Source organism: Pezoporus wallicus, unplaced genomic scaffold, assembly GCF_028554395.1.
Source record: "Pezoporus wallicus isolate ANWC-B61680 ecotype Strahan unplaced genomic scaffold, APGP_CSIRO_Pwel_v1 scaffold_6445, whole genome shotgun sequence".
In the NCBI taxonomy this organism is placed as follows: domain Eukaryota; kingdom Metazoa; phylum Chordata; class Aves; order Psittaciformes; family Psittacidae; genus Pezoporus; species Pezoporus wallicus.
Window position 1 is genome coordinate 198,064 of NW_026641753.1, and position 143,616 is coordinate 341,679.

Here is a 143,616-nt window from a genome sequence, read left to right on the forward strand (position 1 = left end):
TGGATGGGATCAGCAGACTTTTGTTTACATGAAAAGATTTTGAGTAGTGGTCTTCAGTTTGGGATGTCAGTAGGGCTGGGATTTTTTCTCATGCAGTACTTGATCACACCAGTGCTGATGGTGCAGATGTATGTGTGCTTACCTAAGCACTCCAGTAATCCCTTCAGTTTCTGAGAGTCATACAGAATGTTAAGCATGTGCTTAAGTGTATCTCTGAGCTGTGCAAATAATTGATTACTGTATTTAGAATATAACTGCAGAGTAGATTGATTTGGAACAAGTATTTGGCAAGCGAACAGACATCAACAACATGATTTTAACTTTAGTAAAAGCTACATACTTTATGCTACGTACCTTCCTATGAAAATTACTAGTAGTGTTTTTATCTCTTCTGGTTAGAAGATTCTGGTTAGATCTGTGTCTGGTTTTCTGTACCACAATCAGCAATCACTTTGATTTATATGATTTCTTAATTTAGTTCATGTACCCACTGTTAGCATGTCAGCCCATCCTCTGATGCTTTCATATATATGCTCTTCCATGGACACTCATTTAAATAATGACCTGCTGAAGGAAGAGTCAATCCTGAATTCTTCTTTCATCAACAAAATTAACAAAATCAACAAAAAGCCATGCTTCAGCCCCTTAGCTAACTACTCGCAAGCCAAAGCTTTTTCCTTGAAGCTTCCTATTTCCCTCAAAGTAACATTTCTCTAAAAAGTTAGAATTGATACACTAACAGTTATATTTTTCTATATGACCTAGGAAATTACTTCATGTAGCAAGCATTATTGAGGAAATTCAATTTGTTTCTTGATGCAATTTATCTATTTTCAGGCATTTCCCATATGCTTTTACTAGGTAACAAAGAACATCCAATTAAACACATTAAAAAATGACCTGAGATGTTTTACTCAACACATGATGTTACCGATGGTATAATGGGTTTCAGAAATGAATTTAAATTTTGCATGCATTAGCTATCTCATCCCCAATATATTATAGTGTACTATGGCGGAAGTACACAAAGGTACATGAGAACCCTTCTGGTTCTGAGTATCAGCCAGTTACAGACTGAGCTTAGAAACTTGGATACTTGCTAAGAAACTTGCACTGCTATGTGCAATTTGTCCTGCAGTCATTCAGTAAAGGTTTCTTTTCTATCTTTTGAAGCATCAGCTATTCCCCATGGTCAGAGACAAGATAACAGATTAGGTAGACCACTGATCTGACCTAGCATAGAAAAGCAATACTGACCAGTCAAACTGAAGAAGGTTTATCTAGACCCCTACCTCTGCCTGAAATCGGTTGCTAGTAGACCCTTAGGCAGGAACCTGCTTTGTACACAAGACATGGACAGGGAGTGTCCGTCCTTCCCTCAGGTCCCCTGCCAGCCTCCAGCAGTTAATGGTTCAGAACCAGAGGTCACATCCAGACCTTCCTGTTAAATAGCCATGGATTAATTTGCCCTCCATAAGTACCTCCAATCCTTATTGAACCCATTTACTCTAAAATGTCCATTTGTGGGAATGATATCCACTGTGTGATTTAATGCTTTCTGAAAATGGATGTCACCGATATCTCCAAGAAAATACTGGCTAGGTGCATCTTTAACCTGACGGGAATTCTTACGTTCTTATTTATATTATACTGATTTGTGATTATGCCACAGTTGTCTCTGTTCCTTGAAAGCAAACACATTTACTGTGTTTTTCTATCAGAGGAATAATTTCTTTTTTTATATATCTTCTTCCTTATCATCTTTATGTTTGGTCTAATAATTAGCTGTCCACATCCCAGTTTGTGTGTATCTCCCTTGAATTTGCACCTCATGCTCACACGCTAAGGGCTTGTGTTTGGGGTAGAATTAGGACAAACTCATGTTCTAGCTTATGAAGACTTGTGTATATTTGTTGCAGTTTGTGTGATTTTACTCCCTGGAGCTTTGCTTTCCATTTCAGCTCCCAGTAAGCACACACACTCCAAGGGTGTTTCAGCCAAAGCCATCGATTTCATCTGATTTCAGGCCAAAAATGTGCAAGTAGCAAGTGTCACATGATTTCCATTCATCTGATTCTGGGTCACTGACAGATTTGTGAATCCCTCAGTGAATCCGTGGTGAGTCCTTGCCCTGCTCAATTGCTGCTCCCCTTCAGTGCACAAGCCATGCTGTGGAGCAGTTCTTGTCTGCTTGGACTTCTGCTGTCCTTAATGATGTCAGGAACAGCCAGAGGCCAGCTGGGAGCCAGGCACAGTTCTCCTGGGAGAGCAGAGTCCCAGCATGCAGGTTACCTGGATGCCCGGTTTGAGCATGTTTAGTTCACATCAACCTGAAAGATGAAAATCTTTTCTCCAGCCGTTGGCCATCTTCACTAGTGCCTGTTGCTCACACAGCCTGTCAAGGTTGTCTTGGAGTCTGTGATCCTTTCACTTGGTGAACATAACACTTGGCAGTTATTTAGCACACTGCAGCTTTCCAGCTAGTGGTTCTCCTTTGGTAAAAGGATACTGGTTTCTCAAAAACTATGGAGTGCAGGACAAGCACTGGTCCAGCCTGGGTGATGGGGAGAGGGGGGAGGGAGAATACTGGTGAGGAGCTAGGTTTTAATTGTTTGGTTTGGGGTTTGTTTTGAGAAAAGAAACAGTCCAGTGCACTCTTTTCATCAATTGCTTATTTTTTACATCCAGTTAAAACTTCTCAGCTCTCAGACTGGTTTTGAATAAGATCTCTCCACTTGGAAAGAAAAGATGCTAGTTTTGTTAGAGAACAAAGCCAATTATGTTTTCTATTGATACTAAAGATGCTAAGTGAAATATGGCAAACTACTGTAAAACTGATAAAGAACAGGATTAATCCAAGGCAGTCAGGCCCAGGTTTGATGCCCAGCCTTGGGGGAAGCGTTCACAGTACCTCAATACGTTTTAGCAGGCCTCAGCCTGTGGCCATAACAGCCTTGATATCCTTAGAATTGCTTCTCCCCTGCAGAATTCCACAGCTCACCTCTTCAAAATAAGACAGAAGCACAATAATAAAATAATCTGCAATTTGCTTAGGGTAAGCCTAGCCTAGGAAGATAAAATACAGCCCTGAAGAAGCCACTGAAAGTTTAGTCATTGATTCCAGAGCAGCCAGGGATTCCCCCAGGCCAGCGGTAGTAAATATGCTTAAAGAAAGGGCTCATAATTTAATCACTGAAGACAAGAATTTCAGCTCTGAAATCCCCTGCTTAGCCATTACCCATCGCTGAACACGACTGATGTCTGCAAGGGTGTAACTTTTTGTTAAATGCTTACACTGCCTGGAATTAGGCTTCTGTGCACACCCAGACCTGTCCTTGTTGTGACACTGCTGAACATCCCAGTACAGACCTTGAACCTTTGCCTGATCAACCCAGAGCTTCCTTTTGGAGAATTCATTTGGTTTGGTTTTATGAAGCAACCAAAGCAAATGACAGTCCTTGGGAAATGCTGCCATTTGTCAGGAACTTCAGATGTCTGGCAAGAGTCATGAAAGACACGGTTTGTCCAAAACTTCTGGACAGATGACTGGTGTGCCCTGTAGGTGCTGCATAGAACAACCGACATGGACCTACAATGCATTCATCATCTCGTCATGGTGGTGTTGGTAGGACCAGTATATCTACAGAATGTGGAAATCCCAGTGTCCCCCACGTTTCGTACATGTGTATTTTAGTCCAAAACACTTCAGGCTGAAATAAGGGAACTCTTGCACACACACATCTATCACCAGGGGAGGGTTCGAGGCATTGTGTATGGGGCAGACAGCAGCATCTCCTTGCAAGTGGAGCTTATGGTGTGTCTTCACTGAGCTTGCTTATTCTAGGTGACTCCTGCTCAACATGTTGGCTCTTTTAGATCCCGTGTTGATGCTCTAATGCTGTATTTGAGCCTTGGCATTTCAGGCAGGGTTGTAGATTTGATCTGGGCAGCCCAATGATACACCTCCCCATAGACACTGCCCTCAGAATTCAGGGTGTTCATACCCCCACAAATTCACTATTTTTGTACTACTTTTTCTCAACAGAAAAAAATACATCAGAGTAACTTTAAACACTATACAAGACAAAATCAACAGAAAAGAAAACCTCTTCCAAATGATGCAAACTGAAGTAACACCAATGCTGCTCAGGGAAGCCAGCCTGTTGTTACAGCAGTGACAGAAAAGTTGGAGGCTTCAGCGAAGGTGAAAAACAATGTCGCTCTGTTAATGAACTGGTATTCCTGATATTTCTCAGCTCAGAGTACAAAGATGGGTTTGGTCTGTAAGTTAACTGCAAATTGAAGATGATTGCTGTCTGGAGAGCTTTCAGGAAAGTGAGACCAGATTGTGGTTCCACTTGTATGTATTTGGCTGCAGTAATTGGGCTTTATTCAAATAACTTCTTAATTTTATAAAACATAAACATTACTATTTAAGGAATTATTTAAAAAAATTTAGACACTTTATTAGAAATGGTTCTATGGCTCCCACATCTCATCGAGTCAGTGTAGCAGGACAGGGCTTCTAGCATCTCCAGTGTATTGGGACAGGAGTGACAACTGTACCGATTTAGCAAGGTAATGAAATTACACCAGCAATTATTTGTGGACCCAGTGTGCTCTCCTAGCTGCCTGCAGCTTCCTTTTCCACATCCTTTCTGCACACCCAAAGGGAGGTTGGAACAGGTTCTGAGCCTTTGGTTGATGGGCTGTCAAAATTCACATTCAGAGATTGCAGCTTGTAGCAAGCACGTTTATAGTCATATGAGAAGTGTGTGATTTTATGGGAGGTCTCCTTCTTCGGAGTTGTATCTGTCTTCAAAAATACAGGTACATAGCCCAAAAGGTGAGAATGAAACAACTCTGCTGTTTTCTTCTCAGTAACCTGGGTTCACCTGTGTGAGAGGAGCTTAACCCTTTTATATGAGTGTTAAGAATATTGTATTGTAATGGCATAAAGAGACAGGAAACTACACTTCTAAAGAGTAACTCGAACCTTTTCATGCCTCGGGCTCTCTTTTCAGTGATTTGTACACTTCAACTTGGAAGAAAAAGATATATATTATCCATTGATTGCCTGTCTCTTTTGGAGCTACCCTACTTTTGTACTAAATGAACATGAAGCTCTGCAAAGAAGGTGCTAAACACGCCAAGCTGCTGTTTGCATGTTAAATACTGTCCGTGGGCTACGTGGTTTTCGCCTTCTTGCACAGAAGGAAAAAAAGTAAGATCTTTGGGTCTGTGAGGTTTCCAGTTTCTGAAGAACGTGTTACTTCCCCTTTAAACTCGGAGCCGGTCGTGTGTGTGTATGTGTGTGAGTGTGAGTGTGTGTCTCCTCCTCTTTGAGTGACACAGCACTTAGATATGCCTATCAGTAACTTAAACCCCACAAACTCCACCTTCTAAGTGAGGAAGCTGTGGGTTGATGGAAATGTAGTGAGCAGATTGAGACAGACAGTGAATCATTAGCAAACTGCAACGCCAGGATGAACTTGTCTGGAACCTAAAAGGAGAAAACAGCCGGAGAGTCCTTCGCGGTGCTGGTTTTTGCTCAATACAGCCAAAGTGGATCTAAAAGCCGGTTGATCCCCAGTCCAAGATGCTGCTGGTTTCCCAGCGGGTAGAAGCACCACGTATGGAGCCTCATATTCCAGTAAGTAGCGTTTGCGATTGATACGGGATGGAAAAGTAGGCGTTGATTTAAAAGGACTGAAGCACCCTCGGAAGAGTCGCTCTCTCGGGCGCTCTCCGCCGGGCGGGTAAAGTTTGGAGAAGCGGTTCGGGGCATCGCCCGCGGTGGTGAGGGGCTGCACAGGGCTTGGGGGGAAACGCGGCCAGCAGCTTGGCGTGAGGATCCCGCCTCCTTTCTGGGGAGGGCTGGGAGCAGCCCAGGAGGGGGACGGGGTTCGCGGGGTGATGTGCGGTGTGGGCTGCGGGGGGGAGAACCCCGGAGGCGGCGGGGACGCTCCGGGGGTCTGTGTCATTGCTCGTGTGGCGACGTGCGGGGCGGATGCTGCCGGTCTCGGCCGGTGGGACCGGGGCTCTGCCGGCCCATGGGTCCGTATGTGCGCGTTGTCGGGCGGGTAGGCTGGCTCAACCCGGCGCGGGGGTCCTTTAAACTCCCATCAAACAGGGAGGGAAGGACAAACCCAGCATCACAAGGGGACTCCGCCGGGAAGGTGTCACACGCAGAGGGGCTGGTGTTGGTCCGTATCGTGATGGTTTATTTAGTAACTCCCGGTATTTGCGCTGGCAGCGGCGTGCCGGGTTATTCGGGGAGTGTGAAGCGCGCGTTATAGATGCAGAATTTTGAACAAAAGGCTCCGCCGAGCCCCGGAGGAGCCTTGGGCTGTTCCTGAAGGGAGAGCGGAGCCCGGCGTGAGCCTCCCCAGTGCCGGGGTCGAGCGCGGCTTCAGAGCGAGGGGACGGAGTGAACGCGATGCGTTTTGCCGCTCTCCCCGCGACCGCGCGTGTGTGTGAAATAAAACGCGTGCTGACTCACGGTTTAAACTGTTTTGGTTTCTCATCCTGTGATTAAGATCGGGGGTTAGAGCGATTGTCGGGTAAACAAGGCGCTCGCTGACTCGGTCCTGCGTATTCTTCCAGAGCCCCGGTCAAGAGGCGAGACCTACGCCGCCGCCTTCCCCGGCCTGTTGCTCGGCCAAGGGGCACCGCGGCTTTTGTTCGGGTTCGGCTGGCAGGGGGTTGTCACCAAGGTGACTCGAAGGGATCCCGGGGAGAACGGCCGCTTCTTGGAAGAAACCGAGCTTTGGTTTCCTTTCACACCGCCCCCCCCCCCCCACCGTCGGAACAATAAATTAAAAGGCCGCTTTGTTTTCCGCGGTGCCCCCGGCGGGGGCAGGCGGCGGGGCCGGGAGGCGCCGCGGAGCCGCGACCGGGCGGTCCCCGGTGCCGTGCGCGGACGCGTGGTCACCTCGTCCCGTCGGAAGCAGATGAGCTATCGGGGACCGGCCGCTTGCAAGGAGCCTCTCGGCACGGGAGCCTGCCACGGTGCCCGCCGGAGCGTATTCACCGTGTGAGCAGAGTGGCGGCGGCGGAGGCGCCTGTCGCGCCCGGGGCCGCCCCGCAGCGGCGGGGGCTGCGGCCGCGCTCCACCCGCTACCGGCGGCAGGAGCAGGGGCGGGACACGCCAGCACCTAAAAAAACAGCGACATGGTTCTGGCACTGACCGTTTTCAGTTCCTGCTCCTTGCCATATGTTTGGAAGGAGGGGGGGAGGCACTTTGGGAAGGATGCTCCGAGCTGCAGGGAGGCGGTGGGCTGGGGGAGCGAGATACACGGAAATTCCATGTTAGGAAAGCATTAGCAAGGGGTGACTTCTAATGTTTTCCTGCCACTGACGTTGACAGTGACACACATGTGTGGGTTGAAATTGGAACGTCACTGAGTTTTTAAACTCAACCAGGAAATAGGCTGTTGCTCAGGGATAAAAAGCAAATAGTGTGTATTGTGAGGCAGGTAACGAGCAGTTAGCAGCTTCTCTTGAGTGAGTGAAAAGCTGTTTAATGTTTAGAATTGAACAGCTCAAATTTAATAGAGTTTTTTACTTTCAAAGGGTTTTAGTATTTTTTTTAACTTGAAGTTTTCAATCTCTTGATTTTAATCCTTTTAACTAATTGTTCGGAATCAGAAAAGCAAATATTGACAGGGCTTCACTTTTAGTCCCTTGTAACTAAGTAGTTTGAACCTGCAAAGTCTCTTGGATTTGTTTTAAATCTAAGGTTTGGGGGGGTTGTTTTAAAGTTAAATGGTTGGGGGGGGAGGAATAGAAATTGCAAGAGACATTTATTAAGCTCTTTTTCGTGGTTTCCTATTACACTTACACAGGTACAGGTGTTTTATAAATCCCGTGTTTGGTTTGGTTTGGGGTTGTGTTTTTGTTTGTTTGTTGGGTTTTTTGTTTTGTTTTTTACTGAGCTTGTTACAATGTGGCAGCATTCAGAGATCTAAAATGGGATTAGGGAGCTGTTTTAGGTACTTTCTGAACCTACAGGAAGATTTGGCAGGAATTCATGATTCAAGGTGTCAGGCTGACTTAAATGGTCCCTAACCTGCCTGAAGGCAAGTGTAGGACACGGATCGACCTAGGAACTGGCTTCATGAGAGGAAAAAGTTAGGAAGGCAGAAGGTAACACAAGGGCAACAGTAAGTAAAATCCCTGAGTCGTCGTGTAGGTTAAGTAGAGTGCAGCTCACTGGTTCCCAGTCATTTAATCAATAAATGTTCTATGTTACTTGCTGTTCTGATGAGACTCGCCTTAAAATAACTTTTATGAGTACATAGCCATGGGAAAGTGAAGTAAATCTTGCAGAAGCTGTGACAAAGGGCCTTATCCAAACTGGGGAATGGGGTAGTAGCAGGTTGTCTGAGCTCCTTAAATAGGGAAAAAGACAGGATCCTGGATTTTCATTGTTCCCTTGTGCTGGCTGCTTCCAAGCGTCAGCAGTTTTCAGCATTCAGGTGAAGGTGACTGTAAGTTCCAGTTTCTGAGCGATAGGTGTGGTCTCCAAATAAAGATAGATAAATCAGTTTAAATGATGCTGGCACCTCTCCAAGGAGCCCTCTTTGTATCTGATACATTTGCCACTCACTTCTTTAAGGAACAAGTAATGTTGCACACTGCTGTTTTTCCTCTATGGGAAGAGCAGGAGGATAACTCCTCTGAAGCCTTTTTATTCTACCTGCTGTTCCAGTTTGACTTGCTATGTTAAAAAAGAAGTATTTTGAACTGAAGGAAGCAGAAGACACACCAAGGCTTTCCGCTGGACTGTTTTATATCAATATTGATTTTTTAAGGGGGGTTGTGTTATAAAAGGGGAGCTTTTATCCCCTTGAGCTCTTTGGCAATTATCTTCTTGCCATAAATGTTGATACGAACATAATGGATGTAACTAAAAAATCTCCTTATCCCAGCAGAAAAAGCTGACTGTTTGTTGGAGCAGAGAGAATGCTGAGAGTGTGAATAGACAAACCCATATGTCGCTGGTGAGAGAGATAAATGATGGACGAACAGGAGTTGGTTACTATGGATCAGCACAATAAACCAATTCCCGTCATACACCTCTCTTAATAATATACCAGTTTCAATGGCATTGACGGGTAACCTAGGTAGCACCAGTCAACTGTAAGTTTTTCAACTGTTCTTTTATACATCTCAAAGAGCAGTTGGGACTGTTCTAATTTTTTCAGATGTTGAGTGCTAAAATTATGCAAAACTTCCTTTCTTGCCAGGGATTCTGAAGGGGAACTTTAAAGCATTGGTGTAAGATGCCAAATGTGCACAGTACTGTTGTGTACTTGCAGTCAGTTTTGGTTTGTGCACCTGTGTAAAAGGGGCATGCTCAAAAAGGCAACTGCTTATCAAATACATGAAGAAACTGTTTAGGCATTTAGTAATACCCTCATTAGAGGTGTTTCAGATTGGACCGGATACTGGAAGATTCTGGAGTATTGTTTTGAAGTGAAAATAGCTAAAGAACAATGCTGGTTTATTAAAGAAAGAACAACCAAACAACAAAACCCAAACCCCGACCCTGTAGAATAGGCAGTGATCAGTATCACAGTTTTAACTTGCTGTAACCCATTTCAGATCTGCCAGCTGCTGAAGGAAACTTTGCAAAACAGTCTGTGCTTGCATTGAGGTCTCCTTCCTGTGTTCTTTATTATTACTGCTAGTGCTTCACACAGAAAACTGGAGTCTTTGTCAGTTAAAGGTTTCACTTTATGTTCTTGTCTTTTGGTGTATATTTTTCACTGTAGTTGCTGTGGACCAGCCTGTTTGCTCTCTTCAGAATGAAAGTATATCTCAGGGTGACAGCATAAGCGGGGCTCATGGCTCTGGGGATACAACTCCATCTTTTTCGAAGTCACCAGTTGCGCTACCAGACCGTGATGCAGTCAGAGAGGGATAGCTAGCAAATGCAAATGAGCTATGAAGAGTCTTTATTCCTCTTGGGAAGCCTCCTCACTGATAATGATTTCCCAGTTTTAAATGGAATAAAATGTATTACTAAGTCATTGCTTGCCTTCAAGGGGAAAATACTTATTTTGTGCAGCATTTACTTGGAAAGTTGCAGGAGCTGTTTTCAGAGCTGTTGACTTTGGTGTGCATCTTGGGTGAACTGAATGGTGTTTGTTAGGCTGGGTCGTAGGAGAGGATACCAGCCTTTCTCCTACCAAGACCCAGCAGTCCTTTTTTGTTGTGCCCAAAGGGTAGAGCAAGGAAAAGAGTTGTGGCTTTCCTTCCTGTTGCAGGCCAGCCAGTGACACAGGCTATGCCCAGGGAGCCTGTGCCCAGTGGCTGTTTGTGTGGGGCCAGTGAAGTGCCAGTGGGGCCCTGGTATGGGAAGGAGCAGGGGGATGCAGGATTTGGAATGGCCCTACACAGCTCATCGCTACAATGAGCCATTGATCTGTGCTTACCTGATTAAAGGGCTCCAGCTTACAGGAGGCTTCGGTGGCCCCAGGCTTCCAGAGGTGCTGTGGACTGACCGCAGCTGCTTTGGGAATGGGCTGGGCTGAGGAGGGGAAACCAGAATTCATTGTTGTTCCCTGTCCAAAGTGAGGTGTCACATTATGACTTGTTGAAATCTGCTCTGCTTTTCATTGCAGGGGACTTGGCAGTTTTATTGATAAAGAAGTGTTACATAAGTGCCCTATCAAACATGTCCTAATTTGTTAATAATTGAGGATCTGGGTGGTATAGAAATACCAGTGATGTTAATGCACTCCCACACTGATCTGCAATCTCTGCAAGCCCCCTGCTTTACTATAATTGTAATACAGGCTTTTCCTTTTTTTTTTCCCATTTACATTTACCTGGTGTTAAAACCACTGGTGCTGGTTGTGCTTTCCCATTCAGGCAGGGACAGCTGGGGGCTCAGAGTGTCCCAGACACGATATAGATTTCCTCTGCAGGTGAGGGTGTTAACTATGTTATTGTTTCACTCCAGGCAATCTATTGAGTGGCATCAGGGATAGCCCGGGGGGAAGCCAGTTTTTTGCACCCTCCACCTTTGGAGGTAAGGTGTAAGTCAAGTGGGATGGATGTGGTTGCGAGTCTGCGGATTCTGTGCCATGATTTGTCAGTGTGGGGAACTCGGGGCTCTTTTTGCACAGCACAGAGCAGGCACCCTCCCGCTGCTCCCCTCCTGATAACAGGCTGTACATGCACAGGTTTAAAAACCAGTTACTTCTGTCAGGCCACAGCTAGAGAGATCAGAAAAAACACTGCTGTTGACACGCACAAAAAAGAATTACTTAATGGGGTATCATCAGCATGATTTGCTGCCTCTTCTGTCTTGTGTCGGTTTTCCTTTGCATTTCAGTGGAAATTTCTTTTTTCCTAGGATTAAGTGCCTCAGAACTCCAAGCAAGTTCAGGAGTTACACCTACCCAAGACATAGCTAGTTATTGTTTTCAGAATAGCACACCACATTTACTCTGTTGTGGGCAATGAAATCCATTACCTGCATTAAAATCAGAAGCAGCAAAGTAACTTTCTAGCTATGTTGTGAAATATAATGCCATTGTTCACTTTTATTAATGTCTCGAGGTTGATTATATGGCGGTTAGAAGCCTGTTCTGCTGTGCAAAAGACTGTCCTTAATTTCAAGTGGCTGGTCCTGATCAGGCAGTTAGAGCGGCTGGAGCAACAATTGCTGGGAGCTGTAAATCACATTTGTCACAAGATCTGCCTAGTAGTAGTGGCTGCTCAAAGACTTACTCCAACTTCTCAGCATTTCCCTTTGGTTGGATTGCACTGGAGAGAGACTTGCCAATCTCGCCTGTTCTTTGTGCCTAATTCTGAAAGGCTGGCATGCTCCATGCTATGTTTTCTGAAGAGGGCCCAGCTTTACTAAGCTGCCTGTCTGTCAGGGATTAATTTAACCTCTAATTACTACATTTTCTTCACAGTTTGCTGCACATGAGTGTGTTATAACAAAAGCACAAAGAAGTATGTCATTTTATTTAACCACTACTCTGAAATTAATTTAGGGGGTATAGAGTCAGATCTGACACACTTGGTGTTAAAATAATTGTGCTGACATTAGAATTAAAGTACATAATCTCGTTTCTAATGATACAACAGTACTAGTGTAAATAGCGTTGTTAACTCGTTAGTCATAGCCACAGTATTAGAAATGATATCTAGTTACAGAGAAATGCTCAAATAAGCGTGGCAGCAAAAGTTTACCCAAAATAATTCTTGGTTTCCCCAAAATAATGCCTAGTTTCTGCTTGATTCCCCTCCACCACTTGGGTTTAGGATTACATGGCTAAGAGTAGTTTGTTGGTTTTCTAAAAAGGTCTTCCAAGCTGTAATAAACAAACATTTACAGTGGCTTGGGTTTCTTCCAGCCCAGATAATGATTTTTTATTTTATTTTCTTTTTTTTTTTTTTCCCCCAACATGCAGCATCTTGGAAGCAGTACAAAAGACCATATGTCCTCTTCTGCCTGCTCGCACTGACATCGACAATGCCACAGTTCGTGTTGCATTGAGAGCAGTGTGTAGTCTCGAAGGAAGACTGTTCCTGTTATGAAACAGGATGACTTTCTTCTTTCCCAGTTGTGCTCTGTAATATTTACAACAAATGTTTTTTTTCCCCTTTGGGAAGGTTTGGATTGGGAAATACAGCCTATCTCCTGTTTAGGTAGATATAGCTAAAAGAACTGTTGTTGCGGAAGGAATTTGCAGTCACTGTCTCTTCATTCTGCCCCATGTCCATCACCTCTGAGCAAGCTTATTGGAAGGACTTGTAGGAGAAGGAGAAATGTAATTTCTCACATAGGGCTGGATCTGCAAAATTGTTGGTTATGTTCTGACAATTTATTTCTAATGGAAACAGAAGATTGGTTGTGTATTTTTGTGTCATGCATTCAAGCATGGGCCCAACTCAGTAATTCTCCTTCAGTAAAAACTGTAACTGCATCTAATGGGAAGCTTCCCCCGAAGATTCTCCAAGGTCAGATAGGACACAGTTACAAAGTCAAATCCTTCAATCCCTTTCTCAAAAAGAGAATTAATGTGTCATCGCTTGTGACAATGATGACACAGGATTGCCAAAAAGACTAATGGAAGGAGATTGATTCTCTTTACGGTAGAAGATCAGGTTATTTCTCTGAATTCTTCCTTCAGTTCTCTCAATTCCCAAATTGTAACCAGTTACTGTAATTATTTAATTACTTCCGATCTACAAGTAAATTGAACATAAATTAAGATCAGCTGATGTAAGGGACAGGATAGCTCAGTGAGCTGACAGTAAGGTATAGAGATGCTTTTGCTGATGGGTTGTTACATGGGATGGCTGTTAAATAGTATGTGGATTGAGTGGGAAGTCTCTGCTCTAATCTCTGTGAGTTATGTGAGTTTTCATATAACGATTTGGACATTTCCTAAGGTAGAAGCCAGGCCTGAATAATGCCTACTCTAATTTCAAAACTGTCAAGATATTTTTCCAGAGGGTTTGAATATCTGTAGCCCCACAGACCTCCAGAGGTGAAAGCAATTTTTGCAGTAAATAGTGAAACAGGAATAATGGGGGTTTACCTTAATCTTCACACTAAGCATCCTTAAACAGCTAAATATTTTGTAAATCTTAAGCGCTTGTTGCTAGCTGAGCTCTTTAGGGACTTTCCATGTAGCTGGAAATTACATTCAAAATAAAGTCAGGTACATCTTACTCTAAGACACCCTCAGTGTGAATGATGGTTTTACTTCTTTGCTTTGGCTGTAATGCCAACCTGGGTGGATTTCTTTTTGTTTTTCCTTTCCCGACATCACATCAGTTATCTTCCTTTTTGCTGAAACTTCAGAATTTGATATAGGGGGAAAGAAAATATTTAAAGACAAAAATAGCATCTATTCCCAGGTCTGTATTTTAACCTTTCATTTTCCGTCACAGGTCTTCATAGGTTAAGTTTTGGGCAAATGTAAATGAATATTTTTACAAATACATTTGTCATACACAGTTCCACTCACATATGAGAAGCTTTTCCCCATACATTAGTATGTAACATTTAGTATGTAAACATTTTCATTAGTTTAAGTCTGTTGACATTCATTTCATGTGGTTATCAGAAATGACACCAAATATCATTTCATTTTGCTTTGACTAGTTACTTTAAATCTTACTAGGATTTTAACAATTCCAGATTTGTATATGAACGTAATTTCTGAATTCATCTGATATTTCAGTAACCCAGGAGATGAGGCTGACAGTCAGGTACTTTTAAGGACTTCACTTCTCCTGTTCCTTTAGCTTACTTATTTTCTTAATTAACTGCATTGATTTAAATACAGTCACACAGACTGAGAAGCACCCAAGTATATACAGTCTTGCAGTCAAAAATACAGGCAAAAGGTTTTGATCTCTGACTGCCAAATGGTGACTCATTAAAAAGGAATTTTTGTTTCTCCCTTTTCAAAGGGTTACTAACTACCAAGCCGTAAATACCTAGTTTTGATGCTACTGCATTGAAATGCCTGACATTGTTGGTATAATAAGTCCGAACTTTGCAAGATTATTTGATCACAGGCTCCATGAAGTTTTGTCTTGTTGTTTTTCTTGATTAAATAAACATGTTGGGGGATTTTCTTCAAGCTTTACCCTGCCAGTTTGAGCACGGTCTGAAGTGAAAGATGTTTGGATTTTAACAGCAGAGGACCCCTTTTACACTTTAAGCAGTGGGTCATTCAAATTATTTTTAAGCACACAGGACCATGCAAGCTCTAATTTCTTTCTAATTTTGCATCGGATTAACATTAGACAAAGACATTGGAATTTGTCTAAATAAAAAAATGTCTTCCACACGAAGGGTTGTGTGCTAAGCATTTTGTAGTACTGCACTGCATAAAGCTGAAAATAAATTGTACTGAAGAGGCACAGTCAAAACCCACTCAAAGGCATGCCCGTTTCTCAATTTCCATATTAATCTTGACTCTCTGAGCCATCTCCTTTGTCTTTATGTTCTTACCTATCCTGTAGGTTTGATGAAAGGGCACAAAGGCATATTTGAATCCTCCATCTCATCCCCTCTTCTTATTTATGGATTGGTTGGTTTGAACTTTACATAGCGCTGGAAGGATGTTTTCTTGGTTGCAGCAACACTTATGTTTGACTTGAAGCAGAAGGAGAGTACATTCAGGCTTTTCAGTCTTTATGAGAAGTGAATCTTGGTCCCTGATCCCAGAAGGGAGATCAGCCTTAATTTCAAGTGAAAGTCCTGCATCTTCAAATAACTTCCCATGTCAGTTCAAGTTCAATATTCTTGAATTCCAGAGATAGAGATGAGTCAAATCTGAAGATTACTGCAAGTGTGAAGGATGCAAAAGAAAATGTAGATGTTTCTTCTGATGCCACTCTCCCCTCCCCTTCAGGGCTCCTACAGCCTGTCAGTTGTAACTGAGTGATTTGATTACTTCGTAGTGTTAAGCTAAAAGAATAAATCTAAGTGCCTTGGGAATGGGGAACCAATCCAGCAATCAAAGCCAAACAAGTTAATAAATGTGAAGCATTTCTGCACGGTGCTGCAGCAGAAATGCTACTTCCAGAAAAGCTTGGGGGCAGGCATGACTATTGGACCAGTCAATTAATGTAAGTATGTTCACTGTACACACTGCCATTAATTGGATGCTGGGGGATGTGCTCTGTGTTTCAAAGGAGAAATGCGTGTCTTCTGTTGGTTACAAATTATGAAGATCTCAGGTGTTGCACAGTCTGAACTGTTTATTGCTCACCCGCTTGCCTAGAAAAAGCTTGAGTTAGGCAGTCTTAATTGCCCTTTCTTTAAAATACTTCTGGCTGTACACATCATCTACAAATTCTGGTTTTCCCCTTGTCAGCTCTTCTCTCCCTCTGTCCCAGTCCCCAAAATGTAGCCAGAAATAGAGCATTTGAGTGACTGTCCACAGAGGCAATTATAAATCCAAATTATCCACTCAGACTGGTTTCTGATGCCCACGTGCCAGGCTCTGTACAGTCTGGAGTAATCTGTAAGGATAGCATGAATAGAAATATTGTGAGGTACAGCAACAATGCTGTTGTGTAAGAAAACCTCTACTCCTCACCTGTGTGGACGTTGGCACTTGCAGATAAGGCACAGGTTACATACTGGGAGTCTTATGCCAGCCTGTGGCCTTAATTTTATCACACCTAAGAATGGCAGTAATGGTGAACTAACGAGTAAATGACTGATTCTGTCTGCCCATGAGTCCTCCCTTTGAAGCATCTCTGTTGGTAATTACACTTCTATTATTTCAGGATTTAAAGTGGTCACCCATATTGCAGCCTTCAGCTAGTCCAGCAAATGTCCCTTTGTTGGCGTTCACACCCAGAACAGAAACAGGTATAGGTCTTTGTATGAGGACAGCAGAAAACGCCATTTGGGTACTTGGCCATCTGCTACCCAAAACATGGTGAGGCCAACTGTTAAACTTCGCATAGAGCTTAGGGCTTGATTAACTTAAATTACCCTCCTGTTGTACATGTTTGCAATGCCGAGGGAATTAGGTGGCATATATTTTCAAGAAATACATGCTCATTATTAAGACAGGTTAAGCAATAGCATCCACTGGTCATTTCCTTTTGGAGCAGAGCTGTGTGTCTGCACTGTAATTTGTTTATGCATCCTGCTGGATCCCAGCAAGCAGGTGGACCAGCACTGCAGGTGCTCCCGGCCCAGCTACATGGGCTGGGGCTGCCCCAGCCACTGATGGACAGCCAGAGACCTTGGGGAGTAGAGGTGAAGAGGTCCAAAGTACGAGGAGGCAATGGTAGGGGAGAGCAAGCAGGGACGGGCTGAGACTGAAGGGAGAGCTGAAGAAGCTGGGCAGGTATTTGGGGGTGGATGGATGCACAGCAGGTCCAGGCCCACGTTGGTAAAGCTGGGATCTCTCATGTGTCTGGTCCACAGGTCCAGCTTCTCCTATTGTTTCCACTCAGTGTTTCTTGTGTGAAGACTCCTGTGCTCCTTCAACACTGACTTGCAGACACTGCTTTTCTTTATCTCCATTGTCTTCTTCAACTTTGTAACTCCTGTTTTTTTATCTTCTACTCTTGCTTTTATGTGGTGTTGTGATGGCTCTGCTGGAGAAATTGGATTTCCTTAGCAGTGAAGAGAAGCTCCTGGGAGGTAATCCTGTGTCACCTCTTCAGAGGCAGGCAGAGCTGTGGCAGAGAGCAGGCTCGGTGCTGGGGCTGCACACCTTGGCTTGCCTTGTGATCATGTATTGGTTTGGTTTATTTTGTTGGAAGGACTTTGTCTGGGTGAGTACAGTGCTGGAGCAGCCCTGCTACTGAGCAGCTGACCGAAGCTGTCCAGTGTGCAGCTGTGGTCCGTGCTGGCTGACTTTGAGCTGGTGCTTACACAGGACAGGAGTCATGGTATGTCTGTGCTGCTGTCCTTGTGTAAATTCACTGGTTCAGGCAGAAACGTTCAAGACCACTTTCACCTGGCTAACCTGCTGCTTGCATGAGCAAAGTTTGAGCTGCAGAAGTTGCTTAATACATTGAGTAAATAATCTGGCACTCAACCCACATGGTGCCCAGAGTAGTGTCGCCAGCCTTCCTCGTGCCAGCCTCACGGGCACGTCTGTGTGAGATCAGTGAAACTCGCTGTGCCTGGGAAGCTGGTTCAGAAGATCAGCTGAGCTGCTAATGAACCATATTCCCAAATCTCCTTCAACAGGAATTTGGGATGTTAAGGTGGCCTTGGATTCTGTCAGCCTAAGATGGTAATGTTCTCTTTTACAGCTGGCTCTGAAGCATTATAGCTTCTCTGAAGTGAGGAGATGTAGTTCAATGTTTATAAAGGCAGGCAGGAAAGTAAAAGGTTCTTTGGCTCTCTCTGAAAGCTTTTTCAAATGTAGAGAGAATGAGTCACTCGACATTTCTTTATTGAATAGGAGCTGATTTACAAGTGTGTATGCTCCAAGATGAATGTCAGTGGAAGAACTTCTATAGTTTCCTCCATGACCATGTTGTAAATGGGCTTCAGCCTGTTTAATGTAATTCATTCCGTGGCACTTCGCTGTCTTTCGAAATGGAAGCATCATCCTTCTTATGATCTTATGAAGGCTAACAGGCCGATTATCATGAGAATTCTTGATTAGCTTTAATACAGCTCTACTACTCCAGGAAAGCATATTTCCTGAATTGCACAAAGGAAGACTTTTCAAGCACGCCTCCAAATCACTATACTGGAGATCCTGTTGGTAGGTGTGGTGTCTATGATTAATATTTACTCAATGCCTTTCATCTTCTAAGTGCTTTACACAGAACAAGCATTCCATCTTCACAAAAGATGTATGAGTTAGGTGAAGTAAGTTTTACTGTCTTTCTTTTAGTAATAAAGGCAGAAAAACTGACGCAAAGAGATTAAAGTAGTTTGCAAAGAAGGCCAGCGCTGAAACTGTGTAATTTCTGGTTTCTATTTCTGTGTCCAGACTAATGTTTCTTCCTTGTGAGTTGAAGCAGCAGGACAAACTTTTCAGTAAGAGCATCATAAGAACTTGGTGAGGCAACTTAGCAGATATTGCAGCTGCACCTGTAAGATGCACTCTGCCCTGTAGAGTGATTCGAAGTTCTCCTCCCTTGGCACTGCAGTCTCTCAGCCCCCCTTATTGGAGGCATCACCAGGGATTGCTGAGTTGCAATACATGGACCTTTTCTTAGACTAGTATGACTCAGTTTAGTCACTGGTCTGGCTGGACTGGTCTCTTGGAGACATAAGTATGTGTTGAGATTTCTGGAGTAAAGAGTTTCTGCTGGATTGATTCTGTTGAGTGGCATTTGTGATTTTAATACAACTCACTGACTTCTTGGAGATGTTCCTTTGGAGATGCACCAGAAAGTGCTTAAATTATATTATTGAATTTTAAGCATGCAAGTGGGCTTGTTAATATGGAAAAATTATTTGTTCACCTTTGGCTTGGATAGGGCTACTTGTAGAGTGTATGCTCAAGTGCATTGCTGAATCAAGGCCCTGACTAACAGCAAAGGCTGTGTCACCCTGAGCTGTATACTGGCAGAGAAGTTGTTGGGAGCTCAGAGGTAGTTTTTGGTTTAAAGAACTTCCTATCAAGATGAGCCAGTGGGCAAAGCTTAACATCTGAGAAAATTCTTATCTGAGAAGCATCTGACCTTTTGAAAGAGAAACCTCCTTTGTAGATGCGTACGAGTTGTGTGCACTCTATCAGGTTGTACAGTGGGGTGTCTGGAATGGAAATCCTCACCTGGGGAGGTTGTGCTGGCCAAGCCAGGAGCTCCCTTCCCTCTCTGTGGGGAAGAGCAGTTGCGTTGTAGTTCCTCCAGTCCCACCTTAATGAAGGAAGAGAAGATGCCCTTGCCTGAAACTGGAATCTGCTCAGAGATGGTGGCTGTAGCAGCCGCTTCATTTACTCTAGATTTGACTATAAATTCAGACTCCTGTTTCATGTGGAGTAACAATTTTCACACTGCAGTGAAGAATCACTTGGCAAGAGAAGGGAGACAGGAGAGCAGAGCAGTGCAGCCCTGCTCTCCTTGTAAGGCCATGGTTCAAAATGTTCAATTAGTTGTTTCGAAACGGTGGCTCTTCTCCTTTGAGGAAGGAATGATGTATCAGCAAAAGATGACTAAATTGATGTAGTAAATCAATTCTATGGTAATCCGTTTATTTAAACTTTGGTACTTAATTTTATAAGCTCTTCTCAAGCGTTTCTCTGCTCCCGTTCATTAGCCAGTATTCTTTTACACTATTGCTGGAGGTTTGTGCTGCAGATAGCAAAATGGTCAGGACATGCCACTTGAAACTGCCTCTAAATGTAATTCTAGCAGGTCTGCAATGATAGTGCTAAAAGAAGAGCTATTTAGTGGCATTATTAATGGGCAAAGAGTTCAGGCAGGATTATGAAAAAGTAAATTTTTATTAAGAGTGGAGGAGCTAGAAGAATGGACTGATTGCCCTGAGTCCTCTGGGCCCTCAAGCAATCAATTTTCCTTTCTAGTATTCAGTTACTTGCTAATTGTATTGATTTTTATCAAATATGTGTACAAATCAATTTTATATTTTAGTGCTGTTAAAAGCTTCTTTACTTCCTTGCAGGCAGTGCTGCTCTGATCATTCTCATTGTCTTCCTTTATTTTAATGCTTTTATCTTAATGCATATTTTCATTAGAACACGCATATTTTCCTTTAAGATGTTTGGCTGGGTAGGGATTTTACCTGGATGCTCAGGGTTGGAGCAAACAAGCATCATGGGGATGGACCTCTGTGAACCCAGTGGAACTGTCTGCTGGAGTAAAAATTGCAGGAAAGGGATGTGTTGTGTTGTAGAATGGGTGGGTGCAAGCGGGCATATAGTGTGACCCCTGAGGAGCAGGAAGCACTGCCAGCACAGGAGGTGAATTGTGTTGCAGAAAGGTTGTAACTAGAAACAAAGAAGGGAATAAATGCTGAACATGGTGCACTCTGAATGAATAAACATGAAAATGAAGCTGGGGTTACAAAAATGAAATTCCCGTTTTATCAGTCTGGCCTCCATCCTTTCTGAAACCGAGTCACTCGGGCACAGTAAAGTGGAAGCTGGAGACATCTCTAAGCAAAGTGAACGTATCGAGCTCTGAACAAAATAAAACAACGTTCTCCAGTTGTGTTTGTTTATGCCTGTAGCGATTTAAATTGTTCCTGTCAAATGTACCTATTTTCCGAGCTTGCACACGCTCGCACTCTCTAACATAAGCTGTGCAGTTTAGAGTTGAGGAGAAGCTCTCTGGCTGTGTGTAAGTCTGAGAAACTGGCTGTCATAATTGAAATGTTTGGGGCATGTCCAGCGCTGCTGGAGATGGTGGTGGGGACTTTGAACTTCTAATGGTGCAAGCAATAGGCATGAAAACAAGGAGAGTTAGAGCTCTGCTTTTCCTCTTGCTTATGACTTAATATTACACTGCAGAGTTTATGATGCTGTGTTTTCTGCTCTTATTGCTAAGGTACTTCAAGAAAAAAAATACTCTTACCCTTTTCTTCTGGCGGGAACTGTTGCATTAGCAACTGCCCAGGTTCTTACGCATATCCAGTAAAATACACTTAACATTAAATAATCTAGAAACATAAAGCATTTTATATTAAACTCTGATCGCTTTGGTATTTTTAGTTTTGCTCTACTCCCTGGTTCCCCTGATGTTTCTTCATTGCACCATGATTCCAGCTGGGAAAGCCAGCAGAAACCACAGGTCATTCAGCCCACCTTGTCTGCCAGTGGCTGCTCCCAAAGGCTGTGGTATGAGAAGACATAGCCAAGCCCTCCTGCCAGTTCAGATGGCATGTAGGAACCTGGGCTGGGCTTCCCTGGGAGGCCCAGACAAGAGCTCAGTAAGAAGCAGGTGTTGTCTGGGCCCCCATAACATGATTGTGCCATGCTCCCTTGCTGCCATGATGGCTTTTATTGCTATGGTGCGCTTGATGTTTCCAGACCCAGTGTTGGCACCACAACCGTAATCATCAGTATAATGTTTTAGAAGCTGGTTAAGAGAAACCAGTCTTATTCTCCTTTGATGTCTGTGAGCAGTGAGATTCCTCGCTGCATTCCCAGCTGGAGCAAGGGGCTGTATTCTGCCCGTGTGACAGGCAGCTGGCGGGCACTGTGCCCCAAGGGCCAAGGCTCCACAGGAGCAGAGCCTCTGACAGTGCTGCCTCTGGCTCAGCATCAGCTCGCAAACTGTGAGTGTGGTTTTGTCATTAGGTTTATACAGCACCTCTTGTATGAGGAATCACAAACTGGATAAGCTGTATGAGGGGTCATTATAACACAGAGAAGATAAATGTACTGGTTCTGCTGGAGGCTGTCCTCAGGCTGTTTGTTATGTGTCTCTAACACTGTCACTACATCACACACTTCCTCGATCTCCGTATTACCCTACAAGCCTGTCTAATGGGATCCTCTGTTGCTGATTCCAGCTTACCCTGACCTACTTTTTTCTTGTGTCCTAGCAAGCTGTCAGGAGCTATCAGAGCACTGGGAGCTGAAATAAACACTCACTGAGGGGAAAAGCAAGGCTGTCTCTGGTGAATTTAATTAGCTTTGTTTAACTGGCTTGTTTGCTTTGTAAATCACATCATTTTTAGTCAAATTTAAGGGATAAAAAAAAATCTGTAATTAAAATCAAATGATGCACAACATTATTAAAAGTCAAGGGGTTTAGAAGTTCTGCACAAAAAGTAATTTGGTTTGTAACACGTTTGCAGCCTGCTGAATATTTGGGGGGAAAGAAGGATGAATTTGAGATGCTTTTTGGTTTGGGGGCCTTTCTTCAGACAGGAGGGAGATTGTTATTGAGTTGATATCTTTACCTTTCCTTGAATTTGAGGGGGAAAAAATTGCTTTTTTTTTTTTTAAAAAAAAATCAAGACTTGAGTGTTTCCATCAGTATTGCAAGCTTGCTGGATAACATTTTTGAATGCAACAAAAGATTCTTACTGTTTCTTTCTGCCCTGTGGCCTAAGCATCAGTATATTATCCATAGTTTGAACCCCTGCTGTTGTGTGAGGCCATGGTTGAAATCATGGCTTCCCTCTGCACTTTTGTTGCATTTTAGCGCATTAGAACAGAAGCCATTGTAATTTTGGCTCTGCCAGACAAATGAATCACTGACTCAGCCAGTCATCACTGGGTTGAATTTGAAAGTGCTTATAGTGTTTTTATCAGACAGTACATTATGTCTTTCAGGTGCTTTACCGTATTTCAGTGTGGCACATATTTCTTTTAACAATTGATGTTCTTGCTCTTGTAAGCGTTGGGTCTAATCCGTTTGCTGTTGAAAATGATAAAAGCCCTATGAATTCCTAATATGTCTTATCAAAATCTGGCTAAAACATAAATGCCTGACCCCAGCTTCTGATTCTTCTTCAGCAGAAATATGTTTCTTCCTTGCACCATGCATGCATATTGATAAAGCCGCCTGAGTACATGGCTTATAGAAACACACCCGTCCTTATGCTGAGCTGCAGCACAAACAGAAAAGGATTAAAGGACCACTGAGAAGAAATAGGTATGGATGAACTTGCAGTGTGCAAAGAGGGAAAATACAGGATAAAATGACTACCTGAGAGTACAAGGGGAATTCAAAGTCTGTTTCACAAAGCTGCAGTTATTTCTTCCAGTCCTTTGAAAAGGGTGTAAGATTGGCCAACCTGTAGTACTGCACTGAGAATTACTCATGGTAATAATTTAATTGAGAAATCTAATGAGCAGCCTGATTGCTCAATGTCTTCTGAGTAACTCCTAACTTACTGATCACTGCAAGGTTTCAAAGAAGGAATAGAGAAATATCTTTTCCTCAGTAGGTGTTTTGGAGGTCATTTGGCCCCCGTGGACCGTGTGAGGCAGGAAGCATTCTGCTCTGCTGGGGGAACGGAAATCTTACCAAAAGAAACACACTCGTATAGCAGGGGAGTAGGGTGAACCATCCCTAAGCTGTTGAAGTCAAGTGTAAGTGACAGCAGTGGAGAATGAGGCAAGGAAAGCTGGGACATTCCAGTTGAAGAATCACTACTCTTCAATGACTCCACTGAGTGGAGACCAGAAAATTTGAAGTATTATAACTTCAGAGACTTGGCTCACATTCTCCTGTTTTACCAGATCCTGTCTCTCCTTTGTGGATTGAGGTCTTTTTGGCATCTGTAGCTGAGATGCATAGAGTGGGAGGAATACAAGTACTCCTGGGTCACTGCTCCAGGGGAAGCGGCTAAGGTGCATATTGTGGAGCTTTTATCATAGGCATGGAAGCAGACGTTTTATAATCAGATCATGTGTGAACAGCAAGAAAAATTTTATGGTCTTAATACCCTAGCAGAAGATGAGTGGTGGAGTAGTGAGATAACGAGGGAGCAGCTAATGCTCATTTGGATCCATTAGCTGCTGTATGCAGCTTCCTTCAGCTGAGAACTGGGTGTGAGGGCAAGGAGACTTGGGCCCTGTGGGAAAGTGGAAATTTAGTGTGTTTAGCAACAAACACATGATGAATAGATGTGTGCGTGTCATAGTGCCATAGTACCTCCATTCATCTCCCCAGCTGCCAGGGGAGCAGGGAGCGGGAGGGCGGCTCATGCTCGGAGGGCACATTTGCTCTTGGTGCAAATCAGGAGCCAAGAAAGGACCTACCCCAGCACCTCCCTCTGCACTTAGACGAGTGCCTGGTGTGTTTTGGGCACCCCTTTAATCTGAGCAATAAGCACTTCATTGCTAGCGCCTCATATCTGGCAGAGGTTGTTCTGTTAAATGATGCTTTGCTTAGAGGACACTGAAAGGGGCAAATGTTCAGTAAGACTTGAGGCGTTTAACTTCAGTCAGCCTCCTCCTACCCACTATTGACATACCAAGGGACCCAATGAGGCATGTTTAATGACACACGCACTGAGTTCACAATTAGTCTGCAGACAGTGATTTTTTGATTTTTTTATTTTGTTTTAGTTTCTTCTGACACAGCAAGGAAAGATTTGATCCTGCAAAAGGTCTCAATAGCTGTCACTTGAGCAGGGCTGGGTTTGGGTTTTTTTTCCGTTTTAAATGCAAGTGGAATGTTTTTATCTTCTAGGTCAAATGATTTAATCTGATGCTCTAATGTTACATGGTTTAGCAATCTTGCTTCCCTTCAGCTTGTAATGAGTGACAAAGGTATGGCTTGATAAATGGGTTAACGGTATTCACAAGGCAGGTAATAGAAATCCATACTAATAGGTGGAAATTGGCTCTTGATGCCAGGCAGGAGAGTCTAATGAAAGTATTATTGTTTTAGCTTCCAGCTCCTTTGGAAGCTGAAAGCTAAATGCCTGTATTACATTCTTATTACCTATTTATCACACCATATAGCTGAGTGAATGTTTATTAAATTGCATTCATGTTTAATGCTTGTTTGTATACTTTTCCCTGACTGTGTTCTCCAAGGAAATTTTCTGGAATCATTTCAGAAATGCACAACTATTTTGCCATTCTCTTTTTATAAAGTAAAACCATTGTTGCCAACTGTCAATATACAATTGCTTTGGAAATTAAATTGTTTCCTGCTAAGCTGTAAGAACCAGCTAAACCTGCTCTATTTAATTTAGGAAATAAATATTTAAAAATCTGAAAAACACACAGTGTTCTTGGGTAGTGTTGATTCTATTCTAGTGTTTGAAAATACCCAAGATCCCAAGAGTTGGGCTTACCTAGTTTCAGCTTTAATTTAGCATTAAATTGCTTCATCAGGGATTTTATATATGACCTGCTGTATGTTTGTGATTCTTTTGAGACTCTTTAAAATAGTACCGAATACCATCAAAGACAATAAATTAGGAGCCTGTTTATTAATACACCTACTTACAACGCTTCCTCAGTTTTGCATCCTTATTTTCTTCTTAAGCAGCACTTTCAATTCATTCCATCCAGATGAAAAGAAAAAACAAACAAACAAAAAAATTAAAAACAAACAGAAAAACTCAAAGCCCCAGCACAGCTCAAGTATTTCTGCATAGCTTTGACCTGGAGAGTGCTTGGGATTTCAAGGGCTTTCTGCACATCATTGGAGGAAAGGGAAAAAAAAAAAAAAGGGAAGGTAGGCTTGCATTTGCATTTTCTTCTACCTGTGTTAGTCACAGCTTGTCCCCCTCATCAGAGCACTGTGACCATGCAGCATGGTGGGGTGATGTGGCTTCAGTCACAGTGTGAGTCAGGAGAGGACCATGGCTGGTAGGCAAGGACTCCTGGTTGCATCTCTGTCTCGTCTGGAAGAGTCACACCACTTCCTTTCCTGACCCAGCATCCTGCCTTGATGCCTGTGTCCTGCACTTCCAAACCAGACAAGAGGGATGCCAGGCTTTTCTGGAGCTGTATTTACTGGTCCTGGGCTCCAGACACCCATGGCTGGAAATCTGCGCCAGTTCAGTTAAGCAATCCCAAACAAGAGGTTTGATTTTCACTCTCACACTGAGAAAGAGTTGTGGTCACCAGCTCAATGGCCAAGTGGAGACCAGTGATGAGTGACGTTCCTCAGGGGTTGGTGCTGGGACTGGTGCTGTTCAGCATCTGTCGTCAACATGAACAAAGGGATTGAGTCCACCCTCAGTGAGCTTGCTGATGACACCAAGCTGTGGTGGAGTCAACAATGTTGGAGGGAAGGGATGGGAGCTGGAGGGACCTTGACAGGCTGGAGAGGCGCCCCATGCATACCCCATGAAGTTCAGCAAAGCTAAGTGCAAGGTACTGCACCTGAGTTGGGGCAACCCCAAGCACCACCACAGGCTAGGCAGCAAATGGATTAAGAGCAGGCCTGAGGAGAAGAACCTGGGGATGTTGGTCAATGAGAAGCTCACCGTGAGCCAGCAGTGTGTCCTTGCAGCCCAGAAAGCCTGGGATTGTGACCAGCCGGGCCAGAGAGGGGATTCATCCCCTCTATTCCACTCTTGTGAGACCCCACCTGGAGTACTGGACTCAAATGAGAAAGGGGTTTTTAATCAAAGGCTTTGATAGCTCTTGTCTGCTTGAAGTTTAAGTTCAGTGAAATAGTGTATTGATCCATCAGTTCAATTGGTTAAATACTGATATTTGAACCATGCTTACTTAGTCATATTAAGAATAAACAAATAAATCAGAGCTGCTACGTGCATTTCAGCTCTACTGTGCAGATAATGCTAACACTCTCACGTCTGCAATGAGTAGGTTAATCACTTGATCACTTTTCCTAAAATTTTGCTGCCACTGCCTTTAAAGAGCTGATCTTTGTAATTAGTGGGCCCTAAAAAGGCACAATGAACAGACTTTCAAGTTCCAAAGGCTGAAAAAAATCCATATAAAAGAATGCCATGTTATGCTGACATACCTCATTTACGTTATTAAGGCAACAGAACAATTCAAAACACGGTTGTAATCATCCTACCAATATTTTAATGGTAGGAAGAGAAACAATAAATCAGTCTCCCAGAGTATGTGGAGTATATGAAAAGGTAGTGCTGTGAACAATTGTTAGCAGGCTTACTGGGTATTGAAATTTCAGCTGCCTTGCATCAGCAAATATTATTAACATTAAATAAGAGCCACCAGAAGTGTTCCTTAGCTTTTATATATGTAAAAAGTCTATACTCTAAGAGAAGTTAATACGTATGTGTGTGTATATAGAGAGAGAGAAACTCCATCTTTGTTAAGCATTTTCATTGTCATGGGAATAAGCTCTTTAAGCTGTTATTCTTTCAGGTTTAATAATCTTAAGTTCCTTTTCAGTACTTGCACCTATGCTTTACCTTTGCATTCACTCAATTTGATAAAGGCCCCATGGAGTAATTAGTTTCATTTCTGCTTGTGGCTGGTCTCTAATAGTTTTCATTCTTTTGGCTTCTCATATCTTGGTCAGTGCTTTGGTATGTTTGCTGTAAGCACTGCAGGGAATGATTGTTCTCTTTTCTGTACCCCAGTAAAACACACTGCAGCTCTTTACTGGTTCCCCATCTGTAACACCTTAAAAATACACATCTGTTTCAGTCAAAAATTCATACAGTGCTTTTTTTAATCTTACTGAGAGAAACACTGCATTAGATCCTTTTTCATGTAGTGTAACAGTACAGCAGAATTTATAGCATTGGAAGTCACCTGAAAGACACCCATAATAACATGAGTGTTTTCTGACCTGCCTTAGTTTATTCTCTTATTCCAGGCATCTGTGATTGCCTGTGTTATTTTTTTGTTTGTTTATTGAAGTTCTTTAGGCTGAGACTTTGACAGTTGGTGTTTGAGCAAGTCTTTAATAAGAGTTCCTATTTTCTGCAGTTGTTTTCTTACTCTCCAACACTTTCCAACAGTTTATGCATATTTGAGCTACGTGAGTTTGGATTCTGTCCTGGGAAGTCAACATGAAGTGCTTAGCCTGAGGTAGAGATCTTGTAGATCCTGCACGTAACATGAAAGCAGTTCGTGGGACTGCAAACAACAGCACAACTACTTACAGGTTTAATATGTTTGGATAGGGAATGCCCAAGAAAAGGTATTTTTGAGCCCTGTGTTGTTTGTTAAGTCTCACTGACGCACAGCCGAGGGCCTGAGGAAAAGTTCAGGAACAGAAGAGCTTGACAACACAGAGCGAGGGGAAACTTGCCCGTGGAGCATTTCTGTTGAGACAGTTTGTCGGCTGCTTATTGATTGCGCAGGTCATTGGTGAAAGGTCAACAGCTCTGCTGTGCTGGCAGATAAAGATAGAGGAATGGCATGTTGAGGTCACATTGGAAAGGAATTCAGTCACGCTAAAGAAAGAGCATTTTAAACCTTTATTTACTCAAAATGGGTTGTGAGGTATTGAGCTTGCACATTTACAACCCTTCGGTGTAAGATTAAGAAACCTTATTCTTGGCTTTCCTTAGGAGTTTTCCCCTTTGCTTTACAATGCTTTCAGAGTTGAACAATTTTCAGACTCTCACTGGATTTCCTTGGGCCTGCTTGTGTTTCTTGCAAAGCATTAGAAGGGTATTTCTTTGCGCAGAGAAAAGCTGGTAATTTTTTCTGAACTAGCAAATTTTGAAGTGATTATGTTCTGATTAATTTATGTTTTTTCCCTTTTTTCCTCAAAGTGCCTTTAGAGTGCTGAGCACTCTTTATGCAGTTTATTTCTATTGTGTTTTGCTTTTACCCTACTTGAAGGTAACTTGCATGGCAGAGCTGAGTTTATTTAACACTTCCGAAAGGTAAACTGTTTATGTTCAGGACAGAGTTTAGATCAGAGGGATGCAGGTCTTGCCTGAACAAGGTAGTTACACTGTTATCAGCTGGTGTATGCTGGGGTTTAGACAGGCTGGGTAAACCCACTCCTTTTTATTTACCTTCGTTAGGAACCAATATAAATGAAACCTATGAGGTCATTATTATGCTTTAGAAAAATTATAGAAACAGTTTAAATTCACACTTTAATCTGATGCAGATTTCTTGTGCAGGTAAGGTTGAAGTAGATGGCTTGCTGTTTTCTGAAGTGGGAGCCAAAACACCTTCGGATAAGCGTGATACTTGATGCAAAGTCCTGATCCAGACCTTCCCTGTCACCAAATTCCACTTAATCCCTGGAAGTAGTGCAAAGTCTTCTCAGTACAGGGAGCTACACTCGGACAAGGATTAACCTTGTGGAGAGACACCTCTGCAATCCCTTGGCAAAGTGGGTGGCAAAGAGCATGCTTGTTTCCTTTGTTGGGTTTGGCATGAAGGCAATATGAGAATAAGATTTGCTTTTATAGAAGATGTGAGAAGAGGTTTGTATGTTTGAGACAGGGTTGCTTTGACTGATGATTTTAATATTGCCTCTTATTCCGGGTGTCTCAACTCCAAAATTACATTTAGAAAAAAAATCCATGTCTCTTTCTCCAGTGATTCAAAGCCCCTGAGTTTATGATCAGTGTAGATTTTATTAATATTTTAATATTAAAACTAATAAATCCTGCCTGTTAGATCTTCTGAGAGTGCTCAGGTAGTTTGCTCCCCCCCCCCCCCCCCCCAGCCTTGGCACCAAGCACTGTGTAAAGATAAAAACTTCTGCTTTCATGCAGTTCCATGAAGACACTCAGAACTGCTCTGGAAAAGATGTGAAGGAGCATGTCCAGGCACCGGGCATGTCCTCACTAACATCCTTGTGTACCCTCTGTCACCACTGCCAGCCAGGGCTTTGCTAGCTCAACTTTATAGGTTGGTATTTTCAAGTGCAACCTTCTGCACCTCATACGGAACACACTAAAAGAATTAAATGTTTCACCTGTGTTTCACAGTTGCCTTATCTCTGCTCTTCTCCAGCAGCCCATGTATGAGGGTGGAAGGTGATGGTGTTCTTCCAAGCTCTGCCCATGGAGCAGAGTCCACCAGCCAGAGGTGGTTGTAACAGGACAGAGGCATAGAAAAGCTGCTTCCAGCTGTTGGTGTAATACAGCTATGGTGGGGGCTGCATTTTGGGTGAAGTTCTGATACTCTGGGGAAGAAAGCTTTCCAGAGGCTAAGGCTGGTGTGATGCTGAGTGCAGGATCTATTTGCCGCTAATGTGTGGCAGTACTAAGACTCCTTTTAGGGCTTCTGAATAGTGGAGGAGAAAGGTAAGGGATGTGTATTACATTAGATCGATAGTAACTGTAATAGAAAAAGGTCAAAGTAAGAATTATTAAACTGAATTTTAGTTTATTAAGAAAAACTAGTCTAGAGGAGGCAAGGGGTACACTGCAATTTGCCTGCAGTTGCTGAATCACATCCTGCTCCATCCAGAAGTAGCTACATGTTGGCACCTAAATGCTGTTGAGTCACCTCTGCAATATGAACTGGTAATTTACATTCATACACTAGAAGAGTATCTCTGGGTCTTTTTATATTACATATATATAAACATATTTATGTTGAAATCATTTTTAATGATTTATATTTATATAAATATATAAAAATATATATTTATATTTAATCATTAAAAATGATTTCAACATAAATATATAAATATAAATCATTATTTATATATAAATATAAATCATTATATATAAATGTAAACCATTAAAAAAAAACACTTTCACAAGGGGAAAAAAAAAACCCTACCCAAAATTCTGGATGGTGTTAAGATTTCCATTGGCAACAGGCAGGGAGAGCTTTGTGAGGAGCCTGCCCCGTGTAGCTTTTGGGAGAAGGTGCAGAGATCAGATACCCAGCTGGCAGTGTTGGCCGTATCCAGGAGGCCAGTGCTGAGGGTGCAGGAGCTCCAGCTCCCTCCTTTCTCATTATCACCTGGTCCCAAAACCTGAAGCAGAGCCTGGGGAGCAGAGTCCTACAAGTACTAGAGTCCTGCAAGTACCAGCAGAGTAACTTGCCAGCACCGTGCCCAACCCACCGTGACTGTTTTCTGGTGTGCGTGCCCCCCTCTTTGCAGAGAATCGGGCCTTTGTCTGAGCAACTCCTTTCTCCTTTTCTTTTCTTTCTCAAGTTTTCAGCTGGCGACTGGGAAGGCGGGAGGCACGGGGGGCAGCCTGCAAGGATGAAGCAGCTCATGAAAAGAAAGCTGCTGAATAGGCAAATTGTTTTATCTGGATGGGTGTTGTGCTCCTGACTCTGTGTTGCAGGGGAAGGTACAGTAGAAACAGTGTTCTGGCTCCTGCACCTCTGCTCCAGCCAGCACATCACTTTTTCTCCTGCTGCTTCTGATCTTCTGGGTGTGTTATCCTTTTCCTCCTCCTAAAATCCATTCACTGCTGATGACATTTCTATTTAGTAATGGCTGTGTTTACACACCGCAAAAACGGGATTCTGCAGATCTGTGTGCCCCTGTGAAGTGGTATTTCCTATGGCAGTTGGCTACAAAAAGGTCCTGTGTTTCCAACCTTGTTTGTTTAACAGTGGGAAGAAATCTGGGAAGTTGCCAATAAATCATATATGTAAGCTTTAAAAGGAAATTGAAAAGCCCAGGCTTGGAGTGGGGATCCTAACTTGCTCTGATGTTGTCCAAATCTCTCACTTCTCTCTTTATCCTTCAAAAATACTTTAGGAATAGCTGAGGCTCTGGCCAGCTGGTGGTCACTTTTGTAGCCCGTGTAATCCCAGGCTCCAACATCAGATGTGCTGATAGTCTCTGAAATGGAGAGCTCATGGCCTCTGTATTATGACAGGTCATCACGCACCAGTACGTGCTGAAGGATTTTGTGCTGTGAAGGCAAAAGAGCAAAAAAGGATGTATAATTTTGTAAAAGAAGAAAAAAATGATGGTAAATTTAGCACCTCAGCTCCAACACTGCAAGAAGCAGCAGGAAGGTGGGATGTTTGTGTCCAGGCAAAAAAATCCTTATAAATCCTCTTGGTTCATGGGCCTTGGAAAGAGAATTCCTCATCTGATATGACTGGGATTTTTTCCCATCCTAAACTGTGTCAGTGAGATACTGAAATGTTCATCAGTGGCTGGGGGAAAAGAATAGGGCTGGTGGCTTCTTTCGTGCTGAAACTGTGATTTAAGAGTAAGGGGGGCTTTAGGGCTGCTACAAGTTTTCTTCATCTGAGAATAAAGTGCTATGGCATCCCCTGCTCAGAGGTGGAAAAACAGCGAGCAGGACTCTGCAAACACAATGGCTCTATCTCGCTCTATTATGCCACAAAGGAGTGGCTTGCTTAATCTCTGAAATTAATAGAGCAGAGAGGAAACGGCTTTTAAAGAGATGTGTGTCTGCTTCCTTCCTGTGCATAGCACGGGGAGCCTGGGGCTGTGAGGTAATGTCATTTCACATAACTAGAGGGCTCTTCTTATAAAGGACAATTACAGTAAGTGTAGTGAGTCTGGAATTTTTGACTTTTCGGTGGTTTTTTCCTGCTGTGGTGGTGGGGATTTTTGCTTAAACCCGGTACATGGTTTTGGTGAAAGATGATGCTGTGAGAGTTTGTCCCACATTTGATTTTCAAGAGATATTTATTTATTTATTTATTTGTTTTGGTCCGCTTCTTGTTTAGTGACATCAGAGAGAAGCCAGCCTGCTGCTCCATTCCCTGCCGTGCCTGGTACAATAGTCTAAACGTGATTTGAGCCATTGTCCTAGGAGAAATATCAGTTCAACCAGAATTAACAGAGTGTATTCTGGTAGAAGAGCTCCTTTTTCACACTGTGTTGGCCCTTTATAGCAGCGTTACTCTTGGTGTGAAGCCAAATCAACTGATAAGCAATGGACTAGATTTTCCTGCACATGGTCAAGGCTGCTTACATCTACCCGCAGGTTTTTAGCCTTAGGAAAAAGACCTAGCACTTACACAACTACATCCCACCTAGCCATTGTCGCTTCAGAGAGAGTGACAAGAGGAAAAGAGATTGGCTTTTAATTGCTTCAGGGAGAAAGATGAGAAGACCAGGAAGAGATACTGTAGGGACCAGGGCTCCTGGGTACTATGCTGCCTCCAGCCCCTTTGACTTGGGAACAGGGGGATGGTTCGCAGCATGTTTCAGGAGCTGACTTGAGTTGGACAGATAAAGCTTTGCTCTGCTTTCATTCCTTAACTTTTGTTAATAATTCATGTGTGATACCGCACAGTAGAAATAGCCCTCCAACACTGCATTTTAAACCACTGTCTAGAACACCATAACATAATCCAGCCATGTTGTGTATCTTGTGCATTTATTCAAGAGAAAAGGTGCATAAAGCAGTTGGGTTTTGAGTCACAATCAGAGGTAATCTATAATAAAATTACTATGTATAAAATGCACGGCAGTTTGTTCCCCAGTAGCAGCATGATGTATTTTACATGTGAACAATAGGTGGTTACTTTGTAGAAAATGTGTTTTTGATGTAAAGATTATCAGTGCTGCCACCCTTCTTCCCTCGTTTATTACTGGACTCACCACAGCAAAATTGCTGAGCTCCAAGTGCTTTTCTAGCTTTCATTCAGCTGCATGATTTGTAATGACTGTGGTGAGCTGGGGAAAGGAGGAAGTTTAAATTTGGGCAGTTGTACATCTATCCACAGTTAACGAGGCATCTAATTTCTCTGCAAATTCAACACAGCTTTAACACAGTCCTGGCTGTAGCTTCAAGTATGCTGCACTAATTTTCAGTTTGTTTCTGTACCTTTGCTGTTATCTATGTGTGTTAAGAGCAATCTATTTTGGATTTTATATATCTGAAAGATCAGATAAAGAACTGGCTTCGTATCAGTGGCCCTCAATAATGGTGAGGGAGACTCAGCCACCTTTTGCCTGCCTGACTCCACACTGCCTATGGATGCTCCCAACCAGATACTGAGATCATATCACTGCAGTGTCCTTTCCCTCTTGATGTGTTTGCAGGAGCACCAGGTTGCCATGTCCGTCTGTCTGAACCATCACTTTAACACCCTGAGCCAGATCTCCCTTCCAGGTGTCAATAAAGCTTAGGTTCAGAGCTACTGCAAGTGCCTGGAAGCAGAGACCATTTTTTCTTCTGGTTTTGGGCTGGTACCTAGCACCAACAGTTGTGACCTTCTTTGTTATGCAAGGAATTACTGTGATACACATAATACTAAGAATGGATGGCAGCACAGCACAAGGTGGGATGGCTACAGTCTAAAATAGAAGATGGCATAATGAAGTTCTTAGGCTAAATGCCAATGTAAAATTAGCATTTAACCTCCCCCTTAGTGTTTGCCTGTTAATTGGGTGTCACTGTCTCTATTGGCATAGTTTTTGGAGATTGTTACAGCAATATTAACATGATTGCAATGCACTGCATAAAGTTGTAATATCCATCAAAGCTTTCTCCTGGTGGGGGCTTGGATCATCCAGCCCACAGCTGGGAATGGTGTTATTTTACTTGTTCTATTATAGACATCTAGACACATACACAGCCCTCAGACTTACAAGAATGTGTCTGCAAGGTAAAATAATAAGTGTATACCAGACAGTCTGCAGGATTATAAGGCTATTTAAATGAGAAGAAAAAGCTGGGGGCAGAGATGAGAAAGGAGGGAATTATATTGCTTGTTCTCTCTTTCACTTTCCATCTAGGACTTCTCAAACTGGCTCAGGGCACTTGGCTTTCTCAAAGCCAGGTCCAAGCATCTTGGAACAGATTGGGTAGAGAGGATTTCCACCACATCCTTTCCTTGGACTCTTTTTTTTTTTTTACTAACTTAATGCAATGTCTCTCAGGAATTTCGATGCCAGATTTCACCAACTTGCGGCCAGAGCTTCTCTGAAATCCTGTGAAGGTCTGGGGTCCAGTGCATGCTTGTTCCTTGCATATCACAATGCCTCCCATTCCCATACAGTCACTGTCTCTCTTTGGGGTCCCCTGGGATGTGGGGACCCATCCAGCTGGCCTGTGATAGCTCTGCCCCTTCATTTTCCCCAGCTCCATTTCTCTCCCCACTTATAACTGACATAGAGTCAGAGGGAAGCTGGGCTAGATGCAGGCTCTGGGGTCCTGTGCCGTACACCACAGGAGGACCAGAAGGCAGGCAATTTGCATTTTAATAACTCCCTCATTATGTATTTGTCTGATCTTGTCAATATTTTTGCATTTTTTAAGTTTTGCTGACTGCAGACATTGTGGGCTATCAACTCAATACCTAGATTGCCTGGTTTTAAACACCTCAGTTATAAATCAGAGCAGCCCATTTCTATAGTCCAGGGCTTTGGCCGGAAAGCAGCTAGATGTCCTGGAAAGTCCTAGATGTGGAAGGGAAAAGATTTGAGGAAGGCATTGCACACAGATTTACCATTGTTAGGAATTCCTTCATGAACACGCTTAAAATATGGGAGATTGATCCTTTTTCAGAAATAAAAATTACAGAAATTAAACCTTCACCACAGGGTGTAGCCTCACCTTGCCTGTCAAGTGAGCTTGCTTCTTCCCCCACCAAGTGGATTGCCGCAGACTTCACCTCCAATTTATTCCACCTGTCTGATGAGTTTGGGGTTTTTTGTTTCACCTAAAGCTTGAACTAATGGCAAAAACATTAAATGCAAATTGCACTTTCAGGGCCCCCCTTCACTTGCAAGCACAGCTTGAGCTGCAGTTTATGCTAGGTTTACCTCGATTGTTGTCTAAGGCTTTGGAGTAATAAATGTTTTTGTTAGACACATACTTTCTCTTCTGTGTAGTGCACTTACTTGTACTGCACATGGGGTTTGAAACAGGTCAAATATGGTGAGTGCAGACACAATAAAATCTCTTTATAAGCACAGGTATGTGGAAGATGAGGGTAAGTGCTGGTATCATTATAAAAGATGTGATCATTTCATTCTCAAAAGTGCTAACCGTGGGTAGATAGGCAGAGGAACTCCCACTGAAATCAGTAGTAAAGTTTCTAGTTGTTTCAGCAGCTCAGGTCCAGTTATAAAACAGAATAGCACAGATTATTGTAAATATAGAATATTGCAAAGACAGATTTCAGAGGGGAAAAGAACAATTTCTGCTTTTATTTTAAAACATATTACTGACAAGCACTGAGACACCCAGACGGAAACATGTTTGATGCATGAGGCGGTGGAAAGCCTGTACCCCACAGGATCTGCAGTTGGCACTGGAGTGTGGCACATGGGTCCTGGGAGGCCATCTGAACAAAGGTGCACTCAGGAGGAAGTGAGCACAGGAAAAGGCAAGCTTTGCTTCTTTACATGTGTATCAGGAGCCAGTGGAAAGTTGTGTGCAGATGTGTCGGAGAGGGAGGCAAAGCAGCAATAGAGGTTGCATTATTACTCTTACTGTAAATAGCATTTTGTTCAGCATGGAAAGACTTCCATGGCTCTTCCTGGGGTTGTTTGCTGTTCTCACATGACTCTGTGGTGGTTGAGATCATTAATGGACCAGGTTTCTATTAAAAGTATTTAGTTATTTGACAGCCATGTGTTTCAGACACCAGGAACATATTAGGTGCTATTGAAGGCTCCTGCTGCTTTCTTATATGGAGATAAACATAAATACATTTTTAAGGGCTAACAGAAATTCCTCCTTGGTCTTGGACTACCCTTAGAGTTAAGCACAAACCATCAATAAGTAAAGGAAATGCACTTGAGGTTAATTTTCCTTCCCTCCCATTCAATTCATGAGCTTCTACACATTTTAGGGGAAAAAAAGTTCAACCTCTTTCCAAAACCCAAAACTATGATGTGGCAATGAGAGATCCAGACTGTGGCAAGAACTGTCTAGGAATACTGTTGCAGCTCTGCTTTGGCATAATTAAATGGGCAGTCCCAGTGAGGTGGTGTTGTCAGAGTCATTTTGCAAGAGCTGCCAGAGGCATGCTTGGGGCAGAGCCCCATCCCCTTATTGACCAGCAGAATCTCATCTTGCACAACAGCCTGGTGAACAAGTGCGGTGACACAGCATCTGGTCAGCTCATGCTGCAGTTCTTGCAGGGATTGTATTTTCTTGGCTAGGTTAAGGAATCGTGCTTTGCCTTTTGCTGTCAGTGCAGCTCACTTGCAGGCAACCCAGTAGGCTACTTCTCTGCAATTCAATTTCATGTCTTACGTTAGAGATGCTGTATTGTAAATGAGCAAAGTTTATTTTCAGGGAATTAGTCATATTGACACTTCTGGCTTAGTGCATGTCTTGTTACAGATTTGTCTTGCAAAAATCAGGAAATACTGTGTAAGGGAAGATGCACTGTGAGAGAAGAAACTTCCTTAAATCAAAAGACTACTCCAATGTCACCCCATTTCTCCCATGTGTTATTTTTGGTGTCTTGGTATGTACCAACACAAAATATCTCAAATTGGGTTCAGTATTGTGCATTAATTCTTAACTGGTGGTGTCCAACTATAATACAGATTTGATTCTTGAAAAGTCATTGGCAGTACAATTGGCAGAATTTGGAAGGTGCTGGATGGTCACTTAGGACCTGTAGATTCTCCAGTGATATAATAAGGCAAGTTTTCTTGGAATTAAATAGAAACTTTGGAAAGGCAAGACAACTGTCATAGAAAGGACAGACTAATCCATGAGGATGAAGATTTTTATTCTTTTTTCTTATTAGAAGACTGATAAATTTTGGTACATTTTTCCTTTAAGGATACAGTTGACGTTTATCTTTCCCAGTTCATATATAATTAATAGGGAAAGAAAAGAGGAAAATTGTATTTCAACTAAAGGTGTTTAAAAGGCAAAGGGGGGTATTTTTATTATACCGTTTCCTTACTCCCTGTTGTCATTTACACCTGGATAAAGGAGATAGGAAATGCTGGCAGGTTAGAAAAGTACTATTTTACATCCACTGTCCAAATGATTGTGTAAAGAAGCAAGGGGAAGGAGCAGGTCTTTGTTGATTTTCTGCCTTGCATTTTTTAATGGAAGCAAAGTTAAGATGACTGTAACAAGGAGAGGGAGAAATATAACAGCTGAAACCTCCTAATACATGTGCTTAATCATCGTACTGCATCAGCACCTCTCACATCTGCAGAGGTCCAGGAATATTAGTTCTTTAACAGTCTTTATACTGGTACCAGAAGGAGTAAAAGACAAGTTGCATTTTTAATTCTTATTGATCTTACAAAATTCCTTTAAAACCATGCAGTTTGTCTTAGATGTGAATACAAATAGGCATGAAGTGGGGTAGCCGCCTTTTGCATTAAAAAAAATAGGCAATGTGTTTGGCTTTTTATTCATTTTTGGCTCCAGACCTGACTCAAATGTTTGCGTAAGAAAGGCTGTGCTAAAAAGTGCAAGGTCAGGCCTTGGTGTGCTGCTCAGATGTGGCATGGAGGGAAGGGAAAAAATTGCTGCAATACATAAGGTTGACGTTTCCTGCTCATTTCCTGTATCATGTGTGACTGAGCGTGTGACTACATCATAGCGACTGAAGCACAGGAAACCAGGTACAGTTTCTTTGCAGTCTCCACAAACAACCTCAATAGGTAATAGGTTTGTTTTGAAGAACTGGAGCTCTCTTACTGTGAAGCAACCACAGTGATGAGATGAGGTGTATGGGGCTGGTATGTGCTACACTATGATGTGGCACCAAGGGCACTGCCGGGCATTAGGAGAGACTCTACTGAAAATTTGGTTCAGAAGAGAAGTTGGCTGTCCTTTAGAAACTTGGCAATGAGAGACTTGAGAAATGCATTCTTGATGCCAACGATGTGTGCTGGAAATACAGTCAAGGACTAAAGCTAAGCTGGCAGGAACTTTGCATAGTGGCAAGGATGAAGGAGAGGGGTTGCAGCCATGGTAAGCACACGGAAGTGCTCAAGTTAGTCCATTTGAAGAAGTTGTGTTCCCTTCTAGAAACCAGTACCTGACATCCCTCTGTGCCAATATAAAATAAAATGGCTACTCTCAACCACTTTTAGTAGCTAACCTGTTTCAATCTCCACTGCATTTGCAGTCAGTCATCTCTTCTCAGCTGGAGTTCAGCAACTTCCACCTGAGGGGCTGTCATTTCTTATAGAGAACAGTCATCTGACCATGCCTAAGACATCCCTGTTTACCAGCACTGAATAAGCTAAGGGACATCCTATCAGTAAAATTCAGCTTGAGATTGCTCAGACTGCCTGGGCACAGTGCACACAATATCCTGATGAAGTCCCAGCATGGCCCAGCACAGTGGGTCACATTAACACAGTGCTCACCCACGGTAATTAGTCCCAGAGGTAGCTCAGTGCAGCCTTGGCCTCAGGATATCTGAGCCCTAGGGAAGAAATATGGTCTAAAGTGATGAAGTGACCTCAAGCTGCTCCGCTGGAATGAAGTGAATCTCATCTCTTAGGCCTAGGGTTAAACTGGTGTTCCTTCAAGTCCCTTAACGCCCTGACACTTGAAGGTGGACACAACACCGTGCTTAGTGACAGATTGGAGCACTTTCAGCAAATCCAAACTGTTGTTCCCAGTTTGCAAGGGCCTTGCAGCTCCCCAGTAACACTCTGTAGTGCTGTCCGGACATGACAGTCGTTTCCTGATCGTTACAGCAGTTATATCCTCACTTGACTGTCTAACTGTAACTGAAAGAGGAAGTTCCTCCCATTCTGTCAGAAAACATGAAGAGCTGCCCACCCTCCAGCTCTGTATTTTAGGAGATCTCATACTTCCTTCAGGTCTGCACACTTTGGTGTGAATGGTTATGTATGGCTCGCCTGGGCAGCAGCTCTCCATCAGTTGCTACCCAGGAGGGTCAGGCTCTTCCAGCCCCTTCTCCTTGAAGGCAGACAGGGTATCCCCATACACGTGTCTGCTGGAGGCCTCTGGGGAGGAATGGCTGTATTCTTGACAAACCACTGGATTCAGTGACAAGTCATAATACAGAAAGAGTTTTACCTTCACTTTACAGCACTGGGAGAAAAGCATGCTCTTGGGCTTGAAAACTTTAGGGGAAGTAGTGTAATTCTTGTGGGTAAACTGAAATGTCGTAACTAAGAGGCAACAACAGTTTTTTTTCATCCTAAATGAGGTATCTACAGTTTAAGTGTTTTGACCTTTCAAGAATGTGTTTGCTCAAGTCCAGGCACTGTCTCTGTATTAGAAAATGGAAGGGTAATTTTCTGTTGATGTTCAAAAGTATACAGTGAGTTTTCCTGTAATACTGTTTCTTAGTAAAGGCCAAGTCTTGCAACCCACAGTTTCCAGTTGAGGAGCCCTTAGTGGGATGAGGACCATACCCCGGCATGTCAACCTCACATCCTGGGTAGAGGGGAAGTCTCTGCTCATTTAAAAATTAAGCCCTGTAAGAAAAGGCTCAGAAAAAGCAAAGCCACCCGCAGGGTTTTTTCCCTTTTATCTTTAACCTGATGCTAATGTTACATAATGCGAATGCTTTGAATGATTAACTGTGATATTCTTCATTGAACATGTGCTATGCTTAAAAGGAAAAAATAACTTTCTCTTTTTTAAGAAGCAGAACCACAGAAAGGTATTGTAGATGTAGCATACAGTACGTGCTGCTGCCTCCAGTGCATCTCAGCCTTGCTCTGGTTGCAGAGCCAAGGGGTACCCTTCTGGCCCTGATGCCATTTCCCCAGGCCTCACATCTCTCAGACATATAGCCATACCTGTGGTAGGGTAGAGGAAGCTGATGACCACGTTTTGTTTGGAAAGTCCTGTTATCATGTAAAGAATTTTAATAACTGTGTTCAATAGCACGTCATAATGGGAGAGAAGATAAGTGTAAATGGGGAAATGAGGAGACCATTTGTGAAGCACTCACCAAGGTCTAAGGTTTTCTCAGGGTTTTCAGGTTATCTTATCCCCTTGAAATTAAATTGGACCCAAGCATCTAAGCTCATCTGCAAACCTCAGCTAAGGCACTTAATGAAAAAAATAGTTCCTTTACATAATTCCCTTCCCTTCACCATTAACAGGATATACGGGATTCCATCAGTGCTTCCTCTGTAAATCAAGATATCGGAGGCTATTGTCTCCATATGCAGCTCCAGCTCAGTGTGGAAAGCATTTCAGATTTGAAGCTTCAGAGATCAATCATCTGTTTAATGCTGCCATTCCCACGATGAGTCGTTTCTCTCTTTGTGGTAAACCTGTAGTTTTGAACCGCCTTATGCAGATGTCTCTAAAAACATTTCCTATGCACTCAGACTTGACCCAGCTGCTACAGCTGCATGTTGGAACATGTGGTGCTGTAGCCATTTTCAGAAGTTCCCCTAAGGAATGTTGGAGCAAGCTTGGGGCCACGTCCCAGCTATCCAGGAGGCTTCCACAAGATAGTCTCACTCCAGTCAGCAGGAAGTTTCCAGCTCTTCCCCACCATGCAGTACATCTCTTTCCTAGAGTTTTACAAAGAGAGCAGGACCCTGTAAAGTATTCTCAAACAGAGCAGCATCCCTTCATTCTGTGTGTTCAAAACTACCTCCTCTGTTATGACAGATAACTGCAGTCTGGCTACAAAATCTGTAGCAGGGATTGGTAACCCTCCAGGATGATACTTGGCACTCGAGAGCTAACACATGTTTTTGTTACATGAGCATGAGTCTAATAAAATGGCTCACTGGTTTAATATGCCTCTTTGTAAAAACAAGGTGCATTTGGATTTAGACGTTGTGATCACTTGGCAAGTTCAATTATTAACTTCTCTTGCAGGGTTAAGCTTTGACCAAAATTTGCCATGAACCTATGGGCACATCCTGCTAGGAAACAACATCAGAAGTCCTTCACTGTCCTCCTTGATTTATCTGCACAGTGCAAACTCAGAATGCAGGCTGGATTTTCCCCTGAGGAAGACACAGCAAGCTCCATTGCCACTCCAGAGCAGAATGCTCTCATGTTTTAATGTTTTAGTACTTTGATATAGCTCTGCTCCACTCAAGACAAAGCATCTAAGGAAACTTTGGCAGATCCTGAACTGGCTTGTTGTATAGTCTGCTTTCATCATGTTTTGGAAGAAAAGTTGAATGTGCTGAAGAGCCCAAGCTATGTTAGCTATGCAGTGTCCTGTGGGATTGTTTGTGAACACAGCAGCTAAAGATAGAAGTGCACCACAGAGATGCTAAAAATACTGTCCAGCTCTACAGTGGTTGTTTAGCATTTGGAGCGCTATAGTTGGCCTTACACAAACACAGGGACGATGCAGTTTTGCAATTTGAATATGCAAATGAAATCCTGATCTTGCAAATGTGCAATCATATGCTCGACTCTAAAAAGACTGCTTGTATTCCAGAAGTCAAGCATTGGCAAGATTAAGAGTTTAATCAGTCAGATACAGTGTCATCACAAGTTAGGGTGATTGCATGGCAATGTGGAGACTTTACTTCAAAAAGCAACCAAAAAAAAAAAATCACATATTGTGATTAAGATCAGATTTTAACATTCCACATGTTGATACTTGGAACTGTGTTGTCTGATAAATCATTGCTTATTAACGCAGTAGGTTGCAAATAGTTTCTTCTTTACATTTATATGCATGATTTAGTAAACAGTATTTTAATATCAGTGGGAACACATGCTATGCTTCATAGCTTTCAACTGTGTGACCTTTAAAGGCAGAACAAAGGCTTAGAAATTAGAGTTTACATAAAACTGAGAAGTGTAGAAAGCTTAAAAGGCTGTGTAATTCATTTCTGAAGCAAGAACACCATTTTCTCTAACATTGTTTGCACAAGTCAGCATTTATGTTGTCAATTTGCAGTGATGAATGTGTGATTAACATTGCTTCTAGGACAGAGGGGAACTGGTATCTATAGCAAGTCAAGAGGTTCTCTGGCTAAAAACCAAGTAACTTCAGCATTGCATTTTCTGCTGTAGACAATTTCTCCAAATACTGTGAATTTTTTAATTCACTCCTTTAGTTGATAATAATGAAAAAGCAAAGAACGAAATCCCATTCCTGCTGAAGTCAGTGTCCCAAAGTATTTATTTCATTGAGGCCAGAATTTCAACAGCTTTATATAGGGCTTTTTTTATATAGGGCTTTAGGGCTGGGGCAATGGTCTGCGGGTTTGTCTTGGGGGTTTTAGTACCACTGTTTTCAAGAAACACTTTAAAGCCCTTAGGTATGTAACAGCTACTGTTCAAAGCATGTGTGTTGTAGGAGCCAGAGCTGTGTTCTGGTCCAGTCATCCTGCTGGTCCAGGAGGAAGGACGCCTACAAGTAATGTATTTCCAATGAAGCACATTCCTATTCCAATTAATGCATGCTGAGAATATTGGAGTTGCTATATAGGTAAAGATGAAAGTGGTAGGATAAAACAGAGTAGTCAGAAACAGATTAAACATGCATCACCAGACTCTTCTGCTTTCCAAAACATTTCTGCTTCTGGCTGTATAAAAACTTCTCTCTACACCCACGTTCAGTGAGAGACTCACTGCATTGACGATCCTTTTACTCTAAGTGAGGCTTGTTTTTATGTTTGTGTATTAATCAATATCCAATTCATTGTTTCATTACTTGAAAGGCAGAGGAACATCCAGGAGGCTAACAGAGGCTGTGGATGGATGTGTAGGAGAGAATACGTTCCTTGCCCATTTGTTCCATCCTTCTTAGGGTTGTGCTTCAGTTTCTGACAGTACTTAGGAGAAACTTCAAACTGCTCTTTTAAACGTTGTGTCCCCTGCCAAGCCTCCAGAAGAGCTCTGGATGCAGTAACACATTGCTTTCTAGTGCAGCAAGCAAGCAGAAGGCTGCTCAGCAGTCAGGCGTAAGGCAGCACAGTGGGAGCCTTTGGGGGCAGCCACACAGGTGAGGCTGTAGCTGTTATTCTTTGGGAGAGTAAGTGTGAGTACTTCAGCTGTTGTAACAAAAATGCTCTTTTTACACACTGAAATCCCATTGTTCCTTATTGTTCTGAGAATTGGAGAGCTTTTTGTCCCCAGGTTTGACCTAATTGAAGGCTTTGCCTCCAGGCTGCTAATTCCCCAGCCATACCTTTTGACAAAATGGAACCTGCAGTTTTACCAAGTCAGGCTTCCAGGATCTTGAAAAATAATGCAGTATGTAGCTCAAAAGAAGTGTCAGGCTGGATTTTATTTGGTTATCTAGCAAATGGTAAACCTACCTCATAATTAAGCAACATACACAGCCTGTTTCTTACACAGCTTTTGTTAACTTGTGGTCATTGCATAACTGTGCCAGTGCTAGGGGCTGAAAAAAGAAGAGAGAAAAGTAGCTTTCAAATCCCAGTAGACCCAAATAGCAAAAACATCACTTTTTGCTCAGTGGAGAGGATCTGCAATTCTCCAGCCTAGCTATTGCTGTGAGAAATTAATGTAGTCTACAAAATTACTGCAAAGTGTTCCAAAGGACTTTGAAATTAATGGACTATAAAAAAAGATATAAAACAATACTGCCAGTATTAAAACTGAGGTAAGATGAGGTAATACTGATGGAAAGGCGTTGAGTCTAAGATTGATCTTGATTTATGGACAGATATGAACGAAATGCTCTTGTACTACAGCTTAAAAACTAAGAGGCAGAGAACTTGTTCTGTCTTCAGCTGTCTAGTTAATAACACTTGTCATTAAATGGAATGTGGAAGTTACAGCCAAACAATATGCATGACGTGATTGCTGTAAGTCTTCAGATGACTGATTAAGAGGCATCTGTACAGAGATCTCCTGCTAGCAGTGCAACACAGGAGCAAGCAGTAGTCCTGTTCCTCCAGATCCATTTGTCAACAGCAATTTTTCTCCTAGAAAAATTTCTATTCCAACAGTGCTGTTAATACCAAAAGCAGATGAATTGCTAAGGAAAGACAAGATGGAAAGGCTCTGAACATTTGTTTTGATAGGGCAGATCTCTGTTGGTGCTTTCTAAATGAGATTGGTAATTCTGCCTGACCTGAAAAGTAGCAAAGCTACTGGTTCAGGATGGTTTTTTCCTTTTTGCTTTTCTGTAAGTGAATGTTACTCTGTCTCTTGTGTGAAGCTGGCTTGTGTGAGATTGCGAAATAGGTGTCTTCTTGGCAATGTGTTTCTTCTCCTTGGAACTAATCCTACATTGGTACCTTCACACAGATATTAGTGATGTTGCCTGTAATTTACACAAGGGTAATTAGAAAAACCTTGTTCACAAACTTGCTGCTTCACAAGATAAAGCAGGGTATAGGTCACATATTTCTGTCGTTATGAGCACAACTGCATTCCTACAAATCGGTATGAGAATCGTATTTGTAGTATCTCCTTCCCTTTAATTTTTGGTTAAGATTAGAAATAAAAAAGCTAATACCTTAGGCTCTTGGTAGTCCAGGTTGAATTTCCTGTTAGTTTCTGTGGTTTAAGCTTACTGTTAGATCGCATCTTTCTGGTTTTGTATTGTCGTGATGTTTTGGATTTTCACACTTACTAGCTGAACAGTGCACTTCTGAGTATTTGCAGTCAGGATTGCTTCCTATGCTGCGTGGTAACTCGGGGAAGGAGGCCACGTAGACAAAAGGAAGTGCCAGGTCAGCAGTCACCATTGAAAAGTTCATGTTCCAGAGTCAAACAAGAAACTTGTTATACTGCAACAGTGCAATGGGGAAGGAGAATTGATGGTAGCTATGGAGTAACTGTGCAAGCAAGCAAAACCTTGTCATGGGCTCTGCTATGTCTGTCAGCTCAGATCTAGGTAATGCATACAGGCACAGGAGCAACAGTGCTGTTACTGTGTTTTTGCACTCACAACAGGGAGCATCACCATATTATTAAGGGAAAGCACTCACCTTGTCTTCTTTTCCTTCTAACACAGCTTGAGGTTCCTGATTTATTGAGAGAATAACTAGAGATCACAATGAGTGGTGACAGTAATGGGGCAAAGGGTCACAGCATGCTTCCATCAACGCAACTGATGTTTGTGGTACTGATCAAGTTCTAGAAATGTAGCAGTGGTGTTTAGGTGGTTTGCAAGTGCATAGCTTAAGTAGCAACTTCCAGTCTATGTTAATATGCTTGTTTTAAAGGCAGCAGATTTCTTATTGCCACTGTAAATTATAGATTGGGAGATGCTGTATTTCCAGGCAAAAATAATCCACATAATGCATGCAGCTAGGTCATAACCACTGTCCTTTCAAGGTTAGAATGACTGCTTATATCCCCAGTTCCTCTTCCTTTATCCTCCCTTCCAGTTGCCTGTTTCCATGAGTGTGATGAATAGAAGGAAGTCTACTCTGTGAGTTTTCCCTATTTGTAATCCTTTCTCTACTGCCACACCTCATTAGAAACAGATCTGCCACCTTTCCAGCCTACAGATACCCAGCAGACCCCAAAGCAAACTTTACTCTGGTACTCTTTAGCTGAGGACTTGGGGTATTGCTATTTTTAAGCATAGTGAAACATGTCTTTGGTAGCTTGGAATCACAATGTGATCTCTCTCCTGACAATGTGAAATGACAACTTTATGTCCACCCATGCTGAAATCATTTGAAATCAGAAGGGTCAAACAGCCCAAAGCAGTAGGAGGAATGTGATTTTAGCTTATGTTTAATCTTGGTATGGAGAAAGTGAATGGTAGTTTTAATTGCTTGAGCCTCCTTGAGTTCTCCTTGTAGCCTGAGATGTGACTTTGATAAAGCATAGTTTATGTTCCTCATAGTCAAGGACTGCTTTGGCTACTCACTGGTCAGCAGGAGGCTTTTTTTTCCTGGATTCAGATACAAAACATGTGTTTGTGACCAAATGGCAGCCAGCATGCAGTAATGGAAACTTGCAGATGTGCTAAATGCACTTAATGCAGTGCCAGGTTCTGCTTTAGTTAAGCAGGATCTTTGCTCATGAGCATCAGGGGTTTGTTGCTCATGTGCAAACCAGCCTTCTACTGAAAGCAGCACATCTGATCATTCAAGAAGGGCTGCAAGTAACTACTGCCATTTAAAAGGTAGTATTAGATCAAATCTGCTTTCCAGCCTTCACACACAGAGTCAAATTCTCACCTCTTTTTCATGCGCTGTCCTCAAAGATTAGTAGAACATTAAAATCTATCTAGAGTGTGGATAAATGAGCAGTGGAGAGCACAGACCTTTACAAATTGTGTATTTAAGGCACAGAAGAAACATTTATGAAGTCTTCTTGTTTTATATGGAAAATTGCCAGTTCCATTTTCTCATTACATGACTGTTTTTGTCAGAACAGATAGAAACATTTTGGGCTGATGGGCAGATAGGTCTCGCTGAAGCTTGTTGAAGCCATGGAGACTGAAGTCTTGATCGCTGAATGCTGCAGTTTGCCTCTGGCAAATACACGTTTCCAGTTTTGGCAGTGTCTAGCGTTTGCAAGACACAGAGAGTGATAGATTCTCTGGTCAGCTCAGTTGAGCAAACTTTAGACTCAAATTTTATACTTTGCAAGGGGAAAAAACAGATTGAAATATATCTTGAAAAAAAATACTGGAAAGAAGACTTCCGTTCCCTCGTGCTGCTGCGTTGCTCAGCCCTTCCAACAAAAAGTAATCTCTATGAAAACAATTCAGCTATGACAGATCTTAGCAGCCTGTTGGTGACCTGGATTCCCCAGGTTTCTGAGGCACTGGGGTCTTGCTCTGAAAGGCTTTGTACAAAGCTACCACAACACTAGCAAATCCCCACATCTGTAGTGAGATGGAAATTTTTCCCACCTGCCCCATCTTTTTTTACCATCATTTCTCTTTCTTCTGTGGAATAAAGAGAAAAACCAACAGCTGGCATTTCCCGAGAGTTACAAGGGTCTTGAGACTCCCAATGAAAGAAGGTTATCTGATTCCCTGTCTGGATATCCCAGTCATGGATCCATGGATCCATTTTGTGCTATTAAATCAAAAGAGTCTCCACCAGCTATGGTGCATGCTGGAGGCAAGGGAAGGTAGACCAGCCACCAAAGGATGACAGTGCAGACTCTACAGACATCAGTTCAAGGTCCCATTGGGCTCAGTTCTTGCTTGAAGAAACATGCAGGTGTGGGAACCACTGCTGTAGGTTGGATCTCTTGATAGCAGTGAGTGGGGTGGGGTGCCTGCAGATCAATAATCATCACCCTGCAGTTGCTGTAAATCAAGGCTTGAATCTCCTCTGACAGGCTGCAGAAGCCATGATGAGGCACAGAAATACCTTACCTAACATATTCCCTCTCTCTCATTTCTGCATTGCATTGACCTAAATAGGAATCTCGAGTTTGATTTGGCTTATTTCTGGTGGAGGAGGATTGCTGCAAGGCTGGAGAAGTGAGGGTCTCCTGAGCAGACCACAGTGTCTTTGTCCTCACAGACACCATGCAGGCAAAGGAGCAAGCGGTGGGTGGAGAATTAACAGGGGCTGGCAGCAGGGCCAGCCAGTGGTAACCAAGGACAGCTGATGTGTTAAGGGAGGAAGGCTGAGTGACAGCAAAGCAGAGAGCCAGTCCAGAGGTGTCCATTCAATTGGTTATTAAAATTCAATGGAACCACCATAGTGTGTGCTTATTAACACTCTGATCTCTCCTTCAGTTTTTGCCACGTCCAGCCTTCCTGTCTCAAGTTACTCAAGGTTGACACCACCTCCTGAGTTTGGAAAGAGCCTGATGCCAAAAGTGACCCAAGTGGGCAACTTCAGAGAGCTTGGTCTAGGAGAGGGTGCAGCCGAGGACTAGTTTCGCTTGCCGAGGCTGCCTTTCTTCTTTGCGCAAGAGAAGCCTGTGGAGTGCTCTGTCCATACGTCAGGAATCAGTTCTGTGCAAAGAGGTAGCGTCGAACAAACTAGGTGTTTGTAACCACAGCCGTATGGCTTCCTCAGACAGGGCAGAGTAAACAGCTATTACTTATTCTTGTTACACTGCCATTGTGAAGTAGCAGCTCTACTCATTTGTAAATTGGATCTCTCCCAGAAAGACAGCCTGTTGGTTTTGAAAGGATATTAGTGCTGGGATCATGGCACTCACACTTATAAACGCAAACCTGAGATAATGGAGGACTCATAATCGGATATTCCTCAAACTGGAGGGCCCACCTTTGTTTTGCAGGTATTCCCAAACTGAAGAGAGGCTGTGCATGCCAATGCATTTTAATGAATTTTGACAAGATCGCAAGAGTCCCTTTGTTGCTTGTCTGCTTTGTCCTTGCTTGCAGATATGGAGATTTCCCATACTTAGCAGTAACAGCCTCCAGCCAGCTTAATGTGCATGTGTGTGTTCTGTGTTTCTAGAATATTTCTATTCACTTCTTAGGTATTCAATTTGAACTGCCCAATATACTAACCAGCAGAGCAAGGAAAAGAACATGTTTTGGTGGTTTTCGCGTTTCTGTTGATTTTGTCAAATAGCATAAGCTATAGGTTTTGAAGACATGGTCTTAAAATGTCTTGCAAGCACTGGCTGCATGATCTGGTACAAGCAGCTTCTTGAATTAGTTACATCAAAAGCTCCTGGTGCTTAAAGTTGTAGTGCCTCACTGATGATCTCCTGCTACAACATACTTGTATGGAGTCACAACCACCTGTGTTTCAGTGGGGAATACTGAACCGCAGCCAGCCCAAGAAAAGATTTCTGCATGTACCTGATACTTCGTGCTTATGCGCCTGGTGAAATGCTGTGGTCTGGTTTATTCATCCGTGATCTGTTTGAAGCAGAGGGCTCATGATACACAGGCATTCCTTTTCACCAAAATTATTCTATGATTTTTTAGTTGCTTTAAGGACAGTGTCTTCTTCTCTCAAATTTGGGGCTGTAGTCAAATCTAGCAATGCTACTAAATTGTGAGGAGTTACACCTGCCTGCACGTGGGGAAACTGGTGCTCCAGATTTTACAGTCCTTGTGCAATTGTTCACCTGGGAAGCAGAAGGCTTGTTTTTCAAGAGAACATGACACATCAGCTCATTTCACTGCCTCTCTTACAGACAGGCTTCTTGCCTGGGCTAAGCAACAACATCCTGTCTAAAAACCTATTTAAAGCCCCAGTTTTGGAATGCTCATGCCATCTGAAAGCTATGGCCTTATTTATCTGTTTATATCTAGTAACAGTCTTGGGGAAATGGAGCTTTGTTTTCCCATCACATTTATTCCCCAGTGCAAAAGTTAAAAAGCTATTTTTCAAAGTGTTTAGAAAGCCCAAATTTTTCCCCACTAACTCAGCGCATAGGAATGTCCTATGGCAGAAGCAGCACTGGCAAGGACATGCATGCCAGCATGTCAGCTGGCCAAGTGTGGGAGATCCCCCACCACTTCCTGCCTGAAGGTTCCCAGGGTGCAACTTGGGAACATGCTGTGTTTATTTTGGATGTGTGAAACCCCTGTACAGATTCTCTATACGTGTCTGGGTTTAAATGCGTGTAGTTATGCTCTACCAACATGTTTCAGCCTACACAGGGCAACATTTGTTGAAACATGCAGCTCTGGCTTAGTTTTAGCACAGAAAATGAAGGAAAACAATTTCATCCATCATTAGACCCACACTTGGGAGAAGATTTAGGCCTTGTTCCATTTCCCAAAGCTAAGCAAATTTTGGCCTCATCAGCCTAGAGGAATAATCAAATTTCTGATGCTTCAGCTGTCTCTGGTGAGCTGTGAAGGCAGTGTCTCGCAGACCAGCCATTCAAACCACACGTAGCACTGTGACCAAGGAGGGCTGTGGGTAACCTTTGAACAGCGGCTGAAAGCAACACTCCAGCACTGGCTCTCACTTGCCAGTGGTTTTTGAGTGTAACCCATGTGAAAGCAATGCAACTGGAGGTCACAGGGGAGCAGTATTCATTGCTCTAGTGAGGGGTAGCTCTTAGAGGGTAAGGGGAAAATATCCACGTCAAAGTCTTTGCCACAATGCCATGCAAAACTGCGGCATCTGTTGGTAGAGGGTAGGTAAACTCCTCTTAAAAGCTGATCAGCGGCTTCCTGTAGCATGCAGGCCTGCTTTTCCATCTGCCATGATGATCATGTACAATTAGCTTGTATCTTTTCACTCTCCTCCAAATGCCTGGGTAAGCTGGATGCTAGCATGGCTATGACCGGTACTAATCCTAAACTGCATCTGTAGCCCAAGCAACTGTAGGCACAAATCCACAACCTTCTCTCTGCCCACCAAATCAGAAATAAGTGATGAGACAGCACTCGCTCGAGTCCAACCGGGTGAGCCACTGGGCAGCTCTCCCATGTTCTCAGGTCAGAATAAAGCACGTTCATGACTGCTTAAAAATAGGCTGAATTTAGTGGGGTGACAGTGGCTTTCTTTGCAGAAGGAGCCACAAAAGGTATGCCCACCTTGTGCCCTGCAGCCTCCACACACCCTGTGGTGATGGTGCTCTAAGAGCACCAAAGTTGCTGGCTGTTGTGTAGTGATTCTCAGGCAAAACTGATGTCCTCAATCATTAGTGTAAAATTTAGAAGTTAGTCATCACCCACCACAGCCCTAGAATGCACCTGGTTATGCTGGGCTTAGGTGGTGGGACTTTTCTGGTGATATGAGCTGATATTAGATGTGATCTTTTTTCATGGCACTAGATGACTAGATGACACTTGCAATTGTAGGCCAGAGCAGGGAGAGGCTTTACTGGGAGCTGCCTTAGAGGAACAGTGACCTTCTATGGTTTTCCCATTGCTGATTAGATACTTATCAAAATGCTACCTCCCTCTGTTGATAAAGAAGAACGTACTGCTTATTTCCCTTAACTTGAAGCAGCAATGTTAATGTCTGATTAATCCTATGACATACAGGCCATGCTTCTTAAAACTGAAAACCACAGATGATTATATTTGGAAGAGATTGCCATATCGTGCTGAATTAGTATTAGAAGCATTGTTCTCAGTTTGAAGGCAGATTTTTTCCCCTAAGATTTGTGGATTTACAACCTTACAAATTCTTGTAGATCACGATACTTATTTGATACATTTTGAAACTATTTCCATTTTTGTGAATGACTTGCAATCCTTCAAAAGAATAAAGCCCATACTGCCTTAGACTTAGAAGAATAAACAAAAAAATAAGAGGTTATTTACTGTTTCTGAAATCTAAAACATCTGTGAATTGGAGGCTTGAAAGTCTGTTTAGATAGATAGTTGAGAATTTGTTTTGGTTTGGTTTGTTTAGAAAGTATGCCAGTTATTTCAGATGTCCTGCCTATAAAGAATGTAAAACAATTTAGTTGTCCCAGGTCTGAATTTAATCCGAGTCACTGGCAGAAGGTCACAAAATTCAGTCCAGGGTTTCATTCAGATCTGCCATTTAGACCTAAAAAATGTTATCATAAAAATGTAGGCATGTTTGTTATGCAGGGAGTATAATGTCTTAATTGAAATGGAACCAGAAACTATTTAAAAAACTTCTATTACAGTTCACATGACAGACAGTACTGTATAGTTTTAACATCTGTTGTAAGGCCAATATGTGAGATTTAGCCTTTGTCTGACTATAATTCTTTTGATTTCAATGAAGTTGCACCCACTTAAATCCTGATTGAATTTGTCTCAGATGATTGGGTTTTTAATTATATGATTTAATTTTCTTTATCTCCAACCCAGTGTTACAGCGTGGAGCTTCAGAACATGTTAGAATAAGGTCAATAATGGATCCTTTCTTCTTCCTTTTTTATTTTCACAGTTACAGGGATCCATTAAAAGGAAACTGGAAGATGACAGCTCTCCTGCCTCCAGCGGTGTGCCTGATGTCATTTTCCCAAATGACAGTAAAAGACTTTGTCTTGATGATGTAAACCTTGCCATGGGCCAAGGTGCCAATCCGAATGTGGCGTGTCCAGAAATGCAAAGTTCTTCATTCTCCACTGGTCACAGTGCTTCCTCCCTGGGAGTTGCAGGTCATCCAGTGCTCCTCGAAAACAATCACATAAATGGTGGTGGCATTAGTTCCCCATTTTCAGTGCCACCCAACACCGAAATAAATCAGAAGGGATCAATAGGAGCGCAAAACAATAACATTGTCCACTATGATGAGAAAGGAAACAGCTTGCAGTCTGTGGACCAAGAGCTGCAAGATCTATTGGAAGAGCTGACAAAAATGCCTGATCCTTCTCCCAATGACCTGGACCTGGAGAAGATTTTGTGCAGCAAGGCTGAAGAGCCACTTGGGCTGAATCATTCTCAACCAAGCATAAGTACCACTCCAAAGTCCTCCCCACAGACCTCCCACTTGGAGAACCATGTTGCTAACAAAGATTTTTCTCCGGGTTGCAATCCGACCAGTGGAGGATCTCCTCAGATGAGACCATCATCTGCTGGAGCCAACTTCCAAGTTCCTTCTTCAAACAAACCTGTTGCATCGCCCATCTCTACAGCAGGTCAGAGCAAGAACCAGCCACCACCTATGCTTCCAGTACCCTTACCCAACCTACCTGGCTCCAACTGGCATGCTCAGCAGCTAAAGCAGCTGGCAGCTAGCAAGCAGGTGTCTACTACTAAGCAACAAGTACAGCCTCCTAGCTGGCCAACTATGTCTCCTCCTGGTCTCTCTCCACCTTACAGGGCAGGATCATCCCCACACCATCAACCTTTCAGTCCTCAAAATGTAATGGTGTCTGGCATGCCTGCTAATAATCTACAAGGAAACAGCATTCAGAGTCCTCAAAACACCCTGCTTTCAAGCATGACTTCCAGCAGCACCCCATCCAGTGGCCCCTCTCCTCCCTATGGGTCTGAAAAGCTCTCCAGCCCGGCTCTGAACCAGCAGCCCTTCAGCCCACAGAGCTCCATGCTGCCCACCCTGACAGCAGCCAGCTTACCAGCCAACAATATTAAAAGTCCACAGAACAACTTGGTTGCCAGCATGGCCTCCACAAATACTGGACCTTCTCCACCATACAGGCCAGAAAAACTGTCAAGCCCAGCTCTCCATCAGCAGCCCTTCAGTCCCCAAGGTACATTAATCTCTAACATCACTCCCACCAGCAACCCCACGAATATGCAGAGCTCACTTTTTAAATCAATGACTACAAACCAGTCCAAAAATATGAACATAATTATGCAACAGCCATCCACTAGCTTGCAGCCAGGTCTGGTGGCTGACAGCCCTGTTAGCCAAGACCAGTTTTCTTTCAATAACACCAAACCACTGTCTCACTTTGCCTCAGAGTCAGCTACTCAAAAGATACCACCTCTGACAGCAGGACAAGGGCAGCAGTCCCTCATTCACTATCTCCAGCAGCAACAGCCGCAGCAGCAGCAGCCATCTCCAGCTGCACAGCCACCCCAGCAGACTAACAACAGCCAGTTTCTGCAGCAGCAGTTTCGGCAGCTGATGCAGCCACATCGGATGCAGAGGCACATGCAGCCTGCCACGTTGCCATCTCAGAGCAGACAGGTGAGAACATCTCTTCTGTATTACAGGGCTTGCGTGAAAATACTGAGTTATTTTTTACTTTTCTTGGTGTTTCAAATGTGACGACACTGAACTTCTGGGGTGTGTGCAGTGTATGCATGGACAAGGCAATGACATCGTGCTGGTGTTATCAGAGTAATTTTATTTCTTTAGTTGAAATGTCCCATAATTCCACTGTGCATTGTCTCTTCTAGTCAAGTGGAGAACTTTTGTGCCATTAGGCAAAACACATTTTATGCCACTAAAATGGATTATTTTTATGTGTAGAGGTGATTGTGCTGGTTTTGGCTGTGATAGAGTTAATTTTCTTCATAGATCTAGCATGGACCTATGTTTTGTATGTATTCTTAGTTAGCGTAAGCTGTATGGATGTTCCTGTAACATATTTATCATCTTTTAGTGAGAGTATCTTTTCTTAGTGCCCTTCAAGAAGTTACTCTTTGTGTTATGCTTCTGAGTCTAGAAAAGATCAGGTAGGGTGAGAAGCGAAGTTAAAATATGACTCCATGTACAGCAGGTCAAACTACAGCTACTGAAGAGCAGAAGTAAACTTGAAATACCTGTTGCTAGCACTTGCCCTGGGCAATGCCCTGCTTTGGCTGAGGGCCATTCCCCACCCTCTGTTGATCTGTGATACCAACAGAGCTGGTAGATGCAAAACTGCAGCTGGCAGCAGTGAGACACAGCCCTGATTTCTCTCCAGCAATTTCTCCCTGAGAGACTCAAGGAGAGGTGCAAAGTGCTATCCCCTACCACTGTGCATCAGAGATTTACAGTGAACGGGGACTTCAGGGCAAGGAAGGACATGAGGGCAGCCTGGGTATGAGGAATAAATGGCTATCTTTTTGATAGCAAGAATAGTATGAAACATTGAATCTCACCACCAAAGCCACGTACCTTGTTAGGCTGAACCAGCTTTGGAAGCAGAATCCTTCAAGTTGCTTAGTTGCACACACAGGAACTCTACCAACTCCTCATGAAGGATTGAACTGCTTCTCACTCAGCAAAACAGAGCTTGATTTCTGAAGCTTTGCTAGGATTTGCTGGAGAGTGTGGTGCTTAGCTGGGGAATATGCTCCAGAGCCTGAATTATTTTGCTCTTCTTCACTGCTAAGTGAGTGGTTTTTACAGAGGTGGATTTCTTCAGTGGAGGCAGATTTCTTCAATGTAGGCGACTTGGTGTAACCTTGTCTTATGGTAGCAATGAGAAATAAGGGGATAGTTACAGCTTCTTTGTAGTAAATCAATGAGGTGCATTCTCATTGTGTCACTTCAGGATCAAGTCACTATCTTTCAAGTTGTGCACACTCAGTACTCAGTATTTCAATACAGCAGCTTAAAACAGACAAATGGGCAGGACTGGTGACTCTCCAAATCTGCTTATCCAAATACGTGACATGTAACAACATGGCACGGATAGTTCACTTTAAAGGGTTATCAATATAAGGCCCCTAATTTAATGAAGGCCTGAAGCAATTATGTTGCTATAAGCATGTGAAGACCCTGTTTGTGTGCAGTGAGACCCAAATAAAACACAGAGGGTCTTTCTGGCTTGGGATCTAACAGTATGGATGGGCAGTGAGATTGAAATGAGTAAATTGCATTACAGCCCATCAGATGGTTTGGTCAGGAGCAGTTGGGTGAAGAATACCTTCATGGTGCTTTACTGCATTTCAGATGATAGCTAGTAAGTTGTTAACTGCAGTAACATGATCGCTTTTGGTCGTGTGTCCATAACCTTTGAGCATATTTCTTTTTTCTGGCTCTGCTGCTGGGTGGAATTGCCACATCCCTGTTGGATTCCTGAGGTTTCCTGTGCCCTAGTTTTCCCTGCTTTGCATTTTGCATTTTTGTCTTACACCTCTGAACCCCTTCCATCACTGATTAGCCAAAAGAAAATGGGAAAAATTCCTGCATTGAGTCTCTTTAATTGGCCAAAATAGCCCCTCTTCCAGCAACTTTCCTTTTCTGCCTGTGCTGTGTTTTAGCTGATTCTCACCATCGGAGAGAGAGTTGTTATAATTCGGTGGCTATTAGTAAAGATCAAGGACAGTTAAGGCAGTGATTACAGGTGATGAGCATTTTACATTTTCAGACTAGTTAGGTAAGCTTATGGTGCCTCCCTCATTTTACAAGGAACACTTATGCTACAATAATTACACAGCAGATGCCAGTGCTTCAGTTGCACAGTCTGTTGAGCTGTGGAAGAAAGATGTTGGATGTTGAGGAGTGGAGCATTTTGTTAGGCTTTGATGACTTTACTGCAAATCTTGTAGAAGAAAATGGACCCTGAGTGCTGAATTAACAGAAAAATGACATGGAAAAAAATACTGTAGGTGGGAAACCTTAAAATTCTGGGGTATTTGCTGTGTTTCTTTGACTCTAGCATGTTGATGTTATTTGTCTGCAGCAGAGTTCTTATTTTCATTGAGACGCTGATACTGAAATTTTGGACCTGATCTGCTGTGCACCGATTTTACCCCATTGTAGGAAAGTAGTTCCAATGACTGTGGTTTTGATTTCCAGCAGGGTATCCAGAGCTGAATTTGAGCTTTGCAGCATCTCCTTCCTAATTCTTTCCTAAGGCAGGTGATGAATGTGACTTTTCAAGCATGAAGCAGTTGTTTCATTAAAAGGCAGTATGTTAAAGGCTCAGAAGACAGGGAACACAACTTTGCCATCTTCAAAAATTAGTAACCTTCTGGTGGAAAGTTGCCTTTTTCAGCCTCATTCACAGAAATCCACTCAACAAAAACCAGCAGCATTCCTTGGAATGTTTAGAAGTCATCCCCTTGCTCTGTGTGTGTGTTTGTAAATGTGACTAAAATTTACAAAAAGAAGGCATAGTGCTTTCTTCTTTTGAGCAAGAGGTGCAGCTTTGTGCGGGAGAAGAATGTGGATGGTGGCCAGTTGGAGGGAGAACAATAAACCATGAAATCTGATCCTTGTAGCAGGCAGAGCAACATGGGGAAGAGAGCAGCCCTGGGACACAGCCCCGGAATGAGCTTTTTGCTGTTGTTTCAATGCGTATTAAAGGAAAGACTCTGCATTCCAAAAGCTGGGTTACTACCCGCAGCTCTACCACTTCTGTACTTCACGATGTATCTCTTAAGCGTAATCAGTGTGCATCCCTGATCCTGTATTGCCTGGACAACTGGTAAATCTGATAAGGGCTAATCTTTTCCCATCCGAAGCACTATGTCTTTATTGTTGGGCATTGACAGATATTGATTGAGGCACTGACGGGTTGCATTGTGTGATATTGCAAAGCCTGGTGGGGCTAACATTGCTCTTGTGAATGTGTACAGGTTTTCATTTTACTCATCTAGGACTGATGCTTGCTGAGTGAAATTATACTCAAAGGTCTAGACTAATAAATCCACAATGTAAAGACAGTAGTAAATGTCAGAGAGTCAAAGATAGTCTCCAAAACTATCACACACTGTTTTCTGCACTTAAGCTTAGCCACTTGACTTTATTGGCTGTTTCTGGGGGAATGAAAAGCTGCATTTGCCCAGGCAGGTTGAATGGTTGGGTATCTCCCTGATTTTCCTGACTAAATACAGTTTGGACTTGCACATCTCCTATTCTGGAATGTTAGATACATTGGGCCAAATTCTGCCTTCAGCAATGCTGATACTGCATCACCACTTCCAGAAGAGCTCTTCTTTTGCTCTCACCAATATAGGGACAGAGGCCTTTGTGAAGGGAAAGGAGGGTTCCCCTGAGGGCAGGAAAACGAAGCGGTTATCTTTGCAGTTTAAGACGGTGGAATAAAAGAAGCCCTTTGGGTGGCTATTACTTTTCCAAGCCCAAGTTTGTCTGAGTTAAAACTTGAGAGTCTGAGGGAGGAGGGACAGTCCTGCGCACTGCCCTGTGTGTAAGATGTTGGAAACCAAAACACAACTTAAAAGGTTGTTTTGTTGGGGGGATGTAGCTAATAAATAGCCATTGTTTGGGTGGGACACACTGCATTTCTGAGCTCCGCTTGCACTATAGGAACTGAATGTGCTATTCTTAGAGCCCTCTGCATTCCTGCTGACATCCAGATACTTGTATACTGGATTGTCAGTGAAGGGTATATTTGTTTCAGCTCCTTTGCCAAAAATGATGGTGGAGGAAAGCTGATAGGAAAAGAGACAAGAGAGAAAAATAGTATAATTTGCAGCAAAAATAGTTGTATTTTACTACATGTGGGCAGTATATGAGATAGTGAAGAACATACTGAAGACTAAGAAAACATTTGAAAAGGACTTGACAGTGTTTCTTTAACTGTGTTGAAAGCAGCAATACAGTATCTGAGTTGGCAGAGTAAATTATAGGTTGCAGAGAAAGACCAAAACCCTGAGCAAGATTAAATATACTGGGGGGGAAAGGGGAGTCAGTGCGAGGGAATTAGACAAAAAATCTTGTTTCTGAGCATGAGTTCTCTAAACATAGACACAAAACTGAAGAAATGCACTGATACAAAGAACAAACTGACCCAGAGCTTGGATGTTGAAAGTTAAATAAATATAATGTAATACAAAATTGTACTGGTTCTTATATTAATATAAACAGAAAAGTTAATTCCAGGAGGTGATTCCTGGTGTCCTGTGTTATGTGAAGTTATTGCTGCCCATGAAAAGTCAGTGTACCATGACTGATAGGTGAGACTGTTCTGATTCAGCAGCACTTCAGGTTTATAAGCTCTGATGCAGATTGATTAAGAGTTTGGAGAAGCAGAGAGCACAGCCCACACAGCACCTGAGTATATATGGTCCTCTTGTAAGTACAGGCAAAAAATCATGTTTTATTTGGGATTTCCATGATGTCACAAGGAGTCTTCCTAACACATAAACCAACTACAGTATCATGTAAGATCATAAATACTGGTTAGATTTCATCTCCAGTTTCATCCCCATCCCCCCTTTTTCTGTGTCAGACTTACTTTAAAGCCACTTTGAATGAAACTGCTGATATTTCCCCTCATCTTTGTTTCTCCTCTCCCTCTCCTCTTTTTTCTCTGGAAAAAGTTTTTAAGATATTGGTGGATTTTTTTTCTTTTACTAATGCTGTGGAGAGGTAAAACAGATTTGGTTTCAAAAGGCAATGGTAGCACAATACCAAAGCAAAGCCTTTGTGGGAGTGGAGAGCTTTTGAAGGCAAAGCAGCAAGCCCTCCAGCTAATTAAGTGCCTTTGAATAGGCGAACAAAGGAAGCTGGTGATGAATCTGGATTACAGAGAGCAATAAGGCCGAGCCTAGACTTTGACCTCTCCACAGATGTAAAAACATCTTCTTGAATGGTCATTTCTGAATTTCTATCTATCTCTGCACGTGCAACTGCGTTGTTATCTTTTTCAAGACGGGAGATTCTCCCTTTGTTCAAAAGAGTCTGAAAGGAGCTTGACTGTTACTATCAGCCTGGCATGTTGTCCCTTCTCCCTCCCCTGTGAACAAATACTGTAAGATAGGGTTTGGAAAGTAAGGAATAAACTTGTGAAAAGAAACAGAGTGCTTGGCCTCAACATGCCAACAGCAATGCAGTATTTTCAGAAGAGCAGTAATCAAGATAAAATCTTGGTTCACATCTGACCTTCTTAGTCTATTGCTCTTTTGCAGTGTGTTTTAAATTGCGTGTGTTGTCATCGTCTCTTAGATTATAAGTATTCCAAAGCATTTCCCTGCTATGGTCCAGTCCTTGTAGCCATGTCTTAATCTTCCCAGTTCTTTGGTTTGTATTTAAAGATGTTTACAGGCACTGATATTTCTAGCAGCTCTGCCTAATGCAGTCATCATTCCTTCCAGTTTAGCTATCTGTTGTGCTGAAAGCGCTTTTGGACACCACATAGCACATCATTATGGGAAGCAATCTGCAGAGGAGAAGCTTGTAAATAGACCAGATCCTTCTGAACACCACGTGGGGAGCATCCTCCCCCAACCTCACCATCACCCTCCTTTGGATCTGAAATTAATATGAACACTAAACCAAAGCTGCAGCACTTTCCTCAGTCCAGCCAGGTCTTTCCCTTAGTTATGACCTGTTTAATAAAATGGAAGATGTTTTGCCAACAATTTAACACTTGGGACACAGACATATATGGGAATCTCATGCTGGACAAAAAAAGTCCATTTGGAAAGAAAGAAAGAGACATGGAAGGTGCTATAAACACCAGAAAGGGGTGCTGGAAGGTGAAGACAGTCTTTGTTACCTGCAGGACTATGAAGCGATGGGGGAAGTGGCGCTGATGTGGTATTGTCCAGGGTTTCGGTGGGGAAAGACAAGAGGAAGTACTCGTGTGTTGTGAACATGTAGATGGAAATGTGACTTGTCCTAAATTTCTCTTTTATTAAGGCATTGTATTTCAGCCTGACAGGGTGCTTTTAACAGGTTCCCTGGTGCTCGGGACACAAGCTGTGTGGCAGTGCTGTAGCCCCCAGCTCCATATGGGGAGAGCGGAACAGAGTGTGCATCTCACAGAGGTTCTACATTAACAAAAAAAAACCCCTCTTGCTTCTGTGGTTTTGAGTTTTAAGCAACAGACAGTTGTTTCCTTCTGCTCTGCAGTGTGAGGTGGGAGAGAACCTCTTCTCTCTACAGTGGTGATATCATGCTAAAAAGTGTGTGATTCATTTGATGTGAAACCATATTCTGGCACTCATTTGTACCAAAACCACTCTGATCCTGCCAGCCTGGGTGGGCAGTTTCTCTTGGGTTTTCTAGGCAGCTTGGTAGCAGTATTCACAAGTTTCCCTGGGCTAAACATCAGCTGAATCAGGCCCCAGCTGCAGATTTTCTTGCTTTCTTTTTTCCCGAGTAACCCATTCTGTTTCTTTTTTACCCCCCCAAAAAAACCAAACCTATCCATATGCAGAAATTTTTAAATTAATAAGCAGTTGAGCAAAAGGGTTTGAACGTATTTTTTTCTCAACTGTGCCCTTAGATGCAATGAAGCTATAAACAAGCAAGGAATCTAGGGGAAGACTCGGTGACCTTCCCACTGTCTGGCTTCATAATGAATGCCATAACTTCCTTCTTGTGTATCACTCTTAAAAATAACAACATGAATAGTGGTTACTGATGGGCAAAACACACTACTTGCATCCTCATTTACAAGTTAGTGCACCCATAATTCTTATATTAAAAAGGTGCCTTCATGGCACACATAGTCTCCTGCTGAATAGCAATGAGGAAATGGTTTCTGTGACCCTATTGTACACCCATCTTGTTTCATCTGTGCTGTAAATACCCATTAATATCAGAACATCTTAGTTCCACTTTTCCCTCACATTTGTGGAAGATAAGTTTTTTGTTGTCTGTGTTTCCAGTATCTTGCCTAGTAAATGACAGTTTTGGGGGAGCTTATTTTGAACTAAAAGCAAGCTGGCTTTCAGTAAATGTGCCTACTTCCCTAAAATCATGCCCTTTTTACTACCTCAAATTTGATGCTTACATTAACAACTGCCTTTAATACTTTTTGCAGTGATACCGTGAAAGCACTGTTTGCACCCTTGAATTTGGGGGTGGCCTCTACCTGGTATTGTCTTGGAGCAGCCTAAAATCACATCTGCATTTCCACCAGGCAGGAACAGTTACAGGACCAAAGCCTAATTTAACAATTAGAATAAAAAGCAAACAGACAAATAAGAGAGCCCCTCAGATGCTGTTAACCCGTGTGCCTGGCGCCGGCCGGCGGTTCCGCAGGGTGGGGTGGCTGGAGCAGCCTACTGTGTCCTGCCTCTCCGTCATTCTGCCTCTCTGCAGTAAAGGCTGCTCACCAAATAAAAGTACAAACATGTTTTCTTTCAGATGCAATACCTAGAAATAACTTTCCTGGTAAAATGAACTCAGTCTCTCTGTATTTTTCTTCTTTGGGCATTTTGGAGAAATTTCAGCGTGTGGGTGGGGGAAAACAAAGCCGTGGCTGTAAACAGGAACTGATATTGTCTCCATGTCTGAATGGGGAGAGAAACTGAACTGGCCTTGGTGGTTCCCTCGTACATCTGCGAGTCTGGAAACACTGGGATGATTCACAGTTTGCTGGTTAATACAGGAGCAAGCAAAATGGTGTGAATTAACGGCCATTACAGAGCTGTGCTGGATGGTAAATATCCCCCTAGAACAAACGATGTTTCACAGAGACTGCTTAGAGGAAGAGGTAATGGGTCTTAAATACAAATTAGAAGCAGTCCCATCAAATCTGTTAACATTAAGGTTTGAAAGCCAAACACTATCATGAGCTGTCTTCAAAAACTGTACATTTAGGAAGCGTATCAGTCTGGGATGCTGGCTGTGTAATATTTCTTTCTTGAGCACTTTGTACTATTTCAAGCAGCCAGCACTACTAATTGACAGAAATCCACAATCAGAATTTAGCATCTCTTCTTAGGGCTTTGAAGGCTAATCGCTTTATTACATATCTGGTTTAAAGTTAATTTTTTTATAGCATACAGAAAGGCAAATACTACCATTATCAGTATGTAATTCTTAAAAAAGCACTGCTGTTAACAAAACGTAATCCTATATTACAATTTAACCCTTTTCATAATGGAATGTTAAAAGAAGAAGATAAGAAATGTATTACTGTAGAATAAATAATATTCTCTATAAAATCAGCAAAATTAGTTAACATTTCTCATTGAAGTAATGAAAATGTGATACCTTAGATCAGTGTCAGACAGATGCAGATGTGCATGCAGGTTATGGACAAGCTGTGCCAAGCTATTTTTCCCCCTTACAGAATTGATGCGAGACTCACAGAGAGTAAGCCCTGTAATGCAGACAAAATAGTATGATATCCTAGTCTAAGACATTACAATAACAGCTTGATCTTGTAAAGATTCAAACATGCGCACCTAAATTTGTGCAGTGGGAGGTCATTCTAGGACAATGACAGGATTATTTCTGAGAGCAGAGTGAATCATGTATGTGCATAGTCTTTGTATGCTCAAGAAAAACCAAAGGTGGAGGAGAAGGATGCAGCAAAGGGCACAGTTGTCATTGGCATTAGCATATTAGTAAAAAAAAAAAAAAAAAAAAAAAAAAAGAGTGTGTTGGAAGCTGGAAGCACTTGTTCCTATATCAGCTCCAGTTTACATTTGGATTATTTTTGGCTTTTTTGTTTTGTTTTTGTGTTTGTTTTTCCTGGGAGTTAGGACCAGCATTTTGTAAACGTGCCAAACTCTGAATAAATTATATTTTAATCAGTCCAGTGATTATTTGCAGTCCTCTGGCATTTGTTTTTTACAGTGAGTTGTGAAAGAAACATTTGCCCTTGCAGGAAGAAAAGCTGCCCCCTCGTCTTGGGCATGGCAATAACGAAAGCAAATGAGGAAAAAAGAGTGCTTAAGAAAGACTTTTGTGACTGTGTTTCTTCCCTCTCCAGAAAGATGAAGACATACTATCCTGGGATAGCAGTAGTATGTATCCCTGTCATACACAAACCCATTTCTTTCATTCTTAAATACTCAGGGCTTTTGGAAGCTTCTCTTTGCATAATAAATGTCTTTAATATTTCCTTTACTCTCAGGCATTATTAATTACTGTTACTGTACAGGATTGAAGGGTAGTTTACATGGCACTTGTATTTGGATAGTCTGCTTTCTTTTACCATTGCTCCGAAGGGTATGTTTAAGCAATGAATGAATAATCATATGAGCATTAACTTTTGTTTTGTATAGCCCCCTTTTTCCCCTCCTTTCCAGCTCCGCCACCAAACTTTCCACATCAGCATTTTAGCTTTTTAAGTAGAAATGTAGCATTTAGCAGAATAGATGCATAACAAGAAGAAGGTACTTTTTTCTCCTTTTTCTCTTCTCCCAAGAGATACCCTGTGACTTCCTCTATTAGTCCATTAATCGCCGTAGCTCAAAATTCAGTCTGATCAAAGGAGCAGAATGAGGTTGAAAAGTGCAGATTCTGGCAATTGACTTGACTGTTTAGATTCCCTGCTGAGCTCATTTAGAGCTGGAATTAAGCTACTCCTGCCGTATTTTTCGTCCTTGGCTTGGTTATAGTGCTGTGCCTCATGCCACACCGGGAAGTGCCGAAGGCAACGCAGCCATTCCCACCACCCGGACCCAGCTTGCACCAGGGAACAGACTCCAGGATCTAAAAAGCTGAGTCTTTCTGTGCCAGAAGAACGCTGAGTAATCTTGTCTTAGTTTGATAAGAAGGTCTGTGTTTAGATTGCATTAGTTAGTCGACTGCAGAAAAAGTGGAGACCCGGTTAACTGAAGATGCCAGAGTAAATACCGATGATTCTGTGGTTATTCATTTAGGCTCTTTCCCGAGGTTGGTTGAATGTGTTGTGAGTGGGAAGGAAAGAATTAAAAACAAAAAGTAAATGGGAAATTTGTAAACAACATGAAGTTTCTTGTAAAAGTTTTCTTCACGGTGTAATGACTCACTTGAGGAATACAGTTGGTTTTAATGCCTATTTATACGTGCAGTTAGAGCTGGTGCTGCTTTCTCTCATTAATTGTCTTGTTGGTTCTTGTTTGCTTAAGGCAGAAATGCAGACTGCCCATACCTGTGTTGTTCGCTGCAGATTAACATCTGATTTTGCAATCCTTAACACATCTCAAATGCCTATTGCTGCAACCAGGACTTACAAGTTCTCCAGGAATAGTGTCGGGCTCTTGATGTCATTATTTGTGATTCTGCAGTTCCCCAAAGTGTGCTAATATTTCTCAGACTGAAGTAGACTCATTTGATGTGCAAGTTCATATCTCATTCAAGTGAAATATTGGTAATGAAATGTGAATGGCGTTCTATTATCAGAAAATATTATGTGTTTAATGGCTTAAGAGTGCTTAAGTTCAGCAAGAAGAGAGAAATGTTGGTAATGTCACCATAGACTGTGTGGTGGTCCTGAAATGGGGGTAAATCTTTAACTGAAAGAAGTTTTGCTAGACATATTGCTGTTTTCCCGTTGGTGTTTTAGGACTTTGTCTAAATCCCCAACATTTATTTATGTTGTATTTTACTTAAAAAAATTACTATTTAATAAGAACTGGTTTTATTAAGAAAAACATTTCCGGTGAGGGGGAAACAGACAAATCCATTTTACGCATTCCTTTTCCTACATAGGTGGCATATATCTATATGGCTATAAATTTTAATTCTAAAAAGAACTGTGACCTTTATCAGGGATCCTATGTGGCGTAAGATTAGAAATGAACTCATGACTTAGGTGTACAGCTCCATTATAGGTTGACACTATATAAAACCACTGTGCTTTAGCTTAGAAAGGTTTCCTCTTACTTTACTTTTTCTTACTTCATAAAGCATTTGCCAGTATGGTGAGCTAAAATCTTGCTCACTCTGATTTCTTTTTTATTCTACTTATGATAACAGTATTGAAGCTTTTAATAAGATGAAATGCTGTCTAGCTGCATTTAAAATACATGGTTTTGCCTATTTCTATCTTACTGTAGTTAGAGGGAAGGTACCTACCGGCCGTCTAGGTTACTGTGAAACTTAACTGAAAGTAAAGTTGAATTGTACTCTGTTCTTCTCACAGAGCCTATTTTCTCCTTCTAACTGGGTACTAAAAGGCTTTTTACTGCTGCACTAACATTTTCCAAATAAAACGTTTTTGCCAGTTTCTGAAGAAACAGCAGAACAAGTATGTCCTTAGACATGCTGGAAGGAGTCCTGCACCATGGATTATAAACTGAAACAGCTGGCAAGAATAAGGAATTAAAGTAATCCCTGATATTAGGAACATGGAAATTAGATGACCTGTATATGCCCTTTGTGAGTTTCTAACCCAGTTGCATATGGGCCCCCCCTTTATTGCTGCACCTTTATGGTGCAGAAAACAGAAGTCCAGCTATTCAGCTGGGAAACTGGAACACATGCTTGAGAATATTATGGACTTTAAATGCATTGTATTTTTAACAGTAGCTCGTGATTAGAATGACAGGAAGGAAATGAGCAGAAAACATCCTATTCTATCTCTATATAAAATCTTGCTTGTGAAAGATACAGTTACCACCATAATGATTGGACGCTAATTGATTCATTGTGCTGGGAGACAAGTGCTGAGTGGAGGAGCCAGCGGGGTCATTTTCTTGCTCCAGCTCCACTTTGGTTGTTTGCTGAGGAAGGGCAGGAGAGGGTTATAAAGCTGCTGCCACTACATTCAGTGCATGTTTTTCTCAGAAAAGAAGAGACACCGCCAGCCAAGATCTCTTTCCTTTGGAAATTGTGGCTGGGAAGGGCCCCTTTGGCTCAGCAGACAAAGTGGGCAGGCAGACAGCCCCTTTCCTGAATCCCAGGCAGGCACCAGACGGCTGAAGGAAGAGAGGCACCAGGCTGAATTAGATTGCCTCCTGCTTTGGACAGTAAGGCAGAGGCAGGCTTAATTGCTTTGCAGCTGTTCATTTTTTCCCCTTCTCCCTCCCCAGCCCTCCTCTTCCTCCTCCCAGCTGACCCCAGTGCAGCCACAGCTCTTACCCCAAGGAAACCTCTCCAGCTTGTGGAGACGTGTCAAGGGTTTCTGGACTCGTTTTATCAGCCTTGACATCCTCCTCTGAAGTCCAGCAGCAAACGGGAAGAGAAAGGAAAGTATTAAGGAAAGAAAGGAAAAAAAAGAAGACTCTTTGGTGTAACCTAGTGATCTTTGCTTTTATCCTGGCTTTGTTTGTGCACTGCTCTGTGAATGCTGCTTGTGGCAAGGGGCAGGCTGGGACAGGGCACTGGTGGGCAGATGTCTTGGGTGGTATCACAGAGGCAGCTGGGTGTCATCACTGGCATCCTGTTGGAGTGGACAAACGCAATGAGCCCCTTGCGATGTGGCACTCCCCGCAGCAGGATTTACGAGACATTTGAGATTTCCTCTCCGGAGCTGTGATACCGTTTAGGGAGATCTCCCGGGCTGCTGCCAGGCAGCGTGAATGTCAGCTGGGGTTGATTTGCCGGTGCTCTCACTGGTAAAAGAGACTCAGCACTGAAATGTTCTTGACCTGACTATTAAAGGAAAAGCTTTTATGAACCTCGGAGAGCTTGCAGGGTTCTCCAGCCCTTTAAAAACTGGCTCAGGCCAGACTCGCAGATATGCATATATCTCATATTCACAAACTGTCTGAACCTCAGGTTTGTTCAGGAAGTAGTTTGTTTTCTTAATTGCTCTGACTCCACTCCTGGATTTAAAGATCCAAAAATGTGTTTTCGTGCCCTAGCAATGAGGCTGCTGTCAGCCTTCAGCTCACCTGCTTCACAGAGAGGGGCTTTGCTCAGCTGCGGCTTAGCCAGCCTTCCTGGGTCTGTTCACCTCCAGCAGCAATGTCAAGCTAACCCAATTTTGCAGCTGGTATCAAGCGCCAGAGGCAAGCTTTGTAGATGTCTCTTTAATTCCTGCACTTGTAGAATTTAGTGTACATTTTCCCTCCAGTTCCACTGACTCACACAGTCCTTGGGGGTGGAGGCAGGGGGGGAACAAGAAGGCTATAACCCAGGTCTAATTTACTCATCTGGTAAAGCCAGTCGTCAGTGAGCCTTTCCCCTCTCTGTCCACAAAGATTGTCCCTCTTGGGAGTCTGTTTGGCCTCACAGTTATAATTATGGCATCAGTAGTTTTGTACTTAGTTGTTCTCCTCAGCCAACTGCATCTTCTCTCTCAGAGTGTTGTGTCTGGGTGAGAGCATTAAACATGGAATGCCCTGTGAGCCAACAGTGTGAGAGGCAAGGCATGCAGCCCAGCGTTGTTTGGGAGCACAGGCTGTCATGGCATGCTGCTCTATTGATACGGGACGTATTTGCTGCTTATGTTTTATGATATCCTTTACAGCATAACAGGGAACCAGTGCAGATTTGTAAGGCACAGAACTATAATGGGGATCTTGGCTCAGGGCCACTGGAGAGATGGAGGGTGTCAGTCCTGGAAAGGTGCATGGGTACCAGGTGCTTTGGTGGTTGGAGGGATTTGTGTCTGTAAGAAATGGATTTAGAGAGAAGGTACAGTAGCATGTAAGTCACTTTTCTTCCCTAATCTGTTCAACATGCAGCCTACAATAGCTCTGCCAGTTAGATTTGAATTAAAACCGGCTCCACAAGGTACAAAGGCTCTCGAGCCTCATTGCCAAGACCGGAAATCCATTGTGGCATCCTGATTAGTGCTGGTGAAATCGGAAACCTTTCTCAGGGCAGATAACAATCTCACAAATGAAAATATAACCTGTTAATCCTGAATTTTAGCAAGGATGGTTATGCAACTCCAGGCCAAATCCAGGATGTGTCCTATCCGTGTGCCCCTTGGTCAGAAAGGATTTGCTGATAGGGAAGGGTGGGATTGCACCCCTGCAGTACTCTCTCCCAAACGCATCCCTGCTGTGGTGAGACAGGAGGAGGGGTGCTGGGGGGTGAGGCTCAGCACAGAAATTGGGGGTCATGTGTCATGCCTGACCCCTCTGAAGCTCTTAGCTGAAGTATCTTAAGATGGGGCCTCTAATGTTCCTCCTCCTGTAAGTCCTGAAGGAAGGGGTGGTCTGGCGGGACCATCCATGCTTTTGCAGTCTCATTATAGCCTCTTTAATTATGGGTAAGAATAAGTTCTGTTTTTTTCCTATGTTAATAACCAGTTCCAGGGTATGAATAACTCTGCAATTAAAACAAAACACCTAACAATTTACCATTTGACACCTATGCAATCTCCCAGAACCTTGACTGTGCAAGGAAGTTTTTCTCCTGCCCTGAATATTTTAAGATTGTTTTACAAAAAGCACATGGATGCTCCAGTCATTAAGAAGTGCCGGCCAAGGTACATGGTAGCACTGAGGAGCAGAGAACAAATAGCTGTGCTTGTGCTGAGGCTGTAGAGAGCTCTCCTTTCCAACATGCAGCCATGGTTTGTTTGACAGCTTCTGTATATTGACCTTTGTTTTTTGAAGAAAAACACAGACAATCTGGATTGCTTTATTGTAGGACCCATTAACTCCTTCAGAGACTTTGGGGTGTCTGTTGGTAAGAGCAGCACACATGTGGCCATGTACTACAGTCTGAGCTCTGCTGTGTTGCGATGTTTGCAGCCAGATGCTGTATGGCCCTTGCATTGTGCATTTGGAAGAGCCAGACTATATGTAAAACTATATGGAAATAGGCCTGGGGACTCTAATCACATTGGCCAAGGAGATAGGGGTCATGGGGAGAGGGAAGTTCACCTCTCCTTTCAGTGGGGAGATATGAAGTGCTGTCTCCCATTTCCAAGAGGCTGTGATGTGTTTGATGTGGAGCCTGCAAACGGAGTTGTTTAAATATACAAGTGTGCCTAAAAATGTAAAAATAAAAGCAGTGCTATTTTAAGACTCTAGAATCAGGGATTATAAATAGCCCAGCTGGTGTGTTACTCCTGGCTGGGCGTGCCGCTCCTAAAACATCACCACAATTGTCACTTCCCTTTGAAGCAGCTTGTTGGCTAATGACCATGGTGGTGGAGCCTCCTCTACATTTCCATATTCTCTTGATAAGCACAGGGCAGTGATAAGATGCTTTCCAGGCTGATGAGTCCATCACACAAACCTCCACTTTGCCTTTGGGCACACACCAATGGAAAGGCGGGTGCACACTGGCGGGAGCCTGTGAAGCTGGGATTCAGGGGCAGGAGGTGGTGTTAGCAGGGTGAAGGGAGCTCCTCTGTGCACCTCCTGTGGGGCCAGGGCTGCTGAGCCCCCGACAAAAGGCAAGTTGAGTGGTAAAGCGCTGGTTTGGGACTTGAGATGTGGGTTTAGTGCTCTCTGCTGTCAGCCTTCCTCAGGGACTGGGTCATCTTCCTGCTTCCATCATTTAGGCTCCTCCTGTGGCCAGTGGAGGAAAAGATATTTAGAAGGTAATTCCACCTCACCCTAATGTGCACCTCTGAGATATGATGAATGGGTGAGGGAAGCCTGGACAACACACTCGAGCTTGGCCCTTGTGGGCTGGACGTACCTTTATTCTCCATCTTTGGAAGCAGCAGCAGCTGTGCTGATCCAGTATACCAAAAGTCTGAAGTTGAGTGTCATTCAATAGCTGAATTCTTGACTTTCTGACTCTCAGAAAGCATTTTTATTTCTGGCTGGTTTTGCAGTGTGGTGGCTGGAAAGATGTTTGATGGTGTTCTGTTGCCTTGTTACTGCGGGCATGTGGCTGGGGGACAGGTTTTTCTCTGGCGGTTGTTTCCAAGAGGAATCCTGGCCGACTCCTGCATGGAGTAATGATATGTTTATTTGCAATATATGGAGCCAGGAGACATCTCTGGGTGATAGGGAACTGGTAACTAGTAAACAACAGGAGGCAAGGTTTGCATTTAACCTGTAAGAAGGGTTGTTTTGGTCTAGAGAAAACAACTATAAAACCAAATAATGACGGTGTTCCAACAGGTCTGTAGTGGTGAATCTCAGGACAAGGTGCAAATGTATCTGCCAAGCCCCTGCACTGGTAAAATGGCAAAATCCAGGTTATTCTTATCCAGGGAGCTCTAAACAGCTTATACTGAGGAGGGGAAGAAAAGGGAGCTTGTTGGCTTTTCCTTCTTTTTGTAATGGAAGTGAGCCAGGAATCTCCTGATGCAGCTGGGTCTTCCCCAGAAAGGGGGAGCTTATTTGATGTTCTCTCAGTGAAGGAAAGCTTGCAAATAGGCAGTGTCATCATCAATAAATGCTATCAATAACACCCTGATATTTGAAGGTTTCCAAGTGTTCATGCTGAATTCTTCCTCCACAGCTTGTTTGTCTGATGCTCCCTTGAGCAAAACAAGCCACTTGTATTTTATGGTGATAGAGAAGATGATTTCCATCAAGAAATTAATGGGGACAAAAGCGGTGACAAATAAGATCGTACATGTTCAAAACCAATAAGCTGACAGCTCCGTTTTCAAACCTGGGTGCCTTGAACTAACCACCTAGGAACATTATTTTGTTAATCCGCTGTGGGTACCTGCATTCTCTGCACTGCTGACAATCAGGGAGCTTCTGGGGGTGGGGCCTGGACATGGGTATGGAAAGTTACAGGTCAGAAATTCAAGCACTTGCCCAAAAGTGAAGTTGTTACTTCGGTGTGAAAGCAGGGATTTCTCCCACTGCTGGCTGTGGTCAGAGTTGCTCCTGGCGGGCAATAGGAGGCCTGATTTAATGCTCCATGTCTTTTTTCTTTACCCTGAACTCTTAATTATGCCTGCATTTCAGTGCAGATTAGCAGCTGTGCGGATCCCAAGCCCCCCCGCTCCGGGCGCAACGAGTGCCCCATCCCCTTTGCCTGGCCCTGGGCTGTATTTACAGATGAGATCCGTGGCTCTGCGAGGATGCGCACACACACGCACACTGCTACGGCACGAAGCAGCTCAGTTTGCTTTTTATTCCTCCTCCCCCTCGCCTTCTTCTTTTCTCTAATCGTTGCAAAACAGGAACAAATGAGTGTGTCACTTTAAGCCATGAAACCACTTAGTCCGTAAAGACAGATTTGGCGTCTTTGTGCTGGCAGTGACAGGCCAGCCAGCACTCCATAGTGATCCCACTGTTCTCTCTGCCCCGCACCCCGCCGCCGCTCCCCACCCCCTCTGAGATTTGCTCCGTGTTTGCCTGCCTCTGTTTTTGTGGTTGGTAACCAGCAAAAGAATGGAATGGATTTAATGATTTGTTGGCTGCGGTGCTGGCATGATTAAGTCAATAAAGCTGCAAGCTGAAAACAGTGTAGTTACAGTATATGACTTTAACCTTGTTAATGCATGTTTATGTCCTCCTGCCCACCATATAGCTGTATGTTGCATAAAGAAGATCTGACCAATCTTTAACCCATTAAATAATTCATAAAGTGAGAGCAGACATCAGCTACTTGCGGAGCAGATCAGTAAGCGTGGGGTCAGCAATAACTTTGGCTCCCTGGACCATATCCAGCATGTTTAAACTCTGGTGATGTCACCAGGCAAGCTTCTAACTTTAATCATTGGATGGGAACAAAGGGAAGTTAACTGTTGACATGCAGTGTCTCCGCAGAAGAAACACTTGCGAGTGCTCTGCAACATCTCTGCCTTGCAGGGAACGTGGACTAGCTCCAGCCTCTTGCTTCCTTAACATGCTTACCTATTCCCTTAGAGCAAACGTGTCACTGGCCAAATATTCAAAGGCACATTTCCTAGAATCCTATTCTCTTAAGGGACAAAGACACCAAAATCCCACAGAATTTCAGGGGAAAATTGGCTGACTAAAGAAGATGATATTTAGAGGCTCCTGGATGTTTTTATCATCATGGATAATTTTTTAATCAAAGGTACCTCCTGCTGTGTAAATGACAAAGAAAGACACATAATGGGGATGGAAGGGGGCAGAAGCCAGGGATGCAGGAGAGGATGCTAAGTAAAGCAGGACTGTTCTCACCACAGTAAAAGCTCTCACAATGAAGCACCAAGCAGGACTTCTAGGAAAGTCCTAGGATTCTCACCTGTAACTACCTCAGCCAGCCTCTTACTTCTGGATTCTCCAGGTGTGGCAATGTCTGTAGCTGTTGCAGCAGCTTCTTTTGCTGGCACTTAAGGAGCGAGTCATGGGATCACAGGACGTGCTTCCAGGACATGCTGCGCTCCGCTGGTCTGTGCAGAGAGGTTAGATAGAGGCCTCAGGGGACCATTACAACTTGGTGTAGTTTAGTGCTGTTCTGAGATGCAACCAGCTGTGGCCGGACCAGGAAGAGAGCTGCAGAGAAGAGGACATGACAAAGTCTTGTGTGTCGTGTGGAGCAGAAAAAGCCCTTCCACCTCTTACAGGTGAGCAGCATGAACTGCAGTTCTGCTGCAGGTCTTTGGGTCATAACCTGACAGCATGGGAGAGGCACTGTTTCAGGAGGCTGAAGATGTTAACTCCTCACACTGCTCCAGGAACTGACCCTCATCCTCCTACTCAGGGATTAACTTTAATTCCTTTTGAGGGGAAACTGAGGCAGAGAAATGAAGCAACTTGGCCATAGTCATGTGAAGAAACTATGTATGATGGAACTGGGGACTGAACCTGCTCATGTGAACCCAAGTCCATGTGGCTGGCTTTTATCCTGTGACTCAGTCACGAAACAAGCTCACCATTCAAGATCATCTCCTTTAGAGGTAGCTGGGGAGTTCACCTTTAATGATCCCATTTTCTGCGTCTTCTTCTGACAAATTGCATGCTCACAGTCTCATGAGCTAACCCTGCACAGACCTCTTAGATGTGCATGTCTTCATGTCTAGGAGTAGTGGGGCTATTAAAAGCACCCAAGTAAAAACTCTCACATGGTTACTTGGGAGCCAGATGGCTGCTTACAGCAGAGCGTATTGCAGAATCCACAACATCAGCCCAGGAGTGAATTTTCCAGGTGCCAAAAGAGAGGCACCTTGTGTTGGAGATTAGAGGTGGGACCTTCAGTCTGCTGTTGCCAGCGTCTGCAGCCAGAGACTGGAGGGGAGACTGACCCCCAGAGCTAGAGCTGATTACCCTGAATCACTCACTTATTCACTGTTTCTTTATGGGTGTGCTAATGAAGACTCTCAAATTAATTTACCCTGCTATTTTTTTTTCCCCTTGTTTGGTTTGCTTTTGCTGTAATTCAGAGCAGCAGTCTCTGCTTCAGGGAAGATGCTCCAGAATTTATGGCAAATCAAAGCTGATCTGAGTAGAAATTCCATGTTCTGTTTGCTTTGTTTTTAGCTTGGAACGTTGTGTCATGCGCCTGAAAATCTTGTCTTAGTGGTCTATTGATTTCAATGTGTGAACCCACATACACCTAGTGATGTTTTATTATCACTCACCCATCATAGGGTATATAGCAGCTGCTAATTTTTGTGTGCTGACTGCATTTTTTTTTCTGCTTGATGGAAAGCAGAGTAGCTCCAAGCATATGCTAATGCTGAATGGGGGGGGTCCCAACTTCTGACCCATAGCTAATATCCTGCAAGTCACATGAAGCTACCAAGGATTCTTGAGCTGGAGTTTGAAATGCCTGTGTTATCAGCAAATAAACACCATTAATTGCTTCTAATATGTCATGCAGTGGCTAAATGACAAGATCCTTATTAATATGCGTCTATATCAGCATTTTCAGCGTGTGTGAGGGGGAGTATGAAGTGGTAAAATTATTTAAAATTAGTGGGGAGTATTTACAGGAAGGCATAAAGAACTGTCAGTTGAGGAAAGCAGCATTTTATGTTCTTGTCCCGTATGACCTTGCTCCAAGGACAAACCAGAGCTTGATGAAATGAAGCTGCAGATGGCTAGTGATCTCAACTCTGTAATAATGAAATGACACAAGAAAAAAATGAGACATCTACAGTTTGTAAATACAATCTGAATGGAAGTGGAGAAAAGGAATTTTTAAGGGGAGATTGAGTTGACTTGGTTACAGCAGTTCAGCTTCGGGTGTTTTAATAATCATTTCCATTTAAAAAAATAATGGAATAGCACCTTGTTCCCCATACTCAAGGTCACCTTAATGCATTTTTCTTTTTCAGCATCTTTGCTTTAAAAATTTGCTCACAAGGACACAGTCACAGCCTACTTTGCATCTCTTTTTTAGCGTATTATTTATCACTGAATTTTGTTGTGTAAGTCATGGTGGTGATTTTTGGAACTTGATTGGGCAGACAGTCTGATACAGCCATTTTAGGTGTTTGTATAGGTTCATCTGTTAGGAAATAGTAAGCTTGTGAAAGGTTTAGCACTGAAAAAGTGATGTGATACTTCATGCCAGGGTGTGCTTTCTTTGTGAACTTACATGAGAAATCAGGAGTATAAGCTGTTGGGTTTTGCATGTGGGCAGGTTTTCATGCAAAGGGCTTCTCAGAAGCGGTTAGGCAGGCAACTGCTGTTGAAAGTTAACAAGACACAGGCATCTGCCTCTGCAAATTGACCCTTTGCATGAAAGGAAAAAGAAATACATGGAAACCTTAACTTAGAGAAATAAAGGGGTTCACTGAGAATCAGTCAGAGAAATCTCTGACCACCTCACTGCCATTCACAGAGCTTTTCAGAAATGGGCAGAGGACTGATTTCTCCCATTAGCTCAAGAATTCCCAGTTTTCCCCTTGTTAGAATGAAATATTCACTTTTTTTTTAAATCAGATCTTTTCTGCTCTCCCTAATACAGAAATTCACCAGCCAGTCATTGCATTACCCTGTAGCAGTTTCTTCCAGGTGTCAAGCTAACCCAGCTCCTTTTGAATCTCATTGACACCTCTGAGAGCATGCCTTGACATAACACAAGGATTACTTGAGTCAAACGACTTTATAGATACGAGATGTTGTAGTTTGTCATTGCAGCTAGCACAACCTTGTAGAGACAGGCAGAAGGACTACCAGCTGAAATTGGGTGAGCTAAATACAGTTTTAGATTATCTCATTGAATTTATAGGCAAGCTGCCCTCCATGGGAACGAAAGCATGGTGTCAAGGGCTGGAGAATCATGATAGCTGTACAAGCCAAATATATTTTGTCCTTTGCAGAGAATTCAATTTGGGATCTTGACTCTGTGTTGTATAGACAGGTACAAAACACCCATCTCTGCATCTTTTGGTATATAAAGAGAAAAACAATAATAGATAGTTTATGTTGAAGTATGGTGGTGAAAAGACTGGTGGGGATGAGTCCAGCCCTAGAGTGTTCTCAAGTGGAGGAGAAGTGTGTTAACGCTGCAGGTACTCAGATCCCATTGCCATCAGGTGTCTGGCTGAGCCGCGGTGCTCTCTCTTGCTCCTGAGAGGTTTGCCTTTCACTCGGGATGGTGGAGCAAAGCTGTTCTCTGGGCTGCCTTTGCCTATGGCCTGGCAGTTCATCTGAGCCAAAGGATCTCTTTGTAGGGGTGCTCCTGTTGCTGGAGTCTTATTGTGCCTCTTTACAAGCACCACAGTCCCTGGGAGGTTGTGTGTGTCTGGGATACACCAACTCTCCCATCCAGGTTGTGCCTCAGGCTCCTGGCTGCTCCCAAAGCCATTTGCTATGTTCTTTCTAACAACATGGTGCTGGTAGCAGCATCACAGCTTGATTTCAACCTGCCTGCTAAAGGATGCATTTTCACCTAAGAGAAAAATCACTGTTGCAATAATTCACTCTGGATTTTCTGTTTTTCTGTTGCTCTGATTGCTTCTGCTCTTTAATGGCATGTTTTGATGGATGAAACCAGCTCTGAAAATACTGGTAGAGTCTTTGCAAAAAAGCTTTATCTAATTTGATTAGTTCTTTTATGAGAGGAAGTGGACTCAGTTTCCATCTTATTAAAATTCTGGGTGCATTTTTAAAAGCACTTTGGATACTTCAGTGGGATTTTGTTTTGAGCAACATTCAATATAATGAGCAGCTATAGGGAAATCAGTGTTCCATCTGCTTTGCTTGAAGGGAGGAGACCCTGACACAGTCAGTAGCCAGGTGATGTTGTCATTGCTTCTAGCACAGGACTAGCTTTGAAGAAAGCTGTACATGCTAGTGCCATATGAAAAGAAAGAAAAACTTTAAAGAACTTTTTTAGAAACAGAACCATATCCTCATGGATCACTTACAGTCTTCAAACAAGATAAGCTTAGAAACTTGAATCTGGTAGTATTTCACATGCTTGTATATCAAGTAAATGGGTGAAAGATGGGTAAAAAAAGATCCATTGAGCAGCAGAGTTTGTTTTATCAATGTTCATACATTGGGCTAAAACAAACATGCAAACAAACAGAAAGCTTTGGAGCCTTTCTGAACTGAAAGGCTGTTTTATCTTGAAGAGCATCTCTGAATTGTGAGCAGAATAGAGGAGAGAAAAAAAGACAGAAAAATTCCAAAGAGCAAATGGAGAGTTAAAGGCAAGAAGCAGAGGCAAGAAGCATAGGTAACCCCGGACTTCTGTGTGAAGCAGATGATCATGGCATCTCACAGACATTGCACTCTTGACTGGGTTGACACCATCATTCTGCCAAACCATGACCCTGGATTTTGTTTGCTCTGTCTGTATGCATTGGCCAGACAAATTCACCATCTTAGTATCTACTTGGATTAACAGCTGTGGAGGCAATGATCCTCCTTTGTAAAGGTGTTTTTCTATGGGGCTGCACAAGGTTGCTAGACACCAGGAGTCTATGTCTGGCTTCTCTGTAGACCTAAACACAAAACTCTTATACTGTGAAATTGTATGGGTGAGGCAACTTTAAGGCTACTAATGTTTTAATTGCTTAGTTCGTAGCATTTGTAGAGTCATTGCGCCTAGGAGTCCTAGACAGGGACTTCAAAGGAAGGTGCTGCCCAGGCATCCACCAAGGAGATGCAACACCTACTAGACAGGAGACAATGCAGGCAGGCAGGAGCTCAGGGAAACACAGAGGCATTAGGTTGAAACTAGCATTTGCATTTCCTCAGCAGAGTACAGAACTCACCATATGTAACAGATGCTCTTCAAATACAGAACAAAACTGGGTTAATGAAACTTCACCCCACCCCTAGAGAGCAGCTGTCCCTCCTGGGAATACGGACCCACCTCGAGTCCCTGGCTGAGCACATCAGTAATACAAGCTCTTGTCAAGTCCAGTGCCATGTTTTTCCTCTCTTATTCTTTATTTGTTCATTTGTTACTGTGTGATGTCTTGGTAAATGCTTCAAGTACGTTATCTTTGGTTACCAAAAAAAAAGATAGAAAAAGCAGTTTGTCCCTTTCTTATATTTCTAACTCGAAATATATTCTATATTTTTTTTACATTTCATCTACCTTGAGCGAATCTTTTCCTTCAGTCTTTCCCTTTTATGCCAGGGTGCTGTGGCTCATCTCAAAAACCGCTCTGGTTTAAGCTCTGTAATTACTGGATTCAGACTGAATGCCCTATTGAAAGTGGAGGGAATATTTCTCAAATCAGCATTGCTTTTTGAAATGGAATAAACTTTTCACATGCAGGTACTATAGGCATTTTTAATTAGACGTGTTTCTGTTCTTCCACTGCAGCTAACGCTTTCAGTTAGGAAGTGAAGTTCTTCCCTGACTCTACAAATATCTGCTGAATTTTGCAAAGCTGCCTGTCTCTCAGTAACCTTGCTGTGACCTGGTTATCTGTTAGAACCACAAAGAATTCAGTCTCTAATTAGTCCATCTGTTAACTATTGAAATTCATGGCTTAGTTTTATTGTCTGTGTCTGTAACATAATGCTGAATGGTCTCACCTGGCAGCTTATTTCTTATAAAGCAAATGTGCCTTTCCAAGAGCCATTTTGGTGCAGATAACTGTCTTTTCAGCATTGGACAAATGACTCTGTATAGCAGCCTGCAGTTCCCCTCATGCCCTCACTGAAATAAATTGTACATCTCCGATAGCTCTGGGCTTAAGTCAATACAATTAAACATGTACATTTCTTTGTTATATTCTTTGGAGTTGCACTGTAAGAGCAGATGGGAAAGTTTAATAATGATAAATGAGTTTAGTTTTTTCACATAGTCCTAAAAAACAATGCATGCTCTTTATTAAAGATTAAAAATATTTTTACATACTTGCCAAAGAGTGATTAAAGCTCCGGCTCAGATCCTCAGAAAGTCTTGGTTTTAAATTCTTTTTGGCCTGTTTGTTAATAAGGAGGAATTAGGGGCCATAAATTTCTTCATTCTCGCTTAAGTGAAGCCACAAAGTGATTGCTGGGTCTATAACTAAGTGCTGAGGACTGGAGTTTATCAACAGAACTATTCATCTCTGTGCTTATTTACTGCAGTTGTGCATCTTGTACATAATCAGATGATGGGGCTGGGCAGGTCAAGCTTGTGAGTGGATGTTTAGAAGGACGTAGGTTCATAAATATACATGGTAGGTTGCAGTGGGATTGTTTGCACATTTGCCATTAAGTGGTTGCCTGAATGTTTTGTTGGACCAGACCCACACTCACTGCAGTTGGGTGCAGTGATCTGCAAATGGGTTTGCCTAGCCTGGACAGCCTCCCATCAGGCACCAGCTGGGAAGAACTAGTTTCATTGGGCTTTCACAATTACAGCCAGTGGCTGGATACTGACACAAACAGTATATGTTCCTTCAAACCTGGAACCTGATTCTTTTCTGTTTTGCTCTCAAAACTAATGCATGGGATACTAAGTCAAAACAAGGAAGTTAACCCCAGTGCCTTTTTGAACAAAACCCACCATATCTGAAACCCCAGGGAGTGCTACAGGAGGTCCAGACCTGCTGTGTGACACTTTCCTTAGCAACATAAACCCATGCTCTCCAATTCTAGGGCTGTGTGGTATGCTGTTTAGTTAGGGATTCTGCCCATTTGATGTTTTAATAGAAGTTTTTTGGAGGTAAAAAAATGACAAAAAAACCTGATATCTACATGCAAACACTTCCTTAGGTTAAAAAATAAGAATCCCAGTGGCCATCTATGCCCTACAGTTTAGCTTACAGTGGGCTCGGATGCAGGAGCCTTTGGGTGTGAACACACACTTCCATCATTCCCAACTTCAGCACTAGAATCCTCCTCTCTTTGCTGTCTTCCTGGATTTTAAAATGAGATAGCCCAAACTATAGACCAGTTAAGATTATGGCTTGTGTGGCTTGGCCTTACTGTGGGAAGGAAAGTGATTTTTCTTAGGGAGCGATGAAAAGGGAAAATGTTTAAAGTTCATTAACCTTTGGTTCAGATAGCAGTGTCCTTTAGACTACACCAGAGCTATTCTTAGTCATGACGTTTAAGTAGTTATTTTTTATTGTAAGAGAATAACAGTAGTTCCCACTAGTGGTGAAAAGAGAGAACGTTTTCTTTTCTCTCTTTTTTTCCCTGTTTTTTTGTTTTTTGGTTTTGTTTTTTTTTTTTGGCTTAACCTAAATGTGAACTGTAGAAGGCAAGATTTTGAATTCATTCTTTGTCTTCCCATCTATGCTATTTTGTCCTAATTTCCCCAAAAGCAAAATGTATATCTATAGATTGTTTCTTTAGTGGCTAATTACGTGTTATACAACTTTGCTCTGAAAAACTCAGCAACCCATTCTGTGTATTTGCAAATGAACTTCACTGATTGTCATTATTGCTATAGGGTGCCTGCAAAAAATCCCATATAATTAAGCTGTTGTACTGCCGCAGCACAAGAGCCGCAATTAGTAATGTGATTTGCACTTCTTTACCATTAATAATATGGAAAAATCAACATTATTTTCTTGATGATGTTTAGGAGAAATTAGAATGAGGTGGACATGATTAGGAAAAGAGACTTTAATGTTATGACTTGTTAATGCAATAGCTCTGAGCAAGACATCAGTATGATTGTCCTTGCACTAAACTCATTTGCTTCAGTAAGCACAGACCCTCTGCACGCAACAAGACAAGTTTGGAGGAAATTGGATAGATGGCAGGGATTTTGGTGGCATGAACATTTCAGTGCCTTTCATGTGCAGAGTACACAAACTGAATTCCTCCACTTTCAAATATTCCCCTAGAGGCAATCTGCATTATTCAAAGCTTAACTATGGCTGCAGAATCCTGTCTGACATGAAAGCAGAGTGCTAGCTTTACATGAACTTTCATATTTACATCTGTAGGAAATCATATTTACTTTTCTCCTCCCCTCCCTCTTTTTCTGTGGGAGAGAGGAGGTAAAATGTGTAGGAGGGAAGGGGGAGGAGGAGAGATGTCCAGCAGAATTGTAAGCAAAGCACCAGTAATAAAGACTAGTCTTATGAGACTGCCCATGAATAGGAATGATAATGAGAGCAGTGATGAGCTGCAGGTCTGTGTCTTTTAGTAAATTATCTAGCAGGCATTTACATTTCATCAATTGTACTTTTGCATAATAGACAGAAGTGCTACAACAAAGGGAGGCACTATAAAAATGAGTCATTTCAGTGACCTTCTTGGTAATCAGTCTTACAAAGAATATCTTGGAAGGAGCTGGGTGATTCCTCATAGTGAAGCAGCTGTGGAAAGGTGCCCCAGGCCCAAGAAGCTTGCTGGTGACAAATGCCTTCCAAGGCTTTCTTATGGCCATTCTGAAACAGGGTTCCTATCCTGTTTTCCCTGTCTGAGCATGCTTCTAATTGTCAGATGTCAAAAGGCAACAACCATTTTCTTTTTGCTTATCTCCTGATAACATTGATTCTCAAACAAAGGATGTGGGCTTCCATTCTGAAAACAAAGGAAGCATGGCCCAGCTAAGGATGCTGGATATAACAGACAAACTTCTCCCTGCCAATAATAACAAAAGATCATAAATAATGTAGATGCTGGATGTGAAAATGGAGAAAGGGGAATACACTGGTACTTCTGTTCCTGGGTACAGTGCTCATATGATCTTGTCCTCAATCAGGCCTTGACTTCTTCCCTAGTTTTTCATTTGTATTTCCCTGACTACCTGCCAGCTCCAGAGACGTTTAGACTTCAAAGTATTTTTCCCTTTTGGGTTCTGTCTTCATCTGGTTTTGAGAATATTCTTTTCTCTCCACAGTGCTCTTTCTTTGAAAGCAAGTCCTCACCTGGTGAAAAGCACCTCAGATCTTTCATTGAGGACTTACAGCGAGGCCAGTTTGCACTAGCCAGGAGTCAGACCCAGTGCATCACTGATTTGTGCCCAGCCATGACATGACCATTCTCCTCTCTTTTCACAATTGGCTATCCTTGTTTGTCAGCTCACAGAACCCACAAGAACCACTTAATTCCAGGCCCATGTCTTCTTTCTTCCTTTCTTGGTCCCTGGTCTGAGGGCACCTTTTTCCCTCTTCTGCCTTTAGTTTGCCGTTTTCTTTTCCTGTAGGCTCTCCTTTACATTCAACTGCCAAATCCTACCCTCATGCAACTCTTCTTTCCTTATGTCTTTCAGTGTAACAGTTGGGGAACTGGTGGGAAATGTGACGCTTTACTCACATGCCTTCTGCCAGCCAGGCTGCCATGTGACTCCAGTAATAGTAGTGAATCAGTCCTGTAGCCTCAGGCTAGTCACTAAGAATTTTGGATTAACTTTTTTTTGCTTCTCTCACTTCTTCTTGTGCTGATCCTCAGAAATCAGAGAAGTCCCCTGCCCCTCACTGTCCTCAACATGACATGCAGGTCCATGTGAACCCACAAGGTGTTTTGGCCTTGGGAGAGCCAAAGACCTGAGAGAGGGCATCAGCAGAGAGGCTAAGGGCTTCTGTTGTTATCTCCCTGATGAGATTCATTTTCTTTTTTCATCTTTCTTGGCAGGATCAAAATCCAGGAATTGTTGCCAGACTTCAGGAGCCGGGCTCCATCCCAAGCGGAGGCTCTGTGCCGGCACCAGCCACGGTGAATGGGTACACGATGAGGAACCATTTACTGAAGCAGCAAATAATGAAACGACAGCTGATGCAGGTACAATGCCAGGTGCCTCTGTGGGTTGCTCTGCTGTCCACCTCACTGTTAAGGACAGGACTAACTGTCCTAACAGGAATGGGGAAATCACCAGTCAGCAAGCACAAAGGAGTGACCCTGGAACTGCTGGCTTGAGTCAGACTATGGCTGTGGTGAGTCCAGGATGTCATGCCCAAGGGAAGCCAAGGCCAAGTGCTGCTCAGCAAGTCCAAGTGCAGATCTGCCCACTAATGTGCAAGGGAAGGATTCAGTCACCTCTGTATCATTGCCGTCATCCTTGGTCAGCCACGGAGCTGGGAGGGAAGATGCAGAGAAGGAGAGTGAGTCAGGCCCAGGAGAGATGTCCTCCATGTGTTGCTTTTCTCTCTGGTTCCCTTGGCCTTTACCAGAGCGGATGTTAGACTTCAGTTTGTCCTGGACTTGGCTGGTCTCTCTAGCAACAGAAATCCCTGTATGAGTTTGTAACATACCCTGTGAAGGAGCAGGGATAGGGGAATTCCACAGACAAGTTGGGTGGGGCAGCACTAGACATGTGCCTCTGATTCTGAGCGTGGTGCGTTTTTCCCATTAAAAGAAGTGAGGAGTCTCATTTCTTTGGATGGGAAATGGCTCAGTAAAACCCTCAACAAAGTTCTGTCCTGCTCATTGATCAAACTCCCTTTCAAAACCAACTCTGCCTCCTTGCTGTCAGTTGGCTCCAAGCTTATCTGCTGCTTTGATGCAGTGGGAGCCAGGCCTTGGCTTCCACAGTCCACAGAGAGTTCCCCAGGTCCACAGCAGGGATGCAACTGCAGTGGTGGGTTCTGGGGTTAAATGGTGGGAGACACAAATCAGGTCACTTGGAGAAAGCCCGTAGTGTCTTGCTCAGGGTCCCTGGCTTCCTGTGGTCTAGTGCTAACTGCTTAGAAGTGGCAACCAGCACAAAGTGAGGTTGCACAGGAGCAGAGCCATCCTGCAGACAGGGTAATGGCTACCACACCATTTGTTGGTGTGTCCCTGCAATACTGCCACAGATTCTGTTCACTAATAGCCTTCCGGGCACCTTTTGTCCCTGGATTGAGAACTTCACAGGATGCATCCAAACAGTAAACACAAGAGGCGCTGAGGAGATGCCAGGATTCCTGCAGCCTCTGGCTGTGCTGCACTTCCTCATAAGCTGGTGACACGAGGGTCTCAGTGTTTGTCCAGCTCCCCTTGGGGCACCTGTACAACATCTGCTGAAGGCTGCGCTTCCTAATGCAGGGCTGTCGTCAGGGCACCTTTGCAAGAAGAGGCATGTGAGCAATTAAGACTCAGCCTGAAATGAATTGTCTGGGCTGAGTCTCATCAGAGGGGGGCGTGTGTGGCATCTACGTACAGGAGAGGTTGTTAATGATGACAGTGGCTACACTTCAGTTGTCTACTGCTATTCTTGCTTGTCAAGAGGATGCAACTTGAATGTTATGCCCCTTGTTTTCCAGGAAAAGCAGAGACAAAATATGCTGGGAGGAACATCTGAGCAGAGGAGTTTATTTGCAGCTCAGCAGATAAATCAGTTTCAAGGTAAGGAGGGAAATGGCGTGCTCTGAAAAGCCTCGAGGAGCTAGTGCCTAGGGTCTGATTAAATACAGGGCACTTAATGGTCCTCTGTCCCGGAATAAAAGCATTTCACGTTTTATCACGTATCATGAGATTCACCCATTTCCTTGTTGCTCCAGTAATAGCTGTTACAAAGAACACAGAGAGGCCCATGTAATGACAGAGAAGGACAGAGCAGCAGCTTTTTAAGGCTCTGCCATGTTTCCAGGGTGAACGTGTGCTCACCAGCTAACACGTCTCTTTGTCCGCAGCTGTGCAGCAGCCCATTCCCACTGACTGCAGCCAGGTGATGCCAGCTCCTCCGCCCAACCACCGCATGCTGCCATCTAACCCAGCCATGCTCCAGAGCACCTTGGGCTCTGGCATGGCCCCAGCCACCGCCAGCCAGAGCAGCGGGACAATGGTGATGATTCCACACAACCCTGGCAAGCAGCAGGGGATTTTTCCACCTAATTCTGACTTTAACATCCCACTGCGGCCAAGCCAGAACTCACTGGGCATGAACTCAGGGTGCCAAACAGTACACAACCACTCTGCTGTGCGGCCAGGAATGCCGATGGCAGGTTTCAGTTCTGGTTCCTTAGCAAATCACTCTGCAACTCAGCAACACTTGAGGCAGCCAGGTATGCCAAGGGTCCCTAACGTCTACCCCAACTCATCTGCCCAGATGTGGACACCGACCACTGTGCCAAGAATGCCAAATCAAAGCCAAATGGATACCAGCATGCAGCAGTTCTCCAGTAACACTCTCTTTTCCAAACAGAACGTGAGGCCAAGCGCAGCGGGTCAGCAGTTCTCCCAGCAGGCTGTAGTGCCGCCTAATCAGATCGCTCCCAGCGTCCAGGTCAGACACATGCAAAAACTGAGCATGGGCCAGCCTGGCCAGGGCTTGAGCTCAATGAGTAATCAGACCTTGAGACACAATTTAACCAGAGGACCGCTGCCAGCTATGAATGTTATGAAATCAATGCCACAAGGAGTGTCTAGTTTTAACCAGCTCAATCCTGCCCCGGGCCTTGGCCCAGCAAGCTACTCTTCCTCAGGCCAGCCACCCGATGCCTTCAACAGGCTGAGTGCTACCGCCGAGCTGCCACAGTACGACTTTGTGTCCCAGCACAGCAACTCCATCATGCCCACCAACTGCAGTGACACTGACTTCCTTGACTCTCTCATGAAGAACAGCAGCAGCAGCAATGATGAAGAGTGGTTGAACAATCTGACAATGATAGATGACATTTTGGGACAGCACACTCAAAGCTCTGGACATGTTTAGCTCGGAGAAGAGCAGTCTCTTTGTAAATAACATACGTATGGCTTTTGAACAGAATAGACAGCCTGGGAAAGCCAGCGCCTCTTTCAATACAAAATGAATAGACTCAGCCAATTCTTTGCCTGCATCAAAGTTTAATGTTGGCAGTTTTTCAGATGACTGTATATATTTGAATATTTTGTAAATTATGTTTTCCTAAACCTTAAATGTAGAAGTATTTATACTTCTTTGCTGGACTCTTTGTAAATAAATCTATAGCGTAACTTTTGATTTTATTATAGGGATTTCATTATACCTTGTTATAAATATGCAAATAATATTGTTAGTTTCAGTAATACTGTGTATTACAGCATAAACTTATGTTTTTGACATAACTTAACACATGAACTAGGGGTGTCATTGCAGCCAGACTAAGCAGAAATCAAACGTGGCATCTGTTCTCCCATATCACGAGGAAAGATTGAAAAGTTGCATTAAAGAACACATAAAATCCATAAGAAGAGACTCATAGCTCAGACTTGCAGCCCAGTCCTGGTATGTAGGTCCTATCTGGGCTCCCAGTGCATTGCCTGCAGAGATCCTGGACACGTTATCAGCTCAATACACTCCAGTAGGTCAATCTGACGCTGACAACGTGCCGTCATTGTCCTGCAGTGAGTGTGTGCTTGTGATGTTCCCGCTGCTGAAAGGCATGTGCACGCATGGCGAGGAGGTACTGTGCTCCAAGGTGGGCTATACCGGAGAGGAGGCACAGGGCAGGCACTGTCTGCCCTCCCTGGTGGAAAGGTAGCTCTGGTTTGCACACCTCTGCCATGTATATTTGTAGTGTACAGGTGATTTGTTCCTGGTTTTAAGGCTTTTCATAATTTGTTTTAATGTGAGACTTCTCTTTCTTTTTTTTTTTCAGAGGAAAAGTCTATAAACATTAATAGTTAATTTTTGATGTTTTTTCAGTCAGCTACTATTGTCCTATGTATATTTAAGAGTCCGTTTATAAAAGATTCACTGTACTGTAAACTTCTTAAAATGACTTTGTGTAATCATATTTTAATAGTCACATCATACTTCGCAATACATTTGTAATATTACGTCAGCTTCAAGCACAGAATGTTTTTTTTTTCTTCATACCATAATAAACTGCCAGGGGAAAACTGCATATACTTTATGTGTTCATTTCTCATCTATAACATTTCATACCTGCAGATATTTGGATTAATTTGATTTGTCCAGGATGCTACAATGTCAATCTAATAACATGTACAAATGCATGTGTGCTGTTGGTAGAAATGGGCTAGGCAAAGGATTGAAGCAGGCTTTAATTTTATTTTAAGACGGGATTTCTTAGCCACACTCTCATTTTTCAGTGTAATTATAGATGAATGTGAAATTAATCTCTCTTGGGGTTTATTTTTGCATAGCACCATGTTTATTTAAGCGACAGTTCTTGTTTCTAAATGCCCATTTCAGTTGGCCCATCAGAAAATCAAGCCATGCCCAGCATGAGGTGCAGTCCCACCTTGCTCATTCAGTGTTGCCTACGAGGGCAGTGTCACTCCTTTGACACAGAGATGGTCTGATGAGAGAGCTGGTCCCTGCCCTGGGGCAGGCAAGGCTGGGAAGATGGGTAGGAATGAACCGGAAAATGTTAGCAAACTTAAATGCACAAACAGAATCTGTAGCTCAAATCGCCTGTTTAAACAGAGCCAAATGCCAGCTTCTTAGGGCTGATGAAGACCCGTCAGTGTTGCCCTTTGTCCTAGGCACACTGTGGGCAAGGCAAACCTGAGGAATGGTCTCAACATGCTCCATGCTGGGAGAAGGGGTTTGACAAGGTCCTCCTCAGGCTAGGGAGGGTCCTTCCAGAAGCCTGTGCTCCAGAGCTGGATGGCAGAAAACAGCTCCTGAAGTCACAAATGAGAGGAGGCAGTTGAGGTTGAGAGCACTCAGATAAAAGCTCTGCTTCTGGTGCTCAGGTGGGCAGGAGACCTTTCCCAAGCACAACCAGCCCAGGCCTTGTCAGCAACCTGTGTGGCTTCATGATGGCAAAAGCAGGTCCTCACAGTGCAAGAGGCTCTGGGGACAATGAATCCTAACTGGCTTCATCTCAAGAATGGCACATATTTGTGTGAAACCAGGGCCAGGAGGACAGGAGCCAGTTTTTCCAGCAAAGGAAATCAACCCCACCAAACAATTGCCCAAAACAGGCTGCAGAACTCAGCAAGCGTCTGAATGAGACAGAAAAGCCAGCTCACCTCCAGAAAGGGGAGAAATGCCTGTGAGTCCATCTGTGGCGAGGACAAAGGTGAGTTTGTTTGGCTGTGAAAACTGGCACCGCTTCAGCAGCTTTTGTCGTGAGCTGTGTCCTGCCAGTGAGCAGCACTGGCTGGTTTGTGGAACCGTGGGTCTGACTGCAGCTCTGGGAGCCAGCAGCGCCCACTCTGCATCAGCAGCACAGCACTTGTGGTGGCAGACAAGGCTGCTGCCCACGAGCTCTTCTCTAGGGTGTTAATAAAAACAACAAAAATGCCCTCTTCTTGTACTTAGTTTTGTGTCAATGCATCTTTCAGCTTTTCAGTTCCACGGGATTTGGGTAACAAACACTGTGGAGGGATGTCTTCAAAAGCCAACAGTTTCCTACAGAATTTATGGAAGAGTTTATCTTGTACCTGCATTGTGTTACCCACTTGTTTTCACTCTGGTTTCTTTTGTCGAGCTTTTCTGCTGGTAGAGCTTTTCAGCCCTCCATACCCCAGTTCCTAATGTCTCAAGAGGGAATTATGATCCTTCCTTTCCAGAGAGGTGGTGTAAGGAATCAGGACTATATTGAGTTTGAAAGAAGAATGGACTAAGTGTTATTATTACTTTGCTGCCTCTGGTCTTACTTGTAACTGCTGATTCTTGAACATGTGTTTTGGGGAGGTGGCACATAACCAGTATGCTCTGCTTGGGTTGCAGCCTGAGAGCTGGGCTGCTGCCTCTACCTCAGGTCAGCAGGGAGCTTGGCTGGGGCACGGAGTGCAGGGATGTACAGGGTGAAGGCATGGAGACCATGGGGTAACGTATCAGTCACTGGAGCCCTATGAAACACTGTGGTTCTTGTTGGTGTCAGCCTGTAACTGGTAGCGCCTCTATCATGATAAATTGTCTGTTTTGTTCTGCAAAAAAATATCTTTGTATGTACTTTGCCTTGCCCCTTTCTTCTCTCTGTTTAAAATGTGAAAATGCCTGAAATGTGATCCTGCCTTTACTTTCATGGTCCGTATCACCAAGGCAAATAGTTGCAGCTAGTGAGGGAGTAAGACTACATCTGCACGGTTCTCCCATTGTACTTACTGGACTAGCAGATCATACCACAAGCCGTATGTAGACTTATGCCACAAGCCATATTCTGTTGCCTTGCACACAGTGTAAAAGCAGAATAGGTCTCCTGAAGGCAGTGGTGTAGCACAGGATTTACACAAGCATAAATACAAGCAGTATCTGGTGCTGTGGAAATGCAAAATGGATTAGGATTTCTAAAATGGTTACAAGGAATGAAGTGTCCGACAGCACTTGCTGTTGAAAGCTATCATTTATTTACCAAACAAGTTACATCACCAAACTACCCTCATAATTATGGCTGTGAAAACAGAGGCAAGGCAGTAAACTTTTTCCTCTTGGATTCTAAAATAACATCAGATGCCCATAAAGGCTAGAATTTCTGAAGAGCTGATATCGCTAAAAGCCTGTCTGTCTGAAAGGTCACATAGGTAAGTCGGACTTGCTATGGAAAAATTATCTTTGTGGATTTTATTAATCTGAAGCAGCCCATTTTTGACCAAAGTAAAATGGAAAAATACACTCCTATCAGCGAGCATGGAGGGAGCACCTAAGAATAGATGTCATGGGAGCCTGGATCAGGCAATTTCCCTATGAAGCCCAGCCCTGACTTATGCAGAACCTAAGCTCTGCTGCTCAGTGTCCCTCCAGGACTGATTACATGTCTGTCTTAAGAAGCTTTCAATGGCACTGATGTTGAACCATAAGGTCAAGTTGTCCTCTTGCGTAGGGTGTTGTAAATCAGGAGCTGTGCCACTGCCTGCATCAGGGTAACCCCTGATTTACGCCAGCCTGGGAGCAGGAGCCAGAGGCTGGCACCAGCCGTGTGGTCCTGTCCTGGTGGCCCTGTGCTGTGGGAGAGGGGCCACAGCTGTGCAGGGTGGCCCCAGGAGAGCACCTGCTCTGCACTGGCATCTGGTTGCAGGGCTGGCAAGGACGAGGGTCTCTGCCTCCTCTGCTGCTGCACTCAAGGCAGGTGGCACATGCTCCAGGGGGGAACACATGGCCCTGGCACATCTGCCCTGCCATCTATTCAGGCTGAGCTCAGGGTTTGGTGCTTAATGCCAAATTAATGCCTGTTTCACTCGCTATTCCCTGCTGTATACATAGCAGATTTATTTATTGTATTTATTTTTTTTTAAGATCTGGAAGAGAGTGAGGTGCTTTAAAACCAATAAGGGTCTCTCCTGGGTAAGCTAAAACACAAGTACTGGTTGGCAGCTGCAAGAGTTACTGAGAACTTAAGACTGGCTGGTCAAGAGGCCTCCTGTGTACAATCCTGCATAAAGCCAGGGAAAGGCACCTTATTAAAGCAGCCAGGCTGAAAACAGTAGAGCTGCAGCCATTTTCTTTGCTCACTCAATGGGTTTGTAGCACTTTACAGAACAAATATTCTGGTTTATACACATCTGGATCCATTTCCCGTTACGTGGCAGGTCTGGGACTTGGTTTTTACCCTTGGTCTGCCCAAGGCCGCCATTTGCCTAACAAGGGCTTGTGCTGTCTGCACTGGGCTGTGTGTGTTAGTGTTGGGCTGTCTGCACTGGGCTGTGTGCCCTCTGTGTAGCCAAGAACGCATGACCATGTGCATGATGGGGGCACAGAGCCCAGGTTTTTTGCCCTCCTGATCTCAGGAAATAGAGATGGTTGGACATTTCTTCTTTTTCTCGAGGTTGGCATGATGCTGGTCTGGGTTGCACCATGGTTGCCTGTTGATTAAAACAACACACAGCTACAGCAATGATTTGCTGACAAAAGGCCCTTTGCTGCACAGCTGGACCCTGCTGCCAGTCTCACAGGTGTCAGAGCCAGAAACCAGTGAGAAGCTCTTAGGTTTTGTGAATCACACTGGTTTTGTCCTCATCAAGGTTTATGATGCTGCAATTTATGCCTGAGATTTAAACAATTTGGTTGGAGAAGAAAAAAGAAATGCCATTTTAAGCTCTTAAGTCAGATTTGCATCAAAAAAAAAGGGACATTTTAATTGTTCTAATGTTGTCTTAATCCCTTTTCAAGGAGCAAAAGGACCCAAGTGCTGACCCTGCTGTGTTCCACATCCTGGAGCTGTGCTGTATTTGACGAATAACTGGGACAGACAAGACCTGGGACACTGGCAGGAGGTGGTGAGACTGGCTTATTTTCACTCCCTGAGGGAAAACTAGCCCAAAGCTATAAAGCTGTGAAATCTCTTTTTTTTTCTTTGCTAATACAGAGCTGTGCTTGACTTCTGCCAGCTGCAGAAACATAGAATCATAAAATAGTTAGGGTTGGAAAGGACCTTAAGATCATCAAGTTCCAACCCCCCTGCTATGGGAGGGACACCACACACTAAACCATGTCACCCAAGGCTCTGTCCAACCTGGCCTTGAACACCACCAGGGATGGAGCATTCACAGCTTCCCTGGGCAACCCATTCCAGTGCCTCACCACCCTCACAGTAAGGAACTTCCTTCTTATATCCAACCTGAACTTCCCCTGTTTAAGTTTGAACCTGTTACCTCTTGTCCTATCACTACAATCCCTAATGAAGATTCCCTTCCCAGCATCCTTCAGATACTGGAAGGCTGCTATGAGGTCTCCACGCAGCCTTCTCTTCTCCAGGCTGAACAGCCCCAACTTTCTCAGCCTGTCTTCATAGGGGAGGTGCTCAAGTCCCCTGATCATCCTCGTGGCCTCCTTTGGACTTTCTCTAATAGCTCCATGTCCTTCCATTGCTTGTGCCAGGCTGTACCGTCCCTCCAACATGTATCAGGATGGCTAAGTCCCCTGTGAGGACAAGGGCCTGTGAGCGCGAGGCTGCTCCTATCTGTCTATAATGCACTTCATCCATAGAGTCTTCCTGCAACAGATCCCCACACTAATGTCCCCCACTGCTGTTCTCTCTTTGACCCTGCTGCCTGATCACCTGTCCCCAGACAGAGTTCCATACTCTCCAGCCCATCACTGACACAGATGGCTACTCCTGCTCCTTGTCTGCCTGGCCTGTCTTTCCTAAAGAGCCTATAACCTTCCATTCCAACACTCTGGTCATAGGAGCCATGCCACCATGTTTCTGTGATGCCAATTATATCGTATACCTGTAGACGTGCACAAATCTCTAATTCCTTTGTTTATTCCCCATACTACTTGCAACATGCTTTGTTTCAAGTTTACAGACTGCTTCTTGTCACCCCTGCTGATTTTGTATGGCAGCCAGGAAAGCAGAATTACCTGGCAGAGCAGGATCTGTGTTCCTTTCCTCTACCCAGCTCATAAGTTATTATTCTTTTTTACCTATTAGCTAGCTACACTATTTTCCTAAGCAGCTCCCATTAACCCCCTCTTTGAACCTCACAATCCTTAATAAATACCTATGTTTTCCTGTGCCCTTTCAGGATAGTTGATGGTGTCCTCAGCAGCAGGGGACTGTGAGGCACAAAAGGCTCAGGACTGGAATCCCAAAGATACTTAAGTGCCTAATGAGGCAGGCAGGCAGACACCAGTGGGGTTTTTCAAGTGTAGTTAAGCAGGACTGGCAACCATGTCTCATGGCCAGTGGGTTGTGCATGACTGTCTGTGCACCAGTTTGGATTTTGTTTCACACATCTGGGAGGATAAGCTGGCTGTTTCTGTATGGCTTGTTGTGGGCAAAATGGGGCTGTGAGTCAGGCCTCTTGGTGTCTTAATTTTCCAACCTCAACAGCCAGTTGGCTCATTCTGGCCAGGAGAGCATGCAGCCCAGCAGGTAGGCAGTGGAGGATGAGCCATGGATTTCACCTACTTTCTGCGCAAGCTCTGAGACATGGCACACCTTACCCTGCCAGGGCTCACAGTGAAAATGTGAGTGGTTCACTCTTCTTAGCCAGTATTCCTGTCAACAAGGTCTTTGCAAGTGCCACCTCTGAATCTTGAAGAGCACGTGGAGTCTTACTTCTGCTTCAAACCTCCAGATCTTTACTCTGCTAAGGTGTTTTGGCTTATGACCTGTGGTTGAAATAATGTAGCAGTATACTACTAATAGTAATGCAGCAAGTGCGCAGAAGGGGCAAAGCAGACCTGTGGGGAAACGGCAGGAGAATGTGATGAATGTGAGTTTTGATCTATCCCCAGAGGAAGCAGGAAGCTCCCCTGTGTAGCAGGGATGTGTGAAGGATGCGTGTTCATATGGGGAGCAGCCTGGCTTTGGCCTCACTCTGCAGCACAGCAGCTCCAGTGTGGCCTAGGGGACTGTTGCTGGTCTGGGTAGCCTGGTGCAGCGTTATCACTCCAGTGCCACGATGGCCATGGTTCCAAGGTGGAATGCTGTGAATGTAACATTGCTGGGGTGTACCTGAAGTGAAGGAATGAGGGAGAGGTAGGGACAAAGGGCACATGAATGTCCTGGAGACAGATTTTACGGCTAGGACTTCACTTACAACCTCAAGTGATGCCTCTGCACAGGGATGGCCTTTCCCTAAATCCTGTGGTCTGGTCACCTCAGACCAAAACCTGCTGAAATGTAATGGTGTCTTTTTTGTCAGTGGAGGGCTGGGAGTGTGGTTGGGTGGGTTTGATTGTTGGATACTTGCTGCTGCTCTGCAGAGTCCTTTCCTTTGTCTGGGGAGGGTTTCTAGCCCAGCAGTGGGCTCATCACTGTAAATCAAAAGCTGCTAGTGTCCCAGCCAAGCTTTGCACCTCAGTTTACCTACCCATAAAATAAAGGTAGTCCGTCTTCCACAGAGATAGTTTGATGGGTAATTGGTTAACACTGATAAAGTACTTTGAGCAGCTAGGCCTGTAAAAGTGCCAAGTATTATTATTATTATTATTATTATTAGTCCCATGTCTTTGCTTTGCTGTGTCAGCCAGATCAAAGAGTCTTCTGGTACTGCAGCAGCTTCCTGCAGCCCCTGCTCCCCGCTTGACACAGGGCATGCAAAGCAGATTAGCCTGCAGCTGGCCTTTTCAGCCCAAAAGCAGCAGTTCCTGCTGCCTGCAGCGGGTGACTGACTATCCAAAGAGAAACTTAAACTAAATACTTGTAAATGCTTGGCTGTAACAGGCTGAGTTTTGCTGCTTGAGTGACTGAGAACCCAATCCCTTGTTCAAAAGGGAAATGAGTTTTCCAATGAATTTCAGGCCACACTCCGAACCTACCTGGAAAATTACTGTTCTGTTGGTGTTTTGCAATTTGTGTGGACAATTGTACATTTGTAGTTATTTGCAGCCACTCAGAGACTGAGTTCCTGCTGTTCAGCTACCTGAGTGCTCCAAGAGGCTATCTGCTCTCACATTTGCAATTTGCCTTTAACGTGTTTCGTGATCAGTTTTTCCCCAAACAGTGGAAGTCATTTCTTACAGATGTGGCATTTATAGCGGTTCTGAATTTTTAACTAAGGTATGCTTTCTTGATGGGCTTTTTTTTGGTTGGTTGGTTGGTTTGTTTGTGGCTTTGTTTTTTTTTTATCTCCTCACACACCTATACATTTCCTTTATTTTCTTCACACACATGATGATAACCTGCCATGTCTGAATGGTTGACGGGAATCCCAAGTTTATAAGAGATGAACTGGTGAGTATTTGGGAAGTGACCCCCTTTTCCCTGGATGCATACTCTGTGAAACTTAATTCTTGAGAGCCCTAGTGTATTTTGAATTTGGTACAATCAATCAACAGCTCAAAATCATCTACTGGGGGGAGGGCGGGGTGCCTAGACACAGAAATGCTTCTATCAGACTCCTTCTCAGAGGAAACTGGCTAGAACTAAGTTGTGAGATTAATACAACACTCAACAGAGAGGAGTCCAACATTATTTACTAGAAGTAGCAAGAAAAGGCCATTGTGTCCTGGAATGGTTACCAGTGTGTAAGCCAGAAAACATGCCCATGTTTCCAGCTGCTATGCCAAAAGCTAACACACTAAGCCACGTATAAATCTACCAGCACAGGCTTTTCCAGCACTCTCTCACAGGGATGTGTAGCTGCTTCATCATTTTATCCTCTGTTTCATCTTGCAGACATCTCCATGATCGACTGGTTTAGAAACTCAAATGTCTGACAACTCTTGAGCTTCTTATACATGGCTAATGTACCCAAGAGTGCAGCAAGACACCATCTGCAACCATGCTTGGCCTGGCATGAAATCAGACAGGGAAGCTCTTTTCATCTTCTTGCACCTTGAGGTCTCATCCCAGAATAATGTTTTCATTTTAATTGTCTCTCAGTAGCTAACTTTATTCCTGGTGTCAGCATCCACAGTAAACACAAAGATAGTTTTGCCCCTGGCTGTGGCCATAATAATAGCTGTAGTACCTCTTGTCTACATCTTCAAACTTAAGCTGTGAGCTATTCTGGAGAGCAAATATATTCTTTGTGTATTTTATGCAACACAACAAGGGCCTGGTCTCTAGAAGCTACCATAATACTACTACTAAATAATAACTCAACACAGAGATTAACACAGCCACACAGAGACTTTCTGATTTGGTACATTAACTTCTTATTCTTTTCATGCTGTGAATGTAAGCTGTAGATGGAGATACAAAGTGCTGTGAAGATTACTGTAAGTACTCTGATCTTCTGAACCCTGAATGGAGGTCGCAGTTGTATAATAAATTGCATTAAAATATAAATGAAAAGAAATCATGTACAATTTTTCCAGCAAGAATTATTCACAAGAAGCTTCATGGAAGAAATGGCTGCATTAGCCCCAATAAAATCCATTATTTCTTTCAGGTAGCTGCTTGACGCTTTGCTAATTGTCTGAAGAAACCTGTATCAGCATCTGATGCGATATTCAGGGCTTCCAAAGACCTCACTTGGCTCAGTGATTTTGCAGAGCTGAGAGGGGTTTTGTTTCACTCATTAGATCAACTAGAGAAAATCCGCTTCATAATATAATGATTTTCTCCTACTCACCAGAGTGCAAAGATGAGCCAGGCTAGCTGATCGACAGCAGCATGGCTTTTTCAGTCCCACGGGAATGATCCTTGGAACCATCGGAGTTAAGAGAAAATCATTCATTGACTGCTGCAATGGAGATTCCTGCTAACACAACGAATACCAGTTGTTTTTAATCCTGCCAATAAATGGCAATTTTCTCTAACAATGGGAAAGAAAATTGCATCTGAAACTTTGGAGAGCCCAGAAGAAACTATATTCTCAGTTCCTCTAACTATGCACTGTCAGCCGCTGCTGACACAGGCTTGAATCCAATGTGAAGTTCATCACCAGCACCTGAGAGTGCAGAATTTCTTTAGAATTAATTGGTCAGCTGGGCTTTAGAGAGAGAAATCATAGAATGGTTTGGGTTGCGTGGGTAAAGCTCTGATGGATAGTGTTGCCTGGAACAGCTTGCCAACTCATTGGTTGCCTATACTGCATAAGCAGTCACTACTGCTGACAATGTGACAGCAAATACTATTATGGAAATCAAGTGAAAATGTGTACTGGTCTAAATAGTTGCACATTTCTAAAGAGGAGGGGCTTTCCCAGTGCTGACCTTTCTACATGCTCTCTGCTGTTTCTGTGACCTCAAGACTCTTTGCCACTCAGCAGCTGCAGTCTGCTGCCTGGAGCTTGTCCGAGTTCAAAACCTAACTCCTCTTCATCAGGAATGACAGCTGAGAGGGGCTGTGCTGTGTTTTCAAAATGCACAAATGTTCCACTGTGAGTATAAATGCTGGTAGAAATGTCTCCCTTCCTGTCCTGTCAGCTGCCATGACTCTTGTGCTGTAAAACAAAGAGTATTTCTGAGCAGAGTGTGTATCATCTCTGTTTTGACAGCCCATCTCTCTTATGCTCGTTGGCATAGTTAAAATGGTGCTTAGAATAACTTACATGCTGAATTTTAAGTGATTCAGACACTACTGTAGTTTAAGTTGTACATGTGTGGACCTTGTCAATGGAAGGAGGGTGTCAGGGGGCTTCATCTTACACAGGTTTTTTATGCTGATAAATTGTTCAATGCCAATATGCTGTGTTTTTACAGGCTATCTTAACTATAACAACTGCACTGCTGTGGTCTCAGTTGCTCTGTGCTACTAGAGTTCTTTTGGGATTTGAATTGAACCTCAGCCCTTCAGAGAACTTCAGAGCACAGAGCAAAAGCAAAGCAATGAACGGGTATTAGTCTGAAAGATCATTCTGTTTTACGAGCTCTATTTACACACTTAACAGGTAACTTTCCATTGCAATTTACATTGAAGTGAACTGGAAGCTTATTCCTTTGTGTGCTATTTAATTTAAGAGGATTTTTTTCTATTTCTCTTAATTTGGAACATTGTTCTGAAGGTACTAAAATTAATTCCACTAACAGTTGTGGTAATTCAGTGGCTATTACTAACTTCCAATTGTTTGTTTCTTTTCATCCAAATTCATTCCAGTTCTCTCAAAACCTTTTATTTACTATGCAGATTAGGTATGATGCATGTGAGGATGAGTTTGCCTTCTTGTGAAATGCAGCTATTTCTCAAAAAAAACCCCATGCTAGCTGCTTCTACTATTTGCATGGAGAAAATGATAGCCTTTTCTTCTACCTAAATATAAAACCAGCAAGTACCTGATATTAATTTTCTCTGTCTTTGAAGACGAAGAATCAGCATCTAATGGGAGCTATATGTCTACCAGTCACAGCAGATGTGTGTGTGTGTGTATACATACATGCATATATATATATATGTACGCTTTAGTTGCCATTTGCCAGGTTTTGGTGACAGCAGTACTGTGCATGACAGAACTTAGGTATCTGAAAGCTAGCATGTGCCTGATTTCACAATAACAAGTATGTACATTCAGTCAGTATTTCTGAAATGGTTCCCAAAATACAATTGCTATTTCCAGCCCTTGGGAGTAGCAGGATCCATAAATACAACAAGCCTCTTACATAACTCACCTTATTGCTATTGTGAGTCAAGCAGCAAGGGGCAGATATTTTTATATTTTTTTTTAGGGTGCTATAGGTGTTTTATTTGGTAACGTGTTCCTTGATAAAGAAATGATTAGGCTAATTGAGGGGAAAGGTAGCTAGAAATAGGTTAAAGAGGTCTTAAAAGTACAGCTTAAAAGAATTAAATCTGTCATTCTTTATTTAGAAAATAAACATCAAGTTAGCAAACAGAGGACAATAACAGGAAACAAAAGGTGTAAGGGGCACAGCACTAGAAAAGCCAAAGAATCACTGATATACCATATCTTTTCTAATATCTAACTCACAGAAGGAAAAAAAATGAAAGCATGTGAACATACAGACATACCTATGTGTGTATGATGTGTTTAACACTACATTGACTTTGCTATTTAAATATCAGACAGAACAGCAAAAACTGTTGCAAGGTAGATGGATATAAAGCATCTTTAACTTGACTTATGGGCTTGATGTAAACATGCAAACGCCCCACCTCCCCTTAGTTTTGCCCCTCTGCTCACCAGAATAGCAAGAAAACAAGTTATTATTATAATCAGATATGGTTATGCTCCCAAATTATACTTTGTTGTCACCAGTCTCATAATACCTAAATTTCTCCCCAGCATCTCAGTTCCACATGTGTGGTTATTATTTGCATTTAGATAGTGCTACAAGACCCTGTTATGGATCAGAATCGATGCAAGGAATGGTCCTTCTCTGAAAGCTTTACAAGGTATGAAATGAGAGAACTGAGGAATACAGGCAGGAGACGCAGCATGAAGAACTGCCATGCTGTATTGTAGACATTACAGGAAAGAAAAGTTTTAAGAAGAGTTTTGAAGAAAAAATACCAGTAACTCTTGGGCTGTTTATAGGATCCTTCTAAATAAAAGGCAGCCAAAAGAATGCACAAAAGAACCTTGTTAAATGTATTACAAGTGAGCTGTGAAACCTGGCATCGTGAGTTAGATCTGAGCAGTGAATGGAAATGGCAAATAAGGTGAAGACAGGCTACCAAGGCCTTCCAAAGTAAAAGACATCTGGGTAGGGATCAACATGATAGAGTAGGCTGAGCCAGCACAGGGATGAAAAGAGAGGAATAACATGGTGGAAATGACAGACTAAGAAAAATGGTCTTTATAGCAGCATTCTCAATAAGTATGAGCAAGACAAGGTTATATTTTCCAAGGCCAAAGGAAAGGATGTAGAGGTAATTGAGATTTGAGAAGATGGGATTTTTAGCTATATGGACAGATTTAGACGTAGCCTGAACATAAAGGGCTAGGGAAAGGTCTGAGTCAAAGATGATTACATACAGACAGATAATAGTGTAATAGATAAAGTAGAGAGCACTTGAGGGAGAAGACTTGACACTATTTTAACTGTACTGAGCTTAAAATGACATTAGGGTTGTCAATTAGCCAGTTTTTATCCAGATGGTCCAGGGATTGGACGCTGGAGTATTTGTGTGTTGTCTGGGCTGATCATGACCCAGGCACCATACCCTGCAATACAAAAGAACAAGGACCAGGCTCAAAAATAGAGACACCGCCTAAATATCACACACATAACTTTAATAACGTATGCCCTTACAGATCCAAACAGCTACCCAGTGAATCATCAGCCGGGTGACTCAAAGTACGTTTCTTCCAGCTCACATCATCTTGTGGTGCCTGACCATGCAGGTGTGGGACTCACAGGGCGCCTGGGGCTGTGTGCAGCAGAAGGTGAAGTCACACTGAACAGTTGGAGATGTGTTTCTGAGCATCTTTGTGACCCCTCTGGACTTGCTCCAACAGGTCCATGCCCTTCTTGTGTTTGGGGCCTCAGAGCTGGACACAGAACTGCAGGGCTGTCTCATGAATGCAGAGCAGGAAGCAGAGTCATCTCCCTTGACCTGCTGGTCACGCTCCTTTTAGAATCCTAGAACCAGCTAGGTTGGAAAAGGCCTTTAAGACCATCAAGTCCAGCCGTTACCCCGGGACTACCAAGTCCCCCACTAAACCGTGTCACTGAGGGCCTCATCCGCACAGTTTTTGAACACCTTCAGGGATGGTGACTCCACTTCCCTGGGCAGCCTGTTCCAATGCTTGGCAACCCTTCTGGTGAAGAAACTGTTCCTAATATTCAGCCCAAACCTCCCCTGGTACAGCTCGAAGCCACCACCTCCTGTCCTACCGCTTGTTCCGTGGCAGGACAGGCAGACCCACCCGGCGCGCGGCCCCGGGCCCCGCCTCCCCGGACTACAACTCCCGGCAGGCAGCGGGGTTGTGTCCTAACGCCTGCCCTTTCCCGCGCATGGGATCCGCTCCTCCCGGCCCCCCGCCGCTGTGCTCGGGCGGGGACTTTTGCCGGCCCGGGCCTTTCCTCTGGCCCAGCCCCTCTCCCTCGCGACCACAGCCACTTGCCTCTTCGCCTCCAGGGGTGGTCAGGGAGGTTGCTGGAGGCTGTTGCGGGGGTATCTCCTTGCCCTCCCGAGCACTCTGGGGACCCGCGGGCCGTGGGCCACCTGTGGCCGGCAACCGCGGGGACAGAGACTCGGGCTGAGACTGGAAGGGTGGTAGGACAGGGACTGGGCGGCCCGGAGTGGTTTGTTGCTGTTCCTGACGTGCTGAATCAGTCTGAAATCAAGCCGTTGCTGAAGCTCATAGGCTAGCGTCATTGCTTCAACAGCAAATTCGAGGTTGCTGTTGAACTCTTGATTTTTACCTTTCCCGTAAAAAGAAGTTCTCCCCTGTTACATTAAAATATTCCGAGTGCTCATTATTTCCTTTCAGACTTTTAAGTCGCTGTGGTATTGATCTCTGTGTGCCTTGAATTTTTGTTCTGAAGCATGTGTCTGCTTTCCCCGTTCACGGCTAAAAAGCTGAAACCTTCCATTTCAGAGCAAACGTTTTTAGTTGATTTAAAACAAGAGGTGACTCCTGCAGATGCTAGATGGTTTCTGCCTGCTGTCTTTGTGCTATGGCAGTCAAACCGATTCCTACTTTTGAGTGATTGATGGGTTTTTGGGGGGGTTGGTTGGCTTGTTTTTGTGTTTTTATTTTCCAGATGCATTTTGTGTAATTAAGGGCATGAGAAGGGAATTAGCTGTACTCTTTTTGTGGAAACCCCTGTTTTTCTTGGTACTATAGAAGGCAAATTCAGTTTTCAAGTTGTGTAGATGTTGAATAATTTGCAGTTGGCCTGTAAACTGACTTGTCACAGTAGGTACTAATCAAAACTATGTTTAAAAAGCCCATGGCTTTTCTGTTTTGGGGCATTATTGTGCTTATTGCGTGCTAGTAGTCATATATTTGTTTATAGTCAACTGCTTTTGAAGGGCAGATATCTCATGATAAAGGATTGGTGCTATGCAAAACCAAAACCTCTGTCCTGCTACAGTTTTTTATTTAAGATTAATTTGTGGCTTAGGTAGTTAAAAAAGTTAGGCTGTACAGTTATTAACAAAGCTGGTAAGTGCAGTGAGCCTTAACGCACAACATACAATGTTTGGGGCTGTATATAGCTCCACTGTGTGGCAAACATCACAAGAGTTGTGATACAGAAGAGTGTTCAGTAAAATGTGGGATTTTCCTTTTTTGCACTGTTTCTCATCCTGTGCTTGGTTAGAAGGAAACTCTCAAAAGATGCACTTGCTGAAGAGATGGGCCTGTAGCATCACTGAGGCTGAGCAAAGTCTAATGTATTCCTGAGCTGTAGAGTTAGTGTTAACTAGCAATAGTTCATTTGGAATGCAAGACCAATTTAATGAGAAGTAACTGTAAATCTTTAATATCATATGTGTCCTTTTAAAGGAGACAATTTGTGTAAGAACGCACATTAGGTAAAAGTAAGTTTTGTTTCATGGTCTGTTCCTTCTGACTGCCAAGTTACATAGCAGCTTTCATGTGAAAGTCATTCCTGCATGTATTCTGGGAGAGGAAACAAATGGCAGTATTCTTTGGGAAGGCATGAGAGAGGAAATGCTTAACTGTGTGCTGAAAGATGCCTAAATATGTATGGGGAACAGAAGCATGGTTAAAAGTCTGCATACAATTTACACATTAGAAACATTTATCTTAAAGCTTTAGAAGAGAAAGTTCTTTCCAATTCCAACTACTTGATGCCAAACGTCCTGACACAAAGCATAAAAAGGAACTCTTACTGGCTTTTTTTTTTCTGCAGAATGTTTTTAGTAGCAGCTATTCTGGGGTTTGCTTCCATTCTAAAAAGTAATTTTGATTGAAATATTCTGGCAGTGCTAACAACATCTTCCTACCTGTTTCATTCCTGTCAGGGGCCAGGTACAGCACAAAAGTCAAATGCTGTTTGAAAGTTGAAGAAATGAGCACACTGTTATCCTCTCATCTCACGCTGAACTGGGTGTCTCTGTATTTTCTACAACTGAAATGACTTATTAAACCTGGAGGCTTCTGCGCAAGCAAAACCAGAAGTAAGTGTTTTAAAGTAGGCTGGGTTAAGCTTTTGTGTATGATAGGGTGTTTGCGTCAACAAAATCTAGGTGATTGGTGCATTACCTCTTTGCTGGGTTATTGTTTGTTACAATGGATGGAAAGGCTGTATGCCGAGATGGCGTGATCTGAGTGGACCCATTAATGCATAACACATGCAGGCAGATATGTAATGCAGAAGTATCAGACTGTCTTTGCTCAGCAAGCTACCTCCCTGTTGCTTGGAAGGGAGTGCACTCAAAAGTATGGTGCTGCCCCATATATGATTTAGGCAGGATAGTCCCAATCACCCCTTTCTTAGGGACTGAAGCAAAGAATGGTTTGTGGATGACTTCATCATAGTCACAGAATCATGGAATGGTTTGGTTGGAAAGGACTTCAAAGGTCATCTAGTTCCAGCTCATTGTTTTAAACAGAGACACTCTCAGAATGGTACTTTCTTAATAGTATTACGTGTATTCAGAGAAGCAAATCATGTAGTGGAAGAAGAAACTAAACGCAGCAGAGGAAAGAGAATGAGTCTGATGCATTGGTTTTACATGTTCTCAAAGGAAAGCTGGAGGAAAGCCCAAGCAGGGGATGTCATTGTAACTGTTAGTATAATTTTTTATACAGTATATTATTATATAACATAAAATTTCTGTTTCTCTGGTGGAATCATCAGTTATATCTTTAGCAATAGAACTACAGTGACCTAAGGGGATATCTTTCAAGAAGAATGAGCAAAAGCAACTGAAAGCTTTCTTAATAGAGAACTTTGAAGTTGTATTTACTATCCCATAGGCTTTTCTGTCAACTGCATCAGCTTTTGACAATGTGGGAGGTATGCATTCCCTGCAGGGAATGCAGTGTAGAGAAAATAGACTGGGTGGGTTTAGAAAGCCATGGATCAACCTTCAGGCATAGGTTTCCTACAGATGTAATGCTGATTCTAGAGGTAATGTGACAAATGGTTCTCAAACAACTCCACTTGCTTCTGTCATGCTACCTAATATACCTAAATTTAACAGTTACTTGCTATACAGGGCTATGTGTATAGAGGGAAAGCTACTGCTTTCTTTGATCCACTCATGACTGAGCTTTCACTTTAGAATTTGGCAACCAGATATTAAGAAAGAGTCAGGAAAAAAGATAATCATGGCAAGAGAAAGATATTATGCATAGAATAATACAGAAGCAATAAGCTCGTAAAAGCGGACAGAAATAATTGTTGCCATAATTGCAAGGAACAGACTTCCGACGATTGCTAGAAAACAGGCCTTAGCAAATAATTATATTGTTGCTGAAGTAGGTGCTGCTTTTTCTTGTTACTGTGATATAAAGCATGAGAACTGTCTAACAGGTCCATCAGTAGATAAATTACTCAATGTCCGTGATGGCATGTGTCCTACTATATCATTGCTCTCTCACAAGGAGCTTGTAATTCTCTTACAAGAAAGCTTGCCAGGATAAAAGCCAGGGATATCACCCTAAGCTACATTTTCAGTATAATTTGAAAAGAGGAAGCAATTGAGTTGATAATTAGAAAAAGTAATGTTACAAACTTATGTTGAGTCTTGTTGGAAGTTGTGATTTTCTTTGAAAATGAGGTGGGAGTCAGATTCCAAGAGAAGTTAAGACAGTAAAAAAACCCAACCCACCTTCAAACAGAGACAGCAGAAATATCAATCACGGCAGAACTGAAGTGTTTGGGGTTTTTTACTCTTTCCAGCTTTTTTTTTTTTTTTAAGAAACATATACACAGCAGTGCACAGGATCTACTGCACTGAGAAAATATTTGCCAAGCTTTCCACAAAGCTACTTGTTGGCACTTGTAGAACTTTGTTGTCAGGATACTATTTTTTGTTAGTGCAAGGTTGTCCTTCTAATGTCTTCAAAACTACCTGGTATCGTAAGCCTGTAAAATAGGAGTGGGCAGGCAACTGGTCCACTTCTGATTTGTTTGTTGAATTAGCAGCCACTTGACTGTTGTGAACTTTTGTTCGTTTGCACTAGTTCGTACTGAGTCCTCTGGGGATGATGACTTGCCCTTTCAAATACAGGGCACATTAGGGAACAAGAGAACGCTTTTCCTGGGAGAGGAGCCTTCTGATTCTTGCAAACAAATTCAGCAGTGGGTGTGGAGTTGTACAGCTTGCAGAGAGTTGGCAACTTAAGGGATACTGGAGTGCTTTTTTTCTAGAAGACAGGAAGCTGGGTTGAGAATTGGAGCTAGGGAAGCAAGTAGCTCCAGATTGCAACTTTTTGAGAAGTGGTATTTCTTTTGTAGGATCCAGGGTTTTTTTTTTTTATAATGCATTACTGATGAATTTGATTAACTGACTTAGAAACTCCGGTGCAGAAAGGCAAATACTAATATACATTCTACCTGCACATTATCCCATTGATGCTATACTGCTGGCATGCTTTCTGTGTTCTAGCTATGGCTTGAATTGAGAAGCCTTTTGAAGAGACTTGAAAGCTCATATGGTTTGTCTGGAAAATGTACACTTAGTAACTACATGTGAATGGGGCATGTCATTTAGACATTAAGGAAGAAGACCCACCAGTCTCATATCAGTAGAATGAGTATTGCTTGAGGAAAGGTAAGGGCTGCAGACTCCATTACTAAGAGGTTACACGTGGAAGGATTTTACACCCTGTAAGTGTCTGTGATGGTAAGTTAAAAATAGGAGATTCCATGATCACCACTCCATGTCAACTCCACTCTGGAATAAGTACAGGTAGAAGTTTATGACTGGATGTGTGAAGGTGGTTTGTTGGTGTGCATCGTAGTCGATACATTCAACTCTGATGCCTGAATTGGCATTATTTTGGGCCTGGTTTTAATGTCAGTACTGTATTATTTTTAAATGTTAAAATCTATTTTTCAGTTAAGTAGTCTAAATGTATCAGGTCAGAGAGCATGGGTGACATCATGGTGAGTAATAATTGAGGACTGGAGGACCTATTCTATGAAGACAGGCTGAGAGAGCTGGGCTTGTTCAGCCCTGAGAAGAGAAGACTCTGAGGAGACCTTAGAGCAGCTTCTACTGCCTAAAGGGGGCCTATAAGAATGCTGGAGAGGGAATTTTTACAAGGGTATGTAGTGATAGCACAGAGGGGAATAGCTTTAAACTGAAAAGAGGGTAGTCTTAGATGAGGTACAAGGAAGTAGTTCTTCCCTGTGAGGGTGGTGAGGCAGTGGCACAGGTTGCCCACAGAAGCTGTGACTGCCCCATCCCTGTCAGTGTTCAAGATTGAGTTGGATGGGGCTTGGAGCAACCTGTCCTAGTGGAAGGTGTCCCTGCCCATGGTAGGGGGTTGAAACTGGATGAACTTTAAGGTTCCTTCCAACCCAAACCAGTCTGTGATTCCATGATTTTGTAATTCTAAAATTTTATTACCCTTTAATAAGATGAGTGACTACTTTTGACTTCATTAGATTAAACGCTTATTTACTGAAGTTGCTGATGCTTACGTCAGTGACTCTCTGATATGATAACTTGGATGCTGTTGCTGGCTTGACCTTTGAGGACTTTTGCTTTTCCATGCTTTTTTAAGGATTTATGTTTCTTTATGCTTAATATGTGAAGTGGACTGCTGTTACCTCCCCTTTCGCTCCCTTCATGGTTGCTTTAGCTTAATTTTGCTACTGTCTTAGAAATTCCTAGAGCCTTGCCCTGTTCTAGATGTTATTTCTGAAACCCAGTGTATCCTGTGTTATCTCTTCTGTGCAGTCATGATGCTGACAGATGTGGTTTTGTTTTTAGGACCTTGTATTTTATGCTTTTATTTTATTAGGGGAAACATAAGGCAGCATATTCATACTGTCTCTGTAGGTTGTTACTCTACCAAATAAACCCCTACAATCTTTGTATGACACCAGCATATCTTGTCATTAGAAACATGATGTTTTATTTCTTGCATCTTCTGTTTAAATGAGGGTGCAAGAAGCTTTTCTGTTTCCCTGCACTAACCTACACTTACCTTTCAAGCACTTAGTTGTTTACTAATATGATGCTGGTTTTCTTCCCTTTGAAATAATTCCTTATTTGGCATGAGGTCTAACTATGAAAATAACATCATTTTTTAATTTTGACTGGCAGATGCCTTGCAGATCTTAAATGATTAACCCAGAACACTCATTGCTTTCAAGTTTTAAATAATTGCCCAGTTGTAACTCTTTTCGGAAGTCTTCTAGTTGTTTTCTGAATTACTATGACAGCAAATGGAGAGGTTTAGTAAATTTTGTACCTGTATTTTTAGGAGAGGCCTTGGAGATGCACAGACTTTTTTCATTCTTGCACAAATCATTTTCTGGAGCAGGTTTATTAGAAGTTTGGCTTTATCCTGTGTCATGGTTATTGATGTGTGACAGAAATTGGAATGCTTCTAGAAAATGTTATAACTTTTTGTTGCTCATTTTTACTATATTGATAAATCTGATATTTGTAAAAGCATCCAGTTTCCCTTATTATTTGTTTAGATATGTTTAGATGCCCACACAATAACTGTTTCAACATATAATATGTCAATAATGTTTTTTCATTGTGTTTACCTCTTAGTATATTCTATCTCTTCTGTGTGGGGTAATTTAATTTCCTCAATGTTTCCAGATTAACAGTGAACATTACTGACTACAGAAAGTTTAAAACTTCATTATAGGTTAAGTGTTGTCAAAATTGTTGTTGCTCCAAATGATTGATACAGGTACAAATTTGAAAGTGGATTGTCCAAAGTTTTAATCCAGTGATGGACAGTCAATAATATTAAATAGCTGGAAAGTGGTGCTCACAATTTACTTGGTGCTGTTTACTTGATCTCAGATGTTTGTGATAGCAGTCCTTTGTCAGGTGCAGATTATGTTGTGCTTGGGAACAAACTAGTTCTTTATGTATGTAAAGATTTTAGGCTGACACACGCATGGCTCAGTTGTATAACGGTTACAAATTATTTGGTGTGATTCTGGTGTGAAAGACCAGCAAAATGTCAAATTAGCTTTGTTTCTGGATCATAAACAATGAGAATTAGTTTCACCAGGATGTTGTTGGTCTAAACATGGCTTATAAGAGTTTTGGTGGTCTTTCCAAGCTGCACTGCACACGTCCTCTAATCTGTTGGCAGTCAAGAACCTTAAGAGTAGCCTGTCACTTCAGGTTTCTTAACCCTCAAAAGCTTATTTACATGTTTTCAAGTTTGTTTAGATTTTCTGGGTGGGTATGTGCTTGTGTTATTCGTAAAGAACAGATTGGATCCTTGAATTGACTTCTTAAAACCTGACCTTCAGTGCCTACCCTTTCAAATGTGATTGTGCCTCCATTCCCATGAATCCTAGGAAGCACAAGTATAAATATAATATTTAATGAAAATACAGATTCCAAATAGTGTCATTGTTATTGTAAGATCATTGGAGCCTACATTTCTTGATAGTGTTACTATATTAAGTCCTGGTAACTAACAAAGCTTTGTTTATTAGTTCAAGTTAAATCTAGTAAAATTGCTTTGTCTCCTTGCTATTATGGATTCAGGGAAGAATGCTCACTGTTTGGAACTTCAGAAGATCATAAACAAAGTTGTCTGATTTGTTTTAAATTTGCAGAGTAATTGTGCTTCTGTTCAGCTGCTGACAAGCATGAGGTTTGCATGGTTTTCAGTTTTTTGTATAGAAGTGCATACAGGTGATAGTGGGAAATAAGTGTTTGCAGTGGAAAACTACTTGCCATATTTTTCCCTCTGTGGAAGGACTGCTGTGGCTCTGTGATAATGAGAAAGTTGTAGCTATTTTAAGACTACGATGGAGTATGGTTTTGAATTGTTCATGGCAATATTACTTTGGGAGGTTGCCAGAAGCTGCTGCTGCAGTTTGACAAAAATATTATAAAAGGAAATAATTCATGTTAATTTCAAATGGTTTTGAAATCTTGTTTGCTCTTTTGGCACAGAGGAGCCCACTTCTCTAAGGGTGTGTCTTTGTTTGATCGGTAATTTTAAATGAGAACTTGATCTTCTTTGTTGCCTGAAGATCATAGAAGCATAGAGTAATTCAGGTAGGGTAAGACTTCAGAAGGTCTCCCCTTGCTCAAAGCTTTATTGGGTCTTAAAAAACTCTAAGGATGGAGTCTGCAACCTCCCTAGGTCTATTTTCACTGCCTCACAGTGCAAAAGGAGGTTGGACAGGGGGTTTATTTAGTTTTTCCTTAAGTCATTCTGGAATCTAGTTTGTTTCAGCTGCTGTTGTGTGCTGTCCTGTCATCACTCACCACTTTGAGGACTCTGGCTCTGTCTTCTAAGTAACCACCTTAAAAGTACTGATGGGCAGCTGTGAGTGCCACTGAAGCGGTCTATTCTTCAAGCTGAGTAATTCCCAGCTCCCTCAGCCTCTCATTATAGGGCAGGTGCTTCAGGTTCTGCTCCTCTTGGTGATCTTGCTGTCTAGTGGGTGTTTTATAATGCAAAGTTTAATTACATGACCATAGTTTATTTAGAGAAATGAGGGAAATGTGGGTGGTTATAAATGTGCTTATTTGTATCTGGGTTTTTCAAGTGTGACTTGAATTCAAAGCGAAATGGAGGTAGCACAAAAAAAAAATCACTAACATAGTGATGTGACTGGCATTAATTTTGGTGAAAATATTTTATGGATTTACAGGAAAACAATCTGACAGATAACACCTTCAATACATATTAATTCAACTTAATTAACTCTAAATAAGCCTGATTTGCATTAGTGAAGTGTTGGAAATGAAAGAGTAGATGATTGTAATTCTACCGTGAAATACTCTGTAGAAATTGAAGTAGATGAGTAAATTCATTCTCACTAAGTATGTTTAGAGAAATCAGCCTCATGGGGAATTGAGGGAATGTTACACAAAGTAGATTTCCATACACTGAAACACACACACGAGGGTCTGCTGTAAGACTTGCCAGGCATCTTGATGTTTGAAATTGCCTGGTGGGGTGACAGCGTGGAGGGGAGGTGAGCACTTTCCTGCTGTCCTGTCAGGTTCTACAAAGAGACATTTTTTTTGAGCTTCTGAAAGGATCTTTGCTTATGAGGTTGGGAAAAGTTACAGTCAGTGAGTTGTACTGGGGAGTCAGATGATTGTTTTGGAATCGCAACTCACTTTATGTGCTACAGCTCAGCCAAAACTTAGTGAATGTGCAGTAAGGGAAGGGATAATGCAGAAAGCAAAGGAGGAAACGGGAAACTTCTAAAACGCTTGATGCCATTCCCTGTGTGAGCAGCAGTCATTGGAGGTAGTATTGAAAGGCATAAAGAATATCCAAATGAGCTTTTGTTCTCCTGAGCTTAGGCAGTGGGTTGGCACGAGGTGTGCACCCAGTATCCCTGTGGGCTTGCATGACCTCTGGTGCAGCTTGTCTCTCTGTGGCTTTGCTGATGGAGTAGTTGTGTTTGCAAGATCAACACCTAGAGTGTGCCTGTACCTACTGCAGTTAATGTTTCCATTTGGCAGTGCAGGTCTATTTAGGGGTGCCACATCTTTTTAAGAAGTCACTTTTCTAGGGCTTGTTTATGCTCACATGTCTCTCTTGGTTGGTGCAACCTTAATTTACATTTATGTGAGCTGAAATTAAAACCACTGTCTATGCTGACGTAGAAAAAACTGGGGCTGCTGTGCTTTTCTTTTTGTCCCATCTGGTGTTTCTCACTTAAAATATGAACAAAAACCATATGGAAAACATTTTAAAACAAGCTTCTCGGTAAATATACTTTTAACCTTTACAAGTCTCTCATTATTAGAAAACTTCTGTGAATTAAGGAAAGTAATCTGAACAAATACTTGATGTTCACAAGTTAACATAGCAATGTAAAAAATGTTAAAGCTGCCTTAAGCTTGATAGTATGCTAGATGCTGCAAGGAAGAAAAACGTTCTCTGAAGATTATAAGCTTTATTGTCAAAACTCGGGTCATGGTTTTCCAGCTTCTTCACACAGGCACATTCCTGTATTGTTAGTGTAGCTTCAAAGCATTTTTGATCTGGCAGTTTGTGTTGCGGTTGCTTGTCTGGAACTGTTGCAGTGTCACTGCGAGCTCACTGTTATGCAGGAGCATGGGCTGATTTGTCATGGTGCAGGGAGCTTGGTGCAAGCTTACCAGTGTTGAAAGGGGAGTGAAAGTGCTTATTTAAGGCTACAGTGTTTCATTTATGGAATAGGAACAAAGATGGTATGGTATGTAATCGCCTCTTCCCCCCCCAACAGTAAGAACTCAAGATCGTACCTACTTGTACGATGGCACAGTGGCTTGACCCAGGGTGTGTGACTAGTGAAAAGGAAGTACAATGTGCCACAATTACTGGCAGTAATTGTTTGCAGTAATTTCAGAAATGAGCGTTTTCACAGTGTTTGTTCTAACGATCCCCTGTGCTATGTCAGGAAATGATTGAGATGGTGAATCCGGTATCATGTGATTCTGTCTTTAATCAATAGCATTTAAATAGAAATAAAATCCTTTTCCTTTATAGGAAGGAAATCTCAGGGCTGTTCAGACGCGGAGGCCAGACACTCCCCCTTCTGGTGTGCTAGCTGCAGTTTCAGTTTAGGAAATGGGAATTGTTTTTAAATGTGAAAGTGCTGTAGAGCATTTTTCCTTCTATGTACTGATGTGCTTGTGATTTCAAGTGCTGTGCCATAATTTTAGGGTTTGTTCCTGTTTTCCTAAATGGGGAGTCTTAATACAATTACTCCAAGTAGGATGCATTTCGTAATATGTATATCCTGTTGCTTAAAACAAATGCTAATGTCTCTTGACTGAACTAATAATAGTATTCAAACACCGGAATTCCAAAATACTGCTTGAGTTGAAATAGACCTTATAATAAGAACCAGTCCCAGAGCTAGTAACGGATTTCTTGGTAGATTTGGATGCTTTAAAATAGTGACCTTCAGTTACAAGGCATTGTGTAATTTTTAAAATGAAGAGCAACTTGCAAAACATTCCTGAAGGTTCTTGATGTCTACCTGTGGACCTCCAAAGTCTAAAATCTCTCCTGTAAATGGAACATAGTCCAGGTGGAAGTTTATGTCTCCCAATTTGTGCTTTCTCATCAGATACCCAGTATGGCCTCATCATCAACACCTAAATATAATTCAAACTCCTTGGAGAGTTCCTCAAGTAAAAGGGTGAGTGGAGCTTTTTTCATATGTTTTATGTCAAAGGTCATCAGAGATAATTATCTTCCATATTTGGGTAGAAATGAATATTTGAATTTCTGCTTTCTTGAATGTATGTATGTATTTTTATTACTAAGATTCTAATGCAGTTAACTGAGTTGATTTAAAACTTTTTGTAGTGGATACATGAAATACCCTATCTCAAATTATGAGTGCCTCCTTAAAATCGGTTCTAATTTACTCTTATTCTGGCTTTCTACAATGAAATATTCTGTGGCATTCTTGAAAGTTTTGGTGCTTTGATGCTGTAGAAGGACTCTCTAGTGCAATTTGTAAGATACACCTAGTTATGTTTGGCTGGCTTGTTATAATAATGTCCATCTGTAGCGGGAAATACATTAAAGTATTCCAGATCATGTTCCCTTCTGCTTTTGATGCTGTGTGGCTGAAGAAAGTGTAACCTGTGTGCAAGAAAATGGAAATGAAGGTTTTATTTAGCTTTTTAGACATTGCTTCAAAAACAAAGATTATTTTCCTGTTAATCATTCTTGAAAACTACTGAATGTGGGAAAGTCATCAGTGAGTAGATTGTGTGTAATGGTTGTGAATATGCTGCTTAAATGATTTCAATTGATTTGTTCTTCCAGGCCCAGTGTATTCAGAAAATTAAATGCAAAAAGCTTTCAGAGAACTTTCAGTATAGAAATTTAATTCCAGTTTAATATAAATACAGTTAACTATTACTTTAAAAGGAGAAAGACTAAAACATTCTTATGTTTCAGAGCTGTTCAACCTTCAAATACTTAATAGTTGCAGTTTAGGAGAATGGGGTGTATTCTGGTATAGTTCAGTCTGTCATTTTCTACTGTGGAAGAACCTGGTTTTCTGTGCAGAAATTACTTCTAAGATGGTGGTGGTTGTTTTTAAATCTGGAACTTGAAGGAGTTGTAAATAAATACGATGTGCTGTTGTACTTCTTTCTTTAGAATCTAAAAGATGGAACTAACTGGGAACAAAATGAAGAAATACCTCGTCTGCCAGGAGAGACTAGAGTTACAGGTATGAAGCTATGTAGCTGCCTAGTGCAGTGTGTGTTCAGGAGTCTGCCATATACGTGTCTTACGTATGGCATATATTTATCTTACTGGATTGTTTCATAATTTGGACTACTTTGGGCTGGGTGTGGGTGTAAGTCTTGCTAAAGTGGCATGCATTTTTTTTAATTGTGGTGTCGACTTTTTATTAGTAATCACAAATAACTTTTTAAGTCTGAAATCTTTGTTTGAATACATGGTAGATCCTCCGATACAAAGAAATGGCAAGTGAAGATCTGTCATAACTGTACAGACCAGGTAGCACATCTCTAGTGACGAGAGCTACTCCAAGCTTTCCAAAGTCAAGAGAATTCTACCCACTATGTATTGGCATCTTGTGTAGTGAACCTTAGCCCAAACTGACTACCCTAAGTACAGTCTTATGCTTCCTTGACCCAACATGGCATGCATGTAGCTACTATGCACTTGTTAGCTTTTACATGCAGTGGTGTTGTAGCATAAGGAGGATTGTGTACAGTGGTTTGATGGAGGCTCTTCCTGGGATAGAATCTTCCACTGATGGAAATTTGTGTTGGGATATCAGAATGCAATGGAAGTGGTCTGTTTAATTTGTAAAGCTTCTCCTTCCCCCCTTCCCGGGATTTGTTAGGTGGGTTTGTAAAGAAGATTGGCTGAAGTGGAACAAAAGTGGTGATTCAGAGGAAGTAGTTATATTATTAATGAGGAAAGTTGTGGGGAAGGCACGAGGGAGAGTGCGTGGGATTAAGATGAATGTTTGATATGAACCTTATGAAAATTGTGCTTTGGGGCAGCACGCTGGAAAGGGCATGCTTGTTGTGGAAGGCAGATAAATGGATTGGGCTAAAGAAACAAGTGGACAGGGAGAAATAGGTGGTTTGTAGTGCTTCACTTAAGTTTAATGGCATTGCTTCAGTTAAATCTTCCTGTTTTGAGTAGCGTGTGTTAGTACTCATTTTGTTACTGCCCTTGCTGAAACAGTGCTGATGGCCCTCCTGTATTTGATTGCTTCAAATTGAAATATAATGTTTCTCTTCAGGATGGTGAGTTCCCTAAACACTTTAAAGCTGGAACTACTACTTTAACGCAGAATTGGTTACAGAGCACTGAAAGATGTAATGGTATCAAATAGTGTATTTGTTCTGTGATAGTGAATAGATTGGTTTAGTAAACACAGAGAGGACTTAAATCTACTCCCTGTGTGTCCTGCCCTCTCCTTCATAGTGCTGAGAAGAACACAAACATAAATAGAGAAGGCTGCTGAAATGTGCTGATTTAATTTGGACAAGTGTAATATATGAAACTTCCACATTTTCTTAATTCAAGTGCTTAAATTCAGATTTACTGCTTTCTAAATTCATTTGAGTGCAGCTCTCTTTTTATTTTACTGCTACTTAACTAATGCTGTCCTTAGCTCTGATTTTTTTTTTATTTTTTTATTTTTTGCAATCTCTAAGAAATGCTGCATTTCTTACAGACAAGGAAGTTATTTATATGTGTCCATTTAATGGCCCTGTTAAAGGAAGAGTGTACATCACAAATTACAGGCTGTACCTAAGAAGTGTGGAAAATGTGAGTAATATGCCACAATTACTTCCGTGGGATGAATTGGCTTTAACCCCCTTCCCTTCACCACCACTGCCTTTGATGTATTTTGTGACCAGTTCATTTGTTTTAGTTTTGGCACACACATGCTTGTGGAATTGCATGGGAGGCTTTTTACTTGAAGTGGTCTGTAATGTTTGTAATAACCGTATCTTAACTGTGTAATGACTAAATAGTAATTGCCTTTGTGCCACTGTGAAATCCATATTAAAATGGAAGTTCTTTAAATGTGTTGTAAAAATGTGGGTTTGCCTGGTAAAATTGCAGTTTAATCACACCGAACTGATACCTTTATCTTTTGCCTGTTGGAGCTCTTTTTGATAGCTGTTCCTTTCGCACTTATTCTGTGATAGATCAAGAGCAGCAACTAATGATGTGCAATAGCTCTTGAAATGCTTATCAGTAAACCGAGGTTTTGATTGTCCTTCCTGTTGGAAAAGAAAAATAGTTTGATTGGTAGAACCTCACGTGGGTGCTGGGAGTGGTAGTGCGTTTGATAAGCAGAGACATGAAAGAATAAAATGTGCTTGTTACCTGTTTCGTAATTTATTTTTCTTAAATAAGATTTTAGGACTATTGAACTGAGGTCTTTCTGGTTGCAGCTAACTCTACTAGTAATACCTTTTTCATTTTGTTCTACTTTATTCTGCATATTGATAAAGCAGTCTGAGCAAGCAGAGGCATTCAGAAATACATAGCAGAACACGTATTTCAGAGTTTTGCCACCTTTGTTCCCTGCATACTGTATTAGGCATGAAGTATTTTTATTGAATGTTCAATTGGATGATGTTCAAACTGTGAAGTGACTGTACAGACTTCATAACATGTTGGCAGGGGACACTCAAACGCAGAAATGCACTTTTGCTTCCTATATGTATTTAATGTCTGCTTTCTGTTCTCGAATGTGTAGGAGCAGTTTGCTTCACTCTTCAGATTAATCTTTTCCTTACTTGAACTTTCCTTGCAGGATCCAGTTGTAGTGTTGAATGTTCCATTGGGCGTAATTTCAAGGATTGAAAAAATGGGAGGGGCTTCCAGCAGAGGAGAGAACTCTTATGGATTAGATATAACCTGTAAAGTAAGACTTTCCAATAATTCAATAGGAAATGAAATCTGAAGATTCCGTTTCTCACTGCTTACCTATTCATAGGAATTAAAATACAAATTCCCCACAGCTAAATTTAAAAAGAGATTTTTGGAACTGAGGAGGGAAATACCTGTTGTATAAAGGGCTGTCCTCTGTGTGTGAGGAGAGGGATTGGACTTCCTTTCTGAATCACTAACTGATGATAGGTGTTGCACAGCAGCAGTGTTGTAGGGCTTTATTCCTGCATTGCCTCATTATTTCATTTGTTCTGTAAGTAATTTTTTTATAATCCTAAAATCTTTTTGGAGAACACCTCTGATGGGGGTTCTGTAAGGTGTAAAGGCAGTGAAAAGCCTTAGTAACACAAAAAAATTATGTCACCATAAAAAAAATATGGTCACTGGGGGGTTCCCAGTGGATAATTTGGGATTCTTTGACTCATTAATAGAGTATGTATACACATTTGATTCTTTAGTTAATGCACAGATTGCTTATTTTTGACATTAGTGATGATAAAATAGCTAGGGAGAATGTAGTCTAGACAGATAATTGGCAAATTTTCATTTTGAAAACATAGAGTAATTCCCATCCTGCAAATACTCAATAGCTCAGGAGACTTTTTAGTGAATCAGATACAGTCATTTTTGATGGCTTTGTGACAAAGCAATGTTTGCATTGCAGAGTGTGGTACTGCTTTATTTGTAGAATTCTTATGCTCTATTTTATTTTGTGGGATAAGAGATAAAACTGAACACTCACAATGGCTTGAGGTGTGTTGCAAGCAGATTCTAAATCATGCTTAGTGAATAATATAGCATTTGTATGTCATAAAAATATCTTGCTGCTTTCGTTCACTTAGAAGATAATGCCTTTGTTTCAGGACATGAGAAATTTACGGTTTGCATTAAAACAAGAAGGGCACAGTAGAAGAGATATATTCGAAGTCCTCACAAAATATGCTTTTCCCCAGTCACATAACTTGGTAAGTTACATCATTTATGCCGTTGAGTTGTTTTAATGCAGCGTTCTTGCCAAGTAACTGTTTGACCCACTAATGGACATCATGGTTGCTTAAAAAGCATAACCACAATCTGCATAAACTAAAGAGTTAATGTTTTTATTTTGTACATTTACAACACTTAGATCTACATATTTATAAAATTGTGTTATATGCTATATGTCAGGTAAACTGTTGAATACTTATGATCCATATGGATTTCATTTCTTAGAGATTGCAAGTTATCCTCCCTAATTAGGAAATGCAGTAGTACATGCCTTGATTTCTTGAAAATGTTTGATTTTTGGGGAGCCTCCAAAGCCACGATAAATATGAATAACCGAGAGTTTTACTTCAGAAAAAAGAGACATGTTAAGACAACACTTGTTTTATTGATGAAACTGATAAAAATAGAACAGGCAGCTAATACAGTAATGAATTTACAGATTTTTTTCAGGTTAAAAGATGATCTAACAAAAGGAATTGAATGACAATGATAACTAACCATTATCTTCTGTTTCTATGCCAAAATCTGTGTATTGTGCTTGGTGTGGATAATTTTGACAGCTCTTCATTCTTCATTTTGTCTGTTTTAAAATTCAGTTTATGCTTCATTGGGATGATTTCATTTAGAATAATTGAGTAACTGCTCACAAAATGGTAGAGGGTTCTGCTATGAATCTTTAAGAACTTTGTGCAGAGAATTGTTGAGTCTGAGGCTGCAGCAAGAATGTTATTTCCTTCTCTGAAGATACATGTCAATCAGTAGGCTATACTCTATACACATTTAATTCTTTGAAACTTTTTTGCAGAAAATGAGCATTTTATATGCAAACAGTCTGGAATGAATAAGGAAAAATAAATGCTTTTGGTTATAACATTCCATAATGTTAATGGATAGGTCTCAAGAAATGAAACATTTCTACGTTTGGGTAGGTGTGAGGAGTTCTACAACAGGCTTCTTTGTGAGTACAGGAAGCAAATATATCGCTGACTACTGCTGGCGTTTTTTTGCATCTTACAGTATGAGAGAATGATTGAAAGCATAACAGGATATATGGACTTTGAAAGAATGATGGAAAAGAGAAAGCTATATGTAGAAAAATTATAGAGAAGTTTGTGTCAAGAGGGGCTTCTGTTGCAAATAGGGCTGTAGATAAGGGTATCCTGGGCACAGTCAAGCTTAGTCTTGAATTTTTCTTGTGGGGTAGGTTCTGGCATGTCTCTGGACAGTCTCATTCCATATTTGATCTCATGGTGAAGAATTCTGTTCCTCCTTACATTGAGGACCAGTATGGAGTTGTATGTAATGCATATGGACAAATTAAGTTGTAACCAACTTAGAAAAGTCCCTTGTGGTTTATTTTTATGGTGTACAATCCAATTACAGGGCTTGAATAACATGGTAATGACATTTGGACTTGTATGAGGTTTTGTCACCTCAGCTCTGGTGTTCCTGTCTAGCAATGGTTGTGAGTAATATGGGGAGTAGTGCACTTCCTGCTTTATTGTTGCACCTGTTGAGCATAGTACAGCTCATCATTACATGGCCTTGCCCATTCTGAATGTAACTTGCCAATAGAAGTTACACTGAATAAAGAAATGCTCAGTCAAGGCAGAGGTAGTGTTGCCTTCCAATTCAGCAAAGGACAAAACTGGGGAAGATATGGCTGTACTTTATATCTCTTGGCTATGTTTGGAGCAGGGTATAACCATTAGAAATTATGATTACTTTGGAGTGAAATAAAGTAAACCTATGCTGTATCATGAAGTTGCACCTTCCCTGATTTTCTAATGTCACAAAGTGAATAAAAACTTTAAAATGAGCTAAGCAAGTGTGTGATATTTTTGGTGTGCTTTCACCATATTGCAGCAAGCAGTTTAAATTGATCCTGCCAAAGGTGTGTATTTTTGCCTGGTTGTTCATCCCTGCCTTGGCTTTCCTTGCGTGAGTTTGAGGCTCTATGATGAACCAGATAGGGGATTAAAGAGACTAAAGCAAAGTAAAAAAAACAAAGTAAAAAAAATAAAACGAACAAAAAGTGTTACCCTGAGTTGTTTCCTGTCTTGTCAGCCCAGTGTGAGGATGGAGTTGAGGCATCTGTGGCTGGTTGTGAATGAAGGGTAATGATGGGACTGCCTCTTTCAGTGACTGGTTTAGAACAAGGTTTCACTGTCTTAATTTGACAGTATGTCTGAGCTGTGCATGCCTGCCTTTTCCTTTGAATGTAGGCTAACACTCTGACCATGCAGCCAGCTCCATCAGGGAAGTCTTTTTATAAAGAACATGCTGTGGCTTCACATGACAGCTGGGTAAAGATGACAGCCTCCTGCTACTCGTATGCTCAGCTCTTTTTATTTTTCTGGTCTCCTTCTCTCTACCTTCCAGCCATGTAGTTAATTATTCCTCTTGTACCAAATCGATAGTTGTATAATTGCCAAGTAAGCCAATGCAGCTCACTTACCAAGCACAAAATATTCTGTTTTCTGAGTTAGGCTTGTGACACTTTTAACAATTTGAGGAGACCAGGTTTGAAATGCACCAGAACCAGTGCAAAAGAGGGCATGTGTGTGGAATAGGGAGCAGGCAGGAGAGAAAGCAGAGGGATGTCCTATTTTTATCAGTGTTAAACAGGTAATTTTGCTCAGACTGCCTTGTGGAACTGTATCCTTGATCTTCAGCTGGTTCAGCGGCACTGATGCTTGTGCAGCTTTGTGGTGGAAAGCAAGCATCACTGGGACAATAAAGGTCTAAGCCTTCAGTGCTGTGATTTTTGTCTGTGCTTTTATATTTTGTGTCAGATTTTTACCTGACCGGTTTTTCTATGTAGTGGAACTATGCATATCCTTACTGCTGATCCTAAGCAAGAGCTTTTAGGGATGCCTCACTAAATTTTCTTCGTGTTCTACTGTTGTCTGACAAATAGACGGTAAACGCAGCCCAAAACATTATTTCTCAGTAGAGTGTACGTACTGTTTTCAAGATTTTTCTCTATCATGGTATGAACAGCAGTGTTTGAAAGCCTGTAATAAATCACAGGTCTGTTTGCAACTGTTTGTTAGTTTCTCAACATTGTCCTGTGTGCTTGCTTCCAGAAGCTAATTCTTGTCTCTCTCCAGTTTGAGCATAGTTTAGTTTCAGATCCCCTGGGATCAATAACATGATGTAAAAATCTGACTGGCAGCTTAGTTGATGTGGAACAAACAGCATAATACTTTGTTGCACTTACAGACTTGTGCTAATTGGCAGAAAATTGTTGATGAATGGTTTCTTTTTTAAAGTTTGGGTTTTGTTTTTTATTGAAGCCAACAAAACAAAAAAAAATCCCCCCCCCAAATGTTGTAGTGCCCCACAAAAGATGAGATATATTTAGTCTCTGTAGTTTAGCTTCTGCATAGCAGCTGCTTCACTTCCTGATCTTATCTTGAAACTACACATCATTTTCATAAGATTATTTGCCACCATCATACCTGTGTGATATATGTATTTATTTCTAACCATGATAGCTCTGTGGGAATGCCAGTTTTGGTGAGACACACTGGCAGTCATGCTGTCTTCGACCTCTCCTGCTCCCGATGTACCTAGTTATCCTGATAAAGTATGTGAGAGTCAGATTATGCCAGTGTTGTCATTGGATCTATAAAGATGATCTTAGATGGCAGTGAAGTCTGGCATACATACCTGTCCAATGGGGAACTTGATTTTGCAAAAAGCATTTTGACTTGGGGCTTCATTCTGAATGACTTCTGTCAATCTCTGTGCAATAATGGTATAAGGTTACCATGTTCACAAATGATCACAAGTTAATTATGTAAATACTGTGATGTCTGATCTTAGCTTTCAGGCAAACAACTGGCTGAGTTGCAGTAATGGCATATTAAAGGCAAGGATAATGGTATCTTTAGTTTTAAACACACTGAGAAACTGACAGCCTTTTCTACAGAGTAAAAGCTTAGTGATTTATAATATATGAAAAGCATCAACCAGTAAGTTAGACATAGAAAAAACAATTTTCTTTGCATGTTTGTAAGACCCTGTCGTAGTTCTGCTGCTTTCTTCTTTTGTAATGCATAAGGGTTGGGCAAATATTTAATAAATTGTATATATATATATATATGCTGAAGTAGCATGTGTATTTATCTACTGTGATTCCATAAGTAGAGTAAATATGTAACCATTTGTAAATAGACTGCTTGCCAAACTGTGTTGTCAGATTGCAGCTGCTCTCTCCTTTATCTCACAGAACTACATTGTGTTGTGAGCAACCAGTGTATCGCATACCATTTTTCTGTGCAAAATGGTAATGATAAATTGATAGTCAAAGGCAAGTACTTAATCTGTAGGAAGACTGAAAAAGAGACTGCGTGTGTTGAAATTGCAGGTTAACACCTGCATTTTCAAAATCACTGCAAGGAAGTAAACAGAATTATTTGCACAGTGAAGCATAAAAAACAGCTCACCAAAAACATTGCAATATTTTAAAGCCTTTTCTGAAGTGAAGCAGTAGCCTTCTGCTTTTAGACTATGGATCTGCAATAAAAACCTGACTTCCGTTCTATGCAAAGAGGCTTTAATTTGCTTTTGCAAAAATCCTAACTGGTTATTATGAATCTCACTTGATTTTACGAACTACAGGTACTGATAAATCACAAGCCTTGCGCCCCATAAGCTTTCTGAGTGGTGGTTTACTATACTTCTTTTTTTCTTACCTCTTTAGTGCTTTCCTTGATTTATTTTTTCCATAGCAGTTGGAAAGAATTTGGAACTGATTTCTAGATGGACTAATAGGAATTGTTGGGCTTCCATCAGACATGGAAGTCTGAACCTGAATATCTCTTGTGTGCAGGCTTTACGTTTTTAGATTTCCACCCATGCTTATTTAATTCAGACACATCTAATGAAGCTGCAGTTGGTATAATAATTCCTGGGAAAATAAGTGGGGTGCAATAGGAGCTGTGGAGAAGTGCTTTTCATTGAAGAGGCAGAATTAATGACAGTCTGAGGGAACAGAATTTCTTGTGTGGAGGAAAGAAATGACTATAAGTTAGGTTGGAGGCTCAGAGTACCTAAAGTATTGTTCGGAGAGAAGGAGAGTTTAGGCGGAATATGCCATAGATACGGAGGGATGGAAAGGTGGGTGGAAGCATTTTTTGCCACCTTTTGTGTGGTGGCCAACTTTCTACTATACTTTGGTATTTGAAAGGCTTGTCTGCGTGCACGATGGTGCACTGAGAGAGGCAGCCAGGGCTTTTCTCTTTGTGGAGCCCTATGATTCCTATAGCTGGTTATGTAGTTTGCGTCTCTGACCTTCTGCTCTCTGCACTCTGAAGGATATAAATACACCCAGGTAGTCCATACGAAATGCCTGCAGGTAGTGAAATGACTTCCTTGTTTTCATCCTGACACAATAATTGTGTCTGAGGGGCATGAATACAAAGAAACCTGTATGTACAAAAAGCTATGCTGTGTATTTTTACTAGGGTAGCGCCTGAAATTTTACCTCAAGTGATATGCGAACAGTGTATTGTGAATGGCATATTTTCTTCCCATAATTTTTCTTCCCGTTTGCCTGCTGTGCTGTAGAATTGCATTCAGTTTATGTGCACTTTGAGAGGTAAGCTTCATCAATATTAAGTTAAATCAGGACATACAGTTACATACTGTGCTTTATCCGTAACCTTGGGTTATTTAGGGTGAAAGTAGAAATATGTGGGTCATTAGTGCAGATGTGAAGCTTACCTGAACTATAATAAATGCTTTCTGGGATCAAAACATGTATTTATCACATTGACAGACCCAGTTATAATGAACAAATCTATTTGGTTTGCTATCAGAATAATAGAAACTCCAACAAATAAATGTTATTTAATAGAAATTACTTTATGTTGCTCATATCGCATTTTTTCTATAAAAAATGTACAAATGTGTGCTAAATATGGTTTGTACTGACGCAAGTAAGAAAATACAATTGTATCCAAGCGTATATCTTATGTTTGCTAAAGTGTCAGTTTCTCAGTATTAAAATGGGGTTTCTTGTTACACTGCAGTTAAACTGTGGTTTAGAACTGTGAAAGGAGTATAAATGTATATGGAGTTTTAAACGCACATTCTGCTACTCTGACTTTTCTACTGTCTCATGTTGGAACGCATAGAAGGATACAAATTTTACTTACGGCTACCAATCTGCTTAAGTGGATATGAATTTATGAAAAACTTAGGTTGAGAAATTGCTTTAAGCTGTGTATTGTTGAATGGAACCATGCTATGGTTGTCAGAGTGGGAAAGGAAGCATTTTTACTCTTCAAAACTGCTTTATATATTGCCTTGTGTATTTTGTTGTGAGAGACAGGTCTAAGGTAGGCTGGAGATGTTGCTGTGCTTCAGACTCTAGTATTTATCCTGGACTAAAGCTCAGGCTATCCTCAAAGAATATTTTCAAAACTTGAAAAAACAAGCCTTAAGTGAAAGGCCATTAGGAGTGCTGGGGCAGGATTCAGATCTTTAATCTCTTCTGTACAATGAGTAAGACTTCTAGTAGTAACCACACTAACTGTACAGTCTGTACCCAGTGTGCACATAGAACTGTGTATAATTTGTTTGTTATAATTCAGTCAACTCTTGCAGGAGAAAAGTAATTTTTAGTCTTCAGGTTTTTATATACTGCTCACTTTTAACTAATGTTCTTGTTGGAGTATACTTGGAAGAGCTTTCTATGAATTGCTTGTATAAAAATCTAAGCCCAAGTTTTGCTCCATACACCTTTTCCTTCATTGTAGTCTCCTGTTACTCGTTAGGCTGCAGATTTTTGCTGAGTTGATTCATTTCCTTGAGCAATATAGGAAGAATTTGAAGAATGAAGGCATTCACTACCATGAATGTCAACAGAGCTGATGAAGCATAATTGTCAGCTTTAATAGCTGTGGGTTATGTGACTGAAAGCTTTTGCAGCAGATGTGGTAAAGCTGCTGTAGCAGTGTTTTAAGTGAAACATACTTTACGTAGTAGGAAATTATTCTTTCAGAAAGAATTTTGTTCATCTCCTCCTCACGCCTAGTAAATTTATCCCTGTTTTTTAAAAAGGTGAAAACAAAATACACTTTTCCATCTGGATTCTTGTGGGTTATTTTGTGGGTTACATGAACAACATAGCTGCCACTTGTTTCTTTCTAGTTTGGAGGAGCACCCTCTTTATCAGTAAAATCTCCTATGAAATAGTACACTGTAATAAACTTGTATTGCTTAAGCTGGGTAGTTTTTAAGTTCTCGCATGGGATTTGCCGTGTCAAATAATATATTCCTGCCTTTGAGACATCTTTTAAATGATCTGTTAGGATTCCTGTGTTTGTTTTCTACTGTGATAAGATTCTCTTTTGTCTCTGATTCCTTGGTGAATTCTTAGCATAGTTGCTCTTCAGGATATGGCAAATTCCTATGAGGAGGAGGGGATGGTTTTTGTGTGTAGCTGTTTATTCGCAGTTCAGCGAATCACTTGCATCTACCGCTTTAGATAGCGATATTTCTATTTTGCTGTATTCCTAGTTTGCAAAAACTTTTTCAGTTTTTTTTTATTTAACTTCGCATACTTGCATGTACTTCTGATGGAATATATTTTTTTTTCTGATACAGTTGATGTCCACCTCTTTACTTTTCCTTTCTAAATCTCTCCCTCCATCCCACTTGATAGTAGGGTTTTTTTAGGCAAAAGAATCAGTAATGCTTACTTACTCTGAGGGCCTACTACTTTAAAAATGGTGAAGAGGTTCAGAAAACACAACTTGGGAATGCATTGTTCACTTCTGCAAACTTGCCAGTGAATGTACTTGCTCTAAAATACTGATTTAATATAAAAATCTGGTTTCTAGAAACTAGTGGGATAAAGTATATTGTGTGAGCAGTGATATCCTGTTAAAATGCTTGTTGATTTGAAACACATGAGGGGAAAACCCCTCCTTCTGGAGGGATTCAGTTTTGTGGTGTTGTGATTAGAGCTGTTTACTGTTTAAACCGTTGTACCATATTAGGCTAAACAGAATTGCCTCGAGCCCTTAAGGTCTGCCCGCATAAGTTCTTAAGAAACCTCTGTCTTAGCGTGTGGTGCACTTGGGAAGCATTGCCTTACCTCAGTAGATGTAACCATGACACCTTAGAAACATGGTTATGGGGCATCTTCTTGCTCGTCAGGTTTTCTGCATTTCTGCTTAGTTCAGAAAAGCAGAAATGCAGAAAATGGTTGCCTTTGAAAATGATGTATATTTGGGATGTTAAGTTTTACCCTCCAGTTTCTTCTTTTAATGTCTTTGAATAGCTAGGAGACTTTCAGCTTTTCTGTCATAAGCAAGCTATGATGGGCTCTGGAATGCTCTCTGCTCTGGCTGTTGTTGCTTAATTAGCTAAGGACAACATATTCTCTTCTGTAACAACTTAGTTTCATGCTCCAGTTGGCATCTGAAGAATTTGTAAGCCACCAAAATCCATTTTCTCAATGAAGGAGATTCTTGAAATAAACATTTCTGCTTTCGTCATGAACTATAAAAACCAAGGAAGAACTGGGGTTAGTTAGGTAATAGAGCCCACTTGGAGTTGGTTGAAAGGAAAAGGAAGCTAAAAGGTATGAGAAAGTTATTGGAATCCTGGGTGAGGATGCTGAGTCTTGAGAGTGAGCAATAAAGCAAGAGAAAAGTAAATAGTGTAACCTGTTAACATATTTTTGTATCACTTTTGGTGGCAACTTTTTAATTTTTATGGAATTTTATGGTAACCTGGATTCCTTTTAGTAAGGGTCAGTTGGGGAGGGGATGCAGAAAGAAGGCTGCTTCCTACTGGTAGCAAATAGAAATTAAAATATTTTTCAATTTAGCTTTCAATGTAGCATCTAGTATTTTATATAGTAATTGCAGATTCACCTATTGTCACTTCTTGTTTCAACTCTTGTCACATTTTCATTATTTCATTGCAGATCTGTATTGTTTGTTCTTGCTCTTTGCTTTACAATCTTACACATACCAAATTTAAAGGGAGAGAACGAGGGTGGTGTGGAAGTGTTTTGTGGCAGGCATTAGGTTATACCTAATGATGATGATGAGCTGTCATATTTGTCGCTTTCAGTCAGAGCTTGGTGTAGTAAGTTTCCTTTACATCCTACAGCTTTTTTTTGCATTTGTGAATGAAGAAAAGTTTTCTGAAAATGGATGGATGGTGTACAGGCCGATGTCTGAATACAGGAGACAGGTGAGTTATCAAAGTTGCTGTTGCCTGATGCTTTCCTATCTGACAACTGACATAGAGGAATTATTGTTTGTACATTTCTCTTATGAGCTCCTTTATGGGGGGAGCCGAGAATGGGAGAAGATGGGAATACAGTTTGAAAAAGAAAATAAAGAAAAATAAACCACTGGAAGCTTTAAAAAAAAAAAAAAATTAGAATGTCACAGGAAGGTAGTTCTTGCTTTTTGAAGGAAGCTATTGATACCTCTTACAATGTGCCACTGTTAAATGAGCAGGGGACAGGGAGAATGTGCCAAATATGCAACTACAGTGTCCTAAATATAGGTTTGATTTGGTCTGCACCCTCCTAAAGTGAAGGAGGGGAGCAGATTATTTTAGAAACAGCATTGCTTTACAGAAGTTATTTATGTGTCTGTCTGTATTCTACCTTGCTCTTTAGGTGATTTCAGAAACATGTCAATGAAAGAGGATGATATATTTAACTTTAAAATGTCATTTAGGCTATTTATTTTTGCTTTAAATATTACTTTTTCTTTTAAGCAAACAATAAGGACTACCTTAGATGTTTTTGTCCCACCATAGTTTTCTGGTTTGACATTTATATGTCTAAGATTCAAAAAAGATAATATATAAACGTCCACATGTGCATGAACCCCACTGTGCATGTGTAGAGGGCTTATCAGTCTTTCTCGGTTTCCTGGCTTCTGTTTATGAAATGCCTTACTGAGCAGACTGCAGCTAAAAGTTCTTGTTTCTCCATAAGTAAGCTACCCTGAATCTTATTTCTAACCTAAAGCTAATATGAGGCTACAGGGAGGAAGGGTTGAGGTGAGACTTCTTCCCCGTCTTCTCAGAACCATAGTTTCTTTTCAGCAAAGGAAAATGGAAAGGCAGAGCTTTGAGGGAGGAGAGAAGGTGATTTTGTTTCCTCAATCCCACAGTTAAAGAAATACTTCTGCTGGTTTTAGTCACTGCTTTGAAACTTGTTGCAAGAATAGATTTGTGTGTAATAAGAATAGACCTGTGTATGTAAGAGCATGAGAGATAGTTGTTTAAAGCTGTGAATCCCATCAGTAATGAGATGTTTTGTGTGGTTTTGTAATATTCTTTTTCTTCTATTGTTTTGAAACTGTGCTATAGTTTAATTAAATTGGTAGGTTGTTGCCACCATGTGGCCATAATGTCATGTAAAATTCAAGAGCAGGGTTATCTCTGCAGCTGAAAGTACATTGAAAAAACTTTGTGTTATGTTTTAGGGACTGCCTAATGATCGGTGGCGAGTAAGTTTTATTAATGAACATTATGGGCTGTGTGACACATATCCATCACTCTTGGTAGTGCCATATAATGCAACAGATGATGATCTCAAGAAAGTTGCTGCCTTTAGGTCTCGAAATAGAATCCCGGTGAGTATTATGAGATGAAAGCTCCCTTGCGGTGTATCTAGTTTTAAGTATGCATCCAAACAGTATTTTGCTGAGCACGACAGAGGATGCTTTTTTGGAAGTGGTTACAGCAAAAGAGTTTTGATTGGCTGGTGGTTTTTGCTGCTTGAAACTAGTGTCTTGGCCAAGCCACAGTTTTGTTTCCCCCCTGCAACAATCTCCCATTCCAACTTGGTTGGTTTTAACTTGACTTTTCTATGCTAGCATTGCAGATTCCCTTTTCTTAATGAAGTATGAGCCTCAGACTGCCATCTGTACTAGTTTATTGACTATTGTTGGATACACGTAAAATGTGATCGCAACTGTTTTCCTCCTGTAAGCAAACCACATGGCATTTAAACATAGTTCCAATGATCAGTCCTAAAATAAGATCTCATGCGTAGTCTGTGGAGTGAGTTCTTGGGCTTTTTAGGCCTTTAAACTGGGATGTGCAATTTAAGATAAACCTATTTGACATTTTGGGTATATTGCTGTAACTAAAATTCTTTGAGGTGAGAGAATTTTTATGTATCGGCTCCTTACAGCACTACAGAAAATACTAGTTTGTGTCATAATACAATCTGCTTTAACTAGTATTTCCATTTGGCAAACTCGAAGAGGTGCTAGATTCTTAGCCAGTATCAGAAAGCTGCCTTGAATCTCACTTAATTTCAAACAGATGCAAAACGCAATATAATAAATATTTATTAGATATGGTATTCACTAACTAGTGAATCCCATCTCTAGAATAGGCTAGGCCTGTAATTACGCATTTACTATATATGTACACACATGTATGTATAATATATAATGTGTATAAAATATATATGTTTTATATATATAGTGGGTGCATAAGTTCTTATAACTGGGCTGTATCTTCTCAGTCATCTAAAAATTCATGACAGGGCTTTTGTGTGGCTGTACCTGTGAGAGTCATTTCCTTGGTAATAGTAATTTTATTCTTGTCAAGAAATAACCAGTCATGCTCACCCCCACACACACTGGCAGGTCTCATGTCTGGATATTTCCCTGGGCAGCTCACTACCACTTGTTTCTGGTAAGTGTCCCCTGTCTCTTAGGAACAAGAAGGGCAGCATGTGCTTTGCTCCAGAGCCTCCTCTTTGTAAAGAGGGCTGAGGAACAAACTGTGCTTTAAAGAGAAGGTTAAACATTCAAGATAGTGCAGAAAGCTTCAACTTTCCTTCTTTGCCTAAAAAAAGGAAAAGTTCTACAAGAACTGGAGCAGCTTAGTCATAGTTTCTACAATGAGTTCATTCTTCTGAATTACTAGTCTCAGCAGACATTGCTGTGTTTGTTTCCAGTTTGCTTTTCAGAATTATTTGTGTAACCTAAAACTTGTAGGAAAATATTAAAATACTCTGGATTACATAGGTTAGTATAATTCCAGTAAGAGTTAAATGTGTAAAAGAATGGACTCTTTTATTATTAAATTTTATGAGCCTAAAGTGGAAGCAGTTGACATGTCTGGGGATTATCTTTTGAAGAAATAAAGTAATTGTTAATTTTCAGGCTATCTATTTTAAAGAATAAATTGGATTCTGAAGTTATTAGAAGAAATACATTTTATTAAAAATTACTGTGTTTTTGACATGTGAATAGGTTCTGTCATGGATTCATCCAGAGACTCAAGCTGTTATTATGCGCTGCAGTCAACCCCTTGTTGGAATGAGTGGCAAGCGGAATAAAGATGATGAAAGATACCTTGATATCATCAGGGAGGCCAATGGGCAAATCTCAAAACTGACCATCTATGATGCTAGGCCCAATGTGAATGCTGTTGCAAACAAGGTAAACAGATGCTTATCATCATATTTGTGAAAGAAGGTGGGGAGAAGACTGAGTTTGAAGTTTTCTGTGAGGAGGTTTTTGGGAACATTAATAATACAGATAATTTTACATAATCAAATATATATTTGCATAATCAAATACTATGGCTCAAGGCCATGAAAGACCTGGCAGCTTTGAGAATACTGCAGCATCTGAGGAAGGACATAGCACAGAATAGAGATACTATGCTACTATACAGAAATGTAGGTGGTACTAAAGAGGAAAGGCTATACTGTACTTCAGCTTATTGTCTGATGTGTAGCTGGTGGCATAATGGCTTATAAAGGCAAAATTTATTTATCACAATTCATGGCATGACAAGTTTTTGTTATCTGCAGGAAATGCTGTGATTTTGCAGCTCTCTGAGGCTGAGGGACCTGGAATTGTTTAGCTTGGTGAAAAAGAGATTCAGGGGAGACGTTATTGTTCTCTACAACTATGTGAAAGGAGGATGGAGTGAGGTGGGGGTTGATTGGTTCTCCCAAGTAACCAGTAACCATAGGACAAGAGGAAACTGTGACAGGGGAGGTTTAGGTTGGATATTAGGAGCAATTTCTTCCCCAGAAGGGTTATCACACATTGGAACAGGCTGCCCAGGGCAGTGGTTGAGGCACCATCCCTGGAGAAATGTAAAAGCTGTGCAAATGTGGCCCTTAGTGACATGGTTTAGTGGTGGACTTGGCAGTGCTGGCTTAACAGTTGGACTCGGTGATCTTAAAGGTCTTTTCCAGTATAAATAATTCTATGATCCTGCCTTTGGAAAATCTCATCAGTGGCACTGTGTCCTAAAATAGTGTGGGTTTCTGCTTACTTCTGTGACCAGGTACATCCTTTGCTGTGGTGGTGATTAAGTGCTTTGAGAGAGCAGCAGTAGTACAGACTTCTACTTATGTGGCTTTTTAATTTCTTAACATCTAAATACATGTTTAGCCTTTAGCAGTAAAATTTAATGTTAGAAATGTAACTTTATACTTTAATGTTATTATGAACTTCTTAGAGGCAGAATCAAAGATTCTTGAACGTAATTCTTAAACGTAGCTTATTCTTAACACTTGAATTTAATTTTATGTATCCAAACATTTTTATCATTTTTTTCTAATTGTATATCAGTTCAGTTTTAGTAGTAAATAACCAGGCAGTTTAAACACAGGAAAGGAGGATTTTTTTTACTTATTTATTATTTAGTTTTATTTATTGGTGATGGTTTTTTTGGTAGCAAATTTGCACTGGTAAATCTGAGATTCTGCTCTTTTGAATTAGTGGTGTAAAGAAACAGACAAATCCTTTGAATTTTTTCCTAATTCTTAAGAAACAAAGAAATGAGCAGTTTTATCCCCTGGAAGTGGTGGTCTTTTATGTATTGAGTAATTGTTGTTTTGTGTGCTATAATTTACATTTTAATTTAACATTAATAATCTGTCTGGGAAGTCAGTTGGTTTCTTTTGTATTCAGAATCATGAGTTTGTTTAGTCTTTGGGAAAAGTGAACATAAATAAAGAAAAAAAAATTGACATTGTAATGTCAGTTGGTCAAGAAAGGAACAAGGCTACCTGAAGTAGCCTTGTTCAGTGTCTTTCTGGCCATGTGCTGTACTTAATAAACTTTGTCCCTTTGGATAAACGAAAGCCCCCTGGCAATTCTTTGCCAGAATGTGCCCCTCCAAAGCTTGTATCCAAGACTGGTGTTTTACACAAGCAGCTGAAATTCCATATTGCCCAACTACAAAATAAAGTATAAATAAAATTCCCTTCTTGCTCCATTGAAAAGTTGCTATGTGAGTGCATATATACTAAAGTTCATTTTAGAAATGTTGTTTATAGGCAACTGGGGGAGGATATGAAAGTGAAGATGCATATCCCAATGCAGAACTTTTCTTCTTGGACATTCATAATATTCATGTCATGCGGGAATCTTTGAAGAAGTTGAAGGACATTGTTTATCCTAACGTGGAAGAATCACACTGGTTGTCAAGTCTGGAATCAACCCATTGGTTAGAACATATAAAGGTAACATTTTACTGTTTGTTTGAAATAACATTTGTCTAAATCTGTTGTATCAGACTTGTTTTCTTTGTTAGACTTTGCTATAGTCCCTATACGAAACACGTCAAACAACTTGGACTGCAAAACCAGTCTCACTGAGTGTTGGCTTTTTACCAACTTGTCTTAGAGTATGTTATGAGATCTCATTACTAAGCAACAGTAGGTAAAGTCAACATTTATCGTCTGCTTCAAGTCAAATGTCAGTCTTTAATAGAGGAATGCATTGTTATTCTGATTGTGTATTATGTGTGTGAGAACTGATTTATTTTGTTCTCTAGCAGAGCAGGACTTACAGGTAAGTGTCATTGTGAAGGGTTTGTAATTACTTTAGTTGTGAGTATGTATGTGACTGTTTTGTGAATAATGGTTTTGTACATAAATCTTGTAAAATTTGTAATTTCCATCTTGTGGAATAAAATACTAAAATAAAATACTAAAACTGGTAACTCGCCAGTGTTCTTACCAGTTGTCCTTTGAACCTTTTGCCTCAAGTACAGCTCTGCAAAAGAATTGAACATTATGTAAGGAATTCTACTTAATAAATTCTTAATTTTGTTCGTATTTGGAAAATAAACATTAAAATTGTACAAGTCCTTTTTAAAGGACATATTAAAATTGTACAAGTCCTTTTTCCAACAACTGAGACATTTCAAGTCATTTAGTTAAAAGAAGGGAGACAAATGAAAAACAGAATTTTTAGAATATATCCTATGGTAAATCTTCTCTTTCTTCAAAAAGCAGCTTATGTTCTTCAGTTTATCCAGGTTGCTGTTTTCTGTCCTATTTATTAAGAATTTGCTGTGAGATGAATTAGATCTTGCAACGGATTAGGGAACCAATCTGTCTGTCTGTTTTTATACAAGAAATTTACTTGATCTCCTAGAAAATTCTCTTCCAATTAGTACAGCATGCTCTTTAGGTCTTTTAATTGAAACACTAACAATTTAAATACTGTGTAGATACAAAGAAATCAGTTTATTTTTGTTAGAATGGTAATACTGATATGTGGTTGGTGTCTGTTCCTCTTTGCCAGCTTGTCTTGACAGGAGCTATTCAAGTGGCAGACAAGGTATCCTCAGGAAGGAGCTCTGTATTGGTTCACTGCAGCGATGGCTGGGACCGGACAGCCCAGCTAACATCACTGGCCATGCTGATGCTCGACAGCTACTACAGAACGATTGAAGGCTTTGAAGTCCTGGTGCAGAAAGAGTGGATAAGCTTTGGACACAAATTTGCATCGGTAAGAATTAGAAGATAATTGCCACAAATGCAACATTAACATTCTGAAAAGCTTTTAATGTTAAACTACTCATTGTGCTAATGTTTTATAATACTTATCATTACTTTAGAATTCTGATTTAAAACTTTTCTAGGTAGATCTGAGCAGAGGTTTTGTTTTAGACCTGTTTGGTTAATATTTTTTTACCATTCTTCCTCTGAGAGCTCATATTTTGTCCTTTGCAGCCTTTTAAAAGCACAGAATTGCTAGGGTCATATGTGGTTTTTGAGCAAAGAAAATGAGAAGGCACAAAAATTATGTCTTCCCAGCTTTTCAGAAGAAGGTCAAATAAGGCTGGGACATGAGGCTTCTCCCTCACCCTCCTTTTGGACTATTTTGAATCTTGTGAGAGGCAGATGCATCTGGCCAGTGCCTTTGAAGTGATATTTTAGCACTTCTTCCCAAATGCTCTAAACTTGTCATAATAGCTCTCAGGAGGCTGTCACTGGTAATGCTGGCTCTAGCTCTGTTGAGTTGTCTTCTGAATGCTTAGAAGGTTAAGTAAAATTGTCCATAGCAAGTCCTTAATACCCCTATCCACGTGTAATTCGAAGTTATGGGTGTTTGTGTTAAGAAACTTTCCATTCAAAACTTAGTGAACTTCTGTTAAATTTGGCAGCTAACCATTTAACCAGGATATCTATGTGGAGAACATCTACGGAGAGGAAATCTGTAGAGAAGCAGAATAGGTTGCCAGGGAGAGTGTGCTGGGGTATGTAACCATACGACAGAAGTTGGGAGCTTTACAAGACTCTTCCTTGTTCATGCTGAACCTTGTAATTAACACCAAGAAGTTTCCACACCTTCAGTAGAAGTTATTTGTACAGTTTGTCCCTAGTAGAATATACTAAAGATATTATTTAATATTGCTAAAACTGGGAAAATTGGCAATCTGGAAAATTAAAGAAATGGACAGATATGCCTATGTGTGTATTTCATGCCCACTTTACATTTGCAAGAGTGTCTCAGTAATTTGGAAATTCACGTATAGCTACTCGGCATGAAGCACTGCATGGCTTAAGTGAGCTTGTAGGCTGTGGCAGGCCTTGATCTGACATTGTGAAGGTGCTTTGAGGCTTGGTAGATTTGCATTTTGATTGTTGAGAGTAATATCTGCAGTAGTACATTTTTTTTTTTTTTTGCATGCTTACCTGTAGTCTTCAAATAGTGATGTGTTACATGAACTTTAGAAGTATTCTGTCTTGGTACAAAACACTGACTTGACTTTTCATTCTATCGTGTATTTTACAAAATGTTATAGTCATGACACAGATAAAATCAGCTTTTATACCTAGGAGATTTGTAACCTAGCATATGTGTTGTACAAAGCTTAAAAAGACGCGTGTCTTTCACCACGATGAATAAATTCAAATCATCTATGGTTCTTTTCATTATACCATTAATTTTGCTTTGCGTAATCAAAGGAGCTTGTTATCTTTTAACAGATAATGTTTTCCACCTGCTAGTGAGGCAGGACTTTTACACACCTTCCAGATGACTAGCTCAGTCCACTGGTTCATCTCTGACAATGCAGCAGCAATAAGGGTGATTTAAATAGCTTGCCGTTGCTTAAACTGCTGTTTTATTTTCCTGACTTGCTCACTTGAGTAATAATCTTTGGAAATGGTTGAAGGCACTCTCCCTTAGCCATCTGCTGTTTTCTAGGTGTACTGTATATTTGGATTTGTTGTTTGGCTTATAGCGAAAGCAGTCCTTTTCTGGAGTTTTATAGAAGTAGTGGAGTCACCATCTCTGCAAGTATTTAAAAGATGTGTAAATGCGGCACTTAGTGACACGGTTTAGTGGTGGACTTGGAAGTGCTGGGTTAGTGGGTGGACTCAATGATCTTAAATGTCTTTTCCAACCTAAACAATTATTTGATAAAAACTGGTAATGGAAGCAGAAAATACTGTGATCATACATGCAGTATTTTAGTTTAGTGAGTTGTAATAGTGAGGATTAGGCACTTCCGTGCATTTGACACTTCCTGAACCTCATCTCTGGAGCTGTTGTTGTTATGCCTTCCCTTAATCAGGGATTTGAAGAAGAATAGGTGTTTCTTATATTGTCTGGGTTAGAGCAAGATTCATGTTTTCATGAACTTAACAAATAACTAAATAGTAGACTACTTAATAGTTCCTATGTATAATTTCTATCTAATGAAGTGTGCAATAAGTTTCCTTGTTGAAAAGGAATTCCCCTACCCCAGCTGTTCTATGTGTAGTGAACTTAATGCACTATCCAGATGATAGAATTGCTTGCTATGTGGAAAGTCTTACAATGCATTCTAGTATAAGAAATATGAGACAAATATAATTATAGATGGAGAATACTCAGACATCCTAAAACTGCTAACTATAGTGGAAGTGGAGGGACTTTCAGTCCTTACTTCGGACTTACTGAACACATGTATGGCTCTGTTAACAGATACCATGGATTTTTAAACCAGGAAAACTGGACAGGAGGGAGGCCAATTTGTTTGTGTTCCCTGTGGTGCCTTTTCTAACCATTTGCTATTGCTGACTGAGTTCAGCTGTTATCAGTCCCTCATCTCCCCCTATTTCCTGCCATTCAGTTCTATTATTCTAAACTATCTTGCAAGTCCTTGCACAGAGTAGCATACTGGTTTTATGATTTGTCACATCCTTAAGACATTAAGCTTGCTATCTTGCGGGCAGATAGACAGTATCTTAGTTCAACATACATGATTGTCTTTCATCTCCTCCAGGTAAATACACTCAAGCAGGATTACAGAGCTAACAGAATCTCTTCTCTGAATCTCTTACCTGTTCTCAGCTTTCAAATGTGAAAAAGAAGCTTTTAACAAACCTGCTTCTTGTCTGTAGGGAGAATTCTTCTGTTGCTTTGGACTCTTCACAGAAGGTGGCTTACCCAAGCTTTGAAAATGTTGCATTATTTCTTTGTCAAGACCACTAATGTTAACTTTGAGCTCTTTCATGTTCTACCTCAGGGTGAATCTTTAGGTTGTGAGGCAGGGGAAGAGACTAACCTGTGTGGCTAGTTTGATCTAGGTTCTCTAGTGACTTATATACTTTGTCTTTTTTTGTAATCTAACTTGGATTTTGACAAACTTGCTACATAAATATAGTTTGAAACAAGGCTTGTTTACTTGCAAAGTAATGGATGCTTTAACAGTTCTGCTTATCCAATAACCAGGAGGTTTTTATAATGGAACCAATTATTCCTTTGGAATATTTCTCAGGCACCTTTGGAACAGCTTTGCAGTATTTCTGTATATCTGAATCTCTCCTCAGTGCAGTGACTAATTTTGAAATCATAAGAATAAGTTGCTCTATTACAGAAGTGTTAATATTCTACTGCAAAATAAGAAACCATGTCTGGCCATAAAATAGACTGTTTTGGTTAACAGGAGGCTGTATTGCTTCATTTCAGAGAATAGGCCATGGTGACAAAAATCATGCTGATGCAGACAGATCGCCCATCTTTCTCCAGTTCATTGATTGTGTGTGGCAGGTGTCCAAACAGGTATGTGTTGTTCTTCAGAAGGTAACATTAAGAGATTACTGAATTAAAAACATAGAGTTTTGTTTAAACAAAAGTATTTGCAGAGGATAGCATACCCCTCTGCTCTGATGCTGTAGCCAAAAAGCACATTTTTACTTCTAAACCATACCATCTCAATGTATTTCCAAAAGTGGTGTACAAGCTCTAGTTTTGTTGCATAATCTAGCATTGGCTATGCATGGAAGGCTTCTGTGTCTTGGATCTGGGCTTCTCAGAAACACGTGGAGAGATGTGACCCAGCAAAGTGCTTTTACCAGAATTGCATCCAGCTATCTCAGTAGGGTCTGTGTTTCACTTCACCAGTTTTGTAAAGCTGTCCCTTGGAACCCAAGAACAAATGTGCTTTTATCAAAGCTTGGGAGCTGTTGAGTGCTGTGATTTAAGCATTTTCAATAGGTAAGGAAACAAAACAGCGAATTTAGTCTGTTTATGTCAAGAATTAGAAATAGTCCTTATTTTCCTGATTGGTGCACTATGCATATCTTATTGTTTTGTGATAGTAAAACTGAAACTGTAACCATTCTGTATTTTATTCTTTTTAGAAATTAAAGGCAGTTGGAACGTTTTGAGAAGAGTTCTTTTCATTGACTAGTTTGAGAAAATTGGAACACCTCATGTCATCTGTACATTTACTCTGCTATAAAGCATATGAAAATACTGCCTTAAAAAGTATTTGTAGATGCATTCAGGCTTCTAAATGCCACTTTTAGCCTCTTAACCAAGGCATGTGCATCCCTCCATGCTTTTACAATGTAAAGAACAAATTTGTCTTTTCTGGTTTTAGTTTCCTACAGCCTTTGAATTCAATGAGCAGTTCTTGATTACAATCCTGGATCACTTGTACAGCTGCCGGTTTGGTACTTTCTTGTATAACAGTGAGTCTTCTAGAGAAAAAGAGGTTAGTCTTTTTCTGTCTAAAAAGCTGTGTTAGTTAGAAGCGTATGCTTGTGTATGTTGTACTGTTGCCTTGACTTTAGATGATCACAGACAGTTTTGGTTGTGTTGTATTTGGTTGTATTCCTTGTATGACAGTGGTTTTGAACTGCCTTTCTCATTCTAGAATAGTTACATGGTAAATTCTTTGGGTTTGGTAACTTAAATACTATATGGTTACTAAAAGATTTCTCAAGCACTGGGCTTGGAATGTTTCTAATACAGTGACTTGGTATAGTAACTTACAATAACTTATGCTTCTAAATAAATCAGAAGTGTATTGATTTTTAGAATGTAACCATGGGTTCTGTGATGGATTTTGTGTAAATATTTACTGTTCTTATTTTATTTTAGAAAGTGGCTGAGAAAACCTTGTCATTATGGTCTTTGATAAACAGTGAAAAATCTAAGTACACCAATCCTTTCTATACTAAAGAGCTAAATCGAGCACTCTATCCGGTAGCCAGTATGCGTCACTTAGAGCTCTGGGTCAGTTACTACATCAGGTGGAACCCAAGAATTCGGCAACAAGTAAGTAAATTCTCTACAATGTACAAAATGCTTTTAGGCTTTGGAACTAAGGTTTTGTGTCATAACTGACTTGTAGAATAGTCCTGTAATCTGTTCAGGTTTTTATTATATTTTTAAAGATGGAGGAAAAGGTGAAAATTATTATTTCACAAGTCATTCTTGAGCTCCTTCTAGGCCCTTGTCTTGGGAACTGGGCTTGGGAAGCATATTTTAAGGGCCTTTTGATATACTAAAGGGTGAATGCCAACCCTTAGAAATAGGACTTACTGATCCCTGAACAGTTGAGCATCACAAACACATGTAGTTGCATTTGCTTAAATCTTTCTCCTTTTTTCTCAGAGAGCCTATGAAGTATTCTACACACTAAGATGACCTATTCTGTCCTTTCTGTTATCTGTATTGATGGCTTATGGCAAGATATTTTTTTTATGTAACTTTAATGACTCAACATTGTTTGCACTGGGTAACAGTTGGATAAAAGCTGTTATTGAAAATTATACAAGTGGATCAGATCAGAAGCCCAGGAAAGCTTTTATCAAATTACACATAGTTCAGTGCTGTGCTTTCAATGTTTAATTTATGGATACTCAATGTTTGTTACAAACTTGCTAGAAATTTCATCAATGTGGCACATAGTGTATAGAGATTCATTTGTCTTTCTTAACAAGTTGTGGAGTTTTGAGTAGGAGAAAACAGAGGAGCAAATTTGTTGACAGAAGCAGTCTTCCTAATGCAGCCCCTGGAATGAATCAGGAGTTTTCAAGCAGCGCACTTCCTTTTCTGCAGCTGATCTCCTGCATTATTTACAACAGGAGGCTGCAAGAGAGGCAGACAATTTGCTGTGTTTTCTTACAAGTATGTTGCCAGCTTTAAAGTTTTAGTTTTAAGCTTTTGTTGCTTGCTGTGAAAAATGAGGGCATTTTGCAAAAGGTGAACCCAAAGATTTATTTTAGAAAGTGAAGGGTTATAGGGCAAGCAGATTAGCTGTAAATCTAGTTAAAAATGCACATTGCCATCATTCAGGAAAGATTTTTTTGGCAGAAATTTCTCACTAGAAATGCAAACCTGTGGGATAATCTTCTATGTTACTACTACTGGTCCTACATTTTCACTACTTTTATATACAAAATGCAATTTTATTTTTTTTCTGCACATGAAATTTATGCTTCGTCTTGACTTAAAGAATTGAATAGCTTATATGTGACCTGAATCAGGTCTTTTTATGACCTTTCTTAGTGCCATTACTTAGAAGCATGTTCTGCATCAGACTCAGACTTAAGCCTGATGAAGAGTCTGATCTGTCACTAGCCACATCATTAACCCTACATCTCTAATCATCTTAGTAACTACATTCAGTGATTGATCCACCTTCCACAGCTGGCATCTCTGTCAGGGGTGCATAGCAAGTGGTGTGCTTCAGAGCGTTGCTTCAGCCTGTCTTGAATTGGTGAGGCATTTACATTTGCTTCTGGAACTGTGCTGCTAGTAGGTTTTAATTACATTACAGGCAGTTAACTGTGAAACAGCAGCAACTTTTTGACAGTTATATACAGCTGAGGAGAACTTTCAGCTATCTGCATTTTCCATTTGTTTCATTACACTATCTGAAAAAGGAAGCAGTTAAAATGCTCTTTCAAGTGAGCAATCTCCTGAAGGCTGGGGCAGTTATTTTAAACACATTCAAGCTTGCTTATGGAATTCATTATTTTTTGCATTTATTTCACTTGTTTATTTACACAAAGTTGTGAATTTGCTATTAAAAACTGCAGGAAATTTCACCAGTAAGGGAAGTTTAATCTGAAGATATGGATTCCATCTTAATTTGATTAGTGCAGCTAAAATAGTCTGTTTAACACTATTTTAAAGGAAGATGGTGAGACATTTGATCTCTGGAATCTAAAACTTTCTAATAAGTCAAGAAGAGCAAAACTTTTGACAAGATAGTCACACTTATCTTCCTCACACTGTTAGATATTAAGAAAATAAAATCCATATGCTCCAGGAAGTGCTGGCTGGTTTTATTGAGGTGGCAAGAACTGTTTTGTGTAAAGATTTTCAGTGGATGAGAACAAGTGAAAGACAGAGGGCTCTTGCATTATAGATATAAACATTTCTGTTTAGCTACAACTTGTTACATGTGTTGGAAACTACAAATACAGAGTAATGCCAGGAAAGCACAAATACTGCAGCAGCCTAACTGCGTAGAAGTAGTGGGACTGAAGTGACAAGACTAATATAGATTTCTTTCTAGCAGCCAAATCCAATGGAGCAGCGATACATGGAGCTTCTTGCATTGCGTGATGATTATATAAGGAGACTTGAAGAACTACAGATCACAAATAATTCCAAGATATCCAATTCATCAGCCTCGTCGTCATCTCCCACACAAATGGTGTCTCAAGTACAAACACATTTTTGAAGGAAATGTTGGCTTCTTCCTGTGCTGTCCTAGCAAGCGGTGCTTAATGTAGATTTATAGCATAAAGAGGAAGATTTTAATGCCTTACATTAGACTCTCTTAATGAAGTATTTTAGGCTGTCTTCACTTGAGGACAACTTCAAAGCAAACAAAACCAACTTCAGTTATGTGCCTTTCAGAACCAGTGGACTGGGAACATTATTAATCAGCTTCTAGTTATGGAAGGCTTCAAGAATTATTTTGGAACATCTGGTGCAATTGAAATGAATTTGGTTTCATTAAGAATGCTTTAATTTATTACACTGTAGGTCATCTAAGGAAATCCATGCTCAGTGTTGCATCTCATGAGTAAACCACTAATGGCAATAGGAATATCCACATTAGGTAGAATTAGGTATTGTGTATTCCTTTTAGGAATACCTTTGTGGAGTTCATGAGAGAAAAAAAAATTCTATTGTAAGATTTCAGAGAGAAGTGTTGAAATTTTCTGGTTACCTGAGAATTGCAGATTTTCCTTTTTTGAAATAAAAATATGGAAGGGGTTTCACTGAAATGCTTCTAATGAAGAAGTTCAAATAGTTCAGTAGATAGTAAAATAAAAAAATCTATTTTTTATAAAAAATAACCAATTTTCAAATGACAGTTGTACTGGATTCTGTGAAGCCCTGTTTTGGCTAACTGTTCAGCACTAAATTATCACTGTTGGCAATACTGGTTCTTTGGAGTAATACAGAGTAAAATGGTTCTAAAGAAGGTTTATATCATTAAAAACAGACCCCCAGAGACCTTGTTTAAATATCGAGCAATAGCCATAGTATAAATGCTTGTGTTTGTCTTCTAAAAGTAAATGTGCCTGTTTAAAGGAGCTTTTATACCAAAGTAGTCAAAAATTTTCAGTTACAAATTCTGTTGAAAACTTGTGCAGTTATAGCTTACTGTTTAATTTAACTTTTGTTCAACAGACATATTAAGTATGTAAGGGACTTCAGTATACGAGAGTTGCATGTATACACTGAACCTTCCAGTAAATTCTAATTTCAAGCCTTCATTTCAGAGGCTTCTTGTAAACCTTAAATTTGTTCCTTTCAGGTATTTTTTTAAGTAGTTTCAAAAGTAGCACAAACCTTGCTGCTTGATATTTAATTAATATTTTGCATATTCTCAGAAGTTTAATAATATTCAGGCAGTCCAGGAAATACTGCAATTCCCAATTTGTAAGGGACTTTCTTATTGTTCTTTTAAAGGAGATATTTTGATTCTTGAGGGTTTTGTCATTGTAAATTATTGTACATGTGGCGAGTTTTGATCTGCAAGATATAATAGGATTATATATAAATTAAGTTCTGTGTAATTATATATTATATAGTTTATTAGAAATTCTGAAAGTTTATAAAGTGTAAATATTTTGCATATGAAAACTAAATTTAAAGCTAGTTGCATAAAATAAGTTGAAGTTTAGAGGACATCTGAATATTTTTAGAATGGTATTTTTTCAAAGGAATAGAAGTATACCGCCTCGTGATTAAATTCAGTAGATACACTGAGTTGCACTATTGTTTTCAGGGAAGCTCAGAGCATACACCATGCAAGTTCTAAATATGCACGATTTATGACTTAATTTTATCCTCTAAATTTCATTCTCCCATTAATGTTCTTCACTGTGTGCTTCCAAAATAACAATGTTGTCCCAAAATCTTGACTTGATAAGGTAAATGAGATGCGTTATATCTGATAAATGAAGAAGGATCCTTAATTGTTCATGATATATTTACATTTTGAAAGCTATGCATACTCGGGTATATTTGCCTTCTATTGTGGTTTATAAAAAAAAAGCTATTTTTACTAGAATATTTGAAGTTTCTGTATTTGAGTTGAACGTATTGGGGACATCTCTGAGCAGTGTGGAGAAGTTCCAAAAATCTAGTTGTTTTACTGTGTAAACACTACATGTTAACCTGCTGCATTTGGGAGAGTTTAATATGGAAAGGGATCTTTTTGCACTTATTACATATATACCATTCTTCATATTACTCCTTCAGTCGAATTTCAGTCTTTGAAGCTCTCTAACAGGTCTGTGTGGGCTTGTATTTTTTTTTTTCCCATTCAACAGATAAGATACTTGTTTTAATTCTATTTTTTACATGGCAATGGTAGGCAAACGTAGGTGTGTTTTTAATACAGTACTTTCTGGAAAATACTAGTTTGAAGTTGTGAATGTTAGCATACAAACTGATTTATGTTAAACAGGAAGCTCTTCTTCCCCTTGTGTGCATGATCCGAGCTGTCACTGTGCATGTTGGGCATCGCCTGGTGCCTCCATCCCTTTGGACCATCCATCCCCTGCAACCGACAGCAAGCCTGGGGCAGTGAATGAAGGAGTTCCAGGTCCTGTGTGCCCTTTCCTGGAGGGGTAAAAGAGCAGGGATGTAAACATCAGTGGCTCTAAGTGCTTCATGTCCCATATGAAATGTCCATCTCAGAATGCTGGTTTGTTTTTTTTTTTTCCTTTCTTTTCTGTTGTTGTATTTCCATGGACCTGAGTAGATAAACTTTATAATAACTGAAGCCCACTACACAAACTAGGCTCTGTGTTGGATGCCTTCTTTATTTGGGTATTATGGGTATCCCTTAGAACTAATTTGTGTACTACCTCCTTTTGATGTGTTTTTCTCACGCTGCCTTGAGTTCAGTTGTTGCCTCGCAGTGAGCATTTTGTCATGCTTGAGGAAGCAGCCTCATAACCTGGCCAGTACTCTCCCTTGGTGACCGTGCCCCTGGAGACCGCAGCACTGCGCTGGAGCCGGGTGTGACTCGTGAAGCGACTTTGGGGCGTTGAGGGGGAGAGTTTAACATCCGTCTGCCATGTATGTGTGTGAGCGGAGAAGCAATAAACATGATGTCAGTTTCAAACCCTTTGCCTCCGACAGGCGGTTTACCATGGCACGCGGTCCATGCCTGCCCGGGCTAGTGCCGGAGGGGCCCCCGCCGCCCTTCCCTCAGCCCCGGCCCGGCCTTCTCCCGCCGCGCGGGGCCGCTGCCCGCCCTCGCGGCGGCGCGGAGGCCTGTGGGTAAGCCCAGCCGCCAGGTGACAGCTCTCGGCCGCCGGCGGGGCCCCAGCGGGCCGGGCTGAGGTGCCAGGGCCGGGCCGGGCGGTGGAGCGGGGCGGGGAACGAGGAGGGGCGGCAGCCCTCCATCCCGGCGGCGCGGCGAGCACCGCCGGCGGCCGGAAACATGGAGCGGGCGGCAGCGGCGGCTGGGCCGGCGGTGGAGGGCGGCGGCGTGAACCGGCGAGCCGTGCGGGCGGCGAGCGCGGCGGCAGGGGCAGGGTCGCGGCAGCCCAGCACGGAGACTCTGGACAGGTGAGCGAAGCCGGCGGGAGAAGGCGACTCCGCTTCCCGCGCTCGGTGCGGGGCGTCGCGGCCTGCCCTCCGCGGAGGGCGCCCCTCGGCCCGCGACCCGGCGCAGCGCGGCCCCCGGCCATGGGGCGGGCTCTCCCCGCTTTTCCGCGCTTCTCCGTGCCCCGAAACCAGCCTGGAAGCGGGCGCGGAGCCGGGGGACTTAAATCTGGGAGTTCACTCCAGTGCGCGCGGGCTGACGGTGGATTGTCCCCGGCGGGGAACCGGCCGTTGTCAAAGTTTCCTGCTCGCGGCTGTGTGTTTTTCATCATTACCGTCATCGATGGTTCGGAGGAGGCCGGGGCTGCAGGGCGGAGCTCGGGCCGGGTGTTTTGGGGCAGTGCGTAGCTTCTCCTCTTCCCGAACTCAAGTGAGGCTGTTCTCAGCCTTTAAGCGTTTATTCCCGTTTTTGTTACTCACTTATTTCCCATGCACGCCTGTATTTCCCCTGCGGCGGTGTAACTGATTTACCGTCGGTGCGTGTGGTGGCTCCGCGCCTGGTGCCGCCGGTGCCGGTGCTCCGGTGTCACACAGGGGCTGGACCTGGCTAGGTGTTGTCACATCTGCTTGGGCACTCACCGGCACGGAACCTCCTTCCTTTAGAAGGTTCCAGCTGGCGGCAGACTACAGAGCCGAGTTCAAAAATCCTTAAACAAGGGGTAGAAACTAGCGGAAGCTTCACCCAGATGAAAAACGAAGAAAAGCCACTGTATTTAAGAATCACTGCCAGGTTGCAGTCTCCATATTCTCTCTATATTAGGAGAAATCTGGAATTTTAGATTCTTCTAGTGAAGGTGGAAATCAAATGTCCATTTTCTGTCACTGAAACTCACAACTTTGTATTTCCTAATAATGCGCATTCTTATCATAGTCTCCTTGTTTCTTCTCCTCATCTTGTTCTACTCTGGAAGAGTTATAATGTCCATTTTTCATACAATTTACTTATTTGCCAGTATGGTTGTACCAGGCTGTGCTGATGTGCATGACCTCAGGTGAGACAGAATGAAAAGACGTGTGCTGGTAGTTGACCCACTTGGCAGATGGTGATAAGTCACAGCTGTGTTCAGCATCCTAAGGTTCACTGATACATCCTCAGACACTGATTGTAGAGATGGAGCTGCCTTGACATTTTTTCCTCCTGCTGTTGTCTTTGCTGATGTAGTGATACCCGATGAAGATAAGCCATAGAAAAATAAATCCTTTTCTTGATTGACAAGTAAATGCGTATTTGGAAACAAACTTAGGCAAACCCTAGGAAGATGTACTAGAAATTA

The 143,616-nt window shown here is 41.8% G+C and overlaps 3 protein-coding genes and 3 long non-coding RNA genes across 13 annotated transcripts in view; 4 read left to right on the top strand and 2 right to left on the bottom strand.

Moving 5' to 3' along the window:
- The first annotated feature begins 5,243 nt into the window (after nt 1-5,243).
- On the top strand, nt 5,244-86,083 carry MAMLD1 (mastermind like domain containing 1). The gene is made up of 5 exons (XM_057425132.1): nt 5,244-5,653; nt 52,366-54,078; nt 82,191-82,337; nt 83,798-83,879; nt 84,167-86,083. The coding sequence occupies exons 1-5, from the start codon at nt 5,600-5,602 to the stop codon at nt 85,186-85,188; spliced, it is 3,018 nt and encodes a 1,005-aa protein (XP_057281115.1). The 5' UTR covers nt 5,244-5,599; the 3' UTR covers nt 85,189-86,083.
- LOC130607745 (uncharacterized) lies at nt 6,499-7,010 on the bottom strand. Its single transcript, XR_008974323.1, has 2 exons — nt 6,935-7,010; nt 6,499-6,751 (listed from the first exon to the last, which is right to left on the bottom strand). It is a non-coding gene; the product is annotated as an uncharacterized LOC130607745 (long non-coding RNA).
- Nucleotides 86,084-95,973: 9,890 nt separating the features above from the next.
- LOC130607803 (uncharacterized) lies at nt 95,974-99,211 on the top strand. Its single transcript, XR_008974361.1, has 3 exons — nt 95,974-96,128; nt 96,451-96,584; nt 98,032-99,211. It is a non-coding gene; the product is annotated as an uncharacterized LOC130607803 (long non-coding RNA).
- Nucleotides 99,212-101,535: 2,324 nt separating this feature from the next.
- On the top strand, nt 101,536-140,700 carry MTM1 (myotubularin 1). 2 transcript variants are annotated; one of them, XM_057425214.1, is made up of 15 exons: nt 101,536-101,800; nt 110,875-110,946; nt 111,924-111,996; nt 113,488-113,582; nt 114,583-114,693; nt 115,583-115,684; nt 124,845-124,928; nt 126,182-126,331; nt 127,970-128,158; nt 130,018-130,203; nt 131,273-131,479; nt 134,933-135,025; nt 135,849-135,962; nt 136,352-136,528; nt 138,783-140,700. In XM_057425214.1, exons 2-15 carry the CDS (start codon nt 110,884-110,886, stop codon nt 138,945-138,947), a joined length of 1,809 nt encoding a protein of 602 aa, XP_057281197.1. In that variant the 5' UTR covers nt 101,536-101,800; nt 110,875-110,883; the 3' UTR covers nt 138,948-140,700. The 2 variants fall into 2 exon arrangements, with proteins under 2 accessions (XP_057281197.1, XP_057281196.1); XM_057425213.1 differs by having other exon boundaries at nt 101,539-101,800; nt 138,780-140,700.
- On the bottom strand, nt 137,207-142,935 carry LOC130607802 (uncharacterized). The gene is made up of 3 exons (XR_008974360.1): nt 142,814-142,935; nt 141,690-141,804; nt 137,207-137,344 (listed from the first exon to the last, which is right to left on the bottom strand). It is a non-coding gene; the product is annotated as an uncharacterized LOC130607802 (long non-coding RNA).
- The window catches only part of MTMR1 (myotubularin related protein 1), a 42,460-nt gene continuing 40,412 nt past the window's right edge, over nt 141,569-143,616 (top strand). For 3 of the 7 annotated variants that reach the window (XM_057425210.1, XM_057425211.1, XM_057425212.1), the window contains exon 1: nt 141,569-141,811. Coding sequence is in view for 4 of the 7 variants with exons in the window: in XM_057425207.1 (XP_057281190.1) it covers nt 142,179-142,306 (128 nt within the window). In the remaining 3 variants the exon portion in view is untranslated. Of the gene's footprint in view, nt 141,812-142,116; nt 142,307-143,616 lie in introns of those variants that run through there. The other 4 variants (XM_057425205.1, XM_057425206.1, XM_057425209.1 and 1 more) reach the window with 2 other exon arrangements.

Excerpts from the sequence above, each read along its gene's own strand:
- MAMLD1 (XM_057425132.1), top strand. The coding sequence starts at position 5,600 with ATGCTGCTGGTTTCCCAGCGGGTAGAAGCACCACGTATGGAGCCTCAT. Across the intron at positions 5,654-52,365 it reads GTATGGAGCCTCATATTCCA|TTACAGGGATCCATTAAAAG; the intron begins GTAAGTAGCGTT and ends TTATTTTCACAG. Across the intron at positions 83,880-84,166 it reads GCAGATAAATCAGTTTCAAG|CTGTGCAGCAGCCCATTCCC; the intron begins GTAAGGAGGGAA and ends CTTTGTCCGCAG.
- MTM1 (XM_057425213.1), top strand. The coding sequence starts at position 110,884 with ATGGCCTCATCATCAACACCTAAATATAATTCAAACTCCTTGGAGAGT. Across the intron at positions 135,026-135,848 it reads TGTGGCAGGTGTCCAAACAG|TTTCCTACAGCCTTTGAATT; the intron begins GTATGTGTTGTT and ends TTCTGGTTTTAG. Across the intron at positions 136,529-138,779 it reads ACCCAAGAATTCGGCAACAA|CAGCCAAATCCAATGGAGCA; the intron begins GTAAGTAAATTC and ends ATTTCTTTCTAG.